The following is a 133,468-nucleotide window of genomic DNA, read 5'->3' as shown; positions in this document are numbered from 1 at the left end:
ATGCTTTATTTGTGAAGGGGTCTAAGTGCCTGTTCGGAGTTCAGAAGGTCTCTTTTTTGGGTTTTATTTTTTCTCCCTCGTCTATAGAAATGGATCCTGTTAAGGTCCAAGCCATTCATGACTGGATTCAACCCACATCTGTGAAGAGCCTTCAGAAATTTTTGGGCTTTGCTAATTTTTATCGCCGTTTCATTGCCAACTTTTCCAGTGTGGTTAAGCCCCTTACCGATTTGACGAAGAAAGGCGCTGATGTTACGAACTGGTCCTCTGCGGCTGTTGAAGCCTTTCAAGAGTTTAAACGCCGAATTACTTCTGCCCCTGTGTTGCGTCAGCCGGATGTTTCTCTTCCTTTTCAGGTTGAGGTTGACGCTTCTGAGATTGGGGCAGGGGCCGTTTTGTCTCAGAAGAATTCTGATGGTTCTTTGATGAAACCGTGTGCTTTTTTTTTCCAGAAAGTTTTCGCCTGCGGAGCGCAATTATGACGTCGGCAATCGGGAGTTGTTGGCTATGAAGTGGGCATTTGAGGAGTGGCGACATTGGCTTGAGGGAGCCAAGCACCGCGTTGTGGTCTTGACCGATCATAAGAATCTGATTTACCTCGAGTCGGCCAAGCGGTTGAATCCTAGACAGGCTCGATGGTCCCTGTTTTTCTCCCGTTTTGATTTTGTGGTCTCGTATCTTCCGGGATCTAAGAATGTTAAGGCTGATGCCCTCTCTAGGAGTTTTTTGCCTGATTCTCCTGGAGTCCTTGAGCCGGTTGGCATTCTTAAGGAAGGGGTGATTCTTTCTGCCATCTCCCCTGATTTACGGCGGGTGCTTCAGGAATTTCAGGCTGATAGACCTGACCGCTGTCCAGTGGTGAAGCTGCTTGTTCCTGATAGATGGACAAGTAAGGTAATTTCTGAGGTTCATTGTTCAGTGTTGACTGGTCATCCTGGGATTTTTGGTACCAGAGATTTGGTTGCTAGGTCCTTTTGGTGGCCTTCCTTGTCGCGGGACGTGCGTTCTTTTGTGCAGTCCTGTGGGACTTGTGCCCGGGCCAAGCCTTGCTGTTCCCGCGCTAGTGGGTTGCTTTTGCCTTTGCCGGTCCCTGAGAGGCCCTGGACGCATATTTCCATGGATTTTTTCGGATCTTCCTGTTTCCCAGAAGATGTCTGTAATCTGGGTGGTTTGTGACCGGTTCTCTAAAATAGTCCATTTGGTACCTTTGCCTAAATTGCCTTCCTCCTCTGATTTGGTTCCATTGTTTTTTCAGCATGTGGTTCGTTTGCATGGCATTCCGGAGAATATTGTGTCTGACAGGGGTTCCCAGTTTGTTTCTAGGTTTTGGCGGGCCTTTTGTGCTAGGATGGGCATTGATTTGTCTTTTTCTTCGGCGTTTCATCCTCAGACAAATGGCCAAACTGAGCGAACTAATCAGACCTTGGAAACCTATTTGAGATGCTTTGTGTCTGCTGATCAGGATGATTGGGTGGCTTTCTTGCCGTTGGCCGAGTTTGCCCTTAATAATCGGGCTAGTTCGGCTACTTTGGTTTCACCTTTTGTAATTTTGGTTTTCAACCTCGTTTTTCTTCGGGGCAGGTTGAGCCTTCTGATTGGCCTGGTGTGGATTCTGTGATGGACAGGTTGCAGCAGATTTGGACTCATGTGGTAGACAATTTGACGTTGTCTCAGGAGGAGGCTCAACGTTTTGCTAACCGGTGTGTTGGTCCCCAGCTTCGGGTGGGGGATTTAGTCTGGTTATCTTCTCGTCATATTCCTATGAAGGTTTCTTCCTCTAAGTTCAAGCCTCGGTTTATTGGTCCTTATAAGATTTCTGAGATTATCAATCCTGTGTCTTTTCATTTGGCCCTTCCAGCCTCTTTTGCCATCCATAATGTTTTCCATAGATCTTTGTTGCGGAGATATATGGTGCCCATTGTTCCCTCTGTTGATCCTCCTGCCCCGGTGTTGGTTGAGGGGGAGTTGGAATATGTGGTTGAGAAAATTTTGGATTCTCGTTTTTCGAGGCGGAGGCTTCAGTATCTTGTCAAGTGGAAGGGTTATGGCCAGGAGGATAATTCTTGGGTTGTTGCCTCCGATGTTCATGCCGCCGATTTGGTTCGTGCTTTTCACTTGGCTCATCCTGATCGGCCTTTGGGCTGTGGTGAGGCTTCGGTGATCCCTCCTCAAGGGGGGGGGGGGGTACTGTTGTGAATTCCGCTCTTGGGCTCCCTCCGGTGGTTTTAAGTGGAACGGCTGCTCCTTGGACTTAGCAGTCAGCAGCTGCTTCCACTGATCGTCTATTCTGGCTCGGCTATTTATACCTTCTCTATCCTTCAGCCAGTGCCAGTTGTCAATGGTTCCTGGTTGGATTCACATCTCTGCTTGGATTTCCCTGATGTTCTGACTAGTTCAGCAAAGATAAGTCCTTGCTTTGTCCTTTGCAGTCCACATTTTGTGGACTTTATTGTTCAGCACTTGCTATGTTTTTTCTTGTCCAGCTTGTCAGTATGATTTCAGTTAAGCTGGAAGCTCTGGAAAGCAGATTTACCCTCCACACCTTTAGTGAGATGTGGAGATTTTTGTAAACTCTGGTGGATTTTTCTAGTTTTTTTAATACTGACCACACAGTACTCTGTCTTATTCTATCTATCTAGCTAGAGTGGCCCCCTTTGCTTCCTCCTGGTTTCATTCTGTCATTTCCCTCTCCACTTACAGTCAATACAGTCAATATTTGTGGGGGGCTGTCTATCCTTTGGGGGTTTTCTCTGAGGCAAGATAGCTTTCCTGTTTCTATCTTTAGGGGTAGTTAGTTCTCCGGCTGTGACGAGGTGTCTAGGGAGTGACAGGAACATCCCACGGCTACTTCTAGTATTGTGTTAAGATCAGGAACTGCGGTCAGTACAGGTACCACCTCCTCCAGAGCTCGTCCCATGTTGCTCCTAAACCACCAGTTCATAACAGATTTTTAATCTAACACCGGATTATGTACCTGTAACCATGGGAAACCCAGCACAATAGCATCATGCAAATTCTGCAACACCAGAAAGCGACAATCTTCCTGATGGGCTGGCGCCATGCACATGGTCAGCTGTGTCCAAAACTGAGGTTTATTTTTAGCCAACGGTGTAGCATCAATACCCCTCAAAGGAATAGGGTTCTGCAAAGGCTGCAAGGGGAAACCACAACGTTTGGCAAATTCTAAGTCCATTAAGTTCAAAGCGGCACCTGAATCCACAAATGCCATGACAGAAAATGACGATAATGAGCAGATCAGGGTCACAGATAACAGAAATTTAGGTTGTACAGTACTGATGGTAACGGAACTAGCGATTCTCTTTGTATGCTTAGGGCAATCAGAAATAACATGAGCAGAATCGCCGCAGTAAAAACACAACCTATTCTGATGTCTGAATCCTTGTCGTTCAGCTCTAGATAAAATCCTATCACACTGCATAGGGTCAGTACTCCGCTCGGAGGACAACGCCATAGTGTGCACAACTCTGCGCTCGCGCAAGCGCCGATCAATCTGAATGGCCAGAGACATAGAATCATTCAGACCAGCAGGCGTGGGAAACCCCACCATAACATCTTTAATGGATTCAGAAAGACCCTTTCTGAAAATTGCCGCCAAGGCATCCTCATTCCATTTAGTCAGCACAGACCATTTTCTAAATTTCTGGCAATAAGATTCTGCCGCTTCTTGACCCTGACACAGGGCCAACAAGGTCTTCTCAGCATGATCCACTGAATTAGGTTCATCATAAAATAACCCTAGCGCCTGAAAAAAGGTGTCTACATTAATCAAAGCCGGATTCCCAGATTCCAGGGAAAATGCCCAATCCTGAGGATCACTGCGCAGCAGAGAAATGACAATTTTAACCTGCTGTATGGGATCACCAGAGGAACGTGGTTTCAGAGCAAAAAACAGTTTAGTTATTTTTAAAGCTCAAAAATTTGGACCTGTCCCAAAAAAACAAATCAGGAGTTGGAATTCTAGGCTCTAAAACCGGAGTCTGAACGATATAATCGGAAATACCCTGTACTCTAGCAAGCTGATCCACACGAGAAGCCAATCCCTGAACATCCATGCCAGCACCAAACTCCTGAGCCACCCAGAGGTAAAGAGGGAAAAAAAAACACAGACTACAGAAAAAAAAAAAAAATGGCTCAGCACTTTCCTTCCCTTCTTTTGAGAAGCAATTAACTCTTTGTTGTCCAGTTGTACTGTTATGAACTGGTGGCCTAGGAGCAGCATGAGACGTACTCTGGAGAAGGTGGTACCTGTACCGATCGCAGACCCTGAACTTAACACCGCAACTAGAAGTAGCCGTGGGATGTTCCTGATCCTCCCTAGACATCTCGTCACAGCCGGAGGACTAAATACCCCTAGAGGAAGAAACAGAAAAACTATCTTGCCTCAGAGAAAATCCCCAAAGGATAGACAGCCCCCCACAAATATTGACGGTGAGCGGAGAGGGAATTAACATACACAGACTGAAATCAGGATTTAGCAAAGGAGGCCATTCTAGCTAGATAGAAAAGGACAGGACAGAGTACTATGCGGTCAGTATTAAAATACTAGAAAATATCCACCACAGAAAATACAAAATCTCCACATCTAACTAAAGATATGGAGGGTATATCTGCAACTCCAGAGATACCAGCTTGGATGAGAAAGTCCTTTTACTGACCAAGCTGGACAAGACAAAACATAGAAATGCACTGAACTATAAGGCCCACAGCATGTGGACTGCAAAAACAAGGCCAGAACTGTATCTTTGTTGCAATGAACAGCAAAGCAGAAGAGACCAGGCAGAGATGTGAATCCTCCAGGAACAATGGACAACTGGCACTGACTAAAGGGTGAAACAAAACTAAATAGCCCAGTGGATTGAATTAAGTGGAGCCACCTGATGACATGCTGTGATTGAAGACAGCAGCGCTACCACTTATAACCACCGGAGGGAGCCCAAGAGCAGAATTCACAACAGAACTGTGTATATGGAGGGAATCTAGAAAGTGACTGGATGTCACTCGCCCTCCGCGCTGATGTTAATGCAACAAAAAAGGCTACCTTGAAGGAGAGCATCTTCACAGAGGCTGATGAAATGGGCTCAAAAGGGGCTTCTGTCATGGCTATGAGTACTAAGTTTAAATGCCACGGCATAAACCTTTCTCTACGTATGGGCCTGGACTTGCCTACTGCCTTAATAAACCTGCAGACCCAATAGTTACTGGCGATGCCACAGCAAAATAGTGCATGCCCAGGCCTGACACCTGTACCTTAAGGGTACTGGTGGAAAGACCCATGTCCAGACTTTTCTGAAGAAACTCCAGGATTTGAGCTATTGGAACCCCCTCCCCGGCCCTAAATTCTGTGGTACGTAAACATTTTTTCCAGGTCCTAGCATAGATCCTGGTTGTAACCTCCTTCCTACATTTAAGAAATGTAGTTATCAAGTTTGGAGAAAAGCCTCTATCCCTCAGTAACGTCCTTTCACACTCCACGCTGTCAGATGGAGGCCCGCCACCTGTGGATGGTAGACTGGGCCCTGGGAGAGGAGATCTGGAACTTCCAGAGCCCCCATGGATCGGACACAGACATGGTCCTGAGACATGAGAACCATGCCCTCCTGAGCCAAAAGGGGGTAATCACTATTACTCTTGCTTTGTCCTTCCTGATTTTCTTCACCACTAGAGGTAACAGAAACAAGGGGGGAAAGGCGTAAGCCAGACGGAAGTTCCACTTTATCAGGAAGGCATCTACTGCCAGTGGGCCTTCTCTGGGGTCTAGAGAACAGAATTGTCTCACTTTCCTGTTCCTCCTGGTAGTGAAGAGGTCTATGTCTGGCCGACCCCAGTTTGCACAATCTGGTCGAACATGGTATTCCTTAGTGACCATTCCCTCGCCTTAGCAGGTTGCAGCTTAAAAAGTCTGCTCTGGCATGGTCTTTTCTTTTTATGTGCAGTGCCAAACAGGGACATAGCCCTTCTGAGGGACATGGTAGGGTTGTTAGAAGCCTTCAGAACCTGTTGACGAAGACAACTCGTTGGGTGGCAGACGACACTCCTGTCATTCTGAGTCCAAAATTAGGCCCAAAAACTGCTGCACTCTCAAGGGCTGTAACCGTGATTTCTCAATATTCAGTAGCCAGCCCAAGCGTTCAAGAACGGACATTGCCTTCTCTAACTGAACTAGACAATGGTCCGCTGATCTACCTATAATATAAGGAAGTCGCCTAGGTAGGGAATGATGAGGATGTCGGATTCATGTAGGTGGGCCATAACCTTAGCTATAACTTTAGTCAACACACAAGGAGCAACTGCAAGGCCAAAGGGAAGGGCCCTAAACTGGAAGTGACGGACTGAACCCCCCCATGGAAATGCCACTGTAAGGAAACACTGATGAGGTACATGATAATAAGCATCATTTAGATCTAATACTACCATAAAACAGTTTTCAAACATCAATTTTATTGCTGAACCAATTGGCTCCATCTTAAAGGGACCGCATTATCAGAAAATTGAGGGCTTTAAGATTAATGATGGTTCTACAGGAACCGTCCGGCTTCCGAATCAAAAATAGGAGGGGTAGAATCCTCCACCTTTCTCTGCCCTCTGGATCCTCTATCAGGACCTCGTTACGACATAGCTCACGGACCTCCGACTCCAGGGCAGCCTGCTCTGAGGAAGAAGACCGGAAGGGAGTAATCCTGAACTTATCCCGTGGAATACAAGAAAATTCTAACTGGAGTCCTGATTAAATCAGACTCCGAATCCAATTACTATTGGAGATGTGTGACCAGGCTGGGTAGAAGGGCTGCTAGCCTACCCCCCACGGGCACAGCTAGTCATTGCGATGGCTTCTTATGCTCCCGTGAAGAGCCTCAAAACAAACCCCGCACCTTTTCTCTTCCTTTCATCTCATTTAACTTGTTCCCTGGAAGGCCTCCTGCAACTGAACCTTCTCCTGCTGAAAGGACATCGGTAGGAAGAGGTTGGTAAGCTGGGGAAATTCTTTTTATCATCCCCTGCTTTCTCTAAAAGCTCGTCTAGAACTGGACCAAAGAGGTACTCTCCCTTACATAGGATGGAGCAGAGTCTGGACCTGTCCTGGATACCCCCTGGACAGCATTTTAATAACAATGCCCTCTGAGCTGCATTGGCCAGTCCTGCTGCCCTAGCCACCATCCTTACAGAGTCTGCTGAAGCGTCGGCTAGGAAAGCTGCAGCCCCCTGAATTATTGGTAAGGCCTTCAAGATAGTTGAAAGAAGGAGCCCCGCGGGAGTCTGAGACTCCAGTTGATCTAGCCAGACCATCATGATCTGGCTGCACAAGCGGATGCCGGCCTCAGGGAGCCAGCTGACATTTCCCACGCCCATTTAAAGAAAGTGTCTGATTTTTTGTCTAGAGGGTCCTTCAAGGAACCCAGATCCTCAAAAGGTAGGGAAGATTTTTTTGAAGCCTTAGCCACTGCCGCATCGAGCTTTGGGGCCTCATCCCATCTATTCACATTGGGATCCTCAAAAGGGATACCTTCGTTTAACCCCTTCCCGACCTTTGACGCATACGCTGCATCATGAAAGTCGGTGCCAATGCACGCGTATGCGTCATGGAGGGATCGCGTCCCTGCAGATCGGGTGAAAGGGTTAACTCCAATTTCACCCGATCTGCAGGGACAGGGGGAGTTGTACTTTAGCCCGTGGCTCCGATCGCTCCGATTGGCTGTTTAAAGTGCAACAGCCAATCATAGCACTTTGCAATATTTCACCTATGAAAATGGTGAAATATTGCAATCCAGCCATGGCCGATGCTGCAATATCATCGGCCATGGCTGGAAATCCTGATCTGCCCCACCGCCACCGATCTCCTCCCTGGTCGTCCGTTTTGTCCGGTACTCCCCTCCGTCCGCCTGCCCGCTCCCCCGTCCTCCTGTCCGCTCCCTCCTTGCTCAGATCCACCCCCCCTGTGCTCCGATCACCCCCCCGTGCTCCGATCCACCCCCCCGTGCTCCGATCCACCCCCCCACCACCCCTTCATACTTACCGATCCTCCGGGAGTCCGACAGTCTTCTCCCTTGGCGCCATCTTCCAAAATGGTGGGCGCAGTGCGCCCGCCGAATCTGCCGGCCGGCAGATTCGTTCCTTGTACATTTTGAACACTGTGATAAAACCTATCACAGTGATCAAAATACAAAAAATAGTAAATGAACCCCCCCCTTTATCACCCCCATAGGTAGGGACAATAATAAAATAAAATATATTTTTTTTCCAATAGGGTTAGAACTAGGGTTAGAACTAGGGGTAGGGTTAGAACTAGGGTTAGCGTTAGAATTAGGCTATGTGCACACTGTGCGGATTTGACTGCGGATCCGCAGCGGATTTGGCTGCGGATCCGCAGCGGATTTGGCTGCGGATCCGCAGCGGATTTGGCGGCTGCGGATTCGTAGCAGTGTTCCATCAGGTTTACAGTACCATGTAAACCTATGGAAAACCAAATCCGCTGTGCCCATGGTGCGGAAAATACCGCACGGAAATGCTGAGTTGTATTTTCCACAGCATGTCAATTCTTTGTGCGGATTTCGCAGCGTTTTACACCTGTTCCTCAATAGGAATCCGCAGGTGAAATCCGCATAAAAACACTGGAAATCCGCAGTAAATCCGCAGGTAAAACGCAGTGCCTTTTACCTGCGGATTTTTCAAAAATGGTGTGGAAAAATCTCACACGAATCCACAACGTGGGCATATAGCCTTAGGGTTGGAATTAGAGTTAGGGTTGGAATTAGGGTTAAGAATAGGCTTGTGGTTAGGGTTATGGTTAGGGGTGTGTAGGGGTTAAAGTTGTGGTTAGGGTTGTGGTTAGGGGTGTGTTGGGGTTAGGGTTATGGCTAGAGTTGGGATTAGGGTTAGGGGTGTATTGGGCTAGGGTTATATCTAGAGTTGGGATTAGGGTTTGGGGTGTGTTGGGGTTAGTGTTGGAGTTAGAATTGAGGGGTTTCCACTGTTTAGGCACATCAGGCGGTCTCCAAACGCAACATGGCGCCACCATTGATTCCAGCCAATCTTGCGTTCAAAAAGTCAAATGGTGCTCCCTCCCTTCCGAGCCCCGACGTGCACCCAAACAGTGGTTTACCCCCACATATGGGGTACCAGCATACTCAGGACAAACTGGGCAACAATTATCGGGGTCCAATTTCTCCTGTTGCCCTTACGAAAATAGAAATTTGCTTGCTAAAACAATTTTAGAGGAATGAAAAATTATTTTTTATTTTCACGGTTCTACGTTATAAACTTCTGTGAAGCACTTGGGGGTTCAAAGTGCTCACCACACATCTAGATAAGTTCCTTGGGGGGTCTAGTTTCCAAAATGGGGTCACTTGTGGGGGGTTTCTACTGTTTAGGCACATCAGGGGCTCAGCAAATGCAACGTGACACCCGCAGACCATTCCATCAAAATCTGCATTTCAAAACGTCACTGCTTCCCTTCCGAGCCCCGATGTGTTCCCAAACAGTGGTTTACCCCCACATATGGGGTATCAGCATACTCAGGACAAACTGGACAACAACTTTTGGGGTCCAATTTCTCCTGTTACCCTTGAGAAAATAAAAAATTGTGGGCTAAAAAATCATTTTTGAGAAAAGAAAAATTATTTTTTATTTTTATGGCTCTGCGTTATAAACTTCTGTGAAGCACATTGGGGTTCAGAGTTCTCACCACACATCTAGATTAGTTCCTTGGGAGGTCTAGATTCCAAAATGGGGTCACTTGTGGGGGAGCTCCAATGTTTAGGCACACAGGGGCTCTCCAAACGCGACATGGTGTCCGCTAATGATTGGAGCTAATTTTCCATTCAAAAAGCCAAATGGCGTACCTTTCCTTCCGAGCCCTGCCGTGCGCCCAAACAGTGGTTTACCCCCACATATGGGGTATCATTATACTCAGGACAAACTGGACAACAACATTTGGGGTCCAATTTCTCCTGTTACCCTTGGGAAAATAAAAAATTCCAGGCTAAAAATCATTTTTGAGGAAAGAAAAATTATTTTTTTATTTTCACGGCTCTGCGGTATAAACTTCTGTGAAGCACCTGGGGGTTATAAGTGCTCACTATGCATCTAGATAAGTTCCTTGGGGGGTCTAGTTTCCAAAATGGGGTCACTTGTAGGGGAGCTCCAATGTTTAGGCACACAGGGGCTCTCCAAACACGACATGGTGTCCGCTAACGATTGGAGCTAATTTTCCATTCAAAAAGTCAAATGGCGGACCTCCCTTTCCGAGCCTTGCCGTGCACCCAAACAGTGGTTTACCCCCACATATGAGGTATCGGCGTACTCAGGAGAAATTGTCCAACAAATTTTAGGATCCATTTTATCCTGTTGCCCATGTGAAAATGAAAAAATTGAGGCTAAAAGAAATTTTGTGTGAAAAAAAAAAGTACTTTTTCATTTTTACGGATCAATTTGTGAAGCACCTGAGGGTTTAAAGTGCTCACTATGCTTCTAGATAAGTTCCTTGGTGGGTCTAGTTTCCAAATTGGGCTCACTTGTGGGGGAGCTCCAATGTTTAGGCACGCAGGGGCTTTCCAAACGCGACATGGTGTCCGCTAAAGATTGGAGCCAGTTTTTAGAATGGTGTCACTTTTGGGTATTTTCAGCCATATAGAACCTCAAACTAACTTCAAATGTGAGATGGTCCCTAAAAAAAAATGGTTTTGTAAATTTTGTTGTAAAAATGAGAAATCACTGGTCAAATTTTAACCCTTATAACTTCCTAGCAAAAAAAAATTTTGTTTCCAAAATTGTGCTGATGTAAAGTATACATGTGGGAAATGTTATTTATTAACTATTTTGTGTCACATAACTCTCTGGTTTAACAGAATAGAAATTCAAAATGTGAAAATTGCGAAATTAAAATTTTCGCCAAATTTCCATTTTTTTCACAAATAAACTCAGAAATTATCGACCTAAATTTACCACTAACATGAAGCCCAATATGTCACGAAAAAACAATCTCAGAACCGCTAGGATCCGTTGAAGCGTTCCTGAGTTATTACCTCATAAAGGGACACTGGTCAGAATTGCAAAAAACGGCCAGGTCATTAAGGTCAAAGTAGGCTGGGTCATGAAGGGGTTAAATGCCGGAGGCAAGGAGCCCCTTTTTTCCAGCTTCTTCCATTCCAGGTCGACCAGGCTCTGAATTTTACTATTCAGTGGAAAGGACCTGTGCTTTCTTGGATCCAGTCCACCAAACATTAAGTCTTGCACTGAACCCTCCGGCCTGTAATCTGCCACCCCCATCGTGGACCTGACCGCTTTTATTAAATTGTCCATGCGGTCTAAGGGAAAGCGGAAACGGCCAGAGTCCTCCTCAGAAGACGAAGGCCCCGAGGAATCTTCATCCCTTCTAAGGTCAGCAGAGGAATCCGAATCTGTAAAACTTCCGTTACATCCATCATGGTAATGGCTCAGAAGCCTAGATGCAAGTGTTCAGGACCTTTTTAAAGGTGTCTCCCCCCAGATATCCGGGTCAGGTTTCTGGCCAGGAGGGTCCCCCCCCCCCTTGACTCGACACTCCCTCCAATACTACGCTCCCCCCCCCCCCCAGGGCCCCAGCACCCCTGGCCATCATGCCACGGCGTTATCCTGAAGCAAAAGCCGGCTGGGCACTCTGCTTCCGGGACAGCCCCCGCCCAGTCACCACCACGACATCCAATGAAGCCGCAGCACTGCGCCAGAGTACCGTCCAGGGTCGTCACCAGCCGAGCTTCTGGTCCACACCCGACACCGCCGGACCCGGAAGACACCACAGCACGCCGGAGAGTGTAGGCCAGGAGCCATCAGATCCATCGGGGGGGGGATAATTACCTTCCAGCGCTGGCCCACCTGAGTCGGTAATCCTCCAGACACCACTCCACCTACCTGCTCACTGCCGTGGAATCCTCCCCGGACCCACCGTGGTGCTTCCAGGCACCCCGCACCGGCCTAGGCAGGGGACCCCCGCTACCGAAACCGACTGGCTGGGCCTGGGATCCTGGTAAATCCTTTTCCAAGTACCTGTAGGAACACTGTCCTCTTCAGGAACAGGAAACCAACTGAAGCGTGGGAGAGGCGCTGCCCTTTTGTATCTGTAGGTTTCCTGTTCCTGAAGGGCAGATCCCCTCTCTCGTTGGTGCGGTCATGGGTGACCGAATAAATCCCTATTAGCAAGCACCCACAGATGCTTGCTTATTTCATTTGGTAAAGTGGGACATACTGCTACCAAATACTTATGACCGCAACCTGTCTTCTGGTACAATGAAAAATCAGGCTTGTTAAAAAAACAAAACACCAACATTCCCTCGTATTTAAAACAAGCTTTAAAAGGGAACCTGTTGCCATGTTTTTCCCATGTAAAGTAGAGCTAGCACCAGTACGTCCTCATATAAAGAATTGTAGAATGTGGTCTATATGTCCCCAATGCGCTCTCTATAAAACAAATTACTTTTATTATGCTCACCTACAGAGAATTGTGGCTCTGGCCTTGATCTGGGGCCTCCTCTCCTCTTGCTTTATGTGGATGACTCGTGCAATGTCATCCACGCAGTGTCCCCGGCATCACACTGCTCTGACCTACCAAAGGCAGAACAAAGTATTGTAGTGGGCATTCACAGGGAAAGACAAAAAGCGCCTACGTACTATAGAGAAGTGGCCTGTGTAGGAGTGCAATGCCGAGGACACTGTGTGGATACTGTAGGGCGCGTCATCCACACAAAGCAAGAAGAGAAGGCACCAGATAAAGACCAGCGACTCCCCTTAAGACTTGACTGCCCCATTGGAAATTATAAAAAAAAAAAAAGCTTTCTTATGGAGAGCGCTCTGGGGACATATAGACATCTTTCTTAGAATGCTGAAACAGGGTGTACAGGTGCTGGCCCTACTTTATAAGGGAAAGATCTGGTGACACGTTTCCCTTTAACACCACTGGAAGATCCAGTTATCATATAAAGATAGAATTTTGTCTTACAAAAGTGCACAGCTTGTAGAAAGGCATTTTGTACACCCGACTTGATGAGCAGTGAGCTCGTGTGCTAAACTCATTAATAAACACATGCTTCTTAATAAACTTGGTGCATTACAGGTGTTGTGTGGACTGGGGGACATTTCTGATCTAACTTTGCGCCACTTAAAGGCCAGTTGACAAACTTTACATTATCTCCCCTTCCCAGTTAAGATTCAACCATTTTTTTTTAAAGTTTGTGGAGATGGTTGGGACTGGCATAAAAGTGCCAAAATTGATGCCAAACTAATTGTTGCTCAGAAATTGTGACATTTTCAAACAGCTTTACATCCTAATTTTAGTGAAAAGAGTTTGATCCTTTAGTATTCTTAGGGCTGAAATACATACTACACGGAATTCTGAATGTGAAGAGTAAGCAGAACTGAGCATAACCATTACACATATTAACCCAGTGAATTTTCTTTTAGCCTTATATTTTATTTGTAAGGCCGACAACAAGAATTAGTTATGTTTTTAAATGGCTAGAAAGGCTGCACCTTGAAGGCCAAAGATACGGTATATATCCACACTTTTAAATGATGGCACATTCGCAGAGTGGAGGATGTTAAATTTTATTAATGTAATTCCAGCTATCCACTCTCTGCTTTTACACAGAGTCGGGAAAGCACAGATTACATATAATTTACAGAGGTCCACAAAACAAAAATATATTGTGAGAAGCCTATGGAAAATATGAACTTATCTTACTATCAAAAATACATTCTAAAAGGGCCCCAAAATTTTCACTGCTTCTTTCTTATTTCCTAATATGAAGATATTAAAAAGGAAGACCGGTTATACCACCCTATAATGTCCTATAAAACTAGCTCTGCAATCTAGACTGGCCCCATTAAAGAAGTCATTTCGTTTGCCAGAATTCTGGCGTAAATATGCTTGAAATGTAGCAAAATTTTTGCACAACTTAAAAGGTACTCAAAAACTTTGAATTTTGGTGTGTCAAGACATTGGTGATAATTTTTGCCACCCTGTGGTGTAAATTAAAACAGAAATTGATGGTGGCGCACAAAAGTTGAAAGATACACCAAATTTATTAAATAGGCACACACCTCCTAATAAGTTTGGCATATCTTACTTCAGTGCTCTCCCTCCATTATGACTGACATGCAAAATGACAGTCTTAAAGAATTGGGCCCCAAGTATCTACTATAGCAGAATAAATGACAAGTCTGGAGACAAATGTCTCTTCATAAGTGGAGAAAGTGTATAAAATATAAAATGCCTTTTGATCTCCAGCACTTTCACCACTAACAGTGATAAAACAAACTTTATTGCAGCTATTAATTTGCATTGTTACCAGGATAACAGTGACTTGTTCTAGAGGTTTAGCCCTTCATTTAGACGAAGGTGCGCAGCGTTTGGTCAGGAATTTGGTGTTAAGAAACAGTAAACTAAATACAAGAATTGAAATCAATGCCTAATTATTATCCAAGCTCCCATAAAACGTTGAATTATTTAGTGCCGGTTTCGTTCAATGCCTCCAAGATCCATGGAGTAATCTCATGAGAAAAAGCCAAGATGCTCAAATTCAAGAATTAATGGTAAAGCTACAAGTCATTGCTTTTATGTGATGCAGTCCATGACATGAATCTGTAGGGTATCCATGTCAGGCACAATCAGTTGACACTTGGGACACATGTGTACAGTGAGGCTGGGCTGCTCCATGTTCTCTGCACCTAGGAAAAGCAAAAAAACAATACATTCCATTTTATGAATAATGAAAAGAAAATATCTAGACTAAAATATTGCTGACGACTGCCAAATATATGTCATATTGTTAAACAAGGACACCATATTTCTAAAACCGTACAGTTAGAGCATCTGCTGCAAGCATTTGTTTCACTTTGCATGTAGGCGTAATGTGGTGTACTCTGCTGTATACCACAGAGTGGACAGGTGGCAAATGTTTTTAGTGGGAACAACCCTGCAAGGCAATAATGTAATACAGGGGTGCACACCCTGCAGCTTGGAGTACACATGCGTCCCGCGATGCCATACTGTGCAGCCCCCAACCATATGGACAGAAAAATAACTGCCAGATTAACTATAAATGATCAGCCATACACACAAGAGTAGTGGCAGTAGCTGGGGAGCAGGGACTGGCAAGTACTAACTTATCTGTGCAGACTACTGTTCGGGTTTGCCCATCTCTAAAGTTTGGGGTCTATACTGAAAACTTAGGCTAAGTTCACACTGGGCGTTTTTGCTGCTTTTATGCTAATTTTCACTTGCTTTTAACTTGATGTTAACTTTAACATTGTTTTTTTGTAATCAGTATTTTGTGCTTTGCATGGTTTTTTGGACATGGAGCATGTCACTTCTTTCAGCGTTTTTCACCCATTGACTTAAATGGGTGGTGAAAAAATGCAGGTACCATGTTTTGCAGCTTTTTTTGTGCCAAAACCTCATTCTTTGGAATAGGACTTTTTTTCAGTACTGAACTTTATCAGCATGCAAAAGAGACAAATCTATCATGCCAAAACTGCTGCAAACAACACACACAAAAAAGAAAAACACAAGATAAACCAAGGGAAACATTTTTTTTCTGCAGCTCCATTCTTGCTGCAGAAGAAAAATGCTGAAAAAAAAAAAATAAAACAACCACCTAGTGTGAACTTTTCCTTAATGTGCGGGCATGGACTTCACCAGGAAGTCAGTGTTACTGTTTGGGTTCGGCACCTCGAACATCGGGTGTTTCTTGTGATGTCATATGCAGCTGAGCACGCAGCTCTAATCAGTGGTAAAAAGTCTACCTCCGGTCACTAGCATCAGCTGATGGGACTGCTGCGCCCATCAGCCCACACCTGTTGCCGCTAATAACAGTGAGAGCAGGCGGTGGCTGATGGGACTATTCATCAGCTGGCGCCTGTCCTTTAAATAAATCATAAAAAGATAATTTAAAGAAGAAAAAAAAACCGGTGCAGGTTCCCCTGTATTTTTGATAACCAGCCAGGCAAAACTGACAGCTATGGGCAGCAACCCTCAGCTTTAGCAAGGTTGACAAGTGAGGTTCATATTTGTGTGGTTGATGTCACCTTTGAATTGTCCGGTGACATCAAGCCCACAGCTTAGTAATGGAGAGGAGTCTGTAAGACGCCTATTAATGAATAAAAAACAAAACAAAAAAAAAAAAACGTTATTCCTGCTGTGTGTTTATTTATAAAATAACTATAGGATTATTAATGACTAATCCTATAGTTATTTTATAAATAAACACAGCAGGAATAAAGTTTTTTATTTGAAATAAATAAAAAAAAAAAAAACACATCCATTTTATTTAAAAATAACAAACATTGTTATACACACATAATGCCCATTCCATTGAAGCCCTCATCTCCATTAATAAAACAACAATAGCCCTCACCTGTCATTCTGTCCCACGTCAGGGGATGAACAGATTTCAAACTGGATGGTGCCAAGATGCGACCATCCAGGCTGCAAAACACTGAGGAATGAGCTGCTGCAAGCGCAGCATCAGTGACCAGTGATGACGTCATCACCGGTCACTGAGGCTGTGGGGAACTCTTGAGATCACCTCTAGCACAGTGAGAAAAAGTCTCAGAGGGGAGTTCACCAGGATAAATTTTTAATTTCTCCCTGTGAACTCTGTGAGCTCTGCTCCGCACTGTGAGATTTTCTCACTGTGTTAGGGGTGATCTTACTGAGATCACCCCAGTTCAGGAGCCCGGCTGGGAACGCAACCTCAGAGACCGGCGGTAACCTAGATGATGTCACCACTAGTCACTGATGCTAAGCTCACAGCAACTCATTCCTCAGTGGTTCTCAGCCTGGACGATCACATCTTGGCACTGTCCAGATTGAAAACGGTTTATCCCCAGACATGGATTACGGCATTGGACAGGTGAGGAATATGGTTGTGTTTTTTGTTTTTTTTATTACAGGAGACTAGGGCTTCAATCACATGGGTGTTAGGGGAGTATAACGATGTTTTTTATTTTTAAATAAAACAGGAAAAGTGTGTTTTGTTTTTATTTCAAATAAACTTTTTCTGGCTGTGATTTTATTTACAATAGAACTATTCGATTCGTAAAGTATAGGCATAAGACGCCTCTCCTTTACCAAGACTTGATGTCACCGGACAGTAAAAAAGTGATATCAACTCCACAAATATGAACCCCACTTGCCACCGCCACAGGGCAAGTGGGAAGAGTCGGGAAAAGCACTAGAATTGGTGCATCTAACGCATGTGCCTTTTCTGAGCAGCTGTGGGCTGCTATTTTTTTGTGGCTGGGGGGGCCAATATCCATGGCCCCTTACCAGCCCCCAGTTGCCTGCTTTAGCTTGGTTGGTTGGTTGTCAAAAATAGTGGAGACCCCATGCAGTTTTTTAAAACATACATTTTAAAAAGGGTTGAAGGGATCACTATTCTTGATAACTAATCATGCTAAAGCTGACAGCTGAGGGATGCAGCCCGCAACTGTCAGTTTTGCCTGGCTGGTTATCAAAAATACAGCTTGACCAACACTTTATTATTTATTTAGAGCACAGGAGCCAGCTAAAGAATACTCCCCATCAGCCGCCGCCTGCTCTTGCTGTTATTTGTGGCAGCAGGTGTAGGCTTATGGGCGCATTAGTCCTATCAGCTGACACCAGTGACCGAAGGTAAACTTTTTACCTTCAATCACAGCTGCGGGTTCACACTGTCATTTGACAGCAAGGGAACCATGGTTGTCTGACCGGCAGTAATAATTTTACTGCCAATCGGAGGCAGTGTTTGCCGCACTGTCATTCACATGACAGCGTGGCACTAAATGTTCGGGCCGCACATTCAAGTGAATGGGGTCTGGATACTGTTCTTGGACCCAAAATTTCTTATTAATTGTTCGGCTGGATCCAAAACATCAAGGAGTCCGCCAATCTCTAGTGCAGACATCTCTGGATGCCTCATATCAGGAGAATGGAGGCTTGTCAGAAAGGAGTATATGAAATAAATGTGGCCTTTAGTGTCTGTACTCAGTCCACTATAGTTTATGGGAGTTCTGAATTATTAGGGAGTAAGCAAAAAACCCAGGGATTTTTATGTACTCACTGTAAAATACTTTTCTCCGAGCAACTAATTGGGGGACAAAGACCATGGGTATATGCTGCTTGCCACTAGGAGGCTGACACTAAGTTAACACGTCCGGTGGAAGACTACCGGATGAAGCGCCCACTCCCCCGAGGTGAGACCCTAACGGCTGAGGAAGTCCGCCGCCCAGTTTTCCACTCCTGGAATGTGCATCGCTGAGATCACAGAGTGGTTGTTGTCTGCCCATCGAAGGATGTAAGTTACCTCGGACATCGCTGCCCTGCTGCAGGTACCCCCTTGATGATTGATGTATGCCACAGCCGTGGCATCTGATTGAATACGGATGGGGTGACCCGCTAGAAGATGATGGAACTGTTGCAGGGCCATCAGAATAGCACAGATCTCCAGAATGTTGATCAGTATCTTCGATTCCTGAATTGACCAGCGGCCCCGAGCAGTGTGGTGGCAGAAGACTGCTCCCCCAGCCTGAAAGACTGGCATCAGTCGTCACCACCAGCCAATGAATGGGTAGGAAAGACTTCCCCCCGATTGAGGGAAGAGTTCAACGTCCACCACCTGAGAGCCTGTTTGACCTGCAGGGACAAGTAGCACCTGCGATCGAGAGAGAACGGGTTTCTGTCCCAAACTGCCAGAAGGGCATGTTGTAGGGGACGAAGGTGCAGTTGGGCAAAAGGGACATCTTCTATTGCGGCCACCATCTTTCCTAGTACCCTCATTGCAAACCAGATGGAGTAAGCTGAAGACTGACGAAGCGCTCTGGCTCCTTTTTGAAGGGCCAAGACCATGTCTGGAGGGAGAATTACCAACCCCCGAGACGAGTCTAGGGACATTCCTAAAAAGGAAATCTGTTGGGCTGGAACAGAAGAGGATTTGCTTAAGTTTATCAGCCAGCCCAGACGAGAAAGGGTATCGCAAGTAATGCGAACGGACTCCGCGCAGTCGTGGAAAGACGGACCCTTGATCAACAGGTCGTCCAGATAGGGCAGAACGATCATGCCCCGAGAGTGCAGGATGGACATGACAGCCACCATGACCTTTGTGAACACTCTGGGGGCCGTAGCGAGGCCGAAGGGAAGGGCCGTGAATTGATAATGCTGGTCGCAAATGGCAAAGCGCAGGAATCTCTGGTGAGGGGGAAAATTGGAATATGTAAGCGTCTCAGATGTCGATTGAGGCGAACGAAGAATTCTCCCTCTTCCAGGGAAGTGATAACTGAGCGCAGAGATTCCTTGCGGAAATGACGGACCTTGACAAACTTGTTTATAAGTTTGAGGTCTAGTATGTGTCTTACCTTTCCGTCCTTCTTTGGGATGATGAAAAGGTTCAATAGAAACCCTGAAACCTTTTGCTTTCTGGGACGGGGACAGTGACGCAATGAGTCTATGGCCCGTGAGAAAGAGGGAGGACGGGAGGGAAAGAACCGTGAGGTTGGGCGCATAGCAAAGTCGATCTTGTATCCAGACGACACCAGATTTCTGACCCACTCGTCTGAGACGACGGAAAGCCAGACCTGACAAAAGAGAAGTAGGCGGCCGCCTACTCTGCCGGTGTCGACCGGATAACGCTGGTAGTCAGCATGAGGAAAATCTCTGAGACCTAAGACCTTTAGGTCTCGACAGCTTGGGTTGGGACTTCCAATGCTGGTTAGGTCTGTACGAGACCTACCAGCCTGGAGGAGAGGAGCCAAATGAATGGAAACGGATCTGTTGCTGTCTCCGAAAGGGGCGCCTAAGTCTCTGTTGGGGAAGGAATTTACTCTTCCCTCCCGTAACATCGGAAATAAGCTGATCTAGCTTTTCTCCAAATAAGCGACCACTTTGATAAGGAAGGGAGGTGAGAGACTTTTTTGATGCAGAGTCCACCTTCCACTCTCTGAGCCATAATGGCCTTCTGATAGTGATGGCACTGGCTGCGGACTGAGCAGCACAACCGGCCGCATCCCAAGGATGTATGTACCAGGATATCGCCTGCCCGGAAAATTTGGTTGGCAAGGTTCGCCGCCTCTGGAGGAATGTTACTGCTCCGAAGTGAAGTAGCTAAGGTCTCTGACCAGAAAACCATTGCCTTAGCTACCTATGCTGCTGTAAAGGATGGTTAGAGAGCCGAACCTGAGGCTTCAAAGACAGAGCGAGCCAAACTTTCTGACAGTTTGTGGGACTTTTGATGGATGAGCCATCTGGCACGGACAGGAGAGTTTTGGATGCTAGGCGAGATACTGGGGGATCTACCACCGGAGATTCAACCCAATCTTTTTTCAGATCAGGTGAAAAAGGATACTTTGCTTCAAGAGGCCTTTGTCCTGTGAAGCGTTTATCCAGGAGATATCTGTGCCTAACTATGGCTCTAATTTCAGGATGAATAGCAAATGCCTTATGAGAGCGTTTAGTCCTCTTAAAGGACACAGTTTGATCCGGAGCGGAGCCGGAATCTTCCTCAACCTTTAAAACCTGCCTGATTGACAGCCTCAATCAGCGAATCCACTGTTTTCTGAAAATCTGGCTTGGGGAGGATCTATCTACATCAGTCCTGCAAATGCTCCGGTCCCCCGAAGGATCATGGAGGGTCACGAAGCCCACTCAGGGGGACTAGGTACACTGGGCTCGGTGGCAGCGGAGGGCTCCTGAGCGCAGTTGGGGTCACAGGCATTGTAGAGCGGTGAACTCTGAGCCTCAGGAAAAGCAGACTGGCAGGAGGAGCATGAAGTAAAGGTATAAGTATAGCCATAGACTTGTTAATTAGACTTTTTAGCCTTTGGCTGGGACAAGATGTACCCTTCAATGTGGCCCTATAATAATAGGGGCTGCTGAGAAGGGATACTGCTGAGAAAAGAAGTTACAGCAGGGAGGAGAATGTATAATGCAGCACTCCCTTAGGCTGCCGTCACACTAGCAGTATTTGGTCAGTATTTTACATCAGTATTTGTAAGCCAAAACCAGGAGTGGAACAAATAGAGGAAAAGTATAACAGAAACATATGCACCACTTCTGCATTTATCACCCACTCCTGGTTTTGGCTTACAAATACTGATGTAAAATACTGACCAAATACCGCTACTGTGACGCCAGCCTTACCAAAGTCTGTGTTTCTCCAACTGTGTGGCCCCTGCGCTGAGAACACTTGCTGCTGGGACCTTTCTGTCCTTCCTGATGGCAGTTAGTGTGTCCTGAGGCGGTCTGGGGGAGAAAGATGGCTCCCAAGATTTCAGAGGCGTTTCTCGTGCTGTGTGGTAGGCGGAGCCTCCACATTGCGTCATCGCATGGGCTGAGATAGAGGTTGCAGCCTAGTACAGGGCTGAAGCTGACACTAAATTTGCGGCATCAGCGCCGATTCCGAAAGGGGGCCGAATATGCGCCCCCCACAGTCAAAATGGGTCCCCCTTAACCAGCGCCACCCCAGACCGCCTGAAAGGAGCCCTCCGGCCCTGGCACTTACCTGGAGAAGCTGCCGGGTGGCAGGTAAGGCAGCTTGCTGCAGGTCCTGCTGTGCTGCTGCTGGTCTGAACGGTGCAGGGATAAGGGGAAAACCCTCAATTCACCATCCCTTTAGAAGGGTGGTGGAGAGGGACCGTCCGCCTCCTAGTACCATCCGCTTTAACAGTGGTGGTGCAGTGGGGGCTGCTTGGATGCCAAAAAAGGGGCCACTGTACATCCAAGGGGTTAAATCCACTTGGATGGGACAGGGCTAAATGTCCAGCATGAGGCCTGGCTGTGGAAGAGGATACGTGGAGGCGACACTCCATGTGCTCGTCCATTAAGGGTGTGGGGAGATTGGGTCCCTTCTAGGGCACCATCGCCCAAAAAATTCAACCCATGCTTGGCATCCCACGCTGCAGGAAAATACGGAGTTGCGACACTCCGTGCTCGCCTGTTGATGGTTCGGGGAGATCGGAACCTTGAAAGAATCAGTCACCCCTTCATTCCACTTTGAAAAAAAATGTAAAAATTGGTAAAAATGTAAAATAAAAAAGATCTTTCGGTCTGAAGACCAGACCAGTGTGCCTCCTACGGACACTAAGCAAGAACTGGTTCTCTGGAAGCCAGCACGAGGGTGTATACTGCAGAGAAGCTAACACTTTTTGTGTTAGCTTAGTGTCAGCCTCCTAGTGGCAAGCAACATACACCCATGGTGTGTGTCCCCCAATGAGACGAAGGAGAAAAACAGATCTATTGTAGAGAGCCATGCATGACCTCATCCTCTTTAGGACCCATGCAGAGTTTTTAAACGAGGATACAGAAGTGGAATTTACCTCAAGTCCATACAAAATAAATATGCTTCAAATACTCTTTGAATAAGCTTGTTATTACTTATACTGCAAAATAATGCGAAAAAAAACAGCAGTGTCTGCACCAAAGGAGCTTTTCCCACTAAAATCTATCAGAAAATTATTCAAATAGAGTATTTGATGCAGTTTTTGATGTGGATTTAGGAGCTGAAGACTTTCTAAATCCTCAACAAAAACTCTGAACATACCTTCAAAAATCATCACTCTAATGCTATGGTCACATGTGTTTTTGGTGCGTTTTATGCTAAATTTTAAGCTGCATTTTACAGTACCATCAAAAGCCATGAGATTTCAGAAATCTCTAGCGCACACATTGTTTTTATTTCCTGACTGAATTGGAAAACTGCTACGTTTTTGCAGCATGTCACTGCTTTCAGCATTTTCTTTAGCCTTAAAAAGCAATGAGCAAATGCAAAAATGCAGGAAAAATGCAAGCATCAGATTTTGCTATGTTTTTTGTGCAAAAACCTAAGGAAGTTTAATCATGTTTTTTTGGGAGGCACAAAACTTTATCAGCATGTAGAAGAGACAATAAATATGCAGCAAAACCTGCTTTTTTCAAGCAGCTTCCTTTACTGCCAAGAGATCACGTTTTGCCTACAGAAAAAAAAAAACAGCAAAAATGCAACGTGTGAACATAGCTTAAGGCTACGCTCCCATGATGAGCTTTTTGGTGACTTTTTGATGATGCAGATTTTCAAAAAAATACAAGTAATCCATTTTACTTAATGGGTGCAGAAATGCTGCAAAAAATCTGCAGCATCAAAAACTCACCAAAAAGCTCAACGCGGGAACATAGACTGATGGCAAGAGACATTTATGGTATATACTTTCGTTAAGCCACAAAAGTCACAGAAAGTAATTTAATTTTTAGTATCACCCCCGGGATTGGTTCATTAGGACCATGTGGGCCTTGGAACAAAAACGTTGAGCACCAATAAAGACTATATAGTTGTAACACAAGACATTTCAGCTATAGTTTTAGCGAAGCTCTTGTCAGATAAAATATCTATTTATTTATTTCAATCATGTAACTGAAAGTAATGGCTAAAATGACTAACAGTAAAATTTACCTCTAGACGCAAGAGTAGGACTTTCACTACCATCTGCTGATCTCAAGGAGCCATGCCGTCTCTGAAGCTGTTCTATGGACTGCCTAAGGAAAGAGGCATTCATTAATCATAACTTATTTCGATCTTTTTTTAATTCTCTGAAAGTAAATTTCATTTTAAAATTGTCATTTTAGAATCAACCTATGTTCTAAAAGGTTGGAACAAATGTATTCTATTTTCAAACATTAAAAGACAAAATTCTGTCTTTCCTGTAGTAGCCCCCATACATGAAATAGCCAAGCAATTGTTTGACCAGCAAGTGGCATCTATCTTTCCTGATGAGTGCCCCGAGGAATTCTCGGCTCGGTACTCCGGAGTTTTCTATGAGAGCAGCTGTCAGTCCCCTCTGGTATTGTCTTACCTCCGGGAGAACAAAATGGCCCAGCTATCAGAAATCATGTAAAAAAAGAAAATATCACGGCACTTGTATATGAATCAATAATATTGTTTTTATTGTAATCCAGTTTGTTAAATTAATGCTTCAGTCAACAAGACCTTCATCAGAATGGCATTGAAAAAGGCATCAGAAAAAAAATCTTTTCTATATGTTTTCCATGATGATGTATGGGCTAAACATTAGACATCCATGATTATTAGGAGGTAATTAATTTAATCATGAGACATTATGGTTGAGAATTCCATTTTCTGTGCAATTACAAAATTCATTAAATATAACGTGGACATTTTTATGTAGCTTGTAGTTTCCTTTTTTTTTTTTTTTCTTTTTTTAAGATATAGCTTATATCCTTTGCGGATAATTGTATCAAAATGTATAAGCCTACTTGTAAAATTACCTCTAAGTTTTAAGTGGGTCCCTACTTCAGCTAAGGCTGCATTCACACTTTTTGGTGGCAAGGTGAAGTTTTTTTCATTATGGTTTTCCCCATATTACATGTAATATGTTTCTGCCTCAAAATTCACACAAGTGAAAAAGAACAAAATAATAAGAAAAACAGTAATTTTACCATGATTTTACAGGAAGTGTGGCAAAAATGCAGCGTTTTTGCTGTGATTACAGTAAAGAGAAAACTGACTTACAGCAATTTCATACATCACAGCAAAAATAATGCAGTTTTGCACTTTCTTCAGAAGTTCATAAAATAAAAACACAATGTGAACAAAGCCTATGTGAGCCCTCTAGAACCACCACTGCCATATAACCCATGCTCCCACATAAAAAGGATCAAAAGTTCAGAGTAATGGAAATCAAGATGTAGTTGTGTGCCAACAGGTCCCATTGACTTATAAAGGGGATCATAATGGTCTGTTGAGGAGTGTGCGAAATATGATAAAGTTTGACAAAGCTTCAAATGCACATATAAGTATTGCCTAAAAGCATAAGAACAAATAAAAATGGACTATTTATATACACAAACACCACATACCTTCCTCGTTCCTCCTTCAGATTTTCATTCTCTTGCATTATAAATGCCATGCGTGCTGCTAACTGCTCCTTCTCTTGATGAATATTTTGTCTGGCTTCTCTCTCAGCATGAAAATCACTACAGTAGATATCAATCTGAACATGATGATATACAAGAAAAAAAAACAAAAACACAACGGGTCAATTATCAACCGAACAGTTGGGAAGTTAAGTTCAAGCTGTGATTGGAGAGGCAGATTTCTGCCCAGAAACAAGCACTGATTTGCCTTATACAAGTCAATTGGTCCATAGATTGAACACCAATCTCACGGAGCCAAACAAACTGTATGGGGACATAACGATTGTCATATGATTGTTCTGTCCCCTTAAGTAGGCTCCCTTTTCACACAAAGCGATGTGCTGCTGACAACAATAACGCCACTATAAAGTCTCAAAATGGGTGACCGCCCAACTGATGAGGGATCAAGAACTGAGCCCACGTCTTTGATGGCATACGAAGGCCGATATTCAGCCTCTAGCAGTCGTATGTGGAGTCTGCTTGCAGCTGTTAATTTGTTAAAGGGGTTGTATACTACTAGGATAGCCCCTTCTTATTGAATGTTTTCCCCCGTTAGAATAAAAACACCTATACTCACCTCCTGTGCCGGCGCCATTCCAGCAGTGTCAGCACTCAGCGTTCCCGGGACTCGCATGAGGTTATTAGGTTATGTGTACTCTGCACCCAATCAACGTTGGCATCACTGTCTCCACCTTCGGACTTAAATGGGAATTCCCATCTCCAGGATCCTATCCCAATATGTAGTAGGTGTAATAATAATATTAGCAAATGTAGTACAGTTTTTCTGATTCACCGTCCTTCCTTATGTGCAGGCATTGCCGGACCTTAGGTATCCATGGTAACGACCACTTGCAACTAGCTAACTGTGACAATATAATTGGTCATAACCAGGAATACTTAAAGGGAATCTGTCACCCCAAAAATGGCCTATAAACTAAGGCCACCGGCATCAGGGGCTTATCTACAGCATTCTGTAATGCTGTAGATAAGCCCCCGATGTATCCTGAAAGATAAGAAAAACAGGTTATATTATACTCACCCAGGGGCGGTCCGGTCCGATGGGTGTCGTGGTCTGGGTCCTCCCATCTTCATATAATCACGTCCTCTTCTTGTCTTCTTGCCGCGGCTCCTGCGCAGGCGTTCTTTGTCTGCCCTGTTGAGGGCAGAGCAAAGTACTGCAGTGCGCAGGCATCGGGGAAGGTCAGAGACGCCTGGTGCCTGCTCACTGCGCCTCTCTGACCTTTCCCGGCACCTGCGCACTGCAGTACTTTGCTCTGCCCTCAACAGTGCAGACAAAGTACTCCTGCGCCGGAGCAAGAAGACAGCAACATCGTATGAAGATGGGAGGCCCCGGACCCGGACGCCCATCGGACCGGACGCCCATCGGACCGGACCACAGCGGGACCGCCCCTGGGTGAGTATAATATAACCTGTTTTTCTTATCTTTCAGGATACATCGGGGGGCTTATCTACAGCATTACAGAATGCTGTAGATAAGCCCCTGATGACGGTGGGCTTAGTTTAGAGGCCATTTTTGGGGTGACAGATTCCCTTTAAGGTCCTGCAATGCCTGCATATGAGGAAAGACACAGTGAATCAAGAAGAGACTACATTTCTAATTGGATGCTATGACTACGACGACAACATTGGAGATGGGAATACCTCCAAGTCAGAGCTGCATATAAATGAGCTATGCTAGCTCAGCTAACCATATGGAGAAAACCAGCCAAACATTTCTGGTAAATATTGTAATTTGTATAGATTAAATTCAAACGTAAAGGCAGGATCTGGGCAAAATATTTTTCAAGATTCGTGCCCATGCCGTAACTATACAGACATGCTTTAGCAAATCTCTGAATGCACTATGTTTAGAAATACTGTAATATTTTTCACCTGAGCACGAAGAACGTCAATTGTCTCTGAATCGGCCTGGTGTTTGGCAGCCACCTCCTTAATTTCGTCGATCTCAAACTGCTTCTTAGCCAACGCTTTTTCGCAGGAATCAAGTTTTTTCTGCAGCTCAAAAAACTGCAATTTTGGTACTTTTTCAGACTGCAGTTGAAAAACAGAAAAATAATGATGCTAAAAAAAGGTAATATGGAGACAATACAAGAAAAAAAAAAACACATGAAAAATATGTTGTATACATTTCCAAAAAGATGATGATATTGGGTTCTTACCGTAAAATCTCTCTCTGAGCCTTTTTTGGGGGACACCGGCAACCATGGTATGGTATATGCTTGTGTCACTAGAAGCCTGACACTAGGTAATAAAAAAAACGTAGCTCCTCCTCAGTAGCATACACCCACCGAGAGAAACAAAGACGATCAGTTAGTGTAAAAGCAGTAGGAGAAGCAACCAAAAGATAGCCCAACAGACATCTATAAAGGGCAGGTGCCGTGTCCAAGAATGAATGCTCGGAGAAAGATTATACGGTAAGAACCCAAGATATTTTCTCTATCGCTTCATTGGGGGACACAGAAAACCATGGGAAGTCCAAAAGCCGTGCACAATGGAGGGAAGAAAAGAAATCTCAGAAATGAGATCGGCCACAGTAATATGCAAAACATTTCTGCCCAGGCCCCAAAACACCAAGGAGATGGAAGAAAGTTAGGATTCTGTAGAAGCTGGAAAAGGTAAAAATAACAGATAACTGGGAGCTGCTAATAGAGGCCTGAAGATAACAGGTGCGGGAAGCCCTAGGCCCAGATGAGAGAGTAGGAAGCGAGGGAGCTCTGCCCCTTGTGAATATGCGCACAGAAATCTAGAGCGGATCCAGACTAGAAGACTATTCAGATGATTCACCAGACGCAAATCTGAGCATCTGAAGAAACTGTTCTCGACAGATGGGACTCAGACGTGCACTGACCCGGAGACACGCTAACCAATAACAGTATATCAAGAGACGGAGGATGAGAAAGAAGAGAAGCACAGCCAGAGATGATTATCTCACACAATGAAGAGAGAACCGAACGCAAGACCAGAGGGGTCGGAAAGGGAAAGCGAAAGTACTGGAGTGGAGAGGACAGTTACAGAAACAACCTTCCACGAAACGAGAAAATATGACAAAAAAATGATACCAAGACAACAAGACGCTGTAGAGTGTTAAGCACCAGATGCGGGCCCCCAAGACACACAGGAGGCCACTCCAGATTAACTAAGCGCACGCATCCTACAGGAAAAAAACTTGAAAAGTTGAAACAAGAAAACTGGTTCCCCTGAAGGGAAGATAGAAAACCTGCCCCTAGGGCAGGGACAAACCAGACTCAAGTTCCGACAATACGGAGTGAAGGAAAGAATAAGAGGGTTACCCTACTTAGATAATTAAGATGTGATGGGGGGACTGCAACTTAGGTGCTGCGTTTCACGAACAAACAAACAAAAAAAAAATGGAAACCAACAATCTACTATATAATTGTCTAAGGGGTACTTCCGTCTGTCCTTCTGTCTGTAACGGTTATTCGTTCGCTGATTGGTCTCGCCAGCTGCCTGTCATGGCTGCCGCGACCAATCAGCGACACGCACAGTCCGGAAGAAAATGGCCGCTCCATACTCCCCCCGCACTCACTGCCCGGCGCCCGCATACACCCCTCCGCTCAGACAGGGTTAATGCCGGCGGTAACGGACAGCGTTATGCCGCGGGTAACGCACTCCGTTACAGCTGCTATTAACCCTGTGTGACCAAGTTTTTTACTATTGACGCAGCCTATGCAGCGCCGATAGTAAAAACATCTAATGTTAAAAATAATAAAAAAAATAAAAAATTATTATATACTCACCTACGCCGCCTTTCCCGCTCCTCGCAATTCAACCGGTACGTTCCGTTGGCACGGATGGTCTGGCAGAAGGACCTGCCATGACGTCACGGTCGTGTGACCGCGAGGTCATCACAAGTCCTGCGTGGAAAGGACCTGCCGTGACGTCACGGTCATGTGACTGCAACACTGTCACGTGACCGTGACGTCATCACACCCTGAGACTGGAAGCTGCCGCCTGCACCGCACACAGGCGACACAGCTACAACAGAAGGTAAGTATATGTTTATTTTTTTTACCTGTGTCATACATGGCTGGCCAATATACTACATAGCTGGGCAATATACTACGTCACTGGGCAATATACTATGTGGATCTGGGCAATATACTATGTGGCTCTGGGCAATATACTACGTGGCTGGGCAATATACTACGTGGCTGGGCAATATACTACGTGGCTGGGCAATATACTACTACGTGGACATACATATTCTAGAATACCCGATGCGTTAGAATCGGGCAACCATCTAGTCAAATCATAATAGCAAAGAAGTTTCCAAGAGGGGACTAAGAAGGTAGACTACTGTACCTCTGAGCTCAAGAGGGCAGAAGAAAGGGGGAGGATTTGAGTCCAGGGAACTGCAAAGGTGTGGGAGAACAATGGCTGAGTCGCAGAATCTGGAAGTTTAAAATTGCCAATGCCATTAGTGACTATGGACAAGGACAGTATAACAGTAGGATAAGACCTTTCACCTGTCGAAGACCTTTCTCAGGTTGAAAAGTCTGGACAAAATAACTTACTACTGCAGGCAAATTGGGACATTGTTCAGTCCATGACCAGACACCTCCGACGAGGTTGACAGGCACTCTGAGTTCCAGATGAAGAAGTCATAATTACGCTACAGACAATCCTGAGCTGTGCGAAACTGAACTAAAGTTGCTAATGAAGACAAAAGACACCCGTCATCACAAACCTTATCGGTCTGGGAGGATCTTTTGCGAAGAGTGAAGTTAGAACACCGCCAGTAGGCCAAGAGTAAGAGTATGCTCAGACGAGACACACGTAAAGGAAAATCAGTAGAGAATCCATCAGCAGGGGAGGGAAGCCCATGCGTCTGGATTGGGACAGCATGTTTTGATAGATTAGAGACTGGATTGAGGCAAGGGGCGATATTGACCTGCTGAAAGTCTAACCGAATCTCCCAGCACGTAGAAAAAAAAAAAAAAGCCTTGGACCCAATGTGTGAGCCGATGGTAATGCCTAGGGCTGGCAGAGAATGTTGCAGACTCAACTATAATCTAGAAGAGGATGCATAGAGAAGTATTCAAGCGCAATAAGCGGAGGGAGGCTGTAGGTTTTTATAGATTTAACCATCTTTGAGGGTGTTAAATGGAAAATCAGTACATAAGCTTGAGATCCAGAATGGAAGAATAGGAACTGTCCTACTCTGAAACAGGAGATATTTAAATGAGAAAAGAACCTGAGTGGCTGGAGTACCTACCAACTCCCTGGAGAGTTAACCATGGAGAGGTCTAAACCTAGAATCCAAGTACTGAAGAGCAACAGTGTGAAACAGAGCTGGAAAGGACATACGCGGCAAATACAAAGACACTAACGGGGACACTAGCTGATAAGCGAACAACTAATCTAGCCTATGGAAAAACACGTACTGATCCCCTGAATCTTCTTACGTAACCTTTATCCAACCTGGACCTTGTAGAAAGGAAGGGGACAAGGATCCTCGAATGTGGGACCGCTTACTTTGGCATGAGCCACAGTAAGACAGATGATCAATGAGATCAGGAAAAGTAGCCTGCTGTAACAAGAAAAAACAAACAAAGAGCAATCTGTTCAGCGACGTCTAACCATCTGAGGGAGAAGGAACCCCAGGAAGATGCCTGGTGTAGGAAACTGAAAGGGCGCAGGCTGGCTCACCGACACCTCCACCAGCTGGTCAAATGTGTTGCACCTGTGAACCACAGATCAGACATAGCCAGAGATTCCACAAGTTGGAATGGGCTGTCCGGAAGAGACAGTGTTGTACCTGGGCATTAAAATGTAATAACCAGGAGAGGAAACCAAACTATGACTCTAAATGCCAAGGAGGAAACAAATCTTGTCAGAGGAAAACACATGTTTTTGTGGTTCTCAAACATCGGATCCAGGACTGAAGTGGCTCTCGTACTATGGCTGTGGCTTGTGAAGAGCAAGGCATTATGCAATCCAATTCTTGTCGGAGAGGGGAAAACTCCTTTACATGATGTCCAAAATTGAATCCCAGTTCTGAAGAGACTCTTATACTCTTGTCGAAGGATAAGGTATTATCCAATATCTGTAAGACAGAAGGGGTAAGTCTGGACAGCCAGCCAAGGAGCTGAAGTGATGAAAAATCTCAAGGCCTCTTGGATCACACTGCGATTATTCATGAGGATCATGGTAGATGTAGGATCTGACTCACTAAGTAGCGAGAGAGTAAAAAGAAACACTGCTGCTATTAGTACAGTGAAACATATATGGTGGGTCTAACTCCCTGGTAGTGCCCATGGACATCACTATAGACTGGTAGTGTGATTCACGGTAGATTGAAATCCTTGCATACAGGAGGGGGAATATGAGCCATGCATACAGGAGGGGGAATATGAGCCATGCATACAGGAGGGGGAATATGAGCCATGCATACAGGAGGGGGGGGGGGGGAATATGAGCTTGGGGGGTACGGTACCGCATTTGCCAGATCAAGGCAACTGCCGCAAATCCCATAGGGAATGAATGAGGCCAAACGCAGTGTTGCCGTAAGTGATCCGTTACGCGGCACATGCAGCAAAACTGCCGGATCTGCTGCAAAAGGCGACTTTCACATCAGCGATTCTTGCCAAAGTCACTGCCGATAGTGTCATACTCACCAAAGGGGGAGGCAGCACTAAAAGTGCCTAGGGCAGCAGAAACTCTAAATACGGCCCTGACTGTAGTTATTTTTAATTATTTATTTATGAGTGGTAGGGGTGAGGATAGGCATCTAATGTGGATTTGGGAGTAATATATCTTGAGAAAAAGAGGTCCACCTACAGGACAGCCAGGATTTGGAAAGTCAGCAGGAGACTGCTTGTGGGTACAGTGCCTTTAGTCAGGCAGAAACATGCCCTCACTGTAATTGTTTAGCTCACCTTTCTTCATATAACAGTTGTCGCAGACATCTAGAAAGAAAGATGGTGAAGAAAGGCGCAACTGATTGGCTGTGATGGCAGGGGTAAGTCCTGGCCACAGGAGAAGGCCCTAAACTAAGCCGGGGGAGTGGAGGGCCAAGATCATTCTTCGGAGCACCTGAACACATCTCGTGTTAGGGTCTAGAGTTCTGCTGGATAAAGAGATGAGGATACAGGGTGTCCGTCCATGCTGTACTCGCTGTTTCAAGGTGGGATAACAGAGTGACTATTTACAGTTTCCCTCCAAGAGGTGGAAGGGAAAAAAAAACATTGCGGAAAAATGCCGAAAACCGAGATTGATATGGGTCTAGTGAAAGACCCATGTCCGCCTCCTACTGACACTAAGCTAAACTGGTTGTCATGGTTCTGGTTGGTAGGTGTATACTACTGAGGAAGTGCAAAACTTTTTTATTGCCTAGTGTCAGCAGTAAACACCATGGTTTCTGGTGTCCCCCAATGAAGCAATAGAGAAAGGTCATTTTCATAAATTGAATATACGGTAATCAATGGTCTTCTTTCATCAGAGACAACAGCTTTCCAAAATGCGACCACCGGCACCATTAGCAGACGGCTGATTTTCTATCAGGCCGTTCGTGCAGTTTTTGGAATCAACTAGAACAGGTGCAGTTTTCATAGAGCTGCTTCTTTGCTCACCTCTATGAATCAAAACCAAGAACTGTCCTCTATTGTGTTCATATGCAGTGTTATGGCATACAGACAGACATTGTCTTCATTGGACAACCCTTTTCAAGCTGATCTGTCATAAGAACATGTAGCTTTTTATTTATTTTTAAAGTACATCCGTCCGCTGAGCGACCTGTAAAACTGCACTTTTTTTGTGCACTTTTCCAATATCCAATAGTTTTTAGTTTGGCATGCTGTTTTCAATTTACGACTGCACATTCTTCTTGTTCAATATAAAGAAGTGGTCGGCACTATCTTCATTTGGATATACCGTATTTTTCAGACTATAAGATGCACTTTTTCCCCAAAAAAATTGGGAGGAAAATGGGGGGTGTATCTTATAGTGCAAACGCAGGCTTACCGGGGGGGCTGCAACATAGATGTGGCGCTGCTGTGATGGTGCGGATTGCACCTGTGCAGGGTCCCTTCTTCAGGATGCCGGCGGCAGAAATGTGGCGACGCCGCGGCACAGTGTCCATGCTGAGCAGAGCCTAGTGCATCACTGGTTTTCCTGTGGCCATCTTCCTGAAGCCGTGGGCCACCGGAGGCTGCACGTGCGCAGATTGAAATCTCGGTTGCACTCGGCTTCAGGAAAATGGCCGCCGAGATCTCAATCTGCACACGTGCGGCCTCCGGTAGCCCATGGCTTCACGAAGATGGTGCAGGGAAACAGAACAGAGCTTCTTATGGTCCTGTGCGCCTTATAGTCCGAAAAATACAGTAAGCCAGACAGTCCCAGCAGCAGACTTGTGATATTCGGCAAGTGGTGCTCAGTATTCAAGCGTAGTAGATGAATGGAATCATTCAAGTCTCTTTTGTCTGCATTTCCTCCCACCTATCTGTGAAGTATATGGTATATAAAGACTTCTGGTACTCGCCATAAAATATTCTCATAACCTTCAGTGGAAGACACGGGAACCATGGGTTTTATATGCTGCCACCTGGAGGCTGACACCAATAATATACCTTCGAGCTCGCTCACACTGGCGTATAACACTGCCAAGAGCTATCGCATGTTTTATCAAATAGCACTTGGCCCAATGTTATACATATTATAAAAAAGCAAACTACTCCCCACCACACTACACCTTGGCAGCCGACAACCAATAATTCAGTTAGTACAAAAGCAGTAGGACGAGCGAAACCAACACCCCCGCCACACAAGGGAAGGGGCTGTGTCCCCCAATAAAGGCTATGAGAAACAGATTTTACAGTAAATACCTAAAATCTTCATTTCTCAGTCGCTTCATTGGGGGGGGGGAACGGGACACCGGAACCATGGGACGTTCCTGGGGTGGGAAAACTGATACCAGTACAGCAGAAGGAAGAATAGAAAACCCTCAGGTTACTACAGAAGCAACTGCTGCTTGTAGTACCCAAAGTACACAAAAGGCAAGAGCTCCACAACGATGTGGACAGAAGACTATGTAATGGCTCTGTGCCATAGAAGAACAGACGTTTAGATGATTCTACCCCATCTGGGTAGAAATCTGTGTCCTGGCAGGTGCATCCTAGCTTAGTCCGACCTTCCACAATGCAAACTAAAACCAGAGAACAATGGTAACCCTAGAGATGTTCTGAAATCTGACAGAAAACTGGAATGAACCACAAAGAAACTGCACATCCAAACGGAGCTGTGAGAGACAGGTAGACCTGCACAGCTCTGACTACAATAGATTGTGTAACAACTCCTCAAGGAGATGAGAGGCAAAGTACTTAAAGAAAGGAGAGCAATCTCCCCATTAAGGTGAAAGTCTGAGACGACGCTATGGAGAAAGGAGGGAACTAAAGGCCAGGCCACTCTGTCCCAAAGAAGGAGAGAGACAGGTGAGTGTCCTTTGGAGCCTCATCTGATGGAAGAGGTCCATAGAGAGAAAAAAAATAAATAATCGAAAGAAATATCTCTAATCGGCATGAAAAGAGATGACTGAAGTGTATCCAAGACAAGATTGAGGTCTCCCAGATCCAGGGGAGCTACCGTAATAGAGTGGTTGCGAGTTCACCCTACCCAAGTGGGCTGTTCTAAATAACAGCCTGAAAGTCAAGTTTGGCTGGACCAGGGTAGCCAAGGAAGGAACCTGGCCCTTGGAAGTCAACCCAGACTCAAGACAGGCATGCAAAAAAAGAAAAGGATCTCACCATAGAAGTGCTGCAGATAGGCTCTCAACTAACAAGAGGCTTTCTAAATGTAACAGTAGAAATGGGATGTCTATGGCCCTTGTTCCCTCAGAATGACACGTCGCTAAACTGAATAATTGGATGTCAGATGTCCAGGTGTAGTCTGGTGGGAAGGAGTCAGCTTTTTTTTTTTTTTTCTTTATAAGGCCGGGGACACACACAACGTATAAAAAAACGGTCCGTATTTTACGGCTGTAATACGCAGAAAAGTCCCCAAAATAGTGATCCGTATATCATCTGTAGGCAGGGTGTGTCAGCGTATTTTGCGCATGGCATCCTCCGTATGTAATCCGTATGGCATCCGTACTGCGAGAATTTCTCGCAGGCTTGCAAAACCGACATCTAATGGATTTATGTGCTCAAATGTTCGGTAAAACACACACACACACATATATATATATATATATATATATATATATATATATATATATATATATATATATATATATATATATATATATATATATATATATATATATATATATATACACATACACACACACATATCATTGAGACACATATATATTCTGTATTTATATTTACTTCAGCGCGATATATGTGAAAAGCCGGTAATTCAATTGCCGGCTTTTCATTTCTCCTGCCTAAACCCGACAGGATATGAGACATGGTTTTCATACAGTAAACCATCTCATATCCCCTTTTTTTTGCATATTCCACACTACTAATGTTAGTAGTGTGTATGTGCAAAATTTGGGCGCTGTAGCTGCTAAAATAAAGGGTTAAATGGCGGAAAAAATTGGCGTGGGCTCCCGCGCAATTTTCTCCGCCAGAGCGGTAAAGCCAGTGACTGAGGGCAGATATTAATAGTCAGGAGAGGGTCCATGGTTATTGGCCCCCCCTGGCTACAAACATCTGCCCCCAGCCACCCCAGAAAAGGCACATCTGGAAGATGCGCCTATTCTGGCACTTGGCCTCTCTCTTCCCACTCCCTGTAGCGGTGGGATATGGGGTAATGAAGGGTTAATGCCACCTTGCTATTGTAAGGTGACATTAAGCCAGATTAATAATGGAGAGGCGTAAATTATGACACCTATCCATTATTAATCCAATTGTCTGAAATGGTTAAAAAACACACACATTATTACAAAGTATTTTAATGAAATAAACACACAGGTTGTTTTAGTATTTTATTGTTCTCTCAATCCATCATAAGACCCTCGCTTGGCAAAATAAGAAACCCACAAGATACATACCGTCCGAGGATCCGTCACGTCCAACGAGGTAATCCATCTGAAGGGGTTAATTATTTTACAGCCAGGAGCTGTGCTAAAGCACTCGCTCGTGCCTGTAACCCCGGGTAATGAAAGGAAATCTGAGTGATCTGTACTTACATTGAGTTGCGGTGAGGCGCCCTCTGGTGGATGTTCTCATGAACTGGAGCCTTGGAAAAGTTCCCACGCTTGAGTTCATATGAGTTCATCCACCAGAGGGCGCCTCACCGCAACTCAGTGTAAGTACAGATCACTCAGATTTCCTTTCATTACCCGGGGTTACAGGCACGAGCGAGTGCTTTAGCACAGCTCCTGGCTGTAAAATAATTAACCCCTTCAGATGGATTACCTCGTTGGACGTGACGGTTCATCAGAGGGTATGTATCTTGTGGGTTTCTTATTTTGCCAAGCGAGGGTCTTATGATGGATTGAGAGAACAATAAAATACTAAAACAACCTGTGTGTTTATTTCATTAAAATACTTTTTAATAATGTGTGTGTGTGTCTTTTAAACCCTTTCAGACAATTGGATTAATAATGGATAGGTGTCATAATTGATGCCTCTCCATTATTAATCTGGCTTAATGTCACCTTACAATAGCAAGGTGGTATTAACCCTTCATTACCCCATATCCCACCGCTACACGGGAGTGGGAAGAGAGTGGTCAAGTGCCAGAATAGGCGCATCTTCCAGATGTGCCTTTTCTGGGGTGGCTGGGGGCAGATGTTTGTAGCCAGGGGGGGCCAATAACCATGGACCCTCTCCTGGCTATTAATATCTGCCCTCAGTCATTGGCTTTACCGCTCTGGCGGAGAAAATTGCGCGGGAGCCCACGCCAATTTTTTCCGCCATTTAACCCTTTGTTTTAGCAGCTACAGCGCCCAAATTTTGCACATACACACTTCTAACATTAGTAGTGTGGAATATGCAAAAAAAGGGGGATATGAGATGGTTTACTGTATGTAAACCATGTCTCATATCATGTCGGGTTTGGGAAGGAGAAATGAAAAGCCGGCAATTGAATTACCGGCTTTTCTATAGTTACATAGTTATTAAGGTTGAAGGAAGACTGTAAGTCCATCTAGTTCAACCCATAGCCTAACCTAACATGCCCTAACATGTTGATCCAGAGGAAGGCAAAAAAAAACCATGTGGCAAAGAGTAACTCCACCATGGGGAAAAAAATTCCTTCCCGACTCCACATACGGCAATCAGACTAGTTCCCTGGATCAACGCCTCATCAAGGAATCTAGTGTATATACCCTGTAACATTATACTTTTCCAGAAAGGTATCCAGTCCCCTCTTAAATTTAATTAATGAATCACTCATTACAACATCATACGGCAGAGAGTTCCACAGTCTCACTGCTCTTACAGTAAAGAATCCGCGTCTGTTATTATGCTTAAACCTTCTTTCCTCCAGACGTAGAGGATGCCCCCTTGTCCCTGTCTCAGGTCTATGATTAAAAAGATCATCAGAAAGGTCTTTGTACTGTCCCCTCATATATTTATACATTAAAATAAGATCACCCCTTAGTCTTCGTTTTTCCAAACTAAATAGCCCCAAGTGTAATAACCTTGGTATTGCAGACCCCCCCAGTCCTCTAATAACCTTGGTCGCTCTTCTCTGCACCCGTTCCAGTTCAGCTATGTCTTTCTTATACACCGGAGACCAGAACTGTGCACAGTATTCTAAGTGTGGTCGAACTAGTGACTTGTATAGAGGTAAAATTATGTTCTCCTCATGAGCATCTATGCCTCTTTTAATACATCCCATTATTTTATTTGCCTTTGTAGCAGCTGCCTGACACTGGCCACTGAATATGAGTTTGTCATCCACCCATACACCCAGGTCTTTTTCATTGACGATTTTGCCCAGAGTTTTAGAATTAAGCACATAGTTATACATCTTATTACTTCTACCCAAGTGCATGACCTTACATTTATCCCCATTAAAGCTCATTTGCCATTTATCAGCCCAAGCTTCTAGTTTACATAAATCATCCTGTAATATAAAATTGTCCTCCCCTGTATTGATTACCCTGCAGAGTTTAGTGTCATCTGCAAATATTGAAATTCTACTCTGAATGCCCCCTACAAGGTCATTAATAAATATGTTAAAAAGAAGAGGGCCCAATACTGACCCCTGTGGTACCCCACTGCTAACCGCGACCCAGTCCGAGTGTGCTCCATTAATAACCACCCTTTGTTTCCTATCCCTGAGCCAGCTCTCAACCCACTTACACATATTTTCCCCTATCCCCATTACTCTCATTTTATGTAACAACCTTTTGTGTGGCACCGTATCAAAAGCTTTGGAAAAGTCCATATACACTACGTCCACTGGGTTCCCTTGGTCCAGTCCGGAACTTACCTCTTCATAGAAGCTGATCAAATTAGTCTGACATGAGCGGTCCCTAGTAAACCCGTGCTGATACTGGGTCATGAGGTTATTCCTCTTCAGATACTCCAGTATAGCATCCCTTAGAATGCCCTCCAGGATTTTACCCACAGTAGAGGTTAAGCTTACTGGCCTATAATTACCGAGTTCAGTTTTTGCCCCTTTTTTGAATATTGGCACCACATTTGCTATACGCCAGTCCTGTGGTACAGTCCCTGTTATTATGGAGTCTTTAAAGATTAAAAATAATGGTCTATCAATGACTGTACTTAGTTCCTGCAGTACTCGGGGGTGTATCCCATCCGGACCCGGAGATTTGTTAATTTTAGTTATTTTTAGACGCCGCTGTACTTCCTGCTGGGTTAAGCAGGTGACACCTGCTGCGCATTTCTCGCAGTGCACACTGCTGGTCCGTGTGTAATCCGATTTATTCTCACCCCCATAGACTTTCATTGGCGAGTCTCGGCCGAGATACGCTGACAATCGCAGCATGCTGTGATTTCACTCGGATCCTGAATACGATGGAGAAAATATCGGATGATGGGAGCTGCACCATAGGTTAACATAGGGCCGAGTGCTATGCGATTTTTTATCGCATAGCACTCGTCCGTATTATGGTCTAGTGTGACCCCGGCCTAAGATGTATTCTGATTGTCAGTATATTAACCCATGGTTCATGTATCCACCAACAAAGCGAGATCTGTCTGGCGAGTGCCATATTTTCCTTTTTTTTTCTCGTGTGAAAGGTTGCATTCTTCTCGTACCTAGCCATTTTTCCTCCAACTACTCTGGTTTCCTTTCACACACCAAAACTATGCTTTAGGTTGACTGACTTTCCAAATGTAAAATATTCCTAAGATGAGCATTTGTTTTGAGATAGGGAATTAGATAATAAACTCCATTTATATATAGTGAGAAACAAAGGTGGTCCTATGTAATTAATAGGCATTTTTATTTAATTTATTACCTAATCAACTTTTCTTTATAGGGAACCTGTCACCCACAAAATCGAAGGTGAGCTAAGCCCAACGGCATCAGGGGCTTATCTACAGCATTCTGTAATGCTGTAGATAAGCCCCCGATGTATCCTGAAAGATGAGAAAAAGAGGTTAGATTATACTCACCTGGGCGGGTGGGCGGTCCGATCCGAGGGGCGTCACGGTCCGGTCCAGGGCCCCCCATCTTTATAGGATGACGTCCTCTTCTTGTCTTCACGCTGCAGCTCCGGCGCAGGTGTACTTTGTCTGCCCTGTTGAGGGCAGAGCAAAGTACTGCAGTGCGCAGGCACCGGGACGCTCTGACCTTTCCCGGCGACTGCGCACTGCAGTACTTTGCTCTGTACCCTCAACAGGGCAGACAAAGTACGCCGGAGCGTGAAAGAAGAAGAGGACGTCATCGTAAGAAGATGGGAAGACCCGGATCGGACCGCGACGCCCATCGGACCGGACCGCAGCGGGACCGCCCCTGGGTGAGTATAATCTAACCTCTTTCTCATCTTTCAGGATACACCGAGGGCTTATCTACGGCATTACAGAATGCTGTAGATAAGCCCCTGATGCCGGTGGGCTTAGCTCACCTTCGATTTTGGGGGTGACAGGTTCCCTTTAACACAATACAAATGTACCCTGCAATTCTGACATGTGGATCACAAATACCATTTTCAATTTAAGAGTTTTTAATATCCTAGTTATTTAACACACAACATACTATATGTACTTACCTCAGCTTGTCTTAATAACTCATAGTCTCCCATCTGCTTATTCAGTGCTTCCTCCAATGAAGATATCTGTTTCCTAGAAAGAATGATGAGAATGTGAGGAGCATCAAGCACATGTTTACACTTACAGTGGCTTGCAAAAGTATTCACCCCTTGGCATATTTTATTTTACTACCTCACCGCCTGTAATTTCACTGTTTGTTTTTGAGGATTTGCATCAGTACAACTGTGAACATTTGGTTTTCTTTTTATTGTGAGGCAGACAACAAATAGGACAAAATAAATGAAAGTCAGTGTGCATAACTATTCACCCCTCTAAAGTCAACCTCCTTTTCACACATTTACAGCTGCAAGCCGCTTTGGATAAGTCTCTATGAGCTTTCCATTCCTCAAGGCAGAAACTGCTCCAGCTCCTTCAAGTTAGATGGTTTCCTTTCGTGCACAGCAATCTTCATGTCTGTCCACACATTCTCAATTACAGTAAAGTCTACGCTGGACTAGGCCACTCCGAAACATTTACACGTTTCCCCTGAAACCACTCGAGTGTTATTTTAGCGGTATGCTTTGGATCATTGTCTTGTTAGACAGTAAACCTCTGTCGCAGGTCTCAAATCACTGACAGACTGAACAGGTTTAGCTCAAGAATATCATTGTGTGTCGCACTATCCATCCTCTCTTCGACTCGGACCATTTTCCTTCTCCCTACTGCTGAAAAAAATCCCCAGAGCATTATGCTGCCATCACGTTTCACTGCAGGGATGATGAGCTGTGTTTGTTTCACATCAGACATAGCATTTACCTTGGTGGCCAAAATTGGTCTCATCTGACCACATCACCTTCCTCCATATATTTGGAGAGTCTCCCACATCTCTTTTGGCAAACTCAAAATGAGCCTTACAATCTATGGAAGACTGGGCAGAAAAAAAGCCTTTACTTACACCATGGCCACCTCTCCTACGCTATGGAGTGTATGGCTTATTGTGGTTGTATGGACAGATACTCCAGTCTCTGTCTGGGAACTCTGCAGCTCCTTCAAGGTTACCTTTTGGTGGGTGGCCCTCTCTTGGCAGGTTTATTGGTGCTCCAGGGTTTCATCAGAGATTGGGATATATTTTATAACCTGACTTGTATTTCTCAACAACGTAGTTCCTGACATGTTTGGAGATCTCATTGATCTTCATGGTATTTGGTTACTGATGCTTCTTTCTTAACCCCTTTCTGCCATATGAAGTACTATCCCGTCGAGGTGACCAGGGACTTAATTCACAGGGACGGGATAGTACGTCATAGGCGATCAGCCGCGCTCACGGGGAGAGCGTGGCCTGGTGTCAGCTGATTATTACTATTATTAACCCCCAGAACACTGCGATCAAACATGATTGCAGCGTTCCGGCGGCATAGGGAAGCATCGCGCAGGGAGGGGGCTTCAGTGAACACCGTTAAAAAAAAAAAAAAGGCAAAAGCAACGCTTTATCATCATACCACCAAACAAAAAGTGAAATAACACGCAATCAAAATGACGGCTATAAATAAACATGATGCCGCTGAGAACGTCATCTTGTCCCGCAAAAAACGAGCCACCACACAGCGTCAGTGAAAAAATAAAAAAGTTATAGCCCTCAGAATAAAGCGATGCAAAAATAATTATTTTTCCTATAAAAGTTTTTATTGTATAAAAGCGCCAAGACATTAAAAAAAATGATATAAATGAGATATCGCTGTAATCTCTACTGACCCAAAGAATAAAACTGGTTTATCAATTTTACCAAACGCGGAACGGTATAAACACTACCCCCCCCCCCCCCCCAAGAAATTAATGAATTGCTGTTTTTTGTTCATTCTGCCTAACAAAAATCAGAATAAAAAGTGAACAAAAAATGTCATGTGCCCAAAAATTGTACCAATAAAAACATCAACTCCTCCCGAAAAAAAACAAGATCTCACATGACTCTGCGGACCAAAATAAAAAAAAGTATTTATTTCTATTTTCCCATTAGGGCGGGGTCTGTCGGAGTTAGGGGTCTGTCGGAGTTAGGGGTCTGTCGGAGTTAGGGGTAATGTTAGGGTTAGTACCTAAAAATGGTACCAATAAAAACGTCAACTCATCCCGCAAAAAACAAGACCTCACATGACTCTGGACCAAAATATGGAAAAATTATAGCTCTCAAAATGTGGTAACGCAAAAACTATTTTTTTGCAATAAAAAGCGTCTTTTAGCGTGTGACAGCTGCCAAACACAAAAACCTGCTATAAATAGTAAGTCAAAGCCCCCTTTATCACCGCCTTAGTTAGGGAAAAATAATAAAATAAAAAAATGTATTTATTTCTATTTTCCCATTAGGGCGGGGTCTGTCGGAGTTAGGGGTCTGCCGGAGTTAGGGGTCTGCCGGAGTTAGGGGTCGTACCTAAAAATGGTACCAATAAAAACGTCAACTCATCCCGCAAAAAACAAGACCTCACATGACTCTGGACCAAAATATGGAAGAATTATAGCTCTCAAAATGTGGTAACGCAAAAACTATTTGTAGCAATACAAAACATCTTGTGTCGTGTGTGACAGCTGCCAAACACAAAAACCCGCTATAAATAGTAAATCCAACCCCACTTTATCACCGCCTTAGTTAGGGAAAAACAACAACATTTAAAAAATGCATATTTCTATTTTCAGATTAGGGTTAGGGTTAAAGTTAGGGTTGGGGCTAAAGTTAGGGTTTGGATTACATTCACAGTTAGCGTTAGGGGTGTGGTTAGGGTTGGGATTAGGGGCGTGTTCAGGCTAGGGGTGTGGTTAGGTTTTGAGTTAGAATTGGGGGGGGGGGGGGGGGGTTTCCACTGTTTAGGCATATCAGGGGCTCTCCAAATGTGACATGGCGTCCGATCTCCATTCCAGCCAATTCTGCGTTGAAAAAGTAAAACAGTGCTCCTTCCCTTCCGAGCTCTCCCGTACCCCAACATATGAGGTATCAGCGTACTCAGAACAAATTGGACAACAACTTTTGGGGTCCAATTTCTCCTGCTACCCTTGGGAAAATACAAAACTGGGGGCTACAAAAAAAATCTATTTTGTGGAAAAAAAAGATTTTTTATTTTCACGGCTCCACGTTATAAACTGTAGTGAAACACTTGGGGGTTCAAAGTTCTCACAACACATCTAGTTAAGTTCCTTTGGGGGTCTAGTTTCCAATATGGGGTCACTTGTGGGGGGTTTCTATTGTTTAGATACATCAGGGGCTCTGCAAACACAAAGTGATGCCTGCAGACAATTCCATCTAAGTCTGCATTCCAAACGGCGCTCCTTCCCTTCCGAGGACCGCCATGCGCCCAAACGGGGGTTTCCCCCCACATATGGGGTATCAGCGTACTCAGGAAAATTGTACAACAACTTTTGGGGTCCAATTTCTCCTGTTACCCTTGGTAAAATAAAACAAATTGGATCTGAAGAAAATGTTAATTTTTTTTTTAAAGATTCCAAAAATTCCTGTGAAACACCTGAAGGGTTAATAAACTTCTTGAATGTGATTTTGAGCACCTTGAGGGGTGCAGTTTTTAGAATGGTGGCACACTTGGGTATTTTCTATCATATAGACCCCTCAAAGTGACTTCGAATGTGATGTGGTCCCTAAAAAAAAAAAAAAAAAAAAAAATGGTGTTGTAAAAATGAGAAATTGCTGGTCAAATTTTAACCCTAACAATAAAAAATGTTGGTTCCAAAATTGTGCCGATTTAAAAGTTGAGATGTGGGAAATGTTACTTATTTTGTGTGACATCTCTCTGAGATTTAAGGGCATGAAAATTCTAAGTTGGAAAATTGCAAAATAATCAAAAATTTCGCCAAAGTTCCTTTTTTTTTTTTTTTTAACAAATAAACGCAAGTAATGTCAAGGAAATTTTACCAGTATCATGAAGTACAATATGTCATGAGAAAACAGTGTCAGAATCACCAGGATCCGTTGAAGCGTTCCAGAGTTATGACCTCATAAAGGGACAGTGGTCAGAATTGTAAAAATTGGCCTGGTCATTAACGTGCAAACCACCCCTGGGGGTTAAGGGGTTAATGGTGTTGCAGTCTCGGTGGCCTTTCAGAAAAGGTGTGTATATACTGACAAGACCATGTGACACAGATTGCACATAGGTGGACTTCCTATCACTAAGCATGTGACTTACGAAGATAATTGCACCTATAAATTTAATATATGCCTATATTTTTCTCACTTCACCAACTTAGACTATTTAGTGCTGATGCATCACACTGAAATCGGATTACAAAAATATTGCAATGTAACAAAATAGGTAAAAAGCCAAGAGGGAGGGGTAATACTTTTGCAAGCCACTGTATAAATATTAAAAGGAGTTTTAGCTGGCCACACACATACAGCGCTCTCTCAGCAATCAGCTATCTCTTCAGTCTGCGCAATAAACATGAATGATGCGCTCGGCCAAATGCTCATGTACTCAAAGGGGAAAGTGGAAAAAGCTGCGGTGAGAAGAACAGCACCTGCTAGAAGACAGTCGGGAGTCCCCATAGACATGACTATAAACCAATCGCAAGGATATTGGTGTGTTCGGCCTACTTTAGTCTAATGTGTATGGGAACCATTTTATCAACGATATAAAAGCCAATGTTCTAGGAAAAACACAAAGTTATATGGACCTATGAGTTAATATTTTTTGCATCCTACGTATGCTATAGCATAAAAGACATGCAGAAACTGTCCATTCATCCTTCATGGTTTTCGATCTGTGTCTGTGCACCCACTGATGTTCCTCTGCTTTGCTCCGCTCCATTTTCATCTCGGACTGCAGGCTTTCAACTTGAAGCTCTAACTTGCTCACAGAATACTGAAGCGTTTGTTTCTCATCCAGATCAACCTGATTATCCACAAGTTTCTTATCTAGAGATGAACATCTAGAACCAAGAACAAAACAGAAAACAATTCTAAAGGCGTTATAAATACCAGATATGGAATACTGCCCACATGAAAGCACTGCGAGCGTGTCAGGGCCCCACTACTGTAACCAGTCACTGCAAAATCAGTTAATACCTGAAGCACCTGAAGGAAATACCTCCTGTTTGCAAAATTGTGTGGCTCCAGCTCCAGGCAGCAGCCAAAACATGAGAACCACATGGTGACAAAGATGCCTGGACTAGATCTGCACTGCTGGAATGAAGACCTGCAATCACTCCTTACCTGTCCTGCAGCTTGTTTTTTATGACCTGGGCTTCATTTAACTTTTCACTTGTTTCGTATAGTTCTTTATTCAGAGCCTCAATCTTCTGCTTTAGGTTTTCTACTTCCACAGAAAGCTGTAAAGCAAATTCATTGTCAGTACACAGTATGGCCAACTAAAACGACTCCCATATAAATCAGAGAACAGGATGTAATGTGGAATAATACATTACTAATGAGGCACCACAAACCAATCCTTGGGGTCATAGACTGATACATTTTACAACACCTGTTCCACAATCATCTGTGAATGGCTTTTGGGGTTCAGAGGCCTCTAATGGCTCCAATGTATTGATACAAGAAGGGATTTTGGTAGACATCCCTATCAAATGAGGAAGGAAGAGGTACATAGATTCATGTTTGTAAATATTATGGCATTTATGTAGGAACACACACACTTCTCAGTATTAGGCTACAGTTAGAAGGCGTGGATTATCTCATCCGAGAGAACTGGGCCAAGATAAATAAGAGTACACTGTGGAGATCAAGAAGAAAATTTCTCCATCTTATCCATTCTTCATCAGAGTGCAGTCCGATGCTTTCCACACACTAGAATGGGTGAGCGGCATCAGATTTTAGTCAGTGAAAAAAAAACTGTGCAACAGCAGTGACACATTGCATAACATAACATTGGTCCAAGTGCTACCTGGTTTAACCCCTTCATGACCTATGACATACCTGTACGTCATAGGTCGCCTCCCTGTCTTTGATGCAGGCTCCAATGCTGAGCAACCGGGGGATCTGCAGGAGACCCCTGTGCTGGTCATTACAGATCTGCTTTGAACACCGCCCCTGTGGCAGGTGTTCATAGCAGATGAGCATCTCTCCTACACATAGCAGGGCTGAAACCCTATGTGTAGTACCATGCAATCAGAAGATCACAGCTTTAAGTCTCCTAAGGAGACTATTGAAAGAATAAAAAGTGTAAAAAAAAGTTTTAAAAAAAAAATATATATAAAAAAATTAAAATCACCTCCCTATCAAAACATTATATTAAAAAAAATACAAAATACAGATTTGGTATCGCTGGGTTAAAAAACGCCCGATCAAAATATAAAAAGAAGTAATCCGATCGGTGAACAGCGTAATGAGAAAATAAAATCAAAACGTAAGAAATACATTTTTTGGGTTGCCACAACATTGCAATAACAGGCGATCAAAAAATTGTATCGATAAAACAACAGCTTGGCGCACAAAAAATAAGCCCCTCACCCAGCCCCAGATCCTGAAAAAGGGTGCCAATTTTACAAACTTTGAATTGTTTTCACCACTTAAAACAGAACCTAGACATGTTTGGTGTCTGCAAACTCATATTGAACTGGAGAATCATAATGGCAGGTCAGTTTTAGCATTTAGTGAACATAGTAAAAAATAAAAAACAATTGTAGAACGACATTTTTATTTTTTTTTTTAACAATTTCACGGCACTTGAAATTTGTTTTCCAATAAAACTAATGGCGTCGTTCAAAAGTACAACTCGTCCTGAAAAAAATAAGCCCTCACATGGCCATATTGATGGAAAAATAAACAATAGTTATGGCTCTGGTAAGAAGCGGAGCAAAAAACAAAAATGGAAAATCCCAAGGTGGTAAAGGCGTTAAAAAGAAAAAAAAAAAAAAAAAAAGGTTGGATAGCACTGATCCGATGACTACGCTGGTGTGAGCGGCCCGTGCAGTGGTTTCCATATTCGACAGCACTCTAGCAGCTGCTATATATTCCCTTTGATAAATGCCTATCATTCGTACTCTATTTGGAAGGTGTTAGGTTAGCTTTCAAATACACCAACTGCATAACAATAATCCTCCGTGTAAATTTCACATTCCCCTACTCATCATATTGATTGATTGATTTATGCACATAATGTACATCAGCAGTAGATGAGGTTTCCTAGCTCAGCCCGAAGATTCATTCTCTCCACAAATGACATTTCCTTTATACCTTTTCAAATCATTCGGAATCAAATAACAGGACATTTCTGAGCTACAAATCACATGGGTAAGACCATTACATATGGAAAATAAACCCACACATTAAGGAAACGGTAAAAACTTTTTGTAACTGATTGTTTGCACTCAGGGTTTTGCATCTTGGGAGATGCTACATGAAGTGGAATTTTTCACAATTCAGTAGCATAAAACAGTTCAAAGCACCTTTCAATTTGATTCAAGAAGTGTTAAGTAATCTTTATTTTTGTCTCTTGCTGCTGACCAAGCATATAAATAAAATTTTCAGTCAAGGCTTGTATGGCGACTTCTTGTAGTGGACATTTCAGCCCTTCCTGGGTCATTGTCTAAAAGTCACCAGAATATAGGATAAGACAGGAGCAGAAAACGGGTTTGTGCACTCTCTGCTGACATGTTATTCTATACTTTCGAACCTTCTAGGCAAAGGCCCAACAGGGGCTGAAATATCCTCTATAGGAGTGAGCAAAACGATTCATAAAACCCTGGTCCAGCAGCCTCAGGTACCTCTTGATTAGAAGACCTAGAAATATTATGCAATTTGTCTCTTCAGAGAGGAAGAGAGCTAGAACTCTAGTGCCACCTAGTGGAAGTAGCAATCCTAACAGTCAATATCGACTCTCTAACGAACCTTGTCACATGACTTAAGATAAAAGCCAAAACCAAAATCTCAATTTATAGACACTGTTTCGGGGTACTGCCCCTCGTCAGTGCAAAGTATGAGATTTAGGTTGAGACATCATGGCAGTTTTTGAGGCCGGCTAATCTGAAGAGATGCCCAGGGTGCTGGCAGTTAGTAGAACGTTCGCAGTGCTCTAGTCCAGCTGCCATGGACTATCAAAGTGGCTGCTGCAGAACAGTCCTGCAAATTGTTTTACAGACAAACTTACAAATTACAATAGTCATGCTATTATAGTTAGTGCTCCTTCTCATCTGTGCTAGCTTTTATACGGAACACCTGGTGACTATAAAGTCTTACCATCTCTGCAAACTCTTCATCTTTCTTATCACTCTGTTGTTCAGTTGGTTCAGTCTCAGTCTCTTTCTCTGACAAATCAGATGATTTATTTTCCAGTTGTGACAATCTATAAAGAATTACATTAAATTTATTTAGTTTTCAATTAAAGAGAACCTGTCAGCTGATTCATGCTGCCCAAACTATAAGCAGCTTGGTCAGGAGCTGAAGAGAGGAATGATAAATGCAGGGACAATCGATTTCTTGTTTCTACATAGAGCAGAGGAAAGAGAATAATTAACTGGGTAGAAAAGAAAAATGAGCAATTGTAAGTACACAGTGCTGTATAATGAGATGATTCCAATAAGAACTGTGATGGGAGTGCTTCTTTAATCAACTATACACAGGATTTGTGATAATACAGGTGCTTCTCACAAAATTAGAATATCATCAAAAACTTACATTTCAGTTCTTCAATACAAAAAGTGAAACTCATTGTATAGAGTCATTACAAATAGAGTGATGTATTTCAAGTGTTTATTTCTGTTAATGTTGATGATTATGGCTTACAGCCAATGAAAACCCAAACGTCATTATCTCAGTAAATTAGAATACTTTAGAACACCAGCTTGAAAAATGATTTTAAGAATCCGAAATGTTGGCCTACTAAAATACTAAAATGTATGTTCAATAAATGCACTCAATACTTGGTCGGGGCTCCTTTTGCATCAATAACTGCATTAATGCGGCGTGGCATGGAGGCGATCAGCCTGTGGCACTGCTGAGGTGTTATGGAAGCCCACGTTGCTTTGATAGCAGCCTTCAGCTCGTCTGCATTGTTGGATCTAGCGTCACAGCTTCCTCTTGACAATACGTCACATCTTCCTCTTGACAATACCCTATATATTCTCTTATATATTCTCTATGGGGTTAAGGTCAGGGGAGTTTGCTGGCCAATCAAGCACAGTGATACTGTTGCTTTTAAACCAGGTATTGGTACTTTTGGCAGTGTGGACAGGTGCCAAGTCCTGCTAGAGAATTAAATTTCCATCTCCAAAAATCTTGTTGGCAGAGGGAAGCATGAAGTGCTGTAAAATTTCCTGGTGGACGGCTGCGCTGACTTTGGTCTTGATAAAAACAAAGTGGACCTACGCCAGCAGATGACATGGCTCCCCAAACCATCACTGATTGTGGAAACTTCACACTAGACCTCAAGCAGCTTGGATTCTGTGCCTCTCCACTCTTCCTCCAGACTCTGGAATCTTGATTTTCAAATGTAATGCAAAATTTACTTTCCTTGTGGAGTGTATCAATGACTGCCTTCTGGACATCTGTCAAGTCAGCAGTCTGCCCCATGATTGTGGAGCCTACTGAAACAAACTAAGGGACTTTTTCAAGTGCTTAGGAAGCCTTTGCAGGTGTTTTTTTTAAATTATTCTAATTTACGGAGATAATGACTTTTGGGTTTTCATTGGCCGTAAGCCATAATCATCAACATTAACAGAAATAAACACTTTAAATAGATCACTCTATGACTCTATTATATAGGAGTTTCACTATTTGTACTGAAGAACTGAAATAAATTAAACTTTTGCTGATTTTCTAATTTTGTGAGAAGCACCTGTATATAACATTAAGTGCCGTGGAACCCTACTTATAACTGTAATGGGAAGGGGCATCTTTAATCCACCATTTCTACTTGCTGTACAACAGTGGTGAGTAGGATCTCACATGGATCAGTGGGTCAGGTATGCCCCAATGTTTGTCTACATGACCAACAGAGTATGCCGACTACAGTTCTAGCAAACTCAATATCCTATTAGCGACAACCCTGCAGTACACTTGCCTCTCTTTTGCACTTGCTAGCTCCTTTTGTAACAGTTCTACTTTTTCAGTTTCCTCTCGTAAGCTGTGAAGGAGTTTGCTCACTGCCAGTTCTTCTGACTCCATGGCACGAGTCTCGTCATCAGAACACCTTGTCCTGAAATATCAAATATTTGCATTTAAATTCTTCATTGGCAACAGAGTAGGTGACATAATAAACAGTGGCTACAAGGCACCGTGACATTACATCTAACATTTCAGCTGCATTACTTAAACCTTGCATTGAATTATACGAATCAGTGGTTGATACTGCCTACGCCACTGTTCTTTTTCATGACCTGAATATAAAATACTAGGAACACTCACTGACAATCCCAATCTACTTTTTTCACTAATCAGTAGGATATTCTTAGTCGAGGGTAGTTTTATGACTGAATGGAGAAAAATAAAATGTTATAAAATGTTTCTGTAAGGAATAGAAACATGCACAGCAATAAAACAGACATTCCCTCTCTGCAAGTATCTCCTATTTATAGGCATTAGATCACAGCAAGTGTCACAGCCAGATGTTAGACACAGTAAAAAAAAAAAAGTGAAAAAAGTTGCTCATAAAAACATTAAAGTCTATTATGCTGTGAGTTATGGTCTTTACATGCCTCTCTACACCCCCCATTGTGTGGGAGGTTTTGGATGTAGGACAGATGCTAAAAAGCAGCCAGATTATAGCAATCTGAGTTCTTACTCTGTTCAGGCTCGTTCAGATCAGTGTATTATACGTACACGTGCACTCCGGGTTAAAAATCAGATATTGGTTCATGCACTGTTATTCACTAGGGCTGTTCAGATTTTTTTTTTTTATTTTTTTTTTTTTTAAAAGCCAAATGGACATTCATTCTATAAAAAAAAAAAAAAAAATCTGCATGCACTAAGCTCTTCCATATTTCAAATGAAACTTGCATATTCAAGTCTATTGCTGCACAAAAAAAAAAATGGTTTTAATACAGATCATCTGTATAGCATCTAATACATTGCAATTATCATAGGAAACTGTAGTTTATCCTGTACATTTTTTTAACTTGATTTATAAAAACAAATGCCATAAGGTTGAAAAAAAAAAACAAAAAAAACATACAGCTGTAATACGGATGAGAAAAGTCAATTTTTTTGTACATTAAAAAATGGAATATTTTCCATATGCTTGTCGTATGGTAAAAATCTCTTAATGCTCCAGGGAAACCAACAACAAGCCGATCCTTCTTCAATGCATTTCTTGGTCATGTGTTTAACCCCTTCACCCCCAAGGGTGGTTTGCACGTTAATGACCGGGCCAATTTTTACAATTCTGACCACTGTCCCTTTATGAGGTTATAACTCTGGAACGGTTCAACAGATCTTGGCGATTCTGACATTGTTTTCTCGTGACATATTGTACTTCATGTTAGTGGTAAAATTTATTCGATATAACTTGCGTTTATTTGTGAAAAAAATGGAAATTTGGCGAAATTTTTGAAAATTTCGCAATTTCCAACTTTGAATTTTTATGCCCTTAAATCACAGACATATGTCACGCAAAATACTTAATAAGTAACATTTCCCACATGTCTACTTTACATCAGCACAATTTTGGAACCAAAATTTTTTTTTGTTAGGGAGTTACAAGGGTTAAAATTTGACCAGAAATTTCTCATTTTTACAACACCATTTTTTTTTAGGGACCACATCTCATTTGAAGTCATTTTGAGGGGTCTATATGATAGAAAATACCCAAGTGTGACACCATTCTAAAAACTGCACCCCTCAAGGTGCTCAAAACCACATTCAAGAAGTTTATTAACCCTTCAGGTGTTTCACAGGAATTTTTGGAATGTTTAAATAAAAATAAACATTTAATTTTTTTTCACACAAAATTTATTTCAGCTCCAATTTGTTTTATTTTACCAAGGGTAACAGGAGAAAATGGACCCCCAAAGTTGTTGTACAATTTGTCCTGAGTACACGGATACCCCATATGTGGGGGTAAACCACTGTTTGGGCGCATGGCAGAGCTCGGAAGGAAAGGAGCGCCATTTGACTTTTCAATGCAAAATTGACTGGAATTGAGATGGGACGCCATGTTGCGTTTGGAGAGCCCCTGATGTGCCTAAACATTGAAACCCCCCACAAGTGACACCATTTTGGAAAGTAAACCCCCTAAGGAACTTATCTAGATGTGTGGTGAGCACTTTGACCCACCAAGTGCTTCACAGAAGTTTATAATGCAGAGCCGTAAAAATAAAAAATCATATTTTTTCACAAAAATGATCTTTTCGCCCCCAATTTTTTATTTTCCCAAGTGTAAGAGAAGAAATTGGACCCCAAAAAATGTTGTGCAATTTGTCCTGAGTACGCTGATACCCCATATGTGGGTGTAAACCATTGTTTGGGCGCATGGCAGAGCTTGGAAGGGAAGGAGCGCCATTTGACTTATCAATGCAAAATTGACTGGAATGGAGATGGGACGCCATGTTGCGTTTGGAGAGCCCCTGATGTGCCTAAACATTGAAACCCCCCACAAGTGACACCATTTTGGAAATTAGACCCCCTAAGGAACTTATCTAGATGTGTTTTGAGAGCTTTGAACCCCCAAGTGTTTCACTACAGATTATAACGCAGAGCCGTGAAAATAAAAAGTCTTTTTTTTTTTTCCACAAAAATGATTTTTTAGCCCCCAGCTTTTGTATTTTTACAAGGGTGACAGAATAAACTGGACCCCAAAAGTTGTTGTCCAATTTGTCCTGAGTACGATGATACCCCATATATGGGGGGGAACCACTGTTTGGGCGCATGACAGAGCTCGGAAGGGAAGGAGCACCATTTGGAATGCAGACTTAAATGGATTGGTCTGCAGGCGTCACGTTGCATTTGCAGAGCCCCTGATGTACCCAAACAGTACAAACCCCCCAAAAGTGACCCCATATTGGAAACTAGACCTCCCAAGGAACTTATCTAGATGTGTTGTGAGAACTTTGAACCCCCAAGTGTTTCACTACAGTTTATAAAGCAAAGCCGTGAAAATAAAAATTCTTTTTTTTTTTTAACAAAAATGATTTTTTAGCCCCCAGCTTTGTATTTTTACAAGGGTTACAGAATAAATTGGACCCTAAAAGTTGTTGTTCAATTTGTCCTGAGTACGCTGATACCCCCTATGTGGGGGGGAACCACTGTTTGGGCGCATGACAGAGCTCGGAAGGGAAGGAGCACTGTTTTACTTTTTCAACTTATCTAGATGTGTTGTGAGAACTTTGAACCCCCAAGTGTTTCACTACAGTTTACAACGCAGAGCCGTGAAAATAAAACATTTTTTTTCCCACAAAAATGATTTTTAGCCCCCCAAATTTTTATTTTCCCAAGGATAACAAGAGAACTTGGACCCCAGAAGTTGTTGTTCAATTTGTCCCGAGTACGGTGATAACCCATATGTTGGGGTAAACCCCTTTTTGGACGCACGGGAGAGCTCGGAAGGGAAGGAGCACTGTTTTACTTTTTCAACGCAGAATTGGCTGGAATTGAGATTGGACGCCATGTCGCGTTTGGAGAGCCCCTGATGTGCCTGAACAGTGGAAACTCCCCAATTCTACCTGAAACCCTAACCCAAACACACCCCTAACCCTAATCCCAACGGTAACCCTAACCACACCCCTAACCCTGACACACCCATAACTCTAATCCCAACCCTAATCCCAACCGTAAATGTAATCCAAACCCTAACCCTAACTTTACCTCCAACCCTAACCCTAGCCCTAACCCTAACCCTAACCCTAATGGGAAAATGGAAATAAATACATTTTTTTAATTTTATTATTTTTCCCTAACTAAGGGGGTGATGAAGGGGGGGTTTGATTTACTTTTATAGCGTTTTTTATATCGGATTTTGATGATTGGCAGCTGTCACACAATAAAAGATGCTTTTTATAGCAAAAAAGTTTTTGCGTCTCCACATTTTGAGACCTATAATTTTTCCACATTTTGGTCCACAGAGTCATGTGAGGTCTTGTTTTTTGCGGGACGAGTTGACGTTTTTATTGGTAACATTTTCGGACACGTGACCGTTTTTGATCACTTTTTATTCCGATTTTTGTGAGGCAGAATGACCAAAAACCAGCTATTCATGAATTTCTTTTGGGAGAGGCGTTTATACCGTTCTGCGTTTGGTAAAATTGATAAAGCAGTTTTATTCTTCGGGTCAGTACGATTACAGCGATACCTCATTTATATCATTTTTTTATGTTTTGGCGCTTTTATACAATAAAAGCTATTTTATAGAAAAAATAATTATTTTGGTATCGCTTTATTCTCAGGACTATAACTTTTTTATTTTTTTGCTGATGATGCTGTATGGCGGCTCGTTTTTTGCGGGACAAGATGACGTTTTCAGCGGTACCATGGTTATTTATATCCGTCTTTTTGATCGCGTGTTATTCCACTTTTTGTTCGGCGGTATGGTAATAAAGCGTTGATTTTTGCCTCGTTTTTTTTTTTGTTTTTTTCTTACGGTATTTACTGAAGGGGTTAACTAGTGGGGCTGTTTTATAGGTTGGGTCGTTACGGACGCGGCGATACTAAATATGTGTACTTTTATTGTTTTGTTTTTTTTATTTAGATAAAGAAATGTATTTATGGGAATAATATTTTTTTTTATTATTATTATTTATTTAGGAATTTTTTTTATTTATTTTTTTTATTTATTTTTTTTACACATGTGGAAAATTTTTTTTTTTACTTTGTCCCAGGGGGGGACATTACAGATCGATGATCTGATAGTGTGCACAGCACTCTGTCAGATCACCGATCTCACATCGGTGCAGGCTTACCAGCGTCTGCTCTGAGCAGGCGCTCGGTAAGCCACCTTTCTCCCTGCAGGACCCGGATGCCGCGGCCATCTTGGATCCGGGACCTGCAGTGAGGAAGGAGGTAGGAGACCCTCGGAGCAACGCGATCACATCGCGTTGCTCCGGGGGTCTCAGGGAAGCCCGCAGGGAGCCCCCTCCCTGCGCGATGCTTCCCTATACCGCCGGTACACCGCGATCGTGTTTGATCGCGGTGTGCCGGGGGTTAATGTGCCGGGGGCGGTCCGTGACCGCTCCTGACACATAGTGCCGGATGTCAGCTGCGATATGCAGCCGACACCCGGCCGCACTCCCCCCGTGAGCGCGGCCGATCGCGTATGACGTACTATCCCGTCGGTGGTCATACGGGCCCACCCCACCTCGACGGGATAGTACGTCAAATGTCAGGAAGGGGTTAAGACTATTCAAAATTTTTTTTAAAAAAAAGCATAAAAATGGTAATTTGCGCTATATATAGTGACTTGTATAGTGTAATGGTTAAGTGCACAGCCTATGACATGGGAGACTGGGGTTCAAATCCTGGCTCTGCCCTGTTGGATATAATATACCAGTAGTGTTCCTTGGGCAAAGCTACTAACACTATTGTGCCTACCTCAATAAACATGAGAGTGCCATGAACAAAGTCATGCTGGCTCGGACGTCGCCCCGATTAACAAGGTCGGCATCAGATGTCAAGGAACCAGGACAATCTGATGATAAATGGGCTACTGGAACAAACCAGACATGGACAAGGAAAGAGAACCTGGATCTGAAGAAATGCTACTATAACAGCAAACCAAATGAGAGAGGATCTATGATGTGTATGAGAAAACTCTGGATACAAGACCTGCGTATGAGAAAACTCTGGATGGATACAAGACCTGCATGTCCACTGACTGAGAAACAAATAGTCACCCAACGTTTCAATATCATAAAGAGAAAGCTATTATCACAACTTGAGATGGATCAACTAACTGCAGATCCTCCCCACATTAAGTCAATAGAGTACTTGCATCAATACCTACCACCACCATGACAAACTAATAAACTGATCTATGCAATCATGGAAATGCTTGGATATACAACCAGCAAGAACAACAGAAGTATGTGCCCCCCTTGGAAAAGAAGACTGGAGACCAAGATCAAAGTGACATGAAGGGAAGTAAGCCAACTAACAGAAATTCAGAAGTGTGTAAAGATCAAGAATAAGACCAAGCAGCTGGACAAGTACAAAGGCCTGACCCCAACTGAAGCCCTAGAGGCTGCTAAACAAAGGCTCACAGGACTCGTTGCAAGACTAGGGAGATACACTAGAGAAGCTGAGGCCAAGAAGATAAATGCCCTGTTCTCCAAAGAAGCATCTAAGGTGTGCTCCCAACTACAGAGTACAGGCAGCAACTCCACCAATAGCAGAGACTGAACAATTCAAGAGGAACATGAGGAGCTGGACAGCACCTGGCCCAGACATGATCCACACCTACTGGCTAAAGAAATTAACAGCGGTTCATGAACGCTTGGCAAAGCAGATGAATCAACTGTAGAAGAAGGCCACCACCCAGATTGGCTATCACAAGGTAGAACAGTGCTGATCATGAAGGATCCTCACAAAGGAACACTTCCATCCAACTACCACCGAATTACCTGCCTTACAACAACATGGAAACTCCTGTCAGGCATCATAGCCACCAAGCTACAGAACCATATGAACCAGCACATGAATCCAGCTCAGAAAGGCATTGGGACCGACAACAGAGGCTCTAAGCACCAGCTCCTAGTAGATAGAGCAGTCGCTCAAGACTCAAGTTCCAGACAGACCAATCTCAGTATAGCCTGGATTGACTACAGGAAAGCCTAGGCCTCAATGCCACACACATGGATCTGTGAATGCTTGGCTCTCCACAATGTCAAACAGGAAATTAAGAACCTTCCTCAGAAACTCAATGGAGCTATGGAGGACAACGTTGGAAGACAACTCAAGACAACTAGCACAAGTGACCATCAAATGCGGCATATACCAAGGTGATGCACTGTCCCCATTGCTGTTCTGAATAAGCTTGAACCCCCTCAGATAATTACAGAGTCTGGCTATGGATACAAGTTCAAGAGTGGAAGCACCATCAGTCACCTTCTCTACATGGATGACATCAAGCTGTATGCGAAAAACGAACGAGACACCAATTCACTGATCCACCTGACAAGGATCTACAGTGAAGACACTGGGATGTCCTTCGGACTGGAGAAGTGCGGCCAGTTGGTAATAGAGAGAGTTAAGGTAATCAAGACTGATGGAGTGGAATTACCAGCAGGACACATAGCCGATGTACAGACATGCTACAAGTACCTCGGCATCCCACAGGGATACGGTAACCATGATGAGGAGGCAAGGAAAGCGGCAACATCCAAATACCATCAAAGGGTAAGACAGGTTCTGAAGAGCCAGCTCAATGAGAAGAATAAAATCCGCGCCATCACATCAATACATATGCCTTGCCAGTTATCAGATACCCTGCTGGCACAGTGTGCTGGCCAAAAGAAGAGACGGAAGCTGCAGATGTGAAAACATGAAAGCTCCTCACAATGCATGGAGGTCTCCACCTTAAGTCTAACAACCAAATATTGCATACCAACAGAAAGGAAGGTGGTCGAGGCTTGATAAGTATCCAAGCCACCAACATGGATGAAACAAGGAGTATCCAGAAATACATCAGAAAAATGGCACCAAAAGATGAGATGGTGAGAGAAAGCCTAAGGCAGCAACAACAGATCTGGAAGGAAGAACAGGAACATGAAGCGCCATGGCAAGACAAGCCGCTGCATGGGATGTACCATCGACAGATATTTGAGGCGGCTGACATGGAGAAATCCTACCAATTGCTGAAGAAAGCTGGACTCAGACAGCACAGAGGCACTAATCATAGCGGCACAAGAGCAAGCACTAAGTACCAGATCCATAGAAGCGGCATACTATGCAAAGAAACCTCAGAAACAGTCCAACACATAATGACCTAGGGATGCTACAGCAAGCCTGAAATTGGGCAGGCTGTTTTTAGGAAGGACATACGAATCAAGCCGCCTATAAGGTTATCCTGGAAAAACAGTCGATTCCTTCTGCTCAGGCAATATTCCCCAACTCTGAGGACTATTTTTTACCAGCAGGACAATGCGCCATGCCACAGAGCTAGGTATTAGTATTGTTGTTTCTAAATAGTTATGAACTGGTTTTGTTTTTTTTTTACATTATTTGAGGTCTGCAACCAATGCATTTTTTTGTTATTTTGACCATTTCTTATTTTCAGAAAATAAATACAAAATTTATTGCTTGGAGCTTCGGAAACATGTCAGTAGTTTACAGAATAAAAGAACAATTCACACTTTGCTCAAAAACATACCTATAAAGAGAAGAATCAGACAAACTGGAAATTTTGCAGTGGTCTCTTAATTTTTGCCAGAGCTGTATATATAATTTTTTTTTAGCCTAAAATACAATCGAAATGTGTCATCGTTTACTTTAGCCTTTTAGAGATCATTTAATCTTCAACTTCTTAACTGTCCACAATAACAGTAACTTTGACTAGGGGTGCCCAAACTTTTACATGCCACTGTATTTTGTCGCATAGTATGTACCGCATGGCAAACAAACTACCACTGAATGCACACAGATATTATTTTAGTACTCAAAAAAAGGAAATAAAGAAGGATGTCAGACACATTACTTTCTATACTTTATCATACCTGTATGAAATATCAGGATTCAACTCTCTATCTTTTACTTTGTCCTCATTGATCTCTGCACCAATATCCATTCCCTGTAGTGAGAAGGAAAAAAAAAAACACATTACTAAGGCTATGTGCACACGCTGCGGATTTTGTTGCGGATCTGCAGCGGATTTGACGCTGTGGATCCGCAGCAGTTTTCCATGAGGTGTACAGTACCATGTAAACCTATGGAAAACAAAATCCGCAGTGCACATGGTGCGGAACAAAATGCGCAGGAACGCAGCGGTGTTTTTTCCGCAGCATGTCAGTTCTTTGTGCAGATTCTGCAGCGGTTTACATCTGCTCCTGAATAAGAATCCGCAGGTGGAATCCGCACAAAAACCACTGTAATTCCGCGGTAAATCTGCAGTGTGGTTTACCTGCGGATTTGCCAAAATCAGCGCGGAAAAATCCGCACACCATTCCGCAGCGTGTGCACATAGCCTATCTCTTATAAAAATAAGCAAATAATTGCTTTATGTAATACATAAATTAAAAAGACCAAAAAAAAAAAAAAAAATTGTTGGGTTAATGATAGTATAACTAGGCGCCCTACACCATTTATTGTAATTGGACATTCTCTTTTTGAATGTCAGGATTATAAAATAAGCTGTAACCATTAAAAATGAAAGTCAACTTACTGCAATTCGAATTTCAACAAATGAGTCTTCCGATGCACAACTGCTGAGTTTTATTTGTAGCTCTGATATTATTCCAAGAAGATCAGCCTTCTCAGCCTGAAGACGTGTAAGCTGAGCCTTCAGATGCTTTATCTCCTCCTCTAAGTTCTCAAGGGAATAACTGGTTGATGTCTGCAAGTGATTGACAGGATAACTCTTTCAGTTCATAATTATTAAATTAGTTAATGAACAGGGCATCAGACCTAGAATTCATGTCCACCATCAGAAACATTTTTTTTACTGCTACAAAGAATTCTAAAATTAAATAAATAAATAAATAGAATCTGTTACCCCCTGAGGCACTCATGAGCTATTACTACGGGCATACAAGTGATAGAATTGTTAAAATAGTCCTACCTGTATGACACATATCTAAGATCTTGTTGCTGAGAAACAGACTTAAGTCTTTTTTATTAGTTCTTCCACACTCCGGGGCGTGTGATGCCTGGAAGAAAACCCTGCCTCCGGTGTTAATCTGCGCACCCCCCCATGAATGTCACAGTGCCATGTGACATGCAGCTGTGGTGCAGGAATCTCACGCCTGCGCCCTGCTAATAAACACCGGAGGCAGAGTTTCTTTGAGCTGCCTGTCTTTTCTTTGAGCTGGACATTATATTCATATGGTTCCCCATAGCTGTGGGCCTACTGGCGGGGCGCAGTCCTTCTCAGCAGTTGTCCACATGCATGTCGCATGACAAACGGTAAGGTTTTAATATCACAGTTAGGACCGTCCCGATTAGGGTCACTGTAAATAGGTGGGATGGCTTTTGCATTTTTTTTTTTTATCAAAATTATATTAACTATGCACTGAATAATATTTTCATGCACTATTGCTATTTACTGCAGGATATTTGCTTACTACATTTCTGTCTGCTGCATGCACACCAGTTTGTATCCCAGTTCATTTTTTTAGGTTTTTTGGTTAACAAGACGTAGTAAGCTGGTAGGATGACTATAAGATTAGATTCCATGGGGTTTGTGATCTGCTACATATTTTGGTCTGCATAGCAGCTGTAGACACAAAACAATAGGTTAAATTTACAGGCGTTTTCAACGTTAATGAAAAAGCGGCACAGAGGTAAGAATTCATATAAAGTAATAAAATAAGATTATACTCACCCTTTTACTTCTGGGTTTTTCAGCATTGCATCCCTGACACTCTCCTCTTGTTTTCATAGCTGCAGCAAATCACTAGCCTCAGATATTGGGCAATATAATGCAGAGACCAATGATTGTCAGTAGCTGTCACATAGGCTATGCGGGCGGTGAAGACTAGCAAAGAGTGTGAGGGATGGGAGGCTAGAAAGACTACGAGTAAACAAGGTGGGTATATATTATCAAAATTTGTTACATGTACTGCTGCCTATATGCAGCTTTTGGATTATCCTGGATAACCCCTTTAAAGTGGTTGATCATAACTTTTTTTTTAATAAAAATGGGCCCAACATGATGGTTGAATACAAAAAATAAAGTTGCGTAAAAGTAAAAAAGCTATAGATGTGGTATGAAGATCAACGTAAAAGATGGGAGCGCGTGCACTACTAGTAGTGGTGCAAAGGTAGGTTCCCACACCTTGTAGTGAATACTGAAATAAACCTTGCACTCAACTTAATGCTCAAGTGAGATGTTTTAATGTAGTACTCAAAAACGTTTCGGTCCAAAACAAACAGGACCTTCATCAGTTACTACAAAAGGTAAGGGCAAAAAAATATACATAAATACAGTGCAGTGAAAAAAACAAAAGTATATACAATAGATTGCTACTGAGTAGCGTTTCAGAGCCAAATAAACACTTTGGTCACAGTAAGTTGATGCAGTTATAGACAAATCGTCTTGCAGAAAAAGGTGAGAAAAGATTCATGCCTCTAATATTAGGTGTCGATATGTACAGAAAGGAGGATGGTGAAGAATGTGACGTACCGTACTTTTAGAGAACGTAGTGGAAGCAAAAGGAGACATATGTGTGTCTCAGAGCACACAGTGGCAGCGCCTATAATAGAGAATAATGGAGGGGTAACCCCAATAGATGGTATAAAATAAGGGTGTGCCAAATACAGTGTGCGTGTGGGCATACCTGTGAGAGCAGAGAGTAAAGAACCAGATATACTAAAGGGGAAAAAATAAAAAAAATAAAAAATAATAAATGGGGATATAAAAACCAGGGAGCACCGCTGGAGCGGCTAACTAGACAATCCCGGAACGTCCCCTGTGAGGTTATTTACCTGGAGAGTACTGTAGCAATGTGTGCCGGTTGTCAGACGCGGTATCCCCCGCTCGTCTGATGTGCGCAGTGTGTGTGCGCATATATCTAGAAAAGGGGCGGGTACAGTAATTGCCTTACAGAAAATGAGCGTTCCCACAAAGCGGAAGTGACGTCAACGGTAGTAACCGAATGCGTCGCTTAGGGAAATGGTGTGTGTCACCCTAATGTTATATCCAACCAGCGGATGTGATGTCACTGTGGGGTTACCTTCCGTGTGAATAACAGTGCGGCCGGATAGGTTCCGCTTAATGTGCGGATTGTTAGGGAAGGGGAGAACCCAGAGAGGGGCGGTACATAGTGGTAGATGGACAGCAGTGAAAGCGCCGTGACGAAAAAGTTAGATCTCATAATGTATCCAGGCTTTTGAGACATAGTTGATGTGAAGTGAGCTGTGTCCAGTGGAACCATATCCAGGCGAAGTAGTGGCAGTAGAAATGGTGCAAGAAGAACAGACTTCAGTAAAGACTGCTCTATAACAGAAAAAAGGAACGTTAGAACAAGAAGTCTGTGATATGCTACTACAAGGATACATTGTAGCGAGTATGACAATTTAGGAATCAGACATCCGTCCTGAAATGTATAATGTTAATAAACCTTGTATGAACACTACTAGCCGAGATCCTGTATCTGCAATATGCTAAGTTAGCCGTAAAGTCATTAAAATTCGGGCACATATATAGGTCCACTGGAGCCAAGAATAATACATTAACAGAATCACTTAAGTACATGTTTATTATTATAATGGAGGACCGATCTTATGTAGAGGTGGTACCTGGATCTGGACAGGCGTTAGAAATGCTGCACACCTGTGGAACATAAGTGCCCTTACCAGTCAGAAACAGAATTATACAAAAGCTGCCAAGTCGTAGTCCCTTTTGAGGCCCTTAGGATGTAAGGTATCCAGCATGTGGATCCAGAATGCCTCCCTACACTTGAGGTGGGTTATTCTATTGCCTCCTTGTCTTGATGGGGGTATGTGTTCAATGACCTGGAATTTTAGCTGCGAGATGCTATGGCCTTTGGTAATAAAATGTGAGGGAATTGGTAATAATAGATGTTTAAAGCGTATCGTGGATTTATGTTTGGAAATGTGGTCACGTATGGCTTGCGTGGTTTCTCCCACATATAGCAAGCCGCACGGGCATTTAATAAGATAGACCACCCATGAGGTATCACAGGTAAAGAAATCCGGAATGTGGAAAGTTTTGCCTGAATGGGGATGATGGAAAGTTGTGCCCTTGAGAACATTGTGACATTGGGAGCAGGGGAAGGTTCCAGTTCGTGGGTTTTGTAGGAACCTTTGGCGTGGTGTGGATTTGTTAGTGCCTATATCTGCTCTCACCAGTGAATCCTTGAGGTTAGGGGCCCGTCTAAAACAGGGAAGAAAGGGTTCATGGAACTCAGGGATATCCGGGTGAGCTCTTGCCAGCAGGTGCCAATGTCTGCGTATGGATTTATGCAGAACATAAGCAAAAGGATGGAACAAGTGTACGAAAGGAATCCGGTTAGAGGATCTATTGGGTCTGGGTGGAGTAGGTATTAGTGCGTCTTGGAGTATTGTTGCTGGATACCCTCGTTGGGAGAATTGGATGCCATTTCCTGTAATCTGTTGGGGCGGAGGTCCGGGTCTGACACTATTCTGGATACTCGATGAAATTGAGATTTAGGTATTGACCGTTTTGTTGATGGGGGGGTGGAAGCTAGTGAAATGTAATAAGCTATTACAATCAGTACTTTTAGTATATAGATCAGTAGAAATAGACCCATCCGGTTTGAGTATGACCAAGGTATCTAGGAAATTTATTTTGTTGGGGTCATATGACATCGTAAAAGAAATACCGGGCCAGGCCGTATTAAGCCACTCAAAAAAGGAGGTGAGGGCGTCCAATGAGCCCCCCCATATGCAGAAGATGTCATCAATGTAGCGTCTCCATAGGAGAACGTTAGAGAGGAAGAGCGGATTCTGGTAGATTTTACTCTCCTCGAAATCCGCCATGTAACAATTTGCATAGGGGGGCGCTACATTGGAGCCCATCGCGGTGCCGCGAACCTGAAGATAGAAGTCATCTTGAAACATGAAGTGGTTAAAGGTAAGGATGATAGTTAATAATTCTATGCACAAGTTAACCTGGTCATCTTGGAGACCGGAATGAGTTAACAACTTGTGAACCGAATTGATGCCCTCTATGTGTGGAATCGAAGTATATAGATCCTTTACGTCCACAGTAACAAGTATTGCTGTCGGTCGGATCTTATCTAGGTCTTTCAAGACCTTAAGAAAAGCCCGTGTCAAGGATATAGGATCTGGAAGTCTGTATTAGTGGTGTCAGGATTTTCTCAAGATACACAGCTAAACGGGAAAGTATGGAGTCAGTGGAGGCCACAATGGGCCTCCCCGGAGGGTGCTCAAGATTTTTGTGTATCTTGGGGATGGTATAGAAGACCGGGATAACCAGATGGGAGTTGGTAAGAAAGTCACATGTCTTAGTATCCAAGATACCCAATGATGTATATCTCTGGAGAATGTCTGTAATTTTTTGACGTATGGACGCCGTGGGATCCCTCGAGAGTTTATGGTAAATGGATGTGTCATTTAATTGTCGGGAGATCTCATTCAGGTAGTCCGTCTTATTCATTATTACAAGGGCCCCACCCTTGTCCGCCGGTTTGATCACTATGTTCTTGTCCTCTTGAAGCCCTCGTAGGGCTTGACGTTCGGTGGGGGTTAAGTTAGGGGGGTAAAAAAGTTTACCCCTGTTGATGTCATCCCTTAATTGTTGAAAGGATGATTGGACAAACCCAATGAAGGTCTCCATCGCGTGAGACCCGTGTGGGGGCCTAAAATTACTCTTCTTGAATAACCCCAGGCTACGATATGACAGAGTATTGGGAGAAATCTCCGTATGAGAAGAAATTTCTCTCTCATTTTCTGTAAGGCAATTACTGTACCCGCCCCTTTTCTAGATATATGCGCACACACACTGCGCACATCAGACGAGCGGGGGATACCGCGTCTGACAACCGGCACACATCGCTACAGTACTCTCCAGGTAAATAACCTCACAGGGGACGTTCCGGGGTTGTCTAGTTAGCCGCTCCAGCGGTGCTCCCTGGTTTTTATATCCCCATTTATTATTTTTTTTATTTTTTCCCCTTTAGTATATCTGGTTCTTTACTCTCTGCTCTCACAGGTATGCCCACACGCACACTGTATTTGGCACACCCTTATTTTATACCATCTATTGGGGTTACCCCTCCATTATTCTCTATTATAGGCGCTGCCACTGTGTGCTCTGAGACACACATATGTCTCCTTTTGCTTCCACTACGTTCTCTAAAAGTACGGTACGTCACATTCTTCACCATCCTCCTTTCTGTACATATCGACACCTAATATTAGAGGCATGAATCTTTTCTCACCTCTTTCTGCAAGACGATTTGTCTATAACTGCATCAACTTACTGTGACCAAAGTGTTTATTTGGCTCTGAAACGCTACTCAGTAGCAATCTATTGTATATACTTTTTTTTATTTCACTGCACTGTATTTATGTATATTTTTTTGCCCTTACCTTTTGTAATAACTGATGAAGGTCCTGTTTGTTTTGGACCGAAACGTTTGAGTACTACATTAAAACATCTCACTTGAGCATTAAGTTGAGTGCAAGGTTTATTTCAGTGGTATGAAGATCAGACCACATGTGCCTGCTACTGACACCAAGCTTGAACTGGGTCAGCTGGAGCCAGGGTGTATACTGGAGAGGAGGGGCTAGTCTTTTTTGTGCCTACTTAGTGTCAGCCTCCTAGTGCCAGCAGCATACACCCATGCAGGGCCGGACTGGGACTAAAATTCAGCCCTGGCGTTTGAAGTTACACAGGCCCACTTGTCACATGGTAACTGTATAATATCTTTGTTCACTTGTAGGCAGGGCCGGTTTTAGGCAAAGTGGGGCCCTAGGCAAAGTTTAAAATGGGGCCCCAAATGCTAACATATTGCACATATATAGAGAAAAACACGTGTGCACAACTGCTGATGGTGCAAAAGGTAGGTTCCCACACCTTGTAGTATCTAAAGAAAAACCTTGCACTCAACTTAAATGCTCTTGGTGAATTTAATGTAGTACAACAAAACGTTTCGGTCCAACAATACCGGACCTTCATCAGTTACTACAGACAGTGAGAAAAGAAACATCATAATACATAAATATATCAAACAGAAAAAAAACAGAAAAAAACAAAAGTATATACAAAATGGTTCAACAGAAAGAATCTTGGGAGCTAATATGATGAATGAGAAGGTCATACAACGAATAAAGTATAGCAGAGGAATCTTATCAAGGCCTTTCAAAACATTGAGAAAAGCCCCAGTGTCTAAGACATATGATTTGGACTTTTGTATCAATGGGGTCAAAATTTTCTCCAGATATACCGCTAAGGGGGAAAGAATAGAATCCGTGGAGGCCACTATGGGCCTCCCTGGAGGTTTTTCCAGATTTTTGTGTATTTTCGGGATGGTGTAGAAGACAGGAATAACCGGGTGGGGGTTGGTGAGAAAATCACAGGTTTTAGGATCTAAAATCCCCAGATGTGTGTATTTTTTTAGAATATCTGAGATTTCTCTCTCCCATGAAAGGGCGCTCTATTTCCCCACCCAGCAGACGAGCAGAGGATTCTGCGTCTGCATTCTGGCACGTTTCTCCTTCACTAATACCAGGTAATACTATGTAAACAGTCCCTTGTTTAGGATTACATGGACACTGGGGGGTTTTTCTGCTTATTCTAACTTCTAACTTTATGCTCTCACTCCTTAGTGGGATTTTCCCGGGCTCAGCATTCCTATAACAGGACACTATGTCCAGTGTGCCTAGAGACACCATTGTCTCTTCTATGTCCCTCACAGTACGGTATGTTCTTTCCGTTTTTCACCTTTATATCCCCATCTATCCATCAATCACTCTTTACTCAAATTAGTGCCGAATACTGGAAGTATTCCTCTGCTATACTTTATTCGTTGTATGACCTTCTCATTCATCATATTAGCTCCCAAGATTCTTTCTGTTGAACCATTTTGTATATACTTTTGTTTTTTTCTGTTTTTTTTCTGTTTGATATATTTATGTATTATGATGTTTCTTTTCTCACTGTCTGTAGTAACTGATGGAGGTCCGGTATTGTTGGACCGAAACGTTTTGTTGTACTACATTAAATTCACCAAGAGCATTTAAGTTGAGTGCAAGGTTTTTCTTTAGAAACATATTGCACATCACACAAAAGTATTTCGGTTGTATTTACATGCTCAGGCCGCTAAATGAGTCTGATCGAAAATACTGAAGTTGTTCAATGCTTGTTTCCCGGCCTCTTTCCACCAGCTGAGGAATAATGATGGGACAGAACAATCACTAATAGATCATTAACAGATCACCATACAGTATCATGCTATCAGCAGCACATCTACAGTTTACCCCGGCGATGTTCTGCCGAGAACAATGATTTTTGTTCCAGCAAAAACAATCTGAATATGCAGCATTTTACTTGTTTAGTAAAATACACCCCATAGTCCTCCATATATTATAATGTGCACCACAGTCCTCCATATAGTATAATAATACACTCCCTATAGTCCTCCATATCTTAAAATACACTGCTCAGTCCTCCATATAGCATAATACACTCCTCATAGTGCTCCATATAGCATAATGCACCGCCATAGTCATCCATGTACTACAATTCACTTCCCATAGTATAATGCACCCCATAGTTCTTCATATAGTATAACGTATTCCCCATAGTCCTCAATACAGTATAATGCAGCCCACATAGTATAATGCAGCCACCACCCTACAGAATATAATGCAGCCACTCCAGAGTATAATGCAGCCAACCCATAGAATATAATGCAACTTCATAGTTTAATGCAGCACCCTCAGAGTATGATGCAATCACCCCTCAAAGAATATAAATATAATACAGCCCCCCATACAATATAATGTAGCCCCGAATAGAATATAATACAGCCCACCTCCCCACAGAATATAATGCAGCCCCATCAAAGAGTATGATGCAATCATCCCTCATAAAATCTAATACAGCCCCCCATAGAATATAATACAGCCCACCTCCCCATAATATATAATGTAGCCCCCATAGAATATAATATACCCCGCATAGTATATAACAGCATCCCCATAGAATATAATATACCCCGCATAGTATATAACAGCATCCCCATAGAATATAATATACCCCCATAGAATATAATATACCCCCATAGTATACAGCACTGCCCACACAGTAGTATACAGCACTGCCCACACAGTAGTATACAGCACTGCCCACACAGTAGTATACAGCACTGCCCACACAGTAGTATACAGCACTGCCCACACAGTAGTATACAGCACTGCCCACACAGTAGTATACAGCACTGCCCACACAGTAGTATACAGCACTGCCCACACAGTAGTATACAGCACTGCCCACACAGTAGTATATAGCACTGCCCACACAGTAGTATACAGCACTGCCCACACAGTAGTATATAGCACAGCTCACACAGTAGTATACAGCACAGCCCACAAAGTAGTATACAGCACAGCCCACGTAGCAGTATATAGCACAGCCCACACAGTAGTATACAGCACAGCCCGCATCTCTCCTCCCCCCCCTCCCAAGAATGGCCCACAGTCCAGTAAAAAAAAACAAAAAAAAAAAAGCCGGATTACTCACCGGTAATGCTCTTTTAATGAGTCCACGACAGCACCCCACATGAGAGAGAGGGATCCGCCCCATAGGAACAGGAAACCTACAGAATAAAAGGAGGCGGTCCCCTCTCCTCCTCAGTTTAGTTTACAGAGTACAAAAAGGGAACCGCAAAAGCTTTAGTATTAATTCTTATTCAGCAAAATATCTTAAACTCTATACAACCATTATTTGTGAATTTAAAAGGAAGAGCTGTGCATAACTTAGGGAGGGTAGTAAATGGGTGCTGTCGTGGACTCATTAAAAGAGCATTACCGGTGAGTAATCCGGCTTTTTACCCTTCGCCACGACAGCACCCCACATGAGAGATTTTCAGAGATTCATTATTTGGGTGGGATTACTGTATTAAGAACAGCTCTCCCAAAGGTCAGATCAGAAGATGCAGATAGATCAAGTCTATAATGGTTGTAAAAGGTAGAAGGTGTAGACCAAGTTGCGGCCTTACATATTAAATGGATCGGTACATCTGCTTGTTCCGCCCAGGAGGAAGCCATGGCTCGTGTTGAATGCGCTTTAATACCCACTGGAGGAATCTCGCCTTTTGACGTATAGGCCAAGCAGATAGCATCTCTGATCCATCGAGATATGGTAGCTCTCGTGACCCCATGTCCTTTCTTGTGGCCCTGAAAGGAGATAAACAGAGCCCTACTCTCCCTCCATGTCTGACACCTTTCTATATAGGTCAGGATGGCTCTTCTGACATCTAAGGTGTGGAATTTATGCTGTTCTGGAGTTACAGGTGAATCAAAAAAGGAAGGGAGAAATATCTCTTGGGACCTGTGGTAGGTGGACGCTACCTTAGGGAGGTATGAGGGGTCTGGTTTTAGGACTATCCGATCATGGAATATCAGTAAGAAAGGTGGGTCTACTGATAGGGCCTGGATGTCGCTAACCCGTCTAGCTGAGGTTAGGGCTACCAAGAGGGCTACTTTATATGTCAGGACTTTTAAAGGTATTGAATCTAGTGGTTCAAATGGGGAGCTGGTTAAGGCTTCTAGCACTAGATTTAAATCCCACGGAGGTAGACGGGGAATATGGACCGGTTTACTACGTTCACAAGATTTTATGAATCTGGAGATCCACCTATTAGCTGCTATATTGCATCCATATAGGGCTCCCAATGCCGAGACCTGAACTCTTAAGGTATTTACAGATAACCCCAACTCTCGGCCTTTTTGCAAGAACTCTAGAATAGGTGTGACTGGAACTTGCTTAGTGAACGGTACCGTGTAAAAGTCTAAGAATTTATTCCATACCCTACTATATATCAGGGTGGTAGATCTTTTCCTGCTCAATAAGAGGGTGTTTACTAGTTCTGCTGAGAACCCTCTTGATCTTAGTAGTTGCCTCTCAAATTCCACGCCGTCAAGTGAAGACCTTTCACTTGCGGGTGGAAAAAGGGGCCTTGGGACAGCAGTTTCTTGTCTGATGGGAGAATCCATGGATCGCATAGGCACATGGTCTGGAGACAAGAGAACCATGGTCTTTTCGGCCAGAATGGTGCAATGAGGATCACTCTTGCTTGTTCCCTCCTGATTTTTCTGATCACTAGTGGAATCAGAGACATCGGAGGAAAGGCGTATGCCAGCTGGAACCTCCAAGGATGGTGGAGAGAGTCCAACATATCTGGGTGATCCATGGCGTTCAGGGAAGCGAACCTTCTTACTTGCCGGTTGTCTCTTGTGGCAAATAGGTCGATTTGTGGTATCCCCCATGATTCTGTTATCATACTGAATATGGATCTGTTTAAGGTCCATTCCCCTTGACGTAACTCGTTTCGGCTGAGGTAGTCTGCCCTGATGTTCTCTACACCTCTGATGTGCAGGGCTGTTAGGGATGTTAGATGAGTCTCTGCCAGCTGGAAGATGTCTGCAGCTATGGTCATTAGACTTCCTGACCTTGTACCACCTTGACGGTTCACATATGCCACTGTGGTGGAATTGTCCGAGTAAATTCTTACATTTGCTCCTTGAATCTGCGGAAGAAAGTGATTTAAGGCATATTCTACCGCTTTTAGCTCCTTCCAATTGGAGGAACATGACAATTCTGCCTGGTCCCAAGTATCTTGGGCCAGACTGTCTTTCATTTGTGCTCCCCACCCAATAGGGCTGGCGTCGGTGGTAATTATTTTAGACGGGTCTATTATCCATGGCACACCCTCTGAGAGGTGGTCCATGTCTAGCCACCAGGATAGTGATTCTAAGACATCTTTGGAAAGAGATATTCTGCTTTCTAGATGTCCGTCTTTTCCCTGAGCTGACAATACCTCATACTGTAATTGACGAGTATGAAATTGTGCCCATGGTACAGCAGGGATACATGATGATAATGACCCCAGCAAAGACATGCCCTTCCTTAGTGTCATGTAGGGGTTGCGTATTGCGTCTGATACCCTTGATTGTATAGTCAGTTTCTTTGCCTGGGGGAGGAAGCATCTCTGACTTACGGAGTCTAGATGGATTCCTAGAAATGTCTGGACGGTTTCTGGATCCAGCCGGGATTTCTCGAAGTTGACGATCCAACCTAACTCCTGTAGGGACGAGATCGTATTAGATAGACGGGTTTTACACTGGAGCATAGAGTTTCCCACCACTAGAAAGTCATCTAGGTAGGGTATTATCAAGGTATCTCGTTGACGTAGATGAGCCATCACTTCTAATATCACCTTAGTGAAGACGCGGGGAGCCATAGAAAGCCCAAATGGCATTGCAACATACTGAAAGTGACAAACCTGTCCTTCCAGGATGATTGCTACCCTTAGATACTTTTGATGTTCGGCATGTATGGGAAGATGATAATAGGCATCCTTTAAGTCTATTCCGGCCATGACACACCTAGGAAACAAGAGTTTTATGGTTGAACTAATGGATTCCATTTTGAAGGTATGATTACGCAGGAAGGCGTTTAATCTCTTGAGGTTTATGATGGTTCTAAATGAACCATCAGGCTTATTGATCAAGAATAAAGGGGAATAGAACCCCTTCCCTTCTTGATCCTGGGGAACTTCTATCAGGACTTTTTTAGACAGAAGAGATAGGATCTCTGATTCCAGAGCCCTTTGTTGGTCTTGACCTTTTGGAGATGTTACTATAAAGGAATCCCAAGGGATTCGGTCAAAATCCAATTTTAGGCCGTATTGTACAATGTCCAGAATCCACTGGCTGGATGTTATTTGTTCCCATCTGGGGAGGAAGAATTTTAATCTGCCGCCTACCTCCTGGTTAGCGGTATTTACGTTTCGGGTTATGGGACCCGCTAAAAAAGGCACCTTTTTGCTTCGGGTCCTTCGACTCCCATCGCTCCCTTTGTTCGAACGGCTTGTTCCTGGTAAAGGGACGTCTTTTGAAGGCTCTCCTGTAGGATGGAAGATACTGGTTAGGGAAGCCTTTTTTCCTTTCTCCTGCTTTACTCAGGAGCTCATCCAGCGTTTTTCCGAAAAGAAACTCACCCTGGCAGGGGATCGCACAAAGTTTTGCTTTGGCCTGTGCGTCCCCTTTCCAGTTCTTTAGCCAGAGTGCTCGCCGGGCTGTGTTCACTAGGCCGGCTGACCTGGCTGCTAGGCGTAGCGAATCCACAGAGGCATCAGCCAGGAATGCTACTGCTTCCTTGATTAGAGGGAATTTCGGCAGGATTGACTCTCTCGAAGTTCTACCTCTAATCTGTTCCTCCAGTTGCTCCATCCACACTAGTAGTGACCTCGCAGTGCAGGTGCTAGATATGGCGGGCCTGAACGCCCCCGTGTTGGCTTCCCATGACCTTTTTAGTAAAGCTTCCGCTTTACGGTCCAGCGGGTTTGTCAGGACTCCTGAATCCTCCACCGGTAGGACCGACTGCTTGGTTGTGGAGGCTACAGCGGCATCCACTTTCGGCACCTTCGACCAGGTATTTAACTCCTCGTCGCTGAAGGGATAGCGTCTTTTAGAGGATGATGGTAGAAAACCTCTATTTTGCTTATCCCACTCTTTTTTTACTATTTCTTTAATAGCTTTTATGACGGGGAAGGACCTACGTTTCCTCTGTCCTAACCCCGCGAACATGATATCCTGAGCCGATTTACTTTCTTTCTCATCTGAGCACCCCATCGTGCTTCTGACGGATTTTATTAAATTGTCCACACTGCTGTTGGGAAGACAAAGTCCCCCTTCAGTCTCGGATGAGCTCGGCTGGGATTCCGCTTCGCCTGAGGATATACATACGTCCTCTGACTGTGAACTGACCGGAGATTTGGACCTACTAAGCTGACGGGTACTGGTGGTACTAGTCTGCGCCAACCCCTGCATTTCTTCCCGGATTATAGCTCTGACATCTGATGGAGTCATTATGTTTTCCTGCCGTAAGGTTTGCATGATACACTCCGAACACAGTTTTTTAACATAATCATCCGGGAGGGGCTGCGTACATAAAGCACATTCCTTGTGCTTGGATTTGTGTGTCCTTTTCTTAGTCTTCTTAGTCTAGGAAAGATACAGGAGGAACATATATCAGCATATAGGTAGAGACTCTTTCAAAAACTCACCCAGTGAAGCTGACAGGTACCGGTTCTGGAGGCGGATTTCGTTTGGTGGTAGAACCCTTCTCTGGAGGTCGACCACAACTCTTTGTGCTGCTCCTAGCGCTTCTCTCCTTGCTGGGAGAACGCTGTTGCACTGCGGGCAAGTGCGCATCGTCGGCCGGTGAAGCCATCTTACACACACCGGCCCGACGCTAGCGCTGCCTTTTTAAATTTGCCGCCCATTCTCCTGCCTCCCCGGACCAACCCGGAAGTGCTCCAGCGACTTCCGGGTTAGACGCGCCGCTCTCACTCACCATGCGGCGGCTGGGGATATTAAGCCGGCCGCAGCAGCGCGCGCGTCCTCACGGTGCCGGGCGGACCCACGGTGACCGGACCCGGACCGTGGATGTTTGGCCAGACGAGGGGGGAGGCTGCAAGCAGGGGCTCCCCCGCCGCTGCTTCTGGAACCGCAGCCCCTGCCGTTCCCACAGAGACCGACGCAGGCGGGTGCATGGCCCAGGGATCCTCTTCATCTGTAGGTAAGCTGGGTCCCTGTAGGAACAGGAAACCTAAACTGAGGAGGAGAGGGGACCGCCTCCTTTTATTCTGTAGGTTTCCTGTTCCTATGGGGCGGATCCCTCTCTCTCATGTGGGGTGCTGTCGTGGCGAAGGGTAAAAACCCACACTCCTCACGCCCGCGCTGCCTGCTCCTGTCTCGGCGGCTGCCGCTCCACTGCCTGGGACACTGTGAGTGCGCGCTCTTTCCTCCATTATTGCAGTCAACTGTACCGGCATCATAGACGCCAGTATAGTTGAATGCGGCAGCGCTGGTGGGGGATGTGAGTCGGCGCGCAGCGGCCCACTACTGGCACCGGCCCTTCTGGCATTTGCCAGAACTGCCCGATGGCCAGTCTGGCCCTGCACCCACGGTCCTGTGTCCCCCAATGAGGCGAAAGTGAAATAGATAATGTTGCTCACTTATCCATTCCCAGAGTTTACCTGGTACCGTGACATTCCCCTGGCTTATGCTTCTGGCTGGCCACTTTGTGGCATCAGTGGTGGCCAATGTGTCACCGCTATGGCCAGTGATTGGCTGCAGTAGTCATGTCAGAATGAGAAAAACAGAATAGTACAGAATTTAGGCAGAGGGCAAATACTCTGTCTGTACAAACACCAATTCCGCATCAATCATAAAGGATTTTACTAATATTTGTCAGTTAGTACCCCAGAATTCCTGTGCGATATTGTGATTTTATTAACAGGTACCTGAGTGGAGAGGTTTCCTTGCTCCTTTAATTGCTGTATTTCCTTCCTCAACAGTTCATTCTCACGACTTAGTTCACACAGGCGCTGCTTCGCTTCTATATATCCAGATTCAGTCTGCCCTTGTTCCTCCCTCAGTTTTTCTCTCTTTAACAACTCTTCAAGGCGCTCCTTCATTTCTTGATTCTTTTGCTTCATGGTTTCTAAACCCCAAAAATATCTAATTTAAAACGCTTTAAAGTATGTATGTATGTAAATTTCATTTAGAGAAATTAGCTATTCTTAAGAAATTAACCAGAAATTTCTTTCTGACTGGAAGGTGTTTTAAATAAGTTTCCATTAAAAGCTGCTCTAGGGACACTTCCTACAAAAAAAATGACAGATCACAGAAAGCTTTTTAAAGGTGGTTTCCGGGCTCAACAGAAATTTCTGAATTTGCATAGTGACTGCAGACTGCCAAGTTGTGATTATGTGCAGTGTGCACACTGTCAGGATTCTCGCAAGTGAATGAAACATTAGTCGGCACGTGACCGCAACTATGCAAATCATATACTTGCAGTCACGTGTCCTCCCACTTGCACTGGTAGAGGGGAACCTGAAATGGCTTGCAGTCATGATTCAGCAGTCTGCAGTCATATAGGCTCTGTTGAGCCTGGAAAACTTCTTAAAATGTACTTTTCATGAGTTTGAGCAGGTTAAACTGGTCACATAATGAAAAAAGTGGCTGCAGGACTGAACTAAACTTTTTCCTGCTTTTTTTTTTAAACTTCTTTCCATTGTGAAGTTATTAGCTTGTAAAGTTAAAGAGTTTGTTAGTGACTTTTCTATTGACTGCCTATCACAGCATAGCTCCGTCAGCTGTATTCTGGCAAGGGCCGGGTGTTGCACATCAACCCCTATTTCAATCAATAAGTGGCGGAGGTGTAGTACCCATCAGGACCACAATATGGTGGATGGAGCTATGCAGTGCAGCTCTGCCACTGAGCATATAAGAATGCCACCATCATCAGGAACAGCAGGGGTACCAGTGGACTCACCTCCACCAATCAGATATTGATGATCCATCCCAAGAATAGCTCATTAAAGGCAATCTGTCAGCAGGTCTCTTCTACCTCACCTGAGAGTAGCGTGATGTAGGAAAAGAGAAGCTGAATCCAGTCATGTAACCACTTAGCTTACTGGGTGCAACCGTGACACAATCAGAGCTTTCAGATTTAGAATGAAGCAGAGCTGAGAAAGCTAACCCCGCCCACACCAGGCTCTCCATGTACAAAGTCCATAGACCTTGAGGTGCTTATCACAGTTAGTAAACAGCATGCACTTTGACAAGTGACATATCACTGAATTCTGTGTTTCAGCATTATATCTTCAGATTACACAGTAAAAAACCTGCTGACATCTTTAATATGAAAATCCCTTTAAGGTTATACAGTAATTTAAGTTACAGTTCAACTGGGTGTTGCCAGAGATTTGTCACTGGGAGCATGTACTTCTTCTGCAAGACGCTGACCAATCATAAGCGGAACCAAAAACATTCCTGCACATCTGATATTACACTTATACTATGTAGGTGCACATGTAAGCTGTGGCCACTATCACACAAACATAACATAGCATAAACATGCAGTAAGTAACTAAACAGTAACACATGTAAAAAAAAACAAACAGGGTAAGAACATACTCATTGGATACACTTTGCTGAAGTAGGATGGCTTTAACTTTTTTTATTTTATGGAAAACGTCAAAGTACCCTATGTTTTTACATGTATTACCATTCAGTAACTTACTGCAGTGTTTCTACACATTGTTTATATTCTAGGTCACATTTGTAGGTCACATTTGTATCTTAAAGGTCACAGTGTATATGTGCACATGCATACTACACTATACTGTGACCATTAAAAGACAATTGTAACTTAGAATACAAATAATGTGGAATACATGTAAAAAAAACAAAAAAACAAACAGGGTATTTTGACGTTTTCAATAAAAAAAAAGTAAAAAGCCATCCCACTGCGACTAAGTGTATCCAATGAGGATGTAATTACCCTGTTTTTTTTTCTTTCATGTGTTACTGTTTAGTTATTTACTGCAGTTTTTCTATGCTAGATTATGTTTGTCTGATAGTGGCCACAGCTTACATGTGCACCTTCATATTACATTTATACTTAAAGGTGTGCAGGCCCATGTTTTTGGTTTTGCTTTTTTGTACACAGTACATTTGAGGCTGAGGATGCTCCGTGGGCTGTGCACCTTATCTTCTCAGCTTTCCACAGGCAGGTGTCAAACACAGTCAATCACTGGTCCTGCTTTGTCTCTCTTCTATTATGAGGCTCGATTGGCACATAATGAAGGGAGTCACTAGAGTTTGGGTACAACTTGTCACCGAGATGGTTTTTACGCCTTTTTTTTTTAAATAGTAAATAGATCAATGGCTGCACTCAATTTTACTGTACTAAAGCAAGGAAATGTGCGATACATGAAATGTGAATAGCATAATGGCTTGTGAAATCTATGAAAAAACACGAGATGCTTAGCACAAGATTTGGCCAAAAATTGTGAGCCCATCCACCAAACGTCAAAGTAATCTCAGATCGGATGGGTACCTGACCTCTCTGCCTAGTGTGAACACTTACCTATGGCTAATAACATGGTAAAGCCTGCATTTATAGGAAGGTCGGAACCAACTGTGTTTGGATGTAATTAAAATCACAGCATGGTGAAGGGCGGGGCGTTCAAGTCAGAAAAAAAAATAGTACATAGTAAATATAGGAAAACTGACTGAACAGCAATCTAGTCTGAACTGGTGCATAACCAAAAAAATTTACAAAAAAAAAATGTCAACCACGTATCCGTTTTTCTTTTACATGCGTTACTTACTGTAATCATAAGCACGCAGCATCTTGCAGGGAAAAATAAAACAAAAAAACAAACAAACATGCCCTGCTCACTGATCTCTGCAGCTACTGTGTAGAAATACAACAGAACTGAGTTATCATTAGGAACACTTCCAGATATCATCTCACAGCAGTCAGGGTGGGGGAGTGGCAACGGCTGTCAGAGTTGTGAGAGTAGATCTAGAAGGTTTTGTAATGATAAAACAGAGTTAGGCATCTCTACCCAGTAGCTACAGAGATCAGTGAGGGCATGTTTTTACCCTCGTCTATTGCTGCCTGGTTATGATTGGTCAAGCACATGAAGGGGGAAGAAGTAGACACTCCCAGAGACCAATCTAGTTTGTTATACTTCAACTGGCCGTTATTACCTAAACTTTACAATGGAGAAGAGAAATTAAAAAAATAAAAACTATGTTTTGTCCAACTCTGGTAGCCACTACTCCATAATGTGGCCAGTTTAAGATGCTGAATCTGATGAAAGGTTCAGATGGCTGTAATGGGGGCACATTTTAGCATCTATAAAGTCCAGGCCTTAATGGGATTCTCCCTACCTATGATAAAAGTATCACAGGAATAAAACTCCCAGTCAAGTCATGACTTATGGTGGCTATACAGAAACCATAATGTGCATGCATTATAGACCTATGAATTATGGCTAATGCAATTTTTCAAATACTGTAACTTTCCTGTTAAACCAGTTGTAGCACTCAAACTATTTTTTTTCTGCTTGTGTCTTGCCTTTTTATTTAAGAAGTTTCTAAATCTGAAGGTATAAACACAATCATTAAGATAATAATTTATTGGTTACCCTTTAATTTATTGTTTTCCACAAGCAGCTGCTTGATCTGTTCCAGCATGTCAAGATCACTTTTATTACTTTGCGGCGGGTCCGTGTGTCCATTCATCATCTCCATCCCAGCAGTTTGGGTAAAAAAACTGTCCGCCATCACCAGAGAAACTAAAACAGAAAAACACATTTCATCAAAGTTTAGAGAAACATAAAAATTAAACCTACGCCTAATTCCAAATAATAAAACTGTTATACCATGTCCCATGTGATAATGTAAAAGGCAATACAATGTATAAGGAGATCACAAATTAGTAATGTGACCATATGGTCTTGTAATCAACTAGTCCTGAAACGCCACAGCCTCAGTGAGAGTATGACTCTTACATTATTTGCTATAATATACAAGAAAACTATACACTGTGCTTTGCTAATGTGATTTTCATACAGGCTTAGATTGGCCAAACGAATACGCTGGGAAAAGCTCCCACATGGTCATAGATTTCGCTTTAACAAAAAGAGGCCAAAAAAAGTGTCCTTTTGTGCTTAGTTTTTCATTGTAGAAGAATGCAAAAAAATAAATAAACATGCAATGGTTCTCTATGATGGACAGATGCCATGGCATTTATCCAGACCATGAGCATATGTACAAGTCAGCAGTAGGCTGGAAAGCTATATGCACTTAGCCAGAATGATACCAGTATTACATTATTAAGTTGTTCCTTTCCATCGGAAAACTCATAGTATAATTCTTTTCTCTTCACATTTTGCTTTCTTTAACACTATTACCAAGAACAAAATCTCAAATTAATTAAAAACCGAGGAAAATTGCATTGGTTCACTTGAAATGAAGTGACCCTCCTTCCATAAATTTTGTCTTGGATTCAGGTCAGGTGATTGGCTGGGCCATTCTAGCAGTTTTATTTTTTTCTTTGAAACCAATTGATAATTTCTTGCTGAAATCTCCACCCACGTTTCATCTTCATCATCTTGGTTGATGGCAGATATTTATCAAGAATGCCTTGGTACATTTGTCCATTCATCCTTCCTTCAATCATATGAAGTTTGCCAGTGCCGTATGCTGAAAAACAGCTCACACCATGACCAAAAACAGCTCCAAACTTCAATGTTGGTATGGTGTTTTGGGGCGAGATGCAGTGCCTTTTGGCCTCCAAACATGGTGTGTATTATGGCATCCAAAGAATTCAATTTTGGTCTCATCTGGCTAGACTATATTCTCCCAGTACTTCACAGGCATGTCTAAATGTTGTTGAGCAAACTTTAACTGCATTTGAACATCATACTTTTGTTTAGCAAAGGAGTCTTGCGTGGTGAGCATGCACACATGCCATGAAGATTGAGCGCTTTACTTCTAGTTTTCTTGGAAACAATTGTACTTGCTGATTCCTGGTCTTTCTGTACAACAACTCTTCTGATAATTCTATTCACTCCTTTGCCTTAACTCTTGTGGGAAGCACCTGGTCATGTTCGGTTTATGGTGAAATTATGTTTTTTCCACTTCCAGATTATGGCCCAAACACTGTTCACTGGAACCATCAGTAGTAAGAAATTCTTCTGTAACCAATGCAAACAGTATTTTTTGCATTGATAAGGTTCCAAAGGTCTTGAGTTATCTCACTGGTTTTACTCATCATGAAATGTTTCTTGTGTGGCACCTTGGTATTGAGACACTTTTTTTTTTTTTATAGGTCATCAGTTGAACCAGCTGATATTTTTCACTAAGTGGCAAGTGTCTTTTCTAATTACTGATAGATCTCAGCTGGTGTCATGACTCAGCTGGTGTCATGACTTTCCATTAGAGATAGGTGGACCCCTGGAGGTTAGGGTCCGGCAGGTTCTGTCGAACAGTTAAAAAAAAAAGTTTGAGTCCAGGTACCAGACCAGTACCCAAATACCTTTCACTTGAGTAGGGAACCCGAACATCCAGTGTTTGCTAAGCCATCATGTGCATGACAGTGCAGTAAACATTCCCTCTGATTGGCAGCAAAATAGTTAATAGTCCGTGCCTACCAAGATGGAGCTGAGGGGGCCGTGCCTACCAGGATGGGGATGAGGGGGCCGTGCTTACCAGGATGGGGAAGAGGGGACAATGTATACCAGACTTATACTCGAGTCCATTCGTTTTTCCATTTATTTTGTGGTAAAATTAGGTACCTCAGATTATATTCGGGTCGGCTTATTCTCAAGTATATAAGGTATATTATAAAATAGGTTAGATTATGGCATTAAATAGATAGGGATTTACAATGAAAATTAATTGTATATCGGACCACCCCTATAACAAACTATCAATTTATTCTAGTGAGTCAGACAGCAGTTTCAGTTTTAGCTACATATAGGTCACAGTAAGAAAATCACCATCAAAGCATTTTTTTCAAATCTTCAGTGTGTCTCTTCCATCACTGTTTTTCACCCATCCAAATGAATGATGGGAAAAAAAAATCTCAAGTAAAGATACCGGTACATAAAATTTTTTAAATATTTTACTCTGCGTTTTTATGCCAGCTCACTGGTTTTTGCACAAAATATATGTATTTTAATGCATCTTTGCTTGTGTATTTTCTCCATTTATTTGAATGGGTGAAATACGCTGAGAAAAAAATAAATATGAGGCAGATTTTAAAAAATTCTTTGAAGATTTAAATCCACAAGCAAAAAAGCAGCATGTGCATGAGATTTAATAAATCTCAATTACTGGCACTGTAAAAATGCTGCACTGTTTACTGCAACAAAAACCAGTGTGGAAAAAATGCATTGTGTGAACAAACACTATTACTGCTTAACATGTAGAAAAAGCGTGTTTTTTTCCACATACGTGAAAAATAGATGCAACAAAGATTGTAAAAACTAACACATGGTAAATGGGTCCAGCACACTGGGAAAAAAAAAAAAAAAGAAAGTTGTGAGGAAGCGGTCTAACAAGGTCACTTTTTGTTTTCTAAATCCAGCATCTAATATTATTAGGGCACGAGTTAGAAAATATTCTGGGATCACACTAAGTTAGACAGACATAAAAGTGGACTCATTAGGTCACAAGGGGGCAACCACAGTGGTGTGATTTTTACGAGCGATTGCAGGTGACCAGAGGGCAATGCTGTGTAGTTGAGAAGCACTTGACTAAAAGAGCAATTGTAAAAATCTAATCAAGAGCCCTTTTTTATTTACTCTTTATTACAGGCTTGATCACTCATTAATCATCCCCAAAAGGAAAAGTTGAATCACTCTTGTGAAACTTGACAAAGAGGGAGGGCACTGCTTTGAAACCAGGGCCAGAGTCTAAAAGACATAACAGAAATGAAACCGATAGAGGCAGAGACGTAATGTGGGAGGAGATCAGCGTCTACCATGAGCATTCAGAAGGCCAGAGTCAGCCGTACCTCGGGGCAGAATAGTAATGTACCATGGGCTATGCATGCTGATAAAAGCACCCCTGAGGAAATCACACAAACACGAGACCACCCCACCCTGCTAATATAAATAATTAATATGGTTTGCAGAAGTAAAAATGGCAGGGGCTTCAAATGTTGGGTGCAGTCCTCCAAGAACTGTAGAAACGTGCCGTTTCTGAGCGCTCTTTCACGTAAATGTTATCTGTCATCAGGATTTCACGCCTTAACTATTTATTTCCATGTAGTTCTTTGAAAGACAAATCCAGCAATACCATTACATGACCTGTCTGTTCCCCCATTACTGAGAAATTAATACTTGAATTGATATGCAAATTAAGCTGAAGAGCTACTTGAAGATCTGAAGCATTTGTCACTCGAGCTCTATTTCAGCCTGGCGCAAGCTCCACTGACTTGACTTACAGACTATATGTGTGACTTTCAATCACAGGTACGGTCAATCAACCAGGAGGAGGCAGCACTGAGCGAGTAATAGGGCTGGAGTAATAGAGGCTTCGGCTCTACAATGGACTGGCCATGTACAGGTACAGAGGAACATGTATTTGAAAAAGCTACAGATAAATAGTTTGTGGTGGGAAATCCTGCTGGCAGATTGCATTTAGTATACACAAAATAAATATAAAAATACACAAGGTACATACTAATTAGTGATGATCGAGCACCAAAATGCCTGCGTGCTCAGTACTCGAATCGAGCAGGTCGGGTGCTCGGACGGGCTCAACTCGGGTACAGAGTATAATGGAAGTCAATGGGAAAAACAGGAAGGTTGGGGAGGCAAAAAAAAAATAGCTGAAATGGATGGAAGCAGAACCCAAATGGAATGGGAACAGCATGGGGAAGACGTCTGCATGCGTCGCTGACAACATTGTTACCAGCAGCGATTTGGGAGTTAAGAGTATTACGTAACTTTTACAGATTGACAATAAAAAAATACAAAACTGAAGATCTTTCCTGTTTAATGACTTGTACACAAGGCAAAGTTATAAAGAAAAACAAACAAACAAAAAAAAACAAACCTCCTCCTCCACCCCTTAGGGCTGTGTGCCCACGATCAGTAATACTAGCGTTCTGGACACAGCGTATTTTCTCTGTGTCCAAAACGCTGCGTTGTACAGTACAAGCACAGTGGAAGGGATTAAAAGAAATCCCATGCCCACGGTGCTTTTCTACGCTGAGCAAAATAACCTGCGGTGCGGGTTTCCAAGCTGCAGCATGTCAGTTTCTTTTTTCTTTATTTCTATCTTTTTAGCTCTTTCAGGTATCCATTTCTGTGTTATTTCAGACCTGCATGGGATTTTTATTTTTTTTTCAATAAATTGGTGAATGAGGGATATTGTAGGGGGAGTCTTTATTCAAATAACGTGTTTTTTTTCTGTGTGTGTTTTTATTTTTTATTACCAGGTTAGTAAATAATGGGGACGTCTTATAGACACCGCTCCATTCCTAACCCCAGGGCTTGATGGCAGCTGTGAGTTTTGACAAATCGCAGCTGTCATCAAACCCAACTACAATTACCCCAATTGCCACCGCACCAGGACAAATCGGGAAAAGCTATGCAAAGTGCAAGAATTGGCAAACGTAATGTGATGTGCCAATTATGGGGTGGTTGCGCGGTTGTACTTTTAGGCTGGGAAGGGCCGGATTACCAGGGACCTTGTCAGCCAGATAATATAAGCCCACAGCTGTCTGCTTTACACTAACTGGTTACCAACAAAAAGGGGGGGGGGGCCCACGTAATTTTCTTCATTTATTAGCCAAATACAATTACAGTAAACTACACTAATTACATATCTAACGATTATCTATCCCTCTCTTTGCACATCTAACATCTGCATTCTGCATTCTATTATGCATGCATCACACGGAGAGTGTGCACAGATATCGCACTTTATATCATCCGTGTGCACGACCTATTGACGTCCATGCTGCAGGAAAAAACCAGACATGTCCATCCACATGTGGGCACACAGTCCATGTGAGTACCTGGACATGTGCGCAGCCTCATAGATTATCATGGGTGTACGTGAGCAAGTGTCTCCAGTACGTGCAAAAACTGGCAGCTCACCTACTGGAAACACTGACATGTGAGGAGGGCCCTAGATCAACTCTCCCTGATCTGCTTCCAGAGGAGAGTGTGTCTTGTATAAGACCCGATGCGGTCGGCCAATCACAGTGACTGTCAGTAGCCAACTTGGCTGCGGCATTACTGTGAAAGGCAGGCAATTCCCGCATGTTTACTGGCTGTCTAACAGCCGCAAAAAATGCAGGTTGGGGACTCAAGTACGGCGCTCGATCACCCACGATACTCAATCTAGTACCAAGCGTGCTCAAGCAACCAGATGCTCGAATGAGTATGGAGAAGGCAAGCCTGCTCGTTCATCACTAACACAGAGACTTTATTAACCATAATCATAGTGATGTAATGTTACTCTAAAATATTAGCAAATAAAATAAAAAATTGTGCTTTGTCAGGACATTGGAAAATAGTGTCCCCTTATAAAGCAGTGATGCCCCGAGCGTCCTCCAGAAGTAACAATGCCTACTCTAGGGGCTGACACAGCTGAGAGTGCCACTCGCCTGAGCAGATATCTGTGAGCCACACATTAGGAGCCCACAAATCTCTGATTAACCCCCAAAGCTTTTTTCGGTTTTGCATTTTCGTTTTTCGCTCCCCACCTTCCCAGAGCCATAAACTTTTATATTTTTCCCTCCAATATGGCCATGTGAGGGCTCATTTTTTGCGTGACGAGTCGTACCTTTGAACGATACCATTGGTTTTACCATGTCATGCAAGAGAAAACGGGAAAAAAAATTCTAAGTGCGGTGAAATTGCAAAAAAAGTCCAATCCCAAACTTGTTTTTTTGTTTGGCTTTTTTACTAGGTTCACTAAATGCCAAAACAAACATCCCATTATGATGCTCCAGGTTATTACAAGTTCATAGACACCAAATATGTCTAGGTTTTTTTTTTTACCTAAGTGGTGAAAAAAAAAAATTCCAAACTTGGCTAAAAAAAAAAATAATTTGCACCATTTTCCAAGAGCCGTATTTTTTTCTTTCCATATTTAAATTTTGTATATATATATATATATATATATATATATATATATATATATATATATATATATATATATATATATATATATATATATATATATATATATATATATATATATATATATATATATATAATTGTCTAAGGGTTTTTCCGTCTGTCTGTCTGTCTGTCCTGCAAATCCCGCGTCTCTGATTGGTCGAGGCCGCCAGGCCTCGACCAATCAGCGACGGGCACAGCATGGCGACGATGATGTCATAATGGAAATCCCGCGTCTGATTGGTCGAGGCCGCCAGGCCTCGACCAATCAGCGACGGGCACAGTATTGACGTAGATGTCATAATGGTTGCCATGGCGACGATGATGTCATAAAGGTTGCCTCGACCAATCAGCGACGGGCACAGTCTGCCGCGAATTCTGGAATCATCATTGTCCATATACTACGGGGACATGCATATTCTAGAATACCCGATGCATTAGAATCGGGCCACAGTCTAGTGTATATATATATATATATATATATATATATATATATATATATATATATATATATATATATATATATATATATATATATATATATATACACACACATACATATATATATATATACATACATACATACATACATACATACATACATACATACATACACACACACACCAAAAAGAAAAAAGAAGGCAGCACTTCAAGGCTTGAGAAAGGCTCAGTGTGAGCCGAAACGTCGCACAGTGATGTGGGTTGATTAAACTTCACAACCTTTTTTCACTTTGAAACCTTGGAGTGCTGCCTTCTTTTTTCTATTTGGTATACATGTTGGATAGATGTGTGGACTAGGGTTGAGCGACTTTCATTTTTTTAAGATCGAGTCGGGTTTTGTGAAACCCGACTTTGTCCAGAGTCGAGTCGAGTGCAGTCGGCCGATTATCGCTAAAAGTCGGGGATCGACCGAAACACGAAACCCAATGCAAGTCAATAGGGAAGCATAGTCGGCAGTGAGTGGAGGCCAGGAAAACACCTACAGTGCCCATTTTAATGCCAAAAACATCCATTCTTGTTTCTGAAGCTTGTCAATCTTAATTAACTTTATAATAATAGTTGGGCATTGGAACTTGGGGGTCATTTGGCAAAAGTTGTGGGGGGTAGCGCTGGTTCAAGGTTTTAGTGGGCCCAGGAAAAGTGGACTACGTCACGGCGGTGGAGCAGGGAGAGGTAAGTATTTCAACGTTGCAAGTGCTGTGATCCTGAGCAAGCAGGGGGGGCCCACTCGTTCGCATTGGCACTGGCACAGGGCCCCTCAAAGTACAGCGGTGTGTTTGCACGGCGGGGGCGCCTCCCACCAGCAGCGACACTTTTGCGTACTCTGAGGGGCCCTGTGCCAGTGACGTCGCCAACGAGTATGCCCCCCCCCACCTGATGAAGGAACCTGCACCTTCATCTGCACCTTCCTCTTTGTCCCTGTGTAAGGTGGTATAACATGCGGGAAGGGGAACCTTACTTTCAGCAGGGTCAGATTCTGGCTGTGTAGAGTGCAAGGGGAATGTAGTGGTCTAGGTCAATGTACCAGCAGACTCATCTAGCAGTGGCTGGGCAATGGGCAGGATGAGGAGGAAACAGATATAGGGCCAAAGAATAAAGTAGGCTAAATGCAGTTCAAAATTGGTAACAGGACTAAACAGGCGGCATTGCTTTGTTCAGTGGAGTAGCAAACCCAGGAGCAGCAGACACTGTTTTAAGGGCCCAAACACACTAGTAGGCCAAATGCAGTTTAATATCTGCTACTGTAGGCCAAAAGCCAGAAGGTTGAAGCTCAGCTTTATTCAGTTGAGGACAAACACCAGGGAGGGGCAGACACCGTAAGCCCTAACCACCAATTTTTAAAAAAACAGCACTTAATGAGAGCCAGAAGGTGGAAGCTCAGCTTTATTCAGTTGAGGAAAAACACCAGGGAGGGGCAGACACCGTTAGTAGGCCGTAACCAAAGTTGAAGGCCAAATGCAGTTTAATATCTGATACTATAGGCCGAAAGCCAGAAGGTGGAAGCTCAGCTTTATTCAGTTGAGGAAAAACACCAGGGAGGGGCAGACACTGTTAGTAGGCCGTAACCAAAGTTGAAGGCCAAATGCAGTTTAATATCTGATACTATAGGCCAAAAGCCAGAAGGTTGAAGCTCAGCTTTATTCAGTTGAGGACAATTTGAATTAGGGACTGCAGACAGACTTAGTAGGCTGTACCCTGTGGACCATGCATCCACCACATTAACCCATTGCGCCGTAATTGACACGTAACCTTCCGTGGCCATGCCTACAGGTCCATGCGTCTGTTGTCAGGTGCACCTTTGTACTCACAGATTGCCAGAGTGCATGGACAATATGGTCTTTTACATGCTGGTAGAGGGTTGGGATGGCTTTTCTCGCAAAAGAATTGTCGAGTCGACTGGTTAGCTTGTAGCGTGGTACAGCGTAGTTCATCATGGCTTTATTAATATTAAATAAAATATATAAATAGGCTCAATGAACTTTTAAATAGGTTCCAGGGGTACACGGGCAGCATTGGTGTGGTCAGTGGAGGAGTATTGCAAGGAGGGACCGCAGACAGGCTAACGAAGGCCTAAAATAACAAAAAATAGGCTCATGGCAGTTTTAAATCGGTTACATGGATACACAGGCAGCATTGTGGTCAGTGGAGGAGTATTGCAAGGAGGGACCGCAGACAGGCTAACGAAGGCCTAAAATAACAAAAAATAGGCTCATGGCAGTTTTAAATCGGTTACATGGATACACAGGCAGCATTGTGGTCAGTGGAGGAGTATTGCAAGGAGGGACCGCAGACAGGCTAACGAAGGCCCGCAGACAGGCTAACGAAGGCCTAAAACAACAAAACATAGGCTCATGGCAGTTTTAAATCGGTTACATGGATACACAGGCAGCATTGTGGTCAGTGGAGGAGTATTGCAATGAGTGTCTGACACAGTTAGTACTCTAAAAAAATAAATAGATGTTAATGTCTCGCAAAACAACAATAAATAAAAAAAGGGTGGCATGCTTAGGTACAGGGGTGGGCTCATCTGCTGAGTTTATGACAAAGTAATTTGGCAGTAAATTAGTATTTACTGGTGTCAATATAGGACACTGACCCAGACTACTTTAACTAGCATCATAGATGTCAACAAATTGGTATTGTTTGTCAGTGCCAGGAATTGAATGATGTCAGCGCATAGACTAAACATTGGTGGAGCTGTGCGAGATAATTTTGCACGTGGTAGAGCACAGTTTGAGCTGGGGGGGGGGGGGAACTCTCTTGTGGCCAGCGGTACCGCCCCAGGGCCCCTCATGCTACAACGGTGTGTCTGACGTTGGGTGCGCACCACCACCGCCAGAGACACTTCATTGTACTATGAGGGACCCAGTGACAGTGCCGTCGACCAAAAGCGGGCACACCCACCTCTTCAGACAAACAGCACTGTAACGGGTGCTTGCGCCAAGTGGCGAGACCACGGCCCCGTGGGGGGAGTTTTCCCATTGGGGGAGGTGTAAACATGTTGTATGCTGGACAAACAGCTGCTGCAAATTAAGAGATTGGAACACTCAGTAAGACCAGCCCACAAGCAAGACCTTTTTAGAGGAAAGCTAGGTGTCAGCCGGGAAAGGTGAGGCAAAATAATTTGAAATCCAGGAGTGGTTTATTTTAATGAAGGTGAGATCATCCACATTTTGGGTAGCCAGACGAGTCCTTTTTTCGGTTAATATTGAACCAGCAGCACTGAATACTCTTTCTGATAGCACACTAGCTGCTGGGCAAGCAAGCTCCTGCAATGCATATTCTGCCAATTCAGGCCAGGAGTCTAATTTGGATGCCCAGTAATCAAATGGGAATGACGGTTGAGGGAGAACATCGATAAGGGATGAAAAATAGTTAGTAACCATACTGGACAAATGTTGTCTCCTGTCACTTTGAATAGATGCTGCAGTACCTGTCCTGTCTGCAGTCATTGCGAAATCACTCCACAACCTGGTCAGAAAACCCCTCTGTCCAACGCCACTTCTGATCTGTGCACCTCTAACACCTCTGCCATGTAGCCCCCTGCAGCTTGTGTGAGAACCATCACCGGCGCTGTGTGCTGGGAATGCCTGAATCAAACGGTCTACAAGAGTTGCTTGTTTGGTTGCTAATATTTGTTCGAGGTTCTCATGTGGCATAATATTTTGCAATTTGCCTTTATAGAGAGGGTCAAGGATGCAGGCCAACCAGTAATCATCATCGCTCATCATTTTAATAATGTGTGTGTCCCTTTTGAGGATACGTAAGGCATAATCCGCCATGTGGGCCAAAGTTCCAGTTGTCAAATCTGCGGTTGTGCTGATTGGAGGGGCAGTTACAGGCAAATATACGTCACTTGTCTACCTTAAAGAAAAACAGAACCCGGCCTTGCAACGCCACTAATTTCTGTTGGCCCAGGAGAAGCTTCCTCATTCAAAAAGTACTCATCCCCATCATCCTCCTCCTCTTCGCCCGCTACCGCGTCCTCTACACGGCCCTGACCAGACAATGGCTGACTGTCATCAAGGCTTTCCTCTTCCTCGGCTGCAGATGCCTGCTCCTTTATGTGCGTCAAACTTTGCATCAGCAGACGCATTAGGGGGATGCTCATGCTTATTATGGCGTTGTCTGCACTAACCAGCCGTGTGCATTCCTCAAAACACTGAAGGACTTGACACAGGTCTTGTAGCTTCGACCACTGCACACCTGACAACTCCATGTCTGCCATCCATCTGCCTGCCCGTGTATGTGTATCCTCCCACAAAAACATAACAGCACGCCTCTGTTCGCACAGTCTCTGAAGCATGTGCAGTGTGGAGTTCCACCTTGTTGCAACGTCGATGATTAGGCGATGCTGGGGAAGGTTCAAAGACCGCTGATAGTTCTGCATACGGCTGGAGTGTACGGGTGAACAGCGGATATGCGAGCAAAGTTTGCGCACTTTGAGGAGCAGGTCGGGTAACCCCGGGTAACTTTTCAGGAAGCACTGCACCACCAGGTTTAAGGTGTGAGCCAGGCAAGGAATGTGTTTCAGTTGGGAAAGGGCTATGGCAGCCATGAAATTCCTTCCGTTATCACTCACTACCTTGCCTGCCTCAAGATGTACAGTGCCCAGCCATGACTGAGTTTCTTTCTGCAAGAACTCGGACAGAACTTCCGCGGTGTGTCTGTTGTCGCCCAAACACTTCATTGCCAATACAGCCTGCTGACGCTTGCCACTAGCTGTCCCATAATGGCACACCTGGTGTGCAACAGTGGCAGCTGCGGATGGAATGGATGTGCGACTGCGGTCTGTGGACGAGCTCTCGCTTCTGCATGAGGAGGAGGAAGAGGAGGAGGGGGGGCGAACGCATACAGCCAACTCTTTCCTTGACCGTGGGCTAGGCAGAACTGTCCCAATATTGCTGTCCCCTGTGGACCCTGCATCCACCACATTCACCCAGTGTGCCGTGATGGACACGTAACGTCCCTGGCCATGCCTACTGGTCCATGCATCTGTTGTCAGGTGCACCTTTGTAGTCACAGACTGCCTGAGTGCATGGACGATGCGGTCTTTAACATGCTGTTGGAGGGCTGGGATGGCTTTTCTAGAAAAGAAGTGCCGACTGGGTAGCTCGTAGCGTGGTACAGCGTAGTCCATCAGCGCTTTGAAAGCTTCGCTTTCAACTAACCGGTAGGGCATCATCTCTAATGAGATTAGTCTAGCAATGTGGGCGTTCAAACCCTGTGTACGCGGATGCGAGGATGAGTACTTCCTTTTCCTAACAAGAGTCTCATGTAGGGTGAGCTGGACTGGAGAGCTGGAGATCGTGGAACTAGCGGTGGTGCCGGTGGACATGGGTGACAGAGAGGGTTGGAGATGGTATTCTTGCCGGTGCCCTACATGCAGTGTTTCCTGCCACTAACCTGGTGATTCCCTGACTGCTTTGGCCTGGCGACGAAAGCTGCACAGATACTGCAGGTGGTGTGGGAAATGGTGGGCTTACAGGGAGGGAAGGGATGTAGCGTTGCTGACTAGCTTCATTGGCCAAGGGTGCTGCAACCTTTAGGGATGTTTGGTAGTTAGTCCAGGCTTGCAAATGCATGGTGGATAAATGTCTATGCATGCAACTTGTATTTAGACTTTTAAGATTCTGACCTCTGCTTAAGGTTGTTGAACATTTTTGACAGATGACTTTGCGCTGATCATTTGGATGTTGTTTAAAAAAATGCCAGACTGCACTCTTTCTACTATCGGATACCTTTTCAGGCATTGCAGACTGAGCTTCTTTAACCGGATGGCCACGCTGTCCTCCAACAGGTTTTTGTTTTGCCACGCGTTTTTGGCCAGATACGGGCCCGGTAGATGGAACCTGTTGTGATGTTGATGCCTGCTGCGGCTCCTCCTCCTCCTCCGCTTCAGAACTACTGCCGCCTGCACCCTGTTCCCCCAATGCCTGCCAATCGGGGTCAACAACTGGGTCATCTATGACCTCCTCTTCTATGTCGTGTGCAACTTCGTCTGTGTCACCGTGTAAGCCGGTGGTATAGCGTTCATGACGGGGCACCATAGTCTCCGCTGGGTTTGATTCTGCCTCAGTACACTGCGAGGGCAATGTTCTGGTCTGAGTGAAAGGAACAGCATAGTAATCTGGCTGTGGCTGTGTATCTGTGCACTCCATGTCCGATTCAACTTCTAATGGGCATGGCCTGTTAACTGTTTCACTGTCTAACCCAGGAACGGTATGTGTAAAGAGCTCCATGGAGTAACCTGTTGTGTCGACTGACGCATCCTTCACTGTTGTTCTGGGTGAAGGACACAAGGAAGCGACTTGTTCCTGACCGGGATCATCCACTGACGATGCACTGCTCTGACATTTGGCACTTTCCGAGGAGGAGGCGAAAGAGCTAGAGGCAGAGTCAGCAATGAAAGCCAATACTTGTTCCTCCTGCTCCGGCTTCAAAAGTGGTTTTCCTACTCCCAGAAAAGAGAGCGTTCGAGGCCTTGTGTAGCCCGACAACGAACCAGGCTCAACAACTCGAGACTTAGGTGCTGTACTGCTTTTACCACGACCACCTGATGCTCCACCACCACTACCATCATTACCAGCTGACAATGACCGCCCACGGCCACGACCTCTTCCACTAGACTTCCTCATTGTTTGCAAAACGTAACCAAAGTAACGGTATTTGTTACTGTAAAACAACTTATAAGGTGAACTCAAACTTCTGTAGGATTTATATATACCTTTATAGGTGCCTGACACTGAAAGGAAAATCAGGCCCAATGTTACACACTAGGTTTTCTGTGCCCCAATAATTTGAGACAGATGGCACACACAGGACCAGCACTCAAGCAGACTTGCCAATATTTATCTCCCACTAATTATTTTTTAGAAAAGGGAGAATTTATAAAAAAAAAAAAAAAAAATGGCCAAGTATCACACAGTGGTTTTCGGTCGCACACAATGAGAGACAGATGCCACACACAGCAATGGCACGGAGGCAGACTTGCCAATATTTATCTCCCTGCAGTTATCTCAGAAAAGTATGGCAGGCAGCTATAAAAAGGACTGCTGCACACAAAAGTGTGGACAAACACACAAGATAGCTGTGCAGAAAGGAAGGAAAAACAGGATTTGTGCTTTGAAAAAAGCAGTTGGTTTGCACAGCGGCGTACACACACAGCAACGCAGCTATCAGTGTCAGGGAGCCTTCTAGGGCAGCCCAATGAGCTACAGCGCTGAGGAAAAAAAAAAAAATGTAGCTTCCACTGTCCTTGCAAACAAAAGGTGGTGTTGGACAGTGGAAATCGCTACAGCACAAGCGGCTTGTAGCTTTATATACCCTGCCTATCACTATCCCTGCTTCTGAAGAAGCGGCAGCAACCTCTCCCTACGCTCAGATCAGCAGCAGTAAGATGGCGGTCGGTGGGAACGCCCCTTTATAGCCCCTGTGACGTCGCAGAAAGCAAGCCAATCACTGCAATGCCCTTCTCTAAGATGGTGGGGACTGAGATCTATGTCATCACGCTGCCCACACTCTGCGTCCACCTTCATTGGCTGAGAAATGGCGCTTTTAGCATCATTGAAACGCGACTTTGGCGCGAAAGTCGCGTACCGCATGGCCGACCCCACACAGGGATCGGATCGGTTTCACGAGACGCCGACTTTGCCAAAAGTCGGCGACTGATGAAAATGAACGATCCGTTTCGCTCAACCCTAGTGTGGACCATTCTATCCAGGGGGCCAGGCACCCACCGGTGAGCATTGTGCTGTTCCATTTTTTCTATATATGTGTGTGTGTGTGTGTGTGTGTGTGTGTGTGTGTGTGTGTGTGTGTGTGTGTGTGTGTGTGTACACACACACACACACACATATACACAGTACAGACCAGAAGTTTGGACACACCTCATTTAAAGATTTTTCTGTATTTTCTTGACTATGAAAATTGAACATTCACACTTAAGGCATCAAAACTATGAAGTAACACATGTGGAATTACATACTTAACAAAAAAGTGTGAAACAACTGAAATTATGTCTTATATTCTAGGTTCTTCAAAGTAGCCACCTTTTACTTTGATGACTGCTTTGCATACTCTTGGCATTCTCAAGAGGTAGTCTTTAATTTGAGAATCCCTAGTGCGTGTTGAGATACAGGACGACATCAGGGGGCAGAGGCTGCGGTCACTGCCACAGCCACTATGCCCACTATGAAATGGAGAGTCATCAGTAATGCCAGTTTAACTCCCTCCTCAGGCCAAAAGCTCAAGCCCCTATCACAGACATTTGTGCTGATGACCTGGCCTCCCACTTTATAGAGAAAATAGACAATATCCGTCAGGAAATCCGCTCCCAATCACCAAGTTCAGTGACTCCCATCCCTCCCTGGCTCACTCTTCGCATTTGATCCCATCACAGAAGAAAAAGTCTCCAGGCTCCTCTCTTCTTCTCATCCGACTACATGCACTACCGACCCCATTCTCTCTCATCTCCTCCAGTCTCTCTCTCCAGTCGTCACTACTCACCTAACTACAATCTTTAATCTCTCCCTCTCCTCAGGCATTTTCCCGTCCTCCTTCAAACACTATCATTACTCCGTTACTAAAGAAACCCATCCTCGACCCATCCTGCACAAATAACTACAGACCAGTCTCAAACCTCCCCTTCATCTCTAAACTCTTGGAGCGCCTAGTCTACTCCTGCCTTACCCATTACCTCTCCATTCACTCCCTCCTAGACCCTTCACAGTCCGGCTTCCGCCCCCTACACTCGACAGAAACTGCACTCATCAAAGTGACCAACGACCTTCTGACAGCAAAATGTAACGGTGTCCACTCTGCTCATTCTTCTCGATCTTTCTGCAGCTTTCGACATTGTTAACCACCCTCTCTTACTCTCTAGGCTCCAGTCACTTGGCATTAAGGACACTGCTCTCTCCTGGTTCTCCTCCTATATTTCTGACCGCTACTTCAGTGTTCTGTTCTCTGGCTCCACTTTATCTCCTCTTCCTCTCACTGTCGGGGTACCCCAGGGCTCAGTCCTTGGCCCCCTTCTCTTCTCCCTCTTCACGGCCCCAATTGGACAGACCATCAGCAGATTTGGCTTTCAGTACCATCTTTATGCTGACGACACACAACTATACACATCATCCCCTGGCCTTACTCCTGCTGTACTACAGAACGCCACTATCTGTCTGCAGTCTCCAACATCATGTCCGCTCTCTATCTGAAACTCAACCTCTCCAAAATTTAACTTCTTCTGCTCCCACCATCTACTAACCTCCCTAAACCTGACGTTTCCCTCTCTGTGGGTGGCACCATAATAACACCCCGGCAGCAGGCGCGCTGTCTGGGTGTTATGTTTGACTCCAATCTCTCCTTCACATCCCATATACAATCTCTTGCCCGCTCATGCCGCTTACACCTAAAGAACGTCTCTAGAATCTGCCCTTTTCTCACTATAGAAACAACAAAAATCCTCACTTTCGCCCTGATCCACTCCCGCCTGGACTACTGCAATGCTCTAATAATTGGCCTCCCCCTCACTCGACTTTCCCCTCTCCAGTCTATCCTTAATGCAGCAGCCAGGGTTGTCTATCTACCTAATCGGTACTCAAACGCGTCCGCTCTTCGCCAGTCATTACACTGGCTGCCATTCATTACAGCAGAGGTGTCAAACTGCATTCCTCGAGGGCCGCAAACAGGCCATGTTTTCAGGATTTCCTTGTGATAATTTAATCACCTGCACAGAATGATTCCAGCACCTTGTGGAATGCTAAGGAAATCTTGAAAACACTCATGGCTTGCGGCCCTCGAGGAATGCAGTTTGACACCTCTGCATTACAGGATACAATTCAAAGTACTTGTTCTCACCCACAAAGCTCTTCACAGTGCGGCACACCCTTACATCTCCTCCCTCATTTCTGTCTATCGGCCTAACCGACTTCTGCGCTCTGCAAATGACTTTCGACTAACCTCTGCACTAATCCGTACCTCCAACTCCCGACTCCAAGACTTCTCCCGTGCTGCACCAATCCTCTGGAATGCTCTACCCCAAGAAATTAGGACAATCCACAATTTGCATAGTTTTAGGCGCTCCCTCAAAACACATTTGTTCAGAGCAGCCTATCATGTTCCCTAATCAGTTATTTTGTTTGTGTGTAGCCCATTCACTACTTCCATCTATCCCCCACTCCCTGAAGATGGCTGGACCATCATTGTAAATACATCATTGTAAATACACTCCTGTACTTTGTATCTCCCCACCTCATTGTAGATTGTAAGCTCTCACGAGCAGGGTCGTCTTGTGTTGCTTTAATTGTTGTATTGTTGATATTGTTACTTATGACTGTTGTGTTTTAAGCTGTTAAACTGTAAAGCGCTGCAGAATATGTTGGCGCTATATAAAGATTATTAATTATTATTATTAATAATAATAATAAATAATAATAACTCCTGTACCCCCCAGCCTGATTTCACTTTCCTGGCCAAGCCAATTTTTCAACTCTGACCACTGTCACTTTATAAAAGGTACCGTATATACTCGAGTATAAGCCGACCTGAGTATAAGCCAAGGCACCTAAATTTGCCACGGAAAACTGGGTAAGCTTATTGACTCGAGTATAAGCCAGGTATGCATTGTCCCCTCATCTCTGTCCTGCTATGTGTGGCTCACTCTGTACCGTATGGCTCGGCTCCTTCCCCCCGCCCTACTCAACCTCCTCGTGCTGTCGCTGCATCTCCGTTGTCCTGGCACGGCAGATCTTCCTGTGCTCAGTGGTCACGTGGTACTACTCATTAAGGTAATGAATATGCGCTCCACGTCTATGGGAGTGGAGATGCGTGCATATTCATTACCTTAATGAGTGGTACGTGACTGCTGAGAACAGGAAGAGCTGCCGGCGCTGGGACGGAGATGCAGCGACGGAGGAGGGAGAGTATGATGTCTTGTTAGCCGGCGGCTGCAGCTGTCACTGTGCCACAGCGGCTGACTCCTGCTGCTGCTCCACCGTTCCCCCTCCCCCGCCGGCTTTCTGGAAAATGACTTGTGTATAAACCGAGGGGGGGTGTTTTCAGCGTTACAAGAAAAATGTGCTGAAAATCTCGGCATATACATGAGTATATACGGTAATAACTCGGGAACTCCAACAGATTCCAAGACAGTTTTTTTTTTCTTTTTACTAATTGTAGTTCTTGTTGCTGGTAAATTTTGGTTGATTTTTTGTATTTCATTTATGAAAATTGAAGATTTGCTCCCCCCAAAATCGGAAACCTTGTAATTTTCAAACTTTAAATTTTTATGCCCTTAAACCAGAGTTATAATCACACAAAATGGATATTAGTCCCTTTACCCCCAGGGGTGGTTTGCATGTTAATGACCGGGCCAATTTGTACAATTCTGACCACTGTCTCTTTATGAGGTTATAACTCTGGAACGCTTCAACGGATCTGGGTGATTCTGACACCGTTTTCTTGTGACATATTGTACTTCATGAGAGTGGAAAAATTTATTTGATATGACTTGCATTTGTGTTAAAAAAAAAAAAAAAAAATGGAAATCTGACAAAAGTTTAGAAAATTTTGCAATTTTCAAACTTTGAATTTTCATGCCCCTAAAATCACAGAGATATGTCACACAAACTACTTAAGGCTACTTTCACACTAGCGTCGTGCACTGCACGTCGTTATGTTACGTTGCGGCGCACCGACGCTAGCTGTGAATGCGCCGCACAACGGGGGCAGCGGATGCAGTTTTCCAACGCATCCGCTGCCCCATTGTGAGGTGCGGGGAGGTGGGGGCAGAGTTCCGGCCGCGCATGCGCGGTCGGAAACGCTGCAGACGATGCACCAAAAAAACGTTACAAGCAACGTTTTTTGGTGGCGACGGTCCGACGCAACCGTCGCACGACGGTTGCGACGTGTGGCAATGCGTCGCTAATAATAGTCTATGGAGAAAAAAACGCATCCTGCAAGCACTTTTGCAGGATGCGTTTTTTTCTGCAAAACGACGCATAGCGACGTGCAGTGCACGACGCTAGTGTGAAAGAGGCCTTGGTAACATTTCCCACATGTCTACTTTACATCAGTACAATTTTGGAACCAAATTTTTTTTTTGTTTGTCCGGGAGTTATAAGAGTTAAAAGTTGACCAGCAATTTCTAATTTTCACAACACCATTTTTTTTTTTTTAAAGGGACCACATTTGAAGTCACTATGAGGGGTCTGTATGATAGAAAATACCCAAAAGTGACACCATTCTAAAAACTGCACCCCTTAAGGTGCTCAAAACTACATTCAATAAATGTATTTATTATGATCATTTAACTTTTTTCACAACAAATGTACTTCATATCCAATTTGTTTTATTTTACCAAGGGTAACAGGCGAAATTGGACCCCAAAAGTTGTTGTGCAATTTGTCCTGAGTACGCTGATACCCCATATGGAAATAAATACTTTTTTTTATCTTATTATTTTTCCCTAAGGGGGTGATAAAGGGGGGTTTGATTTACTATTTATAGCGGGTTTTTATGATTGGCAGCTGTCACACACTAAAAGACGCTTTTTATTGCAAAAAATAGTTTTTGCATCACCACATTTTAAGAACTACAATTTTTCCATATTTCAGCCCACAGAGTCATGTGAGGTCTTGTGACGATATGACGTTTTTATTGGTACCATTTTCGGGCACATGACATTTTTCTGATCACTTTTTACTCAGATTTTTATGAGGCAGAATGAACAAAAACCAGCAATTCATGAATTTCTATTGGAGGGGGGGGGGGTGTTTATACCGTTCCGCATGTGATAAACTTGATAAAGCAGTTTTACTCTTCGGGTCAGTACGATGACAGCGATACCCAATTTATATATTTTTTTATTTTGGCGCTTTTATACAATAAAAACTTTTATATAAAAATTTATTATTTTTGCATCGCTTTATCCTGAGAGCTATAAATTTTTTATTTTTCCGGTGATGACACTGTATGGTGGCTTTTTTGCGGGACAAGATGAGGTTTTCAGCGGTACCAAGTTTATTTATATCTGTCTTTTTGATCACGTGTTATTCCACTTTTTGCTCGGCGGTATAATGATAAAGCATTTTTTTTTTTTTGCCCTTTTTAAATGGTGTTCACTGAAGGGGTTAACTAGTAGGACAGTTTTATAGGTCGGGTCGTTACAGATGTGGCGATACCAAATATGTGTACTTTTATTGTTTAGTTTTTTTCAATTCAAATATTAATTTAATGATGGAATAAATAATGATTTTTTTATTATTATTTTTTACATATTTTTACAATTATTTAAATTTTTTTTCCCTTTCTTTTTATTTCATTCTTACTTTTGCACTGTGTCCCACTATGGGACACGCATTTTATGCAGGCTGATCGCTTCTATAGCATGCGGATCTGCATGCTATATAAGCTGTCAGCACTGCTGTTTCTGTACACCAACCTTAGAGACTTCCTGACATGCACTGCGCATGACAGGAAGTCTCAGCTCTTGAGGCCCGGATGTCGTCATGACGACATCGGGTCTCCATAGCAGCGATCGGGACCTCTCCAATCCTAAGGCAGCGGGGCTGTCAGAGCTGACAGCCCCTCTTCCTGCTCCCGGAACGCTGCGATCATGTTTGGTAGCAATGTTTCGGGGGTTAAAGTGCCGATTGGCTATGACGTACTATCCCATCCATGGTCAGACAGGCCCAGCCCACATGGACGGGATAGTACGTCGGATGTCAGAAAGGGGTTAAATAACATTTACCACAGGTCTATCAGCATCATTTTTTTTAATATTTTCTTTTGCTGGAAGTTAGAATGGTTAAAAGTTCGAGCAATTTCTAATTTATTTATTTATTTATTTTTATTTTTTTTAAAGGGACCACATACTTTTTGAAGTTTGTCTTTGAGAGGACCTATCCAACAGAAAATACCCAAAAGTAAAACCATTTTAAAAATTACACCCCTCAAAGTGCTCAAAACCACATTCAAGAAGTTTATTAACCTTTTAGGGGCTTCACTAGAATTATTAACCCCTTCGTGACATGCGCCATACTAGTACTGCGCTGCCGGCACTGCATTTGTGCCAGCCGCAGTACAGTACGGCGCACCGATCACCGCGGTCTCGCGCTGAGCGCCGCAGTGATCGCCTGCGGGTGTCAGATGTATATGACAGCTGACACCACGCAGCAATGCCCACGATCGGCGCTAGCGCCGATCGCGGGCATTTAACCCCTCTGATGCCGCTGTCAGTAGTGACAGCGGCATAGAGGGGGATCGCGCAGGGACGGGGCTCCCTGCGCTCTCCCACCGGAGCAACGCGATGAGATCGCGTTGCTCTGGTGATCCGGAAGGAGTCCCCGGATCCAAGATGGCCGCGGGACTCCTTCCGGGTCATGAAATGACCTGGCTAGCCGGCGCCTGCTAAGAGTTGCTGAGAGCAGGCGCCGGAAAGCCTCCTGAACTTGCACACTGTCAGATCAACGATCTGATCTAATACAGTGATGTCCCACCCTGGGACATTAGTAGAAAGTAAAAAAAAAAATAATAATAATAATGTATAAAAGAAAAAAAAAAAAAAATCCCCAAATAAAGGAAAAATAAAAAAAAAAAAAAACACATTTCCCAGTAAATCCATTTATTTATGTAAATTAAAAAAAAACAATAAAAGTACACATATTTGGTATCGCCACGTCCGTAACGACCCGCTCTACAAAGCTATCCCACTAGTTAACCCCTTCAGTGAACACCGCCAAAAAAAAACAAAAAAACCCGCTTTATTATCATACAGGCGAACAAAAAGTGGATTAACACGCGATCAAAAAGAAGGATATAAATAACCATGGTACCGCTGAAAACGTCATCTTGTCCCGCAAAAAAAAAGCCGCCACACAGCATCATCAGCAGAAAAATAAAAAAGTTATAGCTCTCAGAATAAAGCGATGCAAAAACAATTATTTTTTTTATATAAAATAGTTTTTATTGTGTAAAAGCGCCAAAACATAAAATTTTAAAAAATGTATTTATTTCCATTTCCCATTAGGGCTAGGGTTAGGGTTGGGGTTAGGGTTTCAGTTAGAATTGGGGAGTTTCCACTGTTTAGGCACATCAGGGGCTCTCCAAACGCGACATGGCGTCCGATCTTAATTCCAGCCAATTCTGCTTTGTAAAAATAAAACAGTGCTCCTTCCCTTCCGAGCTCTCCTGTGCACCCAAACAATGGTTCCCCCCAACATATGGGGTATCAGCGTTCTCAGGACAAGTTGGATAACAACTTTTGGGGTCCAATTTGTCCTGTTGCCCTTGGGAAAATAAAAACGTGGGGGCTAAAATATCATTTTCGTGGAAAAAAAAATATTTTTTATTTTCATGGCTCTGCGTTATAAACTGTAGTGAAACACTTGTTGGTTCAAAGTTCTCACAATATAGATAAGTTCCTTGGGGGTCTAGTTTCCAATATGGGGTCACTTGTGGGGGGTTTCTACTGTTTAGGTACATCAGGGGCTCTGCAAATGCAACATGACACCTGCAGACCAATAAATCTAAGTCTGCATTTCAAACGGCCCTCCTTCCCTTCCGAGCTCTGCCGTGCGCCCAAACAGTGGTTCCCCCCCATGTATGGGGTATCAGCGTACTCAGGACAAATTGGACAATAACTTTTGTGGTCCAATTTCTCCTGTTACCCTTGGGGAAAAAAAAATTGCGAGCTAAAACATCATTTTGTGGAAAAAAAATGATTTAATTTTCACAGCGCTACATTCTAAACTTTAGTGAAACAATTGGGGGTTAAAAGTGCTCACCACACATATAGATAAGTTCCTTAGGGGGTCTTCTTTCCAAAATGGGGTCACTTGTGGGGGGTTTCCACTGTTTAGGCACGTCAGGGGCTCTCCAAACGCGACATGGGTTCCGATCTCAATTCCAGCCAATTTTGCATTGAAAAGTCAAATGGCGCTCCTTCCCTTCCGAGCTCTGCCATGTGCCCAATCAATGGTTTACCCCAACATGTGGGGTATCGGCGTACTCAAGACAAATTGTACAACGACTTTTGTGGTCCAATTTCTCCTGTTACCATTGGTAAAATAAAACAAATTGGATCTGAAGTAAAAATTTTGTGAAAAAAAAGTTAAATGTTCAATTTTTTTTAAACATTCCAAAAACTCCTGTGAAGCACCTGAAGGGTTAATAAACTGTTTGAATGTGGTTTTGAGTACCTTGAGGGGTGCAGTTTTTAGAATGGTGTAACTTTTGGGCATTTTCTGTCATATAGACCCATCAAAGTCACTTCAAGTGTGAGGTGGTCCGTAAAAACAATGGTTTTGCAAATTTTGTTGCAAAAATGAGAAATCGCTGGTCAACTTTTAACCCTTATAACTCCCTAACAAAATAAAATTATGTTTCCAAAATTGTGCTGATGTAAAGCAAATATGTGGGAAATGTTGTTTATTAACTATATTATGTTATATAGCTCTCTAATTTAAGGGCATAAAAACTTAAAGTTTGAAAATTGCTAAATTTTCATAATTTTCGACAAATTTGTTTTTTTCACAAATAAATGCAAGTCATATCGAAGAAGTTTTACCACTATCATGAAGTACAATATGTCATGAGAAAACAATGTCAGAATCGCCAGGATCCGTTGAAGCGTTTCAGAGTTATACCTCATCATATGACCTCATAAAGTGACAGTGGTCAGATTTGTAAAAATTGGCCCTGTCACTTAGGTGAAAACAGGCTTCGGGGTGAAGGGTTAAAGTAATGTGGAAGGAAAAGATGAAAAATTTTACTTTTTCTCAACAAAATATTGATTTAGCCCCAAATTTTGCATTTTCAAAACTATAACAGGAGGAAATGGACCATACAGTTTTTTGTGCAGCTTCTCCTGAGTACGTTGATACCCTTTTGTAACATTGGAATACATAGTGGACACCATGTTACATTTGTAGAGCCCCTGAGGTGCCTAAATGGTGGAAACCCGCCACAAGTGACCCCATTTGGAAATTACACTCTTCAACGCACTTATCTGGGGGTGTGATGGGCAACTTGAACACACAGATGCCTGGGGGCACGGCAGGACTCAGAAGGGAAGGAGTGCCAGCTGAATTCTGGAGTGCAATTTTGGCTGTGGGGCTAAGAAGGGAGGGGGCATTTGTATTTAGAATGCAGAATTCACTGGATTTCTTTTTCTTTTTTTTGGGCGGGGGGACTTTTTTTTTTTGTGGATTGATTCGAAGCTTTTGTTGGAAACATTTTAGTGACGTGATTCAGCTGAAACCCCTTTTTTCAAAAGGTGCCTAAAATTGCGGCTGACCATGCTTTTATGTATGCTTAAAGGGAAGCTGTCACCAAGTTTGACTGATATGAGATACATCCACCACCTTTCAGGGCTGATATACATCCTTCTATAATGCTGTATATAAAAAAAAAAAAAGGAGCTTTTCCTGCAGAGACAGAGCCCCGGCGCCTGCGCACTGCAGTACTTTCTCTGCCCTCTAAACGGCAGAGAAGTACACCTGCACAGGAGCACGATGTTGGGAACCCTGTGTGGATGTTGCAGGGACATGTCATCCACACAAAGTAAGAAGGTGGACGGTGATCGTAAGAAGATCGGAGGGACAGGACAAAAAATATTGACAACCTTCGGGCTGGACAGCCCTGCAGGTGAGTATAATAAAAGTTTTTTTTTTTCTTCTCTTGCAGGTCGGGGGCTTATATACAGCATTATAGCCGTATCTCATATCGGTCAAACCTGTCACAAGTTCCCTTTAAAAAGACGGACACCGCTGGATCATAGACCAGACGGCGTTCAGTGTCTCTATCTGCCTCATTATAGGCAGTCTTCCACTGGGGGTCCTGTCTGAATCAAATATATTTCAGAGATTTACATGGAAACCTCCGTTTCAGCGCTCAGTGCACAATAGATGTGAGACGATCTTTGGGAGGCAGAATGAACAAATCAACAGCAGGTCAAAAGTTGGATTTTTTTTTTTTTTTTTTTTTTAACCAATTAATTTTTTATTAGCAATAAAGAAATAGGTACATACAAAAATCCCCCGCTGGAGAAACAAAGAGGGAAAAAGGAACAAGGGGGAGGGGGAACAATACACATTGTTCTAGAATCACAGCAATTTCAGCATAGAATACGAAATGAACTATAACACAAATCACCGCTTACAAAAGATACTAAATGAGAGCAAGGGCGGACGGAGGAATGTGAACCGAGGAAACCCAAGGATCCCACCAGGAGAGTACCTTATTTTTCTTGGAGAGACTCTGTGCCATAATTGCTTCATAGGTAAAATGAAGGTTAATCTTGGAAATCAAAGCAGCCATAGATGGGATATCTGAGGATTTCCAATGACTCGCTATACATTGTCTGGCAGCGATCAAAATATTAGAGATTATCGGACGGAGAGGGGAGGGGAACCCCACGAGAGAGAGACACCCAATACAGCCAGACACCCGCTTAAAACAAAAGGAACCTGGATGACCTCCGCGATTAGTCTCAACTTGACGCCAGAAGACCTGAACCCGTGGACAGGACCACCATATATGGGAACTGGAACCAATAGCCCCGCACCCCCTCCAGCAGAGAGGGGAAGCAGAGGGACCAAACCTGGCCAAGCGTGCAGGGGTGAGGTACCACTGCAGCTGGATCTTTTTAGACTGCTCCAAGTGGCCTATACACGAGGAATACTTAGAAGGGTGTACCATCGCAAAGTGCCAGTCCTCTAGGGATGCATCAAAACCAAGAGAGGACTCCCAGGAAATCATAAAAGGAAGCTTAGCAGGAATATCATGGGATATGAGGGCCTTATAGATAATAGAAACGCCATGGGGCACGAGAGTGGCCGGTCTAAAGAACCGGTGTGCTGGGTCCTCCAACAGAGGCGGGGGGGCACCGAATAGTCGACGCGACCTGAGAAAGCTGCGGAGTTGTAGATATTGAAAGAAATCTCTGCCAGAGAGAGGAAATCTACCCGCAAGGACCTCAAACGACAATAAGCCATCCGAGCCAAACAGGTCAGCCACCCGGCGCACCCCCCGCATCTCCCAGGAGGAGAGAGAGGTGTGCCCAATAGCACACTCCAGGGCCCGTAGGGAGACAGTCATACATAAATAGGAATTGGGAAGAGCAAACAGACGACCATATTTTAGAGGCAGTCTTGATAGAGCGAAGAGTAGGGCCACGAGGAGAGACCTGGAGCAACCAAAGCTCCAGAAGTAATTTGAGAGAATTTCTGGGGGCAAAATGAGATTCAATGAGCACCCAGGGTAACCGCGAGTTCCCCTCCCACCATAGCTTAAGAGGCTCTAAGATCGCCGCCCTATAGTAAAACTGAATCGAGGGAACACCCAAACCACCCATAGAGTACGGAAGGGACATGATGTGGCGCTTAATCCTGTGTGGCTTGTTATTCCAAATAAACCGATCTATGATTGATTGGAAAGCCGAAATAAATTTGGAAGGTATGGAAAGGGGAAGACACCGAAATAAATAGATAATTTTGGGGAGAAATAGCATTTTAACGGTTTGTATACGGGCCATCCACGAGAGCGAAGAGCTCGATAGCTGATCGATGCCCCTCCTAATTTCGGTGATAGTTTCCTCGCAATTAGAACGAACGATGCTATCCAATCTAGTTATCCGGACGCCCAGGTAGGAAAACCCCATAGGGGCCCAAATAAACGCAAATTTAGATTGAATTTGGAGATCAACCGGAAGAAAAAGGGGGAAAATAATGGATTTAGTCAGATTAAGTTTATAATAATTATACCGCGGAAAATTGGGATAAAATTGAAGTGATCGCGTTCAGTGAAGTTAAAGCCGAGGTACAAGTCAGCACTACATCGTCAGCGTAAAGTCCAATTTTATGTTCAGTCTCCCCAACCCGCACCCCCTTAATATCAGGACACTGTCTAATTAAGGCAGCCATAGGCTCCATGATCAGAGTAAAAATAAGGGGGGAGAGGGGACAGCCCTGACGGGTCCCGTTCAAAATCGGGAATGTCCGAGATTTAAAGCCGCCCGAGCAAACCGACGCACAGGGATTAGAGTATAGAGCCATAATGGCCTTGGAAATCAGTCCTGTAAGCCCAAATCTTCCGAGCGTGAGCTCGATATATCCCTAGTGCACCCTGTCAAACGCCTTTTCGGCATCGAGAGACAGGAAAACACTGGGGAGACCCTCCCTCTCCACCACATCCAGGAGATCAATCAGTCGTCTTGTGCCATCTCTGGTTTGCCTGCCAGGGACAAACCCAACTTGGTCGGGGTGTATAAGGCTAGGGAGCACCGCTATCAATCTATTGGCCCAGATTTTAGCATGGATTTTAACGTCGCAATTCAGGAGGGCTATGGGGCGAAAATTTCCCGGAGACGTTGTGGGTTTCCCCGGTTTAGGGAGGGTTGCAATGGAGGCCTCCAACCCCTCCGCCCTGATGCTGCCAACAGACGCCCAGTTGTTAAATAAACGAAGGAGAAAAGGGGAGAGGACAGAGAGGAACTGCGCATAGTAGAGAAAAGGAAAACCGTCCGGGCCTGGAGAAGAACATTTATTAGAGTCCCTGACAATTTGGGAAAGCTCAGATTCAACAATAGGAGAGTTCAGAAAGGAAAGCTGCTCCGCATTGACCGAAGGAAGATTAGCTTTCTCCAAGAACGCCATGATTAGCTCCGGCGAGGGCTGAGGGACTCCCGGGTCAGAACCAAGATCATAGAGAGAGGAGTAATACGAAGCAAACTCCTCAGCAATATGGATGGGATTGTAAACACGAGAACTGTCAGACCCAAACATGAATGGAATCTTGGATTGAGCCTCTCTCCTCCTAACGCGCCTAGCGAGAACAGCGCCCGCTCGATCCCCCATTGCATAGAATCTGGCTTTAGTTTTCCTCAGGGCATTCTCAGCTTTATGTAGAAGTAATTGGCGAACATGCATGCGAGCTTTAGAAAGGTCAGAAGAGAGCGCCGGGCTAGGGGACATCTTATGGGCAGACTCAAGACGGGCTAGTTCGTCTAGGGCCGACTGAAGGGACGAATTATATTTCCTCTTAGCTGTTGCAGCCATTTTAATAAAGCATCCCCTAGCAACCGCCTTGTGAGCAAACCAAAGGGTATCGTCCCGTACGTCCGGGGTATCATTGGAGGAGAAGAACTCTTGTAAGGCCCTTTCCATAAACTGGGAATTTAGTTGATCGGTAAGAAGATGGGTATTGAGATGCCAGTGTGCGGGGGGGTCTAATAGCAAGGGGGTCCTTTAGAACAAGGGACACCGGGGCATGATCTGACCATGTGATAATAGAATTAGAACTTACCGGTAATTCTCTTTCTAGGAACCTTCCACGACAGCAGTATCGGAGGATGTCTCCCCGCCCTAATAGGGGACAGGAACAGAAAGAGGTTAAATACCCCTCCCCTTCCTGCAACCACCAGTGTTTTTTCTGGACACAGTAGCATGTTTAGTTACCACTTAAGTGCAGGAAACATTTAATACATAAATCAGATAGGGAGGGAAATTAGTGCTGTCGTGGAAGGTTCCTAGAAAGAGAATTACCGGTAAGTTCTAATTCTATTTTCTCTAGTCACCTTCCACGACAGCAGTATCGGAGCAATACCAACCGCTAATTTCTTTAGGGAGGGACAACAGCCTGGAGAACTCGTCTGCCAAACGATCGGTCCCTATTGAAGTTGAGCCTGTAGTGCCTGGTGAATGTATGGACTGACGACCAGGTGGCGGCTCTGCAAATCTGCTCTGAAGATGCGCTACCCCTCTCTGCCCAGGAAGTTGAGACTGCACGGGTGGAGTGTGCTTTTAGAGAAGCTGGAGGAGTCAGATTCTGGGATGAGTAGGCTAGGCTAATGGCCTGTTTAATCCAATTTGCTATTGTACTTTTGGCTGCCTTCTTGCCTTTATTACGTCCTGCCCACTGGACGAATAGATTCTGATCCACCCTCCAACTTTCTGTCTGTTGAAGGTAGAATAGGACCACTCTGCGGACGTCCAGGGTATGAAAGACCTCCTCTTTTGGGTTAGATGGATTCGGACAGAAAGAGGGTAAGATGATTTCTTGATTTCTGTGGAATTCAGAGACCACTTTAGGCATAAAGGAAGGATCTAATTTCAGGATTATGCTGTCCATAGTTACGGTCAGGAATGGCTCCCGGATTGATAAAGCCTGTATCTCCCCTATACGCCTGGCGGTAGTGATAGCCACCAGAAAGACTGTTTTTAGGGTCAATATTTTTAAGTTGGAGGCTGAAAGGGGTTCAAAAGGGTCACCGGTCAGACTCTTCAGGACAAGATTCAAGTCCCACGGAGGGGTGTGGATGAGACGTCTTGGACGGATTCTTGTTGCTGAAGCTATAAACCGTTTGATCTATCGGTGACTTGCCAGATCTTGGTCAAAGAAAGATCCGAGGGCCGACACTTGGACCTTTAGGGTACTTGGTGAGAGTCCCATCTCCAAGCCCTTCTGGAGGAACTGAAGGATTTGAGCAATTTCTGGATTAAATGGATCTGGTTTGTTCGGAAGACACCATGAAGAAAATTTCTTCCATATTTTCCCATAAATGGCATTAGTTATCGGCTTCCTACTTTTTTGTAGGGTTTCGATCACGTCTTGAGAGAGCCCCCTGGCCTTCAGGATCTCGGCTTCAGAAGCCAGGCTGCTAACTTCAGCTTGTGCAGGTCTGGATGAAATAGAGGACCCTGTTGAAGCAGGTCGCGTCTCTGGGGAAGCAGGATTGGACCTTCCAGGCACATGTCTGTTAACGCGTTGAACCAGCCTCTTCCTGGCCACAGTGGGGCTATCAGAATCGTTGAGACTTGGTCTATCCGGACTTTCTGCAAAGCTCTGGATAGCAATGGGATTGGCGGGAAGGCATACGCTAGGGTAAATTCCCAAGGATGTGAGAATGCGTCCAGTCCTTGAGTCTCGTTTGAGGTGCTTAGGGAGAAGAAGTTGTCTGACTTTGTATTCTGTCTGCTGGTGAACAGGTCCACCTCGGGGGTTCCCCACCTCTGGACCAAGGATAGGAATACCTCCTGGTTTAGTGACCATTCCCCAGGATGAAAGTCCCTCCTGCTGAGGTAATCCGCCTGGGAATTGTCCAGCCCTTTTATATGTACTGCAGAGATGGACTGTTGTAAGTACTCGGAGAGGGGTCTGATCCCAGCTGACTCCCCGCTGTAGGTTTCGGGGGTTCCGCCACTATGAGAGGGAGGATCTTACATGAGTGGGAAGAGGAATTTTCCTGGATAAAGCCATCTGGTGTCCTCTTGAATACGACAGGATGTGAGATTGGAGAATCCTTGTATGGGCCTGGGCCCAGGAGACTGCCTGGATGCATGATGTTAGAGAACCCAGGATTGACATAGAATCTCTTAGGAGTTGGGAATTTCTGGTCTCTGAATCTGGAGATCTTGTGGACAAGATCGATCCGACGGTCCCTGGGTAAGAAGGACATTCTCTTCTCTGAGTCCAGGAGAACTCCTAGAAATTTCTTCTGAGGAGATGGCTGGAGATCTGATTTTGCCAGATTCGGAATCCACCCGAGAGACGTTAAAATATGGAGAACCTTCGTCACGTCCTGATTGAGGCGAGAAGCTGATGGGGCAATGAGGAGGAAGTCGTCCAAGTATGGAATGACGCAGACCCCCTGTTGTCTGATAAAGATTATCACTTCCAACATGATCTTGGTGAAGACCCGTGGAGCTGATGATACTCCGAAAGGAAGGACATTGAACTGGTAATGGCTGATCCGTTTGTTTTGGGAAATGGCGAACCTGAGGAACCTCCTGTGGTCTGGATGTATTGGCACATGGTAATATCCGTCCCTCAGGTCCAATGTGGCCATTACCCAGTTCTGTCCAATCAGCGGGATTGCTGATCTGATAGATTCCATCTTGAATCTTCGATATCTTATCACCTGATTTAAGGGTTTCAGGTTTACGATGATACGGTGTTTCCCTGAGGGTTTCTTCACCAGAAAGAGATGGGAGTAATGGCCTTCTCCCCTTTCCCGATGTGGTACATGGGAAATCACTTTTTCCCGGAGCAGGCTTAGAATATCCGACCTCAGAGCCTCCTGAAGTTTTGGAGATTGTGGAGAAGTGATTGTTAGCTGGTGAGGAGGAGGACTCTCGAATTCCAATTTTAGGCCGTCCTGTATGGTACACAGGACTCTGCCACCTGGAGAGAAAATTCGAGAGTCGACCCCCGACCTGGGAGCAGTCATTGCTTTTCAGAGGACTGCTGGGGCTGGGGGACCATGATGTTTCTGGCTTTCCCACCTTTGGGGTAGCTCCATCGCCCCGTTTTGCCTTTTCCCCTATAGTTCTGTTGGGGTGGTTGTTCACGGGGGGGACGAAAAAAACGCTTCCTAGGGTTCCGTTGTTCTGGAAGGACCTTCTTTTTGTCTGAAGCCTTGTCCAGGATGTCGTCCAAGGCTGGTCCAAAGACATGATGGCCCTGGAAAGGGATACCACAAAGTTTGGACTTTGAGGTAATGTCTCCTCCCCAAGACTTAAGCCACAGGGCCCTCCTTGCTGAGTTTGTAAGGACAGCGGATCTTGCGGCTACCCGAACTGATTCCGCAGAAGCGTCCGCGAGGAATCCGGTTGCTTTTTGGAGCAAGGGGAGAGAATTAAGGATGTCCTCCCTGGATGTACCTTGTACGAGGTGGTTCTCTAAGGTACGAAGCCAAAGAAACAATGATCTGGCCACACATGTTGAGGCCACGTTGGATTTCAATAAGTTAGTTGAGGTGTCCCAAGATCTTCTCAGTAAACTCTCGGTTTTACGATCCATAGGATCTTTCAGCTGGGAGGAATCCTCGAAGGGTAGGGCCGTTTTCTTAGTTACCCTTGACACCTGAACATCTACTTTGGGCATATCAAATAAAGAACAATCTCCCTCCAGGGGAAAGCGATTTTTTAACTCAGATGGGACGTTCAGCCCCTTTTCTGGCAGGCTCCACTCCTGAAGGATGATGTTCTCGATGTTTTCATGTATGGGGAATCCCTTTACCGATTTAGGTTTCAGACCCCCGAACATATCATCCTGTACGGAATGGCCCTCTATCTCCTCCTCTACCCCCATGGTGCCTCTCACCATGGCAATTAACTCTTCCAAATCTTCAGAGGAGAAGAGGTACTTCCTACTATCAGTTTTGGGAGCAGAAGTAGAACCCTCTTTTTCCCAGCTATACTCTGAACCCGAGGTATGTATCTCGCCTGAGTCAGAGTCTGAGGCTACCCGGCCCAATTTCCTTTTCTTAGGAGGGGGAGGCTGCGGAGTCGGGGCTCGAGAGAAGGTTGCCATAGAGGACTGAACCTCCTCCCTGATGAGGGTTCTGATGCTATCCATTAAAGAAGGCTGTTCACTACGCAGCACTTCGTCTGTGCATGGTTGGCAGAGCTTCTTTGTGTATGCTGAGGGGAGCTTGGCTGCACAAGCACCACACTTGCGGCTGGGCTTCCTAGTACCAGTGACCTTGTCTCCCTGGAACGAGAGAGAGAGGTGGACTGAGCCGCTTAAACTTTTAAAGAATGGACAGCAAGGGACATTATCCCACTACTTACAGTAGAGGGGTGTGCGCTGGGCTCTGCAGTGGCAGAGTGAGAGGGTTTGTCGCCGTCCATAACATCAGAGGTACAGTCACAGACAGACGTCTCTCTAGGAGGGCTACCTTAGTCAGGAATAAGTAGTCTTACCGAGATTCCAGCGAGTTTGGTGCTCCTCCCTCGATAGTGTCCCTTGGGGGGGGGGGGTCCCAGACGCCCGCCCTGGCCGCCGCTGATGTTCCCAGCTCAGGACGCCGGCCGGCGCGCGCCAAGGCTCCAGTTCGAAAAACCGGAAGTCCCGGAACGCGTCACTTCCGGCGCGCGCGCGCGCGCCAACCCAGCAGCAGCGTGGGGAGAGGAGGAAGCCGGGGAGCTGCAGGAGGACCCCGGAGCACTACACCGCTCTGCATTGCCACCCGAAGGAGGCGCAGGAAGAGCGGGCGGAGGTCCCAAGTCACGCGGGGACCGCGGAGATGGGAGCAGTCTGGAGGCGGAGGAGAGCGGAGCTCCCGACCGCGACTGCCCGGCTGTCAGGTAACCGTGCTCTCGTCGCCGGCCACGGTAGCACTATCGGAGAACCTCTTCATGCCCCATAGGGGACAGGAAAAACACTGGTGGTTGCAGGAAGGGGAGGGGTATTTAACCTCTTTCTGTTCCTGTCCCCTATTAGGGCGGGGAGACATCCTCCGATACTGCTGTCGTGGAAGGTGACTAGAGAAATTACCAATATCCGCCGAGATGCAGTGAGGGAGAGCCACATCATTCACCAGCACATAGGACAAACAGAACAAACAACACAAAAATTAGGACATCAAGGTCCATTCAGGCAAATCCTGAGCCCAGAATGTGAAAATCAGAAAAAACAGTTCACCTATGGGGCAAAAAAATTGAAGTGCTGCAAATACTCCCACAAGGAGACCAGCACAACATATGAAATAAAAAAAAGAAAAACCTCAAGAGAGGAAAAAAAAAGTACCAAAATATTGCAGGAAATAGCCAGGAACCAAAGGTGGTAACATTCTTCAAGCGACCTCCCAGTCCGATGCAACACGGGCCTTGGGATTACGGCCATTCCCAGACCCAGAGGGACCCCTCGAGACTGGGGGACCAGGAGCCGACAGGCCCCATCCCGCCAATGCAGACGCCGCGTGGGACGGGGTCAGGCAGGTGGTGATGGATCCATCTTTGCGGATGAGAAGCTTAGTGGGAAATCCCCAACGATACTGAATGCCTTTTCCCCTGAGAACAGCAGTGTAGGGACCAAAAGCTTTACGGAGAGCCAGGGTGCCCGGAGAGAGGTCTGGGAAGACGGTGATAGAGGCAAATCTTTCAGGTAAAGCAGGATTTTTCCTCAGAGCCTGGAGAAAGTTCTCTTTCATTTCGTAGAAGTGTATGTGGGCGAGCACATCTCTTGGGACCGAAGGCCCAAGACCAGTCGGCTTAGGAATCCGGTGTATGCGATCAATTATAATGTCCTTTGGGGCAAAGTGAGGGAGAACAGCCGCGATAAAATCCTGCAAGAAAACTCTCAAGTCTCCCGGAAGTACAGATTCTCCAATGCCTCTAAGTTTAACATTGTTCCTTCTGGACCTATCTTCCAAATCCATGGTTTTGTGTGGGTTTTAGTGAGCAGATCTTGCAGAGACTCTTGAGCGTCCCATAATTCATTATGAGATGAGATCAGCTCCACCACCTTACGCTCCAAACGATCCGTGCGGTTCCCCAGCTCCACCACCTCTCCTTTCAGTTCTGCCAGCATGGTGCGGATGTCTTCCTGAATGGAGGCCCTGAGATCCCCAAGCAGATCTTTAAGTAAAGCAGCAGTCACCGGAGCGTCGGGAGAATGCGACGCTGCAGCGTCGGAAACCGCACCGCCCGGGAGCGACGCCTGAGCGTTGCGTTGTGAGGAGCGGGAAGCTCTGGGTGAAGACGGCACCATCTTGGGATCCTGCAGCAGCCGGGGGGAGGCCGCAAAGAAATCTATAATCCACCTGGACGGGTCGCGTGTGCCGGCTCTGGATTTCCCCATACACTCACCGTCGCACCAGGGAGCGATGCTGGTATTATAGGAGACAGAGAGTCCGCCGGGAAGAAGATATGAGCCGCTTTAAGGTTCCTGGTCATGGAGCTCCCACACTGTGTGACCTACTCCATCTGCAGCTAGGCCACGCCCCGGTTTAATTTATTTTGTATGCTGTATAAGTAATTACACAACTTTGTTTTTCAGTTGCTGTGATAATTAGAGCGATACCAGATTTATAGAGTTTTTTTCTGTTCAGCTGCTACTACACACTTAAAAACGCTTTTTATTGTGCATTGCCATATTTTAAGAGCTATAGTTTTCCTATTCATCTGCCAGAGTCATGTGAGGGCTTGTTTTTTTGCAGGAGAAATTGACGTATTTTACTGGTACTATTCTCAGAAACATAAGGTTTTTTTGATCGCTTTCTATTCTGATTTTTTAGGAGGCCGAATGAACAAAATCCAGCAATTCAGGATTTTTTTTATGCTGTTCCACGAGTGGTAAAAATGATAGAAAAACTTTATTTTTTGGGTCAGTACAATTATAGTGATACCACATTTACATTTTTTTATATGTTTTGCAGCTTTTACACAATAAAAGCCATTTTATAGAAAATACTTTACTTTTTTTATTACATACGTGTATTTATTGGTATTTTTATTATGTTTAGTTTTTATTCCACTGTGCATTAAAAAGAATATTGCACAGTGAGAAAGTCGTAGTCGGCATATGTTGGACTTGACAACCATCGCATGCTCATTACAGCCAGGCCTAGCCCAGCCCCTGAAATGGACGTCACTGATGGCTCTTCGTTTCAGGGTGGGGATAGAGGCTGCTAGCCCTGCCCCCTAATGACGTCTCATTACACAGAGGATTACCAAACAAAATGTCAAACAGAAACTTGGTTTAAAAAAAAAAAAAATAAAAGGAGCAGTGAGAGGGAACGGCAGGGACTTTTTGATTCAAAAGTATATTAGAAAAGCTATTAGATTATTACACTACATGGGCATTCAGGAGTAAATCAGTGTCAGAGCACCCCTTCATGGACCCTGCATTATACAGATTGTCATCTTACTAGTTCATCAAAAATAGAAAACAAAGTTGCAGAATTTATTCCCCTTAAACATGACAAATATAATGTGATAATAATAATATAATAATAATAATTTTTATTTATATAGCGCCAACATATTCCGCAGCGCTTTACAGTTTTGCACATATTATAATAATAATAATTTTTATTTATATAGCGCCAACATATTCCGCAGCGCTTTACAAATTATAGAGGGGACTTGCACAGACAATAGACATTACAGCATAACAGAAATCACAGTTCAAAATAGATACCAGGAGGAATGAGGGCCCTGCTCGCAAGCTTACAAACTATGAGGAAAAGGGGAGACACGAGAGGTGGATGGTAACAATTGCTTTAGTTATTTGGACCAGCCATAGTGTAAGGCTCGGGTGTTCATGTAAAGCTGCATGAACCAGTTAACAGCCTAAGGCTACGTTCACACAATCCTTTTTTTGGTCCTTTTTTTTTCAGGTCCTGTTTTGGAAAATCCGCAGTGCAAAACTGCACTGCTGATTTTCCGACTGTTTCTTCTGCGGATTCCTCTGCGGGTTTTCAACAGCACTTTCCTATTGGTGCATGTTGAAAACAGGAGCGGAATCCGCAGCAAGAATTGACATGGTACTTCTTTTTTTCCGCAGAAAATCCGCGCGGATTTTCCAGCGGAAAAAAGGATAGTGGGCACAGCAGTTGGAGTTTTCCATAGGGTTACATTGTACTGTACCCTGCATGGAAAACGGCTGCGGATCCGCAGTGCAAAATCCGCTGCGGATCCGCAGCAAAAAAAGGATCGTGTGAACGTAGCCTAAGTATGTAGCAGTACAGACACAGAGTGCTATTAACTGCATAAAGTGTATGAGAACATGATGCGAGGAACCTGATTATGTGTTTTGTGTTTTTTTTCCTATTTTTAAAAGGCCACACAGGGATAGTTAGGTTAATGGGTTGAGGCGGTAGGCCAGTCTGAATAAATGCGTTTTTAGGGCACGCTTAAAACTGTGGGGATTGGGGATTAATCGTATTAACCTAGGTAGTGCATTCCAAAGAATCGCAGCACATGTAAAGTCTTGGAGACGGGAGTGGGAGGTTCTGATTATTGAGGATGCTAACCCTGAGGTCATTAGCGGAGCGGAGGGCACGGGTAGGGTGGTAGACTGAGACCAGAGAGGAGATGTAGGGTGGTGCTGAGCCATGGAGTGCTTTGTGGATGAGGGTAGTAGTTTTGTACTGGATTCTGGAGTGGATGGGTAGCCAGTGTAATGACTGGCACAAGGTGGAGGCATCGGTGTAACGGTTGGTGAGGAATATGATCCTGGCAGCAGCATTCAGGACAGATTGGAGAGGGGAGAGTTTGGTAAGAGGGAGGCCGATTAGTAGAGAGTTACAATAGTCCAGACGGGAATGAATAAGAGAAACAGTAAGAGTTTTTGCAGAGTCGAAAGTAAGAAAAGGGCGAATTCTAGAAATGTTTTTGAGATGCAGATAAGAAGAGCGAGCCAGTGATCGGATGTGGGGGGTGAATGAAAGCTCGGAATCAAGGATGACCCCAAGGCAGCGGGCATGTTGCTTTGGAGTAATGGTGGAACCACACACGGAGATGGCAATGTCAGGCAAAGGTAGGTTAGTAGAGGGAGAGAACACGAGGAGTTCAGTTTTTGACAGGTTCAGTTTCAGATAGAGGGAGGACATGATGTTAGAGACAGCGGTAAGACAATCACTGGTGTTTTCTAAGAAGGTCGGAGTGAAAGCAGGAGAAGAGGTGTATAATTGGGTGTCATCAGCATAGAGATGGTACTGGAAACCAAACCTACTGATTGTTTGTCCAATAGGGGCAGTGTACAAAGAGAAGAGGAGGGGGCCTTGGACTGATCCTTGAGGATGTGATCGGTTTACACAAAACTCACTCATTGTACCTGCAAAGCACTTCGAAAGCGTGAAAGAAAACAATATAAAAAAAAATCACCAGGAACAACAATAAATCCATGAGATCCCTGATCGTAACGAAAAGTTATCAAGAGAAAGAAAGCTGGAGAGGAGGCTGTGGGCACAAGCCATCTCCATGTATGATGTGTGTGCTGGCCATGTGACTGGTGACAATGGCAGGGGCGGTGCTGCACTATTTCCTCACAATCCAACAGAAGCTACAGGACAACGTCCCTGAGCCGCAATCAGCACAACTGGCAGACAAGTACACCCAGAGCGATCACACCAGCGCAGTGACCATACTGGTCAGACACTAGACACATGCTAATACTGGGGACCTACAGACAGGCTGAGGTTACAGGACCCGGACCCTCACAGACAGGCTGAGGTTACAGGCCCCGGACCCTCACAGACGGGCTGAGGTTACAGGACCCGGACCCTCAGACTGGCTGAGGTTACAGGACCCGGACCCTCACAGACAGGCTGAGGTTACAGGACCCGGACCCTCACAGACAGGCTGAGGTTACAGGACCCGGTCACACACACAGGCTGAGGTTACAGGACCCGGACCCTCACAGACTGGCTGAGGCTGCAGGTCACGGTCCCCTACAGACAGGCTGAGGTAACTGGACCCGGTCACACACACAGGCTGAGGTTACAGGACCCGGACCCTCACAGACTGGCTGAGGTTACAGGACCCGGACCCTCACAGACAGGCTGAGGTTACAGGACCCGGACCCTCACAGACAGGCTGAGGTTACAGGACCCGGTCACACACACAGGCTGAGGTTACAGGACCCGGACCCTCACAGACTGGCTGAGGCTGCAGGTCACGGTCCCCTACAGACAGGCTGAGGTAACTGGACCCGGTCACACACACAGGCTGAGGTTACAGGACCCGGACCCTCACAGACTGGCTGAGGTTACAGGACCCGGACCCTCAGACAGGCTGAGGTTACAGGACCCGGACCCTCACAGACTGGCTGAGGTTACAGGACCCGGACCCTCACAGACAGGCTGAGGTTACAGGACCCGGACCCTCACAGACGGGCTGAGGTTACAGGACCCGGACCCTCACAGACGGGCTGAGGTTACAGGACCCGGACCCTCACAGACTGGCTGAGGTTACAGGACCCGGACCCTCACAGACAGGCTGAGGTTACAGGTCACGGTCGCCCACAGACAGGCTGAGGTTAGCGCAGGTTACAGGCTAACTACAGGCAGCACAGTCGCTCTCACCTGCATGCTCAGCGGTACTGGTCACACTGCGCTTTCCGTAATCCCTGCTATTCCGCTACTAACACAGTGACACTCCCCATATGACGTACTTCATGTGACCGCGCAGAACACTGGACGAAGGGAGATTCCCAGACAGTAGCACGTGACTGTCATGTCACGTGATTGCCATGTCACGTGATCTGTGTGTGATTGGACGTCTGCTTGATGACGCGGTTGTTTTACCATGTGATCGCCTCACGGAACACTGGGAGATGTCGTGCAGCGATGGCGGGAGGAGGGTCTAGCGTGTGTCCTCCTGTCAGGCCCTCATTGCAGGCTATGCAGTGTTTATATTGTTATTTGTCAGGTCCTCCCTGCAGTTTTTTTGGAAGTTTTATATTTATACTCCAGCTAGTGTGAAAAAAGTGCTTCTTAGTGCAATATTGTTTGTATTTTTTGCAGATCGTTCTGTGCTGTATGTTTTAATTTAATCTTTAAATTGCAAGAAGAGTTGATCATAAGTAATGGGAGCATCAGCTTCTTCCTTTTGTCATGGTAGTATAATTACTAGGGTACCACAGCTGCTAGCACTCCCGTTTCTTATATGCTGATTTTGCCAGTGTAAAATTAAAATACCCTGCACCCACTCTACTCCAGTAATGTTGGAGCTAGGAGTCCCAGTGTTTACGTTGTGCTACCTGAGCCCTGCAGCAGTCAGCACTGACATTGTTATGCTACGTGAGCCCTGCAGCGGTCAGCGGTGACATTGTTATGCTACGTGAGCCCTGCAGCAGTCAGCAGTGACATTGTTATGCTACGTGAGCCCTGCAGCAGTCAGCTGTGACATTGTTATGCTACCTTAGCCCTTCAGCAGTCAGCTGTGACATTGTTATGCTACGTGAGCCCTGCAGCAGTCAGCTGTGACATTGTTATGCTACGTGAGCCCTGCAGCAGTCATCTGTGACATTGTTATGCTATGTGAGCCCTGCAGCAGTCAGCAGTGACATTGTTATGCTACGTGAGCCCTGCAGCAGTCAGCTGTGACATTGTTATGCTACCTTAGCCCTTCAGCAGTCAGCTGTGACATTGTTATGCTACGTGAGCCCTGCAGCAGTCAGCTGTGACATTGTTATGCTACGTGAGCCCTGCAGCAGTCATCTGTGACATTGTTATGCCACATGAGCCCTGCAGCAGTCATCTGTGACATTGTTATGCTACTTGAGCCCTGCAGCAGTCAGCTGTGACATTGTTATGCTACGTGAGCCCTGCAGCAGTCAGCAGTGTCATTGTTATGCTATGTGAGCCCTGCAGCAGTCAGCAGTGACATTGTTATGCTACGTGAGCCCTGCAGCAGTCAGTTGTGACATTGTTATGCTACATGAGCCCTTCCGCAGTCAGCACTGACATTGTTATGCTATGTGAGCCCTGTAGCAGTCAGCGGTGACATTGTTAGGCTATGAGAGCCCTGCAGCAGTCAGCAGTGACATTGTTATGCTATGTGAGCCCTGCAGCAGTGACAATGTTATGCTATGTGAGCCCTGCAGCAGTCAGCAGTGTCATTTTTATGCTACCTGAACCCTGCAGCAGTCAGCAGTGACATTGTTATGCTACGTGAGCCCTGCAGCAGTCAGCGGTGACATTGTTATGCTACGTGAGCCCTGCAGCAGTCAGCGGTGACATTGTTATGCTACGTGAGCCCTACAGCAGTCAGCGGTGACATTGTTATGCTACGTGAGCCCTACAGCAGTCAGCTGTGACATTGTTATGCTACGTGAGCCCTGCAGCAGTCAGCGGTGACATTGTTATTGTAACAACTCTGCTGGCATCACTGCATGGCCTCTCATCTCTCACACTATCTTTCTCTGTGTTATTGCCTTGATCTTGTTGTCCGCCCTCCAGGAGGCAGTATATCCTGGTCCCTGTGTCTTTGTCCTTGTTTCTTGTCTTGTTCCATTTCCTTGTCTGAACTTAGTCTTATCTCGGTCTCCTTGTCTGTGGCTTCCTTCCCTGCTGTGTCTTTCCTCGTGTTCTCAGTCTGCTTACACTCCGCACTCTTGCGGCTCTGCCTGCTCTGTACCTTTGTGGCTTTACCTCTGCTCCACACTCCTGCGGTTCTGCTCCTTTCTACTCTGCTTATCTTCTGCTGCAGTAATCTCTTGCTGCAGCTGCTCTCCATATTCCTTGTGGTTCTGCTCTGCTTAGCTTTTATTGCTGCGCTATCTCTTGCTGCTCTACCGCTCCTATCCGCAGCCTTACGGTTCTTTTCCAGTCTGAACAGGTCCCAACCTGTTCCTTCTTTCTCCTTTCCTTCTGACTTGTTTCCGTACCTGCATCTCCTGTGTGAACAGGTCCCTACCTGTTCCTCCATGCTTCATATCCATTCCTGCACCTCCTGTGTTAACAGGTCCCTACCTGTTCCTCCATTCTACATATCCGCACCTGCACCTCCAGTGTGAACAGGTCCCTACCTGTTCCTTCATACTCCACATCAACCAGCTCTGTGTTCTCTGCCGTGCCTGCCAGCTCTGTGTTCTCTGCCGTGCCTGCCAGCCCTGTGTTCTCTGCTGTGTCTCTGCCAGCCCTGTGTCTCAGCCCTGCCAGCCTACTCATCTGAGTTTCAGCTGTGCTCTTCTGCCAGTCCTGCCTGATGGCCGCACCAATCCTGGTGTTCCTGTCTCCCAAGTGGGATCAGCAGCCACAGCCAGACACCACCCTGGAGTAGCACCTGGCAGCTGCCTGCTGCACAAGCCTGACCTCACCATCAGAGGCTCCAGTGAAAAACCCAGGCAGCTGTCATAGTCACGCCCCTTCCAGGGTAGTCTGGTTTGTGGCACAGTGGGGCCACAAACCCCCCGAGCTCACGCCCACCAGTCAGGGCGTGAGTGTGACAGTTTGCACAGGCCATGGCCTCCGCTGTATCCCATGTCCTACCGCTCGCAGAGCATGATGAACTTTCTATCCGTATGAGCAACCTGAAAAATTTGTTCCACCAAGGGTGGTTCAGATTGAGGAGACTTCTGACCCAATCATAGTCTCAAATGCTCTCTTCAAGCAACTTCAGGCCTATGATGAGGAGGAGCATGACCCAGCAGACCCACCTAGGTTCTATGGGAATCCAGAAGAATGCCAAAGCTTCCTGGAACAGTGCTTGCGCTACATCCTGCAGAATGCAGCTTGTTTCCCCTCTGACTGGGTTAAGGTGGGTTACATTATGTCCTACCTAGCAGGAGATGCTTTATTATGGATTTGTCCCCTCTGGGAAGCAGGGGATCCTATCGTCATGAACCTAGGGGCCTTCCTGGTGGCCTTCCGTAAAGTCTTTGACAAGCCTCGTCCTGCTGCTCCTGTGAAGTCTTCCCCATCTAGATCCAAGAGGCACTCCAGACTGGCGAAACCCGTGAAGAAACTTCCACGTCAAGCCATGACCGTCTGTGACCCTCCAGTTCCTCTACCCGTTAAAGCAGCTACTCAAATAGAACCCAAAAAGACTATCAAGAGTGGACTGGCAAAGCACCAGTCTTAAGACCAGTCGTAAGAAGGGCTTACTATGTCGCTGCTGTTGTGAGGAACACCTGGATTGCCTCTGTCCAGGGAATCTAAAGCTCCAAAACCTCGGGCCAGTAGGAGAGACTGCCCTTGGTGAGAATAACTCCCTTCCGCTAAAGTCTGTGTCTGTTCCGGTGCCTTGTCGGAGCTTCGGTCCTGCAGATGTGTTCAAGCTGCAAACCAGACGGAGTCTAAATGTGGTTCCTTTTTCCACTGCTCCAGAATCCTGTGAAGGTGGTGATTGCTGAGTCCTACTTATGAACAGTCCAGTGTCGAAGGGATAACTACAGCTCCAAATCGTAGCATTATATGTAAAGAAATTTGTTTTTCACTTGCTGACCAGTTTGCTCATCGGTCGTTCTGAGCCGGGTACTCTACTGTCCAGTCCGGTCCGAAAACCCAGCATGGTGCTGCATTTTGAACTACCTACTCTCCAGAGGTCTCTAGTTCCTATAATGCAAGGTCAGTCTACAGTGTTTACATCCATCTGATTTGCTGGCTATTGAATCACGGTGTGCTGACCTCACTGAAGTAAAGGAAGCAGTGGTGTCCTCTCCGCAAACCTCCAGTGTCAATACCAGTGACCAGTCCCCAGGAACATCCCTGTCACTTAAAAGTTTTTCTCTGAACTATGGGCAGAAGATGCTTCTTGTAAAGATGCCTTCAGACTCCATGTGGCAGGTGGATGAAGAAGTTGAAGCAGAAGCTCTGGTATCTCTGTTCTTCACCAATCCGGAGGAAGAGATGGTCCAGTTTTGTCAGAGTAACAGGCTGATGGGGCTTCCTGAATGTATGCCTTCTGCTTCCAAGTGGCTACTTGATACTAAGACAGAGACTTACTCATCCTCTAATCCGGAAGAGGAGGTCCAGTTTTTTCAGGGTTCCAGGCTGAAGATGTTTCCTGTATGTATGCCTTTAGCTTCCATCTGGCTATTGGGTGAAGATCCCAAGACAAAAGTGTTCTCATCTCTGCTTTCCACCACTCTAAAGGAGGAGGTTCAATTTTCTTGTGATGATGGGCTTAAGTTGGATCCAGTGAAGGGGTCTTCAGTTTCCAAAGAATCGGATTATGTTGAGGTCAAATCAGAAGATTCCAAGTCCCTGCTTTGTCAACCAGGTGAAAGACGTCCTGTCCCTTGTATCTTCTGTGTGGGAAGCTGATCTTATTGGACTCAAAGAGACTGGGCAACCTGAGATCTCTAATGTCTCATCTACCTCATTCTACCAGAGGAATGTTGTGATAGTTCTGACTATGTGTGCTCCTATCCTTCTTTTACAAGTTATTCTGGCGGGCTTGAAGAAGAGGGGCCGTAAAGGAGGGGGTACTGTAACAACTCTGCTGGCATCACGGCATGGCCTCTCATCTCTCACACTAGCTTACCAACTGCTCCAGGTCATGTTGTGGTTTCTGTTTCTTGCCAGTGCCATATTCTGTGCCTCTGCTCTCTGCATGCTTCATGGCTGTGTGTATAGGGGGCGGTGCCTGAACTCTGGTTCTTATAGGAATCAGGTGCACCTGTCTAATCTGTTCCTGACCAATTGCCAAGAGGCCTCCAGTATTTAGTGCAGCTCCACCCAGTGGACTGGGCCTGTGCAATTTGTTAGCTCAGTTTGTGTTTTGCTTCTGAGTTTGCCAGGCCTTGCTCTGAGTTACTCCCTCTCTGGAGGCTTTTCTCTGTGTTATTGCCTTGATCTTGTTGTCCGCCCTCCAAGAGGCAGTATATCCTGGTCCCTGTGTCTTTGTCCTTGTTTCTTGTCTTGTTCCATTTCCTTGTCTGAACTTAGTCTTATCTCGGCCTCCTTGTCTGTGGCTTCCTTCCCTGCTGTGTCTTTCCTCGTGTTCTCAGTCTGCTTACACTCTGCACTCTTGCAGCTCTGCCTGCTCTGTACCTTTGTGGCTTTACCTCTGCTCCACACTCCTGTGGTTCTGCTCCTTTCTACTCTGCTTATCTTCTGCTGCTGCAGAAACCTCTTTCTGCAGCTCCTCTCCACATTCCTTGTGGCTCCGCTCTGCTTAGCTTCTGCAGCTGCAGTAATCTCTTGCTGCAGCTCCTCTCCATATTCTTTGTGGTTCTGCTCTGCTTAGCTTTTATTGCTGCGCTATCTCTTGCTGCTCTACCGCTCCTATCCGCAGCCTTACAGTTCTCTTCCAGTCTGAACAGGTCCTAACCTGTTCCTTCTTTCTCCTTTCCTTCTGGCTTGTTTCCGTACCTGCATCTCCTGTGTGAACAGGTCCCTACCTGTTCCTCCATACTACATATCCATACCTGCACCTCCAGTGTGAACAGGTCCCTACCTGTTCCTTCATACACCACATCAACCAGCTCTGTGTTCTCTGCCGTGCCTGCCAGCTCTGTGTTCTCTGCCGTGCCTGCCAGCTCTGTGTTCTCTGCTGTGCCTGCCAGCTCTGTGTTCTCTGCCGTGCCTGCCAGCTCTGTGTTCTCTGCCGTGCCTGCCAGCTCTGTGTTCTCTGCCGTGCCTGCCAGCTCTGTGTTCTCTGCCGTGCCTGCCAGCTCTGTGTTCTCTGCCGTGCCTGCCAGCTCTGTGTTCTCTGCCGTGCCTGCCAGCTCTGTGTTCTCTGCCGTGCCTGCCAGCCCTGTGTTGTCTGCCGTGTCTCTGCCAGCCCTGTGTCTCAGCCGTGCCAGCCTACTCATCTGAGTTTCAGCTGTGCTCTTCTGCCAGTCCTGCCTGATGGCCGCACCAATCCCTGTGTTCCTGTCTCCCAAGTGGGATCAGCAGCCACAGCCAGACACCACCCTGGAGTAGCACCTGGCAGTTGCCTGCTGCACAAGCCTGACCTCACCATCAGAGGCTCCACTGAATACCCAGGCAGCTGTCATAGTCACGCCCCTTCCAGGGTAGTCTGGTTTGTGGCACAGTGGGGCCACAACCCCCCCGAGCTCACGCCCACTAGTCAGGGCGTGAGCGTGACAGTTATGCTACGTGAGCCCTACAGCAGTCAGCTGTGACATTGTTATGCTATGTGAGCCCTGCAGCAGTCAGTGTTGACATTGTTATGCTACGTCAGCCCTACAGCAGTCAGCTGTGACATTGTTATGCTACCTTAGCCCTTCAGCAGTCAGATGTGACATTGTTATGCTACGTGAGCCCTGCAGCAGTCAGTGGTGACATTGTTATGCTACGTGAGCCCTGCAGCAGTCAGCGGTGACATTGTTATGCTACCTTAGCCCTTCAGCAGTCAGATGTGACATTGTTATGCTACGTGAGCCCTGCAGCAGTCAGTGGTGACATTGTTATGCTACGTGAGCCCTACAGCAGTCAGCGGTGCCATTGTTATGCTACGTGAGCCCTACAGCAGTCAGCGGTGACATTGTTATGCTACGTGAGCCCTGCAGAAGTCAGGGGTGACATTGTTATGCTATGTGAGCCCTGCAGCAGTCAGCGGTGACATGGTTATGCTATATGAATTCTGCAGTAGTCAGCTGTGCTATTATGCTACGTTAACCCTGCAGCAGTCAGCGGTTCCTAGTTAATTGCTTTGCTCACACTTCCCTCGAACACAACTCAAACATCTGAAGGATAGGTGAGAGGTGCAACTCTTTAGTGGTTGCAGAATGGCTGCAGTACCTACGTGGCAGAACAATGTCACAAATTCTGAGGGACCCAGCGCCGACATCACTGGAATGGCCTCGTTGAAGAAGGTGAATAGCAGTTATTTTTATTTTACATAATACAGTATTTAAGAAGGGAATATTTCACTGGGTAATTTATTATAAGACAATTCGTGATTAATATAATGAACATAATCGATAATGCAGTCTTAATAAAAAAAATGAGGATAAAAATTATGGAAGAAACTCCTAAAAGATATAAATAAAGATAATTGGAGTGCTATCTTAAAAAATTCAACATGATTTTATTGAAACAATGATAAGTAACATGCATAATCTTTTACACAAAACTTATTGAGGAAGGAAAAGGATCCACAATAGAAGCCCTGGGAATAAGGGGTTGGTGTAAGAGGCAGTTCCACAAATTACATAAGTATATAGTATTGAAAGATCATGTAAACATATACTCTCTAAGTGCAAATGTAGTAATATTGTAACAGTCATAAATTGCTTGTACCATTAATTATAAACTGGCTTTGTAGAGGAAGGGGGGTACATGTCACTGCGCATGCAGCGGTCAGTGATGTGAAACCGGAATCTTTTTGTGTTTCCAGCATACTAGGAGCAGAGAGGCCATGTACATAGTTCAATTGGCCGGTTTTATGTGAGCACCCGCAGTGGGGGTGGGAGGGTGCCCACCGTACCCCTTTACCTGCAGGATCTGCAAGTGCTTGACGACGACGACCTGCAGTGAGGTCATGATCACGTGATCAGTACTTGTGATATATTACCTGGTTCAGTCTGTGTTGTGTCTTGGGAGAGAAAGCACTCCCATGTAGCTCTAAGGAGGAGCTGAGGACAGTGTGTGGTGTCTGCAGGTTGAAACCTGCAGAGAAAGGACTCTGTTGAACTTTGTTTGTTTTGTTTGTCCATTAAGCCAGGAAGGCTCTGTTTTTGTTTTTAAAGCCTGCCTTGGTCTATGCGAACTTTAATAAACCCTCAGGTGTTTTACCACCAAAGTGTTCCTGTTTCTGAGGAAGCAGCTAAGCGTGGCAACCCCTCACGCGTGGTGGAGAATGTGGGCAGCGATCCAGGAACCTAGATAGAGGCTACGGACGATTACATGTCCTGGGTGAAATCCACCATCCAGCACAAGATGTCCGGCAACATGGAGGAGCTGGTGAAACATCTTTTGTAGGCGCAGCAACAACACCAGCTGGCAAGTCAGCAGGCACAGCTAGCACAGCAAGAAAGGAATAAGCTGTTGATACAGCTGCTTCAACCATCTCAACAGCAGCAGCAACCCGAGGCGCTAACGCAACAAATTGGGCCTCTTTGCAGAAGTGGTTAGGGTAAGGCCGGCGGTCTCCTCCTCATCTCCAGTAGGTGATGCATACGCCCGGAAAATGGTAAGGCGAGCTATGCAGAAAATGACCCCAGGGATGATGTAGAAGCCTTCTTGACAGTTTTTGAGGGGGTGGCTGAATGGCAGAGATTTCCTCCGGAGCAGTGGGCAGAGGTACTGGTGCCATATCTAACGGGGGAGCCCCAGAAGGCATAATATGACATCCCTTCAGGATGCCAAGGAGTATGAATAGTTAAAAACTGAGATGCTGGCACGCCTGGGGGTGACATTGTCTGTAAGGGCACAACGAGTCCACCGTTGGTCATATGCTGGCAATAAACCTCCCCACTCACAGATGTCTGACTTGCTACATCTGGTCCAAAAGTGGCTGCAGCCAGAGTCGTGTCCACTCTGGCCCAGATGGTGGAGCAGGTGGTGATGGACCGATTCATTCCTTACCCAGGGCGACCCCCGGAATGCAGGTGATTTGGTTGGACTGATTGAGAGATACCAGGTGGTGGAGAAATCCCTGGGGAGACCAGACGTTATTACGTCCCTGTACTGGGATACCCATAAGGGGGCGGGATCACCAAAGAGGGTGGCTAGGCCCACAACTGGGGGATGACCCAATCCTGCTGAGGGGACCTCTAAGACTGGGATGAAAGATGTGGTTTGTTGGCGGTGTCACAATTTCGGCACGTAGCCGCCCGGTGCAATATGCCCCCTGTACCTATGGACTGAAGTCTTGGCAGATGGTGCTCGTATCATGCTTACCCGGTATGCGGTGTGGACTGTAAACCCAGCGATGGTCCCCAGTCATATACCGTCTCAGTCACTGGGATGAGGGTCCTCAGGCTGCGAGACTTCATCCATCCCATCATACTGGGTTGTGACTTTTCTCTATTCTGGGACTTGTGGCAGAAGAGGGCTATACCGAGTGTCCAGTTCAAGGCCAGGCCCCTCTGAAGGTAACTCCGTCAGTAATAGAGGGGATGGAATTTCCCCTTTGTGTCCTCACTGGAGAGGAGAATGAGACTGTACAGGATGAGCCCAGCTTTTCTGACTTAGTGGTGCTCGGAGAGAACTTCGGGACTGCTCAGTTTCGAGACCTCACATTGAAATATGCTTTTGAAAATGTCACTGTATGTAATGGGGTTGCTCAAGAGCCGGGGGCTGACACCAGGTTCCCTCATTTTGCTGTAACTAGCGAACTACTGTATTGGGTGACTAAATTAAAGGGTGAAGAAATTGTGCAACAGCTGTTAGTTCCGACATCGTACCAGCGGAGCATTCTAGATATGGCCCATGCACATAAACTGGGTGGTCATCTAGGGGTAGAGAAAACCCAGGAGAGAGTACTGCACAGATTTTATTGGCCAGGTTGTTACCATGAGATTCTAGATTACTGTAGGTCTTGCCCTACCTGCCAGATAGGGGTGGGCTGGGCCGGGTGGCAGAGGGGCAAGTGCCCCCCAGGCCAGTCCCCCCAGCAGCAGTGGCGGAGGGTCAGCTGGGGGGCCAGGGCAAGATGTCAGGGACTGGGCCGGATCCTGCGTCGGAGGCTCTGAAGCATGGTGTGAGGATTTATTGCACCAGTGTGAACTTTCATGCAGCTCAGGTCGCTCTGTCAGTGGGAGTCATATTCTCCAGCATCACCCGATCTGCAGGAAAGTTCAAACTGCAGCAATAACTCCCAGTCAGGGTCAGACCCCAGTATACAGAGTCATCCTGCACTGACTGCTCCCAAAATATAGAGGGACATGTGGGGGCTCACATTTTTTTTTAAGTGTCTATGAGGTTGCTCATTCTGTATACAGAGGGCTATGTGAGGACTCACAATGAATATAAGGATCTATGTGAGGGCTCATACTGTATATAGGGGGAACATGTTGTGCTCACACTCTATATAAGGGGCTATGTGACAGCTCATACTGTAGATAAAGAAGTTATGTGGAGGTTCATACCTCAAATGGCGGGCTGTGTGTGGACTCCTAATGTATATAGAGGAGATGTCAGTATACTTAAAGGGAACCTGTCACCAGGTTATTGCCATATAACCTATGACCACCACCTTTCAGCCCCATGTGACGGTGTTCTAATGCTGTGTATATGACGCCCTGTGACGTAAAAATATAGGTTTTATTATACTCACCTACTGGGCAGTCCGGTCCAATGGACGCCGCTGGTCTTGTGCCTCCTCTCATCTTGCAATGATGTTCTCCTTCCCTGCTTCGTTTGGGTGAAGCATCCTATGTCATCCACACAGTGTTCCCCATTGTGCTCCTGTGCAGGTGCGCTTCTGTCTGCCCTGCTGAGGGCAGAGCACAGTACTATAATGCGCATGCGTCAGCACTCTTTGGCCTTTGCCCGCACATGCGCAGAACTTTGCCCTGAGCAGAATTAATTTCAGCTTATTGCTTTGGCCTCCACGACAGTCATGGTCTGTCACGTGGCCCCTCTGAGAGATTATATTTGATGTATATACAGATGATATGTCACTGATATATCATATACCAGTCACATATTATCTTGTATCCATATTTTTAAATGTAACCAGGTCTACTACACAGAAAGGTTATAATTGTATGTCAATTATATTCTGCTTTAGGGTATCCATGAGCCGGATTACATCTGGATTAGCTGCGGATTGAAAGCTGCATACAACCGCAGCGTTCAACCCGCAGCATCTAGATGTTACAGCATAGTGGAGGGGATTTTATGAAATCCCATCTCCACTATGCGTGCGAACACGCATCCGGCGGCCCTGCGTTTACGGACATGCGGCGCGTCTTTTTAGAACGCAGCAAGTCTGTTTACCTTGCGGTGATGCTCCGTCGCTGCCAGGTAAATAACAGGGTCCTATGTACGGGGTGCGGTGATTCCGGATGTGTGCAATGAACACATCCGGAATCACCGCTCGTACAGAAGGGGGCGGCGCTTTGGGTGGAGGGGTTTTTTTGCTCTGTCCAAAGCGCCGACAATCCGGTCCGTGGACACGCACCCTAAAAGAATCCTATTAATTTTTCGCCCCTAATTCTGTGTAGAGGTTAGAGTAGTGTCAGTGTGTTAATATACTCACCTAGCGGCATCTTCTCCGGTATCCAGCACCGCTCGGCTTCTCCTCTGAGTGACGTCTTCACACTTCAGACTCCGGCTTACACTATGCCGTAATCATCAACATTTACAGAAATAAACACATGAAATAGATCATTCTGTGTGTAATGACTCTATATAATATAGAGTTTCACTTTTTGTATTGAAAAAATTAAATATAATCACTTTTTGATGATATTGTAATTTTGTGAGAAGCACCTGTATATGACCTGTCAGTCTCTTTACAATGTAAGTCTATAGATCTTCATTTTGAGCCTTGTTCTCATGCTCCATAGACTTAGGCCGGCGTCACACTTGGCATAAGACAATACGCCACGTATTATACGTCCGTACTACGGCCGTAATACGGAGAAATTTTCCCAAAATATTGATCCGTAGTCAGGGTGTGTCAGCGTATTTTGCGCATGGCATCCTCCGTATGTAATCCGTATGGCATCCGTACTGCGAGATTTTCGCGCAGGCTTGCAAAACCGACATCTAATGGATTTATGTGCTCAAATGTTCGGGAAAACATATATACAGTATATATATTTATATATATATATATATATATATATATATATATATATATATATAATATATATATATATATCATTGAGACACATATATATATATATATATATATTCTGTATTTAGATTTCATTCAGCGCGATATCTGTAAAAAGCCGGTAATTCAATTGCCGGCTTTTCATTTCTCCTGCACAAACCCGACAGGATATGAGACATGGTTTACATACAGTAAACCATCTCATATCCCCTTTTTTTTGCATATTCCACACTACTAATGTTAGTAGTGTGTATGTGCAAAATTTCGGCGCTGTAGCTGCTAAAATAAAGGGTTAAATGGCGGAAAAAATTGGCGCGGGCTCCCGCGCAATTTTCTCCGCCAGAATGGTAAAGCCAGTGACTGAGGGCAGATATTAATAGCCAGGAGAGGGTCCATGGTTATTGGCCCCCCCGTGGCTACAAACATCTGCCCCCAGCCACCCCAGAAAAGGCACATCTGGAAGATGCGCCTATTCTGGCACTTGGCCACTCTCTTCCCACTCCCCTGTAGCGGTGGGATATGGGGTAATGAAGGGTTAATGCCACCTTGCTATTGTAAGGTGACATTAAGCCAGATTAATAATGGAGAGGCGTCAATTATGACACCTATCCATTATTAATCCAATTGTTTGAAAGGGTTAAAAAACACACACACACATGATTTAAAAGTATTTTAATGAAATAAACACAGCGGTTGTTTTAATAATTTATTGCTCTCTCAATCCATCCAGGTCGAGAGACGTTAACGCCGGCTTAGAAGCGGCAATGTCGAGGGCTGCTGCAGCATAACTGTGATCTATTCTCTGAATTGCCAGGGCGTACACAGGTCGTTGAACACGACATACTAACGGAGACGCAGGTCCATAGTGTGAACAGCGCCACATACAAGTCTCATGTGCAGCAATGTGCCAAGCAGCCACCCCCTCCATTAGTTTGGTAGGTCGTGAGTGGCTGCCTCATCGGTTATGCTGCACCTGTGTTTTTTCCATCTTAACCATATGGGTCCACTGCATCCTGAGTGCATTTGTTTGGAGGCCTAGGCAGGTAAGCATCTCTGCCATGTTTTGCTGTTTTTCTCATTTTTGGCGGATCTCTGAATCCTCTTTTTGTGCTTTTAGCAGGTACGGGTGAGCCTAAAACCCTACAGAATCCCCGAAGCATGCCGGCAGATCATCTCACAAGAGGTGAAGAGGATGCTGGATCTCAGATTAATAGATGAATCAAAAAGTGTCTGGTCCAGTCCCATCATCCTCGTACCGAAGCCCAGTGGCGAGTGGTGGTTTTGCAACGACTACTGCAAGCTCAATGAAGTGTCCAGTGTTGACACATACCCGATGCCCCGCATGGATGAACATATTGAGCGACTGGGGCCCGTGAGGTATATCACCACCCTTGACCTAACGAAGGGATGCTGGCAGATACCCATGTCACAGAGTGCCAAAGAGAAGACGGCTTTCTCAACATCGGATGGCTGCTTCCATTACACCAGGATGCCGTTCGGTCTGCAGGGGGCTGCCACTACCTTCCAGAGGGCGATGGATCAGATCTTGGCGCCACATAGGAAGTATACTGCCGCTTACTTGGAATGCATCGTCATCTTCATCCATGACTGGATTTCGCATCTCACAAAATTACAGGCAGTCCTCAATGCCTTGAGGAAAGCAGGGTTTACAATAAAACTGAAGAAATGTGCCATCACTAAGGAGGAGGCCAGGTATTTGGGCTACATCATGGGGTGAGGAGTAATCAAGCCCCAATGGAATAAGATAGAGGCAATTCAGGAATGGCCGCAACCGCTGTCTAAGAAGCAAGTGAGGGCATTTCTTGGGATCTTGGGCTATTACCAGCGGTTTATGCCAAACTTTGCCACGATTGTCGAACCATTAATGGACCTCCTCAGCGGAACCAGGCCGACTGTGGTAAAATGGTCTCCTGTGTTGTGAAATTGGATTTTGGGCTCCCCCGGTGGCCACTGGTGGAATTGAACTGGTGTGCATCATCCTCTCTGTTCACCTGTTTCCATCAGGATGTGGGAGTCGCTATTTAGCCTTGCTCCTCTGTCACTTCCATGCCGGTCAACATTGTAATCAGAAGCCTTTCTGTGCATGTTCCTGCTGCTAGACAACTCCCAGCTAAGTTGGACTTAGTCCTTGTTTGTTTTTGCATTTTGTTCCAGTTCACAGCTGTAGTTTCGTTTCTGTGTCTGGAAAGCTCTTGTGATCTGAAATTGCCACTCTGATGTTATGAGTTAATACTAGAGTCTTAAAGTAATTTCAGGATGGTATTTTGATAGGGTTTTCAGCTGACCATGAAAGTGCCCTTTCTGTCTTCCTGCTATCTAGTAAGCGGACCTCAATTTTGCTAAACCTATTTTCATACTACGTTTGTCATTTCATCTAAAATCACCGCCAATATTTGTGGGGGCCTCTGTCTGCCTTTCGGGGAAATTTCTCTAGAGGTGAGCCAGGACTATATTTTCCTCTGCCAGGATTAGTTAGTCCTCCGGCCGGCGCTGGGCGTCTAGGGATAAAACGCAGGCTACGCTACCCGGCTACTGTTAGTTGTGCGGCAGGTTTAGTTCATGGTCAGTTTAGTTTCCATCCTTCCAAGAGCTAGTTCGTATGTTTGCTGGGCTATGTTCTCTTGCCATTGAGAACCATAACACTCCTGACACAGAGAAGGCATTTCAGGAACTCAATCGGCTCTGTGTAGGCTCTCACAGAGGGGTGCCCTCACAGGAAATAAATGGAGAAGAGCATCCCAACCTGTACCTGAGCCGAAAACTCTTCTTGCGAAAATAATTATGCAATTGTGGAGGAGTGTTTGGCCATCAATACACTAAGGTACTACCTTCTGGGCCGTAGATTTAAAGTAGTGTCAGACCATTCCCCGCTGAGATGGTTGAGTGAAAAAAGGGTAGTTTTGGTGTTATCATTCATATTCTCTGAAAAAAGGCCAAGAAAGCAAAAATTCTGCTGGGATATGTAAAAGTTTGAGCACAACTGTAGCTGAAGCAAGGAGTCTGTTGACATAATTCATAGTCTCTAAGGTACTCCAAAAACTAACAGTAGATCTTGCATAATCCAGGAGTGGATGAAAGGAGGGGGATCAGGATGGGGGGACAGGATGTGACTGAAGCAGAACGCCAGTTGAGAGGATTCATAGCATGTCCCTTATCCAGAATCATTTGCTCTTTATCCTTTGCAGTATGAAGAATGAGAAGAACGGCCGAGAAAGAGAGAGGATGGTATGTACTAATGTAAATGAAAAGGCCAAATATTAAAATCACATTAAAACACATTAAAAAGGATATATTTTACATTAAAAAGATGTGAGTAAATCCAAAGAGCCAAAGATATAGCTGTAACTACAGGAAAGACAAAACTTTCATTTAGGTCCTGTGGTGTCAAGGTGCCCAGTCGGTAGATCGACCAGCTTTTACATTGGGCCAGGGGTCTGCCTAAATCTCACCCTCTGGTGCACATATCTAGTTGATCAATGCCCACCACTTGTGAGGTCCCTAGGATTACAATTGTGGACCGCTTTAAAATACCGTAGTAAGGTCTTAAGGAGTGATACATACCCACGATACATCACAGAAGAGACACACCCCGAGCCATCGGTCTATGGATGCGGCACTCAACTGGCTATGGGACTACTAACTTTATGTGCTGACTGTTTGGATTTTAGTTATCTGATTGATTTTGGAACTTATAGATGGTGCTTTTTGTACTCGAGGGTGATATCACTAGTGCGCTGGGGTCCACTTGTACTCCATGTGAATGATCACCACTGTACATTAGTGGACATCCAAGCCATCCATTATTTGTGTGTCCAGACCCTAACCATCTAGCCTCTACCAGTGGCAACTCAGTGGCATAATTTACAATACCCTGTGTGTCCCTCTAATGTTTTAATCTCTCCCTGCATATTTACATTTATCACTTCCCCTGCTGGAGTAGGTGTTCACAGGGCAAATACAATTTCATAATTTCATATCTGTTGTAGATTTTCACGTAGGTTTAGAATCAACCATTTGTAGAAGTCATCCTCTTTTCAAATTCAGGTTTTTTTTTTTTTACAGATGGTGTTATGTTTGCATCAAAAATTTGTTGAAATTTCATTGAATCCATTCTTCCCTCTACCTGTGAAATATTTCCTGTGCCATTGGTTGCAAAAAATTCTCAAAGAATGATTAATCCACCACCATGCATAATGGTTGTCAAGATGTTCTTTTTCTGAAATTATGCACTCTTTTTTTTTTCCCACACATACGTTTGATTATATTGGCCAAAGAGTTCTATTTTAACCTCATCGATCCACTGGACTTGTCTCCAAAATGCATCAGGCCTGTGTTAGATGTTCTTTTGCATACTTCTGACGCTAAATTTTATGATAAGGATGCAGGAGAGTTTTTTCCTGATGACTCTTCCATGAAGGCCATATTTGCGCAGGTGTCTTTGAACACTAGAACAATGAACCACAACTCCAGCATCTGCTAAATCTTTCTGAAGTTTTTTGCAGTCAAGCTGGCTTTCTGATTTGTCTCTTTTGCAATCCTACGAGCAGCTCTCACTGAAATGTTGCTTGGTCTTCCAGACCTTTCCTTGACCTCCACTGTTCCTGTTAACTGTCATTTCTTAATTACATTCGAACTCAGGAAAGAACAACTTGAAAACCCGTTGCTATCTTCTTTTAGTCATCTCCTGCTTT

General features: G+C 44.6%; 2 protein-coding genes across 3 annotated transcripts; both read right to left on the bottom strand.

The window, feature by feature from the left end:
• Nucleotides 1-13,577: 13,577 nt before the first annotated feature.
• OPTN (optineurin) lies at nucleotides 13,578-116,827 on the bottom strand. Of its 2 annotated transcripts, XM_077264594.1 has the most exons (14): nucleotides 116,654-116,827; nucleotides 77,848-77,997; nucleotides 74,146-74,345; nucleotides 59,328-59,498; nucleotides 58,663-58,736; nucleotides 50,088-50,222; nucleotides 48,266-48,371; nucleotides 45,287-45,402; nucleotides 44,854-45,003; nucleotides 40,101-40,173; nucleotides 26,819-26,977; nucleotides 24,869-25,002; nucleotides 23,445-23,527; nucleotides 13,578-14,715 (listed from the first exon to the last, which is right to left on the bottom strand). In XM_077264594.1, exons 2-14 carry the CDS (start codon nucleotides 77,984-77,986, stop codon nucleotides 14,603-14,605), a joined length of 1,653 nt encoding a protein of 550 aa, XP_077120709.1. In that variant the 5' UTR covers nucleotides 77,987-77,997; nucleotides 116,654-116,827; the 3' UTR covers nucleotides 13,578-14,602. The 2 variants fall into 2 exon arrangements, with proteins under 2 accessions (XP_077120709.1, XP_077120710.1); XM_077264595.1 differs by lacking the exon at nucleotides 26,819-26,977 and having other exon boundaries at nucleotides 116,654-116,795.
• On the bottom strand, nucleotides 67,080-73,865 carry LOC143773420 (uncharacterized). Its single transcript, XM_077260875.1, has 4 exons — nucleotides 73,858-73,865; nucleotides 71,836-72,287; nucleotides 70,830-71,741; nucleotides 67,080-67,102 (listed from the first exon to the last, which is right to left on the bottom strand). Exons 1-4 carry the CDS (start codon nucleotides 73,863-73,865, stop codon nucleotides 67,080-67,082), a joined length of 1,395 nt encoding a protein of 464 aa, XP_077116990.1.
• Nucleotides 116,828-133,468: the final 16,641 nt, after the last annotated feature.

This window comes from Ranitomeya variabilis, chromosome 5 (assembly GCF_051348905.1).
Source record: "Ranitomeya variabilis isolate aRanVar5 chromosome 5, aRanVar5.hap1, whole genome shotgun sequence".
In the NCBI taxonomy this organism is placed as follows: domain Eukaryota; kingdom Metazoa; phylum Chordata; class Amphibia; order Anura; family Dendrobatidae; genus Ranitomeya; species Ranitomeya variabilis.
This window is presented reverse-complemented; position numbering and strand designations above follow the sequence as displayed.

What these genes read in the sequence shown, in the direction of transcription:
- LOC143773420 (XM_077260875.1), bottom strand. An exon ending in TTGTGCGATCCCCTGCCAGG is followed by an intron (nt 71,742 to 71,835) that starts GTGAGTTTCTTT and finishes TCCATCCTACAG; the next exon opens with GAGAGCCTTCAAAAGACGTC. An exon ending in AATCCATCTAGACTCCGTAA is followed by an intron (nt 67,103 to 70,829) that starts GTCAGAGATGCT and finishes TGTTCTCGGCAG; the next exon opens with AACATCGCCGGGGTAAACTG.
- OPTN (XM_077264594.1), bottom strand. Translation starts at nt 77,986, where the DNA reads ATGGCGGACAGTTTTTTTACCCAAACTGCTGGGATGGAGATGATGAAT. An exon ending in AAAAACAAGCTGCAGGACAG is followed by an intron (nt 45,004 to 45,286) that starts GTAAGGAGTGAT and finishes TCTTGGTTCTAG; the next exon opens with ATGTTCATCTCTAGATAAGA. An exon ending in TTGACGTTCTTCGTGCTCAG is followed by an intron (nt 25,003 to 26,818) that starts GTGAAAAATATT and finishes CATCATGTTCAG; the next exon opens with ATTGATATCTACTGTAGTGA.